Genomic DNA, 143,512 nt, shown 5'->3' with positions numbered 1-143,512 from the left:
TGCTTCTCCACACTGCATGATAAATCTATTGATGTGCTCTACTATGGAGACCTCTCCCTGTCCAGAAAACTTGGTGAAATTTAAAAGCTTGTACTGGTGGGGCAATGGTAGTTGATCATACGCAGCTGGATATGCAGTTCTGTACATCAGATTCTGCTGCTTTGGCATCAAGCCAAACTGATCCCTTATCACCTCAACAATTTTGGGTGCCCAGTCAATCTTCTGACCATTGGTTGACATTGACTGCGACATTGGTGAAGCTATCGGCAAGGCTGCCGATGCTAGTTGTGCACTGGATGTAGCCATCGGCTGAGCATCCAATGCAGTCCGCGCGACTTGCTGAGTGACTTGATTAGATGGTAGCTGGTAGAGGACCATCTCATTGCTATGACTACCCTGCACTGACCTCTAATTAGGTTGTTGCTGTGCCATAGGTGGTATGTTGGGCACATTCACGTGACGCACAAAATTGGTCGCAGGATCATGGAACACCTAGGTGACTCCATCAGCATGAGGAAGTCTGGTCACAAGAACCTCTGTAGGAGACTTGGGCTATATCATCATCGCCAAATTCTGTTGTTGAGATGTCGGCCCAGGAGCCGACATGTTGTTTGGACTTGTTGACAGTGGCGCTGATGCTGGTGTAACCGACAGTTGTGGAGCTTGCCGGATCAAATTCCCTTTCCGGATCAAATTCATAGACGTACACCATGAGTTCCAGTCACTTGCCATCACGTACCGGCAACCGCGAGAACTCGGGCTGGTCGGCATCGTTGGAATCCACACATGCCAACATTACCATCAGGGTGTCGATATTACAAAGGTCGGCATCCACTCGTTCCGTCCGTCAGTAACTCACTGGACGCATCGATCTGTACTTGTGTTGGCACGCAAAGCTCGGCTGCAATGACGTTGCAGGCAGGTCGTTTTCGGTGGTTCCCCACCAGCCTAACAATACCAAACCAAAGGTTTCCTCCGATGTCTAATTGGCTAATGGCCACTTGTGCTTGTGCCAAACAACGCTATCAGGTCACATCAAGGCCGGCACGGCGGCACGAATTCGGTGGCCTTCCAAGTCGCCGTCCCACAATGCAACTGCAAGGAAACAACGGTTCAAGTTGCATTGACCGCGCGCGGGATCGGCTCCACCTCTACACAGTAACAACCAGGAAGATCCTTTAAAAAAACAACCTGCAATGGAAGATGATTTGCTTTATCATTTGGCATGGCATGCAGAAGATTATAAAATTTGTTATAGTGAAAATTATAATAAAAATTGGGGATGTTGCTCAATTGATAGAGCACTATGGTAAGCTTCCTAGAGATTTGGGGTTCAATTCCTCACATCTCCAGTCTAACTCTTTTTTTTATTTTGGCTTGATTGAGGATAAATGGAATCTTAAAATTAATTGCAGCGAACATTATAATAAAAGTTGGGATGTATAGCTCAATTGGTTGAGCGCTACGATTTGCTTCCTAGAGGTTTGGGGTTCAATTTCTCACGTCTCCAATCTAACATGTTTAATTTTAGTTTGATTGAGGATAACTAGAGTATAAAATTAACTGTAGTGAAAAATATAATAAAAGTTGGGGATGTAGCCCAAATCCAATATGCGAGAGAGCCACTTGTTTTTTCTTTAAATTCCCCCGCATTTTTCCTACATAAAAGTAAAGTTTTTCTTTTATATTTATAGCCCCGCGCCGCGTGTATTCAGAGTTGATTGAAAATGTTATTACTAATGAAAAGACCAACACTTTGACTTGTACCAAGGGGTTTGATTGACCGACAAGTAGTTTCACTGTCAGTATACCACATCAATCATCAAGTAGTAGCGTCCAACCCCTAAGCAAGGTCACTGGCAGAGTCACGGTGATGCACCGAGTCTAGTAGCGCCGCCTAGCCTCCGAGCAGGGTCACTAGCGGAGTCATGGAGACTCGATGAGTCAAGTAGTGGCGCCCAACAATTGAGCAGGGTCGGACCCACGCAGTCAAATAGCGGCTTCCAGTCCTGGAGGAGCGTCGTTGGTGCTTACAACGGGGGTACTTGTAAGCGGGGTGTGTGTGCATGTGAGGAAATGAGATCCAGAGAGTTCCGTTGTGAGAAGGCCTAGCTCCACCTTATATTCCCGGTGGGCTGGGTAACAATGCTTGAGAAAAGAGGGGATGCCTCCTCCCCAGGCTTGTTGCGGGGAGGGGGGGTACACATGTTCTATCCGAGGCCCTCGGTTGATTGTGCTCTCACTGATAGAAAATCTCTCATTAGTATCGGTCGGGAACACCCAGTTTGTACCGGTTTCCCGACCGGTACCGCTCCTCCGGTACTAAGTGCACGCGCACTTAGTACCGGTCAGCTGGCCCAGTACTAAACGGCCAGTTTAGTACCGGTTGGTAACACCAACCAGTACTAAACTGCTGGCCACGCCAGCAGCTAGGCCGAGCAGTTTAGTACCGGTTGGTATTCCGGTTGGTAATACCAACCGGTACTAAACGATTTTTTTTCTTTTTGATGCTTTATATTTCTTCTCTTTTCCTTTCAATTTCAATTAATTAGTATTAGTAGTTGTACTCGCAGCGGTTTGTGTATTTGTACTCGTACTCTTATCTAGAATTCGTATTTGTATATGGAGCAAAGCAAATAAAAAAATTATATACATACATGGATAAAAGAAATGTTAGAAATTATATACATACATGGATAAAAGACAATAATATTTACAAGTATGAATTCTCATAAGTTTTTTCCGACAAATTCTTCAATAATTCTAATCATCTGCATCGTCATCGGCACCGGCATCCTTCTTGTGGCGTTTGTTGAGTTTATCAGCTCGAGCCACACTTATCATTGGATCGGAATGAAATTCACCTTTTCGATTTATCACCTCATCCAACAGGAATCCACAGAGTGCTTCTTGAATTGCCCTGATTCTTTCCGGTTCGATGAGGTTCTCTTTCATTCTCCAAATCTGTCAACAACAAATAAACACCAATAGTTTAATTTAGTACCTGCATGGAATTAGATACAAGAAATTGTTACTAATGTTATACGTACTTCGAAGTTTTCTTGTGTCACCCTCTTGGTATCTCTGCAAAAAAAGTGTATGTGCTCACCTACGTAGTATCCGCAGAGGTTGGTTCTTTGTTTCTGTCTCAAACACTATATACATATGTACATATATACATGTTATGAAATATTCATGTTGTTTGAATAAATGAAAGTAGATGTGTGATATTCGTACCGGCTTGTTATGGTTGAATTCAAGCTCAGTCGGTGTTGACGCGACTCCTAATTGTGTTTTGAGGAACCGAGACCATGCCCTTTGCATGATGTCTATGAGATTTTGATATAATTTTGGTGGCTTATTCAAGGAGTCCCACACAGTAACTCAGGACCGATCGATTTCGATCACAAGTAGGATCCAGTGGAAACTGTTGATACATACATATGGACACAAGAAATGTTAGATATATACACTTATTGGATAGTTGAAGTGACTCAAAAAGTGAAAGGACTCACTTGAAGTTGTACGGCAACAGAATGAATGTGCGATCGTGCTACCCTTCCAAGGACATGACTAAATTATTCTCGGTCCGATTAGGATATTGGCGTACACACTCCTCATGTATAACATTCGGATCTATGAAGCCAACGTTGTAAATCCCGCTCTTCCGGCATTCTTGCATTTTCATCCTGCATGATTACAAATAAAAGGAGGGAATGAGAAATCTAAACAACTTAGTAGAGCTAGAGTATACAATTGACATAAAACACTTACATAGATCATACACTGACGAGGGACTTGTCTAGGGCGTCTTGATGGAATAGAAACAAAAAATGGTCAAAATCAATCCAAATGTCATCCATTCCCCGATAGAAATAGGTATGTTTAATTCGAGTAGCTAGCATTATATACCCCTCTGCACATACTTTCAAGTACCACTGATGTAACTCACGCATTCTTGTTGGTAGGGTGTCAATCAACTCTGGCCACATCAGAGGTTCCCCCAGTACAAATGGCTTTCTTCCTGCCCCTTGGTAAACCGGGATTTTTTCCTGACCTAGGAGCTGAGCTTTTGCGAGGTTTGTTTCCTTGACAAACTCAGCAGTAGCTTCATCCTCTTTTGAAAGCACTACTAGAGGGGGTACGCTTTGTTTGGGTTGTTCGCCGAGCTGGGGGACTTGGTTGTACCTCCGATTACTCTTCTTCTCCCATGATTTTGTAATCGAGCGGTCGTAGTCCGACATCAGTGGAGGCTTTGGTTGGCACATCATGGATAGATAGAATTTCTTCCCTGCCGGATCCACTGGTTCCTTTGGTGGAGGCTTCTTTGGCTTCAACTGCTTGCGCACGTCTTCTTGCACCCAAGCATCTAATTCCTCTGGAGTCATTTCGTAACCTGACTTCTCTGGCGCGGGCTTCTCTTTCTTCTTTCGTTCTTGGGTCTTCTTATATCTTGGAGGTGGCGGTGGCGGCACCCAAGCAGATTTCTTCTTCTTTGCGAGGCGAGGAGATGGCAGAGGCGGACTAACACTAGGCTCCCCGGAAGCGGCCGGTGACGGCGATGGACTAATGCTGGGGTCCTGGGCTGCGGGCGGTGACTGGTGGATCCACACTGGGCCTCGGAGACCCTTGAGCAGCTGGCGGTGACCTCGGAGACGGGCTAGGACCCCTTCCTGCAATTTTTATGTACTGTTTTTTTCAACAGATCCAAGTGTGGAGGGCCTGTCCTAGTTCCTCTTCTCCATCACCTCCAGGGATCTCGAGGTCGAGGTCTTCCCATCCTTTCTCGACACGGTAAACCATGACTCTAGCATATCCTTTTGGAATCGTCATGCCATGGATTGTCCCGCCTTGAATAGGGACTTCAGCAACCCCGTGAGCGACTACTTTCAGTTTTTTCCTTAGCGGAAATAGAAGCTCACAGGGGATCCTCACTGCGATGTTGTCCACGGGGTAATGTTCCGCAACCGTTTCCTCTCGATCTGCAGCTGGGTGTTCCGTTGAAGCGACGCTGCTACGACGCTGCGAGCCGACGGGGCTAGTCTCCAGCTGAGCCGTTGATCTGGCTTCTGGTGGCTGTTGTTGGCTAGCTGTAAGTGCACCTTCGATCAAAGCAACCCATTCTTCTAGGGCACGCACCTTCTCTGCTACTTCAACCTTTCTTCTCTGTCGGCTTCGATACATCTCTATGTCGCCACTGAAGCCATGCTTCCATGGAACTACGCCCATGCCTCGCTCACGTCCTGTGTGTTCCGGTGTGCCAAGAGCGTACGTCAGCTCGTCTTTCGCTCTGTCTGACTTGAAGCTGCCTTCGGACACGGCCTTTAGTGCCACATCGAGCCTGTTGGCCGCTTCCCTTATGGCATCGCTAGTGACGAACGACCCATCTTCCATATTCAATGAGCCTCCATGAGCGTAGAAGTAATGTTTTGCTCGCAACGGCCAGTTGAAAGTCGCCGGTACGATTCCTCTGGCAACGAGATCATCTTCCATCTTCTACCATTTCAGAATCGCCGACGCATATCCTCCTTGCCCAAGATGATGGAAGTGCTTCTTTTTGCTCGCATTCTCGGTCTCAGGAACGACATCAGCATCGATATCTGTGGCTTTACTTTTCTTCCATAGCTTGAAGTTAATGGGAATGTGGTCCCTGACATAACATCCACATTGATTCACCACCATCGTCTTCACACCCTTCGGAGACTTTGGTTCACCGTTAGGATTCAATGAAGTGATAATAGTGTGCCCCACCATTATTTTCTTCGACCCTCATTTCCGTTTTGGTTTCCTAGTCGATCCGGATGCCTAAAAAATATGTATTTAGTATGCATTGTACTTACATACAAAATTAATGTGTATGTTTATATATATAAGCACGAATTGTATATACCTCTGCGCTATCATCTTGCACAGTTGTTTGTTCTATCTGGTTATCATCGCCATCGCCAGTATCGTTAAGGTATTGGCTGCCATCGTCCTCGGCAGCATCCTCTTCGTAGTGGTGCGTGCCCGTACCAATTATGTCCGCAAGAAAGGCCTCGTCGTCATCATGGTGAAAGGGCTCCATTTTGTTTCCTATGTGAATCAACATATGTTTGATATGCAATTTTTTACTAATTGACAATGTATAAAAAATTTACAAGTGCACCTTCAATAAAGCCGTACAACGCATACAAGATCAAAATTTCTAAAATTTACATCATATACATCTTATATAAAATGTGCCCTGGAATTTTATAAAATGTGCCCTGAATTTTCTAAGATTTTCTACTAATACACAATTCAACCTAAGCAATATAACTTCAATAAAGCTACAAAGACATGAAGATTTTTGTACAATATACCTAAGCAATAATTTTCCATAATTTCTCGTAATTTCTCTACATTTTCCATACATTTTTCATAATTTTCCATACATTTTCCGTAATTTTCCATACACTTTCCAAAATTTTCCATAATTTCTCCACATTTTCCATAATTTTCCATAATTCCTCTACATTTTCTATAATTTTCCATACATTTTCTACAAATTTCAACAAATTTAGTACAATTTGAACAAATATCTATAATTTTCTACGAATTTTCTAAAATTTCTACAATTTTCACTATTGCGTATTAATTCCTAACATTTTCCTACTATTTTTATTATTTCTACGTATATATCTACCAAATTTTTACAAATATCTACAAATTTTCTACAAATTTACTATAATTTGAAAAAATATCTATAATTTTCACTATTTACTTCATTTATATAAATATCTACAAATGTTCGACAAATTTACTATAATTTTTTACATGAAAAATATTGTAACCGTTCATACTATTTTCTATAAATTTTTACTAATGTTCACAAATTTTCACAAATGTTCGATGCAATTCATCATTTTCTATAAATGTTCCCAAATTTGTACAAAAGTTCACAAATTTCGTTGATTTTAACAAATGTTCATAAAGTTCATAAATATCTATAGACATTCCATCGATTTGAACAAATTTCTAACAATTTCATCAATTTTCTGCAAATTTCTAACAATTAAATAGCTTTGCTGACGTCAGCACGTACTCGTGTTGACATCAGCCCCAGTTCTCACAAATGGCGGCGGCGGCATTAGCGGCCGCAGCGTTGGGGCGGCGGCGGCCAAGATTCCGGGATCCCCCAGACGACGGCTCGGATTGAGAGGCGGACGGCGCGGACGATCGTCAGAGGGCGCGCGGCAGACGGCGTGGAGGAAGGCGGCGCGTTCGAGGCGGAGTACGTCGGCGCGCGCGCGGATCGTGCGGAGGCCGACGCGGAGGTGGCGCTACGGACGGCCCGGGGCAGCGCAGGAGCCGGAGGCGGAGGGAGCCGGGATCCACGCGGCGGCGGACGGCAGCGTGCGCGCGCGAGGAGGCGCCGGCGGCCGGCGTGGAGATCGGGGGCGCCCGCTTCCGAGGAGGAGAGGGCCCAGTGTCGCGGTGGAGGAGGCAGAGGCGCGACGGGGCGTCGGCGCGGAGATGGAGGCGCGGCGCGGCGGCGGGGCAGAGGCAGAGTGACGACCGGCGGCGGCGGCGGCGGCGAAATCAATCGAGGCGGAGGCGAGAATTGAAGGTGAGGGGGAACGGCCGGGGCTGTGTTATATATATAGGGGTGCCACTTTAGTACCGGGCCAAGGTATCGCCCGGTACTAAACTGGCACCAGCGCAGATTAGTATAGGGCGAAGCCACGCCCCGGTACTAAATGGCAACATTTAGTACCGGTCAAGGGCATCGTCCGGTACTAACCTGCCCCATCTGGCGGGAAAATTTCACGTAGCATTGAGTCTAAATTTTTTTATATATGTTTCAATTGTGTTTTCTGTGCAAACTATTATATAAATGCATAAAAATTAAAATATTAGTTATTTCATACACCATATATTACATCAAACACTTGGTTACATGAACATGCAAGTATAACATAATGATTACACATCATTGTTTAATGGAACATTGACAACCTTTCTTTTTACGAATGTCCCTTGATCATGATCGAGGCATAAGTAAGGAGCGTCCTCTTTGGACAACAGGATGCTAGAGTCAACATCGACAGAGAATGGAGGACGGTCGTAAAACTGATCAAAGTCTTCTGACTTGTCCGAAATGTCTTCAACTCCAACGATTTTTCTTTTTCCTGGAAGAACTATGTGGCGTTTTGGCTCGTCGTCGGACTTGCCTTGATTTTTCTTAGGTTTGCTTGCCATGTCCTTCTGTAGCGAAAATGGCCTCTCATGCCATATTTCAATATAATGTTTTGGCGATTGATGACATACACAACACTTGGACTAATATGATTGTTAAGATGAACATTCCCAGGCTTTTAGGTTCAAGTGATGACAAAGAGAAGATAGGCGTAGCTAGGCCCGAAGGGCCGCCCCTACGGGGGTTCCGCTAACATTCAATACACCGGTTGAACCGATGTTAAGGAAAAGACACACGCCGGTGTAATTGTCCAGAAGCTGGAAACTGAAGATACACTCACCGGATTAACCGACGTTGAAGAAAACACATACGTCGGTGCATTGCCAAACGAAGACCGATGAAAATACATACACCGGTTGAACCGACGATGCATCGTCAATTGCATCGGTTCAGTTGTCCAGAGAGGTGGTTTTTGGAGGAACGTGAAGAAGTTACAATCACCGGTTAAACCGACGCTAATTTTACATGCACCGGTTGATTGCATCGGTTAAACCGGCGATACACCGGTTAATTGCTAACGGCTAGTTTTTCAAGTGGCAGTTTACATACACCGGTTGAACCGATGATGGCTTTTGGGGTACGTCGGATTAACCGGCGTTAAGCACATTTCTGGCAGCTTTTCTCCAACGGCTATATTTGCTTGTGCTGCCTATATATACCCCCAAGGCCAGGTCATTTGTGAGTGCTGGAGTTCAAGGAAATATACAAGAGCTAAAGATCATCTCCAACCACCATAGAGCTTCATTGTACATCATATAGGCTTAAGCACACTTGTGAGAGTGCTTAGTGCTTGTAATAGGGATTAGTTCTTGCGAGAGCTCCCTCGAGAGAAGTCTTGCTGTGGCAAGCAACTTGTGATCCGTCGTGTGACCCTCCGTCTTGGTGTGGAGTGGCAACGACACTTTGTGCGGGGGAAGAGGAGGCCCCTTCCTTGGTGGAGAAGCTCCGTAGTGGATTTCGGTCGGGTGACCGAGAGAGACGGTGGTAGTGCACGAGACTCGGTGTCTTGTGGGCACTTGCCTTTGCTTGCCGGCATCGCCATTGGTGGCGTAGTGCAAGACGGTGATCGGAAGAGTCTCGGTGTCCCGTGGACATAGGCGTTTGTGCCGAACCACGTTACATGACCGTGTCTACTCGGGAGTTTGCATCCCTCTTGCACTTATCTCTTTACTTACCGTATTACGTTTCCGCATTTACTCTATCTTGCATGCCTTTACTTTCCTAGTTAGTTTGACTTAGGATTGGCTATAGGTTGCAAGTTTTTTAGGGGTAAGTAGAGAGTAGCATAGATAAACCTTAGTCATAACTAGCATGTGTAGGACGTGTTAGGTTTATCTTATGCAATTAGATTGAGCCCTACGGTAAAAAGCGATTAGCGACCCTATTCACCCCCTCCCCCTCTAGGGTCGGACACCCCGGTGATCCTTACACCTTCACATAGAAAACCTGCGTCACATCCTTAGCGAGGACGAATGGTTCGTCTTTATATCCAATCTTTTTGAAGTCCACTATTGTCATTCCATACCGGTCTATCGTTACACCACCACCTGCTCGGTTCACCCATTGGCATCGAAACAAAGGAATCTTCAAGGGGGCATAGTCAAGCTCCCATATTTCCTCTATGACACCAAAGTAGCTGTCCTTATTTCCATCATGGCCTATTGCATCAATACGCACACCACTATTTTGGTTCGTGCTCTTTTCATCTTGGGCTCTTGTGTAAAACGTATATCCATTGATCTCGTATCCTTGGTATTGCATGATTGTGGCCGATGGTCCCCTAGCAAGCCATTGTCGTTGTACATCAATCGTGCTGTCACCTATGAGTTTTCTTCTAAGCCAAACCGCAAATCTATCTATGTGATGACGTGTAATCCATGCCTCAGACTTCCCTATGTTTTCATATCGGACAATATTGATGTGCTCATCCATATATGGGGCCACGAGGGATGAATTCTGTAGAACGGTAAAATTTGCTTTGCGGATTTCACTTTCAGGGATGTGCATATTAGATTTCTTACCTAGTGTGCCCTTTCCTTCCAATCGCCCATCATACCATGACATGGAGACCCCAATCGGACTAAGTTCATCAATGAAATCAACACAAAACTCAATGACATCCTCTGTTCCATAGCCCTTGGTGATACATCCTTCTGGCCGAGAACGATTCCGAACGTACTTCTTTAAGACAGCCATGTATCTATCGAAAGGGAACATAACTCTTTCACAATATGAACCATGAGTTGGGTCATAATATTAAAGAACGAAGGTGGAAAGACCATCTCAAAATTGACAAGACATTCGACCACATCATTTTGCAGCCTTGTGAGCTTATTTGGATCGATTGCCTTCTGCGAAATTTCATTAAGAAAGGCACATAGCTTCACCACTGCTAATCTTACATTTTCTGGTAGAATACCCCTCAACGCGACTAGAAGCAATTGGGTCATCAAAATGTGGCAATCATGAGACTTTAGGTTTGTGAACTTTTTCTCTTTCATATTAATTCTTCCCTGCATATTCGAGGAGTAACCGGACGGTACCTTCATACTGTTCAAGCAATCAAACATGCTTTCCTTCTCCTCTTTGCTGAGAGTGTAGCTAGCAGGACGTAAGTAGTGCTGTCCATTTTCTCTCTTCTCAGGACGTAGGTCTTCTCGTTATTTTGTTTCTTTCAAATCACGTCTTGCTTCTAGTGTATTTTTTGACTGCCCATACGTACCAAGGAATCCTAGCAGGTTCACGCAAAGATTCTTCGTCAAGTGCATCACATCGATTGCGTTGCGGACCTCCAGGACATCCCAATATGGGAGCTCCCATAGTATGGACTTCTTCTTCCACATTGGGGCATGGCTGTTTTCATCATTCGTAACTTGTTTGCTTTCACGGCCGTTTCCAAACACGACATGGACATCCTTCACCATCGAGAAAACATGCTTCCTGTCGGTCTTGACCTCACCCTATCTACATAATGAAGGGTCTAGAAAGAGCTGTGACAGAGCAGTCACAATGTGACTAATGCCCCAATAGCAACACTATTTCGTTTACATTTCACACTTGCTGGTAAGTGTCTTTGAACTACAATGCAAAATCACATTAATTCTCAATCAAAAAAACCTAAATAAAGTAATTGAGAGAAAACTCTAATTAATTGAAATAAATCTCTATAACACCTAATTATTTTGACACCCTTTAGTTCCAGGAGAACACTCTTTTCAATATCAAGAAACCATCTAGAAGAAAAAAAACTTTATTTCGGAAAATGTATATGTCGGTAACCTCGACCCTGCGGTGATGACAATGCCTTTCGGGGGGACACGGTGCGGTACAAGGATGTCACCAATCGGCCAGTCGCAGCACCAACATTTCCGGTTAATAGAAACACAGCACTAGGCACAAGCAGCGTGCTCGTTGATATGCTCTCAGTGCAACAACAGCCACGCTGTCTGCGTCAAATGCTGTCTTCGTATCAATCGGAAGTGCTGGTGATGCGACCAGCCGATTCGCAACGTCCATATAGTGCATAGTGTTTCCCCGAAAGGTAGTGTCATCACTATTGGATGGAGATTAACGACATATACTTGTTTCGAAATAAAGATTTTTTTAGCTTATAGATAGTTTCAATGTGAGACTGAATAAATACATCACTAGAGTGTCAAAATAATCAATTCATAATAAAAAAATCTATTATAATTCTTTCATTAGTTCATTATAAAAAAATTAACTATCCACATTATAGTTATATCTACTACAATCACATGTTTTGTCTACACTCATTCTAAAAATTTCTACTATCCACATTCTCATCTGAATCTAAAAATAAAAAATGTGCTACGGTCATTTGTAATATATAGAAAATGATTGAAAAATATGTCTATAAATTTTTCATATTCAACCTAGCCAATAAACCTACTCCCACATTCAAGTCATCGGTTCTATATCTCAAATCATTGCACAAATCAAAGAAATCATACTCATCCTCACTATTTCTAAAAGTCACAAATTTCTCTAACTATAGAGCATAAAACAAAGAATAAAGACTATCAATGAAGAGAGGATGAAGTTGCAAACCTTTGGCGTACTTGGATAACTAGAACACTCACTAAAACTAGAACAAATGTCGGCAACTCTCTAAGGGAAGAACAACCCCGAGCTCGAGCTTCTCTGGTGAAATGGCACTGGCTCGGGCTCGGGGAGGAAGAAGGGTGCCAATTTATAGTTGGCGCATTAGTACCGGCTGGTGGCTCCAGCCGGTACTAACGCGCCACATTTAGTACCGGCTGGTGGTTCCAGCCGGTACTAAACTGTCACTAGCTGTCGGTGGTGGATGTCAGAGCCTGTCGGTGGCGGACTTTAGTATCGCCTGGAGCCACCAGCCGGTACTAATAGGCTCCCAGGGCCACTGTTCCTTTGGCCCGGTACTAAATTTGCACGTTAGTACCGGCCAAAGCCGTGACCGGTACTAACGGCCGCGGACGAATGTGGGTTTTTCCAGTAGTGTCTGTCGCGTCCTGTTGCCAGATCTTATGCGCTCATTCCACGGTGTCACCTGCCATAGACCCTGTCTTGTCCACCTCCCCTACGAACTATGGTAGGGTATGGCGTTGTCGTACTTCATGGCTCCCCGGCGAGAAGATATAGACCATTGATTGACACACACACACACGCCCACGTGCGTGCATGCACATGCACGCGCAAAGTTGATTTATGCACATCTGCGGTCTCAGCTTCATGCATTGCAATGTCGAGTTGAGGGGCATGAGGGCATCCATGACAAGGGAGTATGGAAAAATCATGGGTCCAACAACATCAAAAGGCACCGAATAAACAATCCCTTGTTGTAAATTTTGAAAATGTTATGAAATGATAGTTATTAATGTGCATCTTTACATAAACAAAAGAATGCTTGGATGAGATCTTGTTAATTACCATGGAACCAATCTGTGCTATCTAGCTTTTATGGCTCTGAAGCTATAGATAACTCACACAAACCCTAGAAAATATAGAAAACTGCAATTGTAATACAATACAAATACAAACGGACTTCCTTGACAAGTCTATGTGTGAAAAGTGTAGAGGCATCTAGTTGCATCCAGCCAGTGAAAAAAATCATTTTGATTCGCACAATCAAGTGGTGATCGTCTCTGATATCTCAGGCTAGCTCTTACTCCTTTCCATTTTTCTGATCCATCACTCCCTTCCATTTTTATCAGGCAGACCACAGTTATGAAAGGAGCCCCCACTGCTAGAAAAAAGCCCATAAGTACCGGGCGCCTGCCCGGTACCACCTGAGCGGTACTAAGTGGGCCGCCACTTAGTACCGGTCAGGCCGCCCGGTACCAACCGGTACTAAATGCCTTTTTTTTCTTTTTCGGCTTTTCTATTTTTTGGGTTTCAACTAATTCGTATTCGTATACATTTGAGTATTCGTATTTGTGTACGTCTACATATTCACATTCTAGAACGTCTGCGTATTCGTATATATTTGTATCTAGCATATAATTGAATACCTTTATTATAATTATATAAACTTGAAATATTATATGTACTTCTAATATAAATATATTAATAATAAACTCGGGATTCATAATATATTTACAAGTCGTCGGGCACATAAATTTTGTCCGACAAATTTTTACAAGATACTAAGGGTCTTTAGGCACCTCATCATCGCTGATGTCCTTATTCGGATCCGCTCGACTCACACTTATCCTAGGATTCGCGTAAATTTCTCCAGTTGGATTTATGACCTCATCTAGGAGGAATCCACAGATTGATTCTTGAATTGCTTTGATTCTTTCCAGTTGGATGAGGGCATTCTCCATGCAAGAAATCTGTCAAGTGCAAACACCAATATTTTGAATTAGTACCTAGACGGAACTAAATGCAAGTAATTGTTAGTAATGTTGTTCTACGTACATTGAATTCATGTTGTGATATCGAGCTGCAGCAGCAAAAATCCATCATGTAGTCACAAACGTAGTAGCCACATAGGTTGTTTCCTTCCGCCTGTCTCAAAATCTATATATATATATATATATATGGGTTATGAAATATTGATGTTGATTAAAGAAACGACAGTAGATGTGCGATATGTATTTGTACCGGCTAGTTAGTTGTGAATTCTAGCGGGGCTGGAGGTGACGATATTCCTATATGTTTTTGGAGGAAGCGAGCCCATGCTTTTTGGATGATGTTTATGAGGTCTTGGTAATAATATGTTGGCTTCCTCAAGGAGTCGTACACCCGAACTCGGCATCTATCGATCTCGATAATAAGAAGGATCCAGTGAAACTTGTTTCATGCATATATATGTATAAGAAATATTGGATATATACACATATATACAGTGAAGTCAAGAAAAAAGATAAAGAACTCACTCGAAGTTGTACGGAAGCAGAATGAACTGACAAGTATTCTGCTTATGCAAGGCCCTGAGTATGTTGTTCTCGGTCCAATTAGGGCATTTCCTGACACTCTCGTCATGTATATTACATGGGTCTATGAAGCCGACGTGATATATCCCTTTTCTCTGGCATTCTTGAACCTTCATCCTACATGATTAAAAATGAAGGAAGAGGATGAGAAAACACATAATTAGTAGAGCTATGGTACTATATACAAATGGTAGGATGAAGTACACTTACATACAAAATACACAGAGGAGAGACTTGTCTAGGGCGTCTTGATGGTACAGATCATAAAGATTTTCAAAATAAATCCATATGTCATCCAACCCCCGATGGAAATGCCTATCTTGTATTCAGGCACGAAAGCATACATCCTTCGATGCACTTGCTTTCATGTACCATGCATGCAACTCACGCATCCTAGTTGGTAGCGTCGGAATCAACTCTTCCCACATAAGAGGTTCCCCCAACATGAAAGGTTTTTTATTTGCCCCTGGGTGAACCTCGATTGGAGCCTCTTCGAGCAGCTGAGCTTTTGTGAGGCCGCTTTCCAGCACAAACTGAGCAGTAGCTGCATCCTGGTTGGAGAGGACTTTGAGCGGGGGTATCAATTGCTTTGACTGTTGTCCGAGCTGGGGAACTTGGTTGCGAAGACAGTTTCTTGGCTTCTACCAGGACTTTGTGATCTGGCGGTCGTAGTCCAATAGGGGTGCGCTGTACTTCGGTTGGAGTAAAGATCTGAAGTATTTCTTATCTGCCTCTGACCATTGATGCACCGATGGAGGCTTTTTTGGCGTGAAATGAGCTCAGACTTGCTCGCACACAGTTTCATCCAATTCCTCCTAAGTCTTATGGTATGCTAACTTTGGTGGTGGAGGCTTTTCTTTCTTCTTCTTGGGGGTGTTCCTCTTCTTAGGAGGCGTCGCGACTTTTGTGCTCTTCCTCGCCTTCGGAGGCGGTGGGACCGAAGGCTTCGCGCTCTCCGTCTTCACCTTCGGAGGCGGTGACGGTGGGACCCAAGGCCCTGAGCTGGCACTTGAGTCCCTTACATCATCGGGAGCCGGATTGGGACTCTTTTCTGCTGCCGGTGCTGTTCTTGGAGCTGGACTGGGACTCCTTTGTGGTACCGATGGTGATCTCGGAGCTAGACTGGGACTCTTATGTGCCGCCGGTGGTGATCTCGAAGCTGGACTCTGACTGGGACCTCTTTGGGCTGCTGATGTATCGGCAATTTGTATCCCAGAGGCCAATCGTATGTACCGCTTGTTCCAATAGATCCATGTGTGTACGGCGTGTCCGAGTTCCTCTTCTCCGTGGCCTCCAGGGATCTCAAGGTCGAGGTCTTCCCATCCTGGCTCGACTCAATCAACCATGACCCTAGCATATCCTTTTGGAATCGGCCTGCCATGAATTGTCCCACCTTGGACAGGCACTTCAGCAATGACGTGCGCAACCAGTTTGATCTTTTTCCTCTGCTGATACAGAAGCTCGCAGGGTGTCCTCACCCTGATGTCATGCACCAGGTAATGTTCTGACTCATCCGCAACCACTGTGGGTTAACCTCCGGCTTGGTGCTCCGTGGAAGCGACGCTGCTACGACGTTACGAGCCGGGGCTGCTCTCCAAATTGGCGGCTGATCTGGCTTCTTGTTGGTGTGCTTGGCTGCTACCTGCCATTGCCCCTTCAATCGAAGCTATCCTCTGTTACAGGGCACGCATCTTATCTTCCTGTTCAGCCTTCTTCCTAGATCAGCTTCGATAGGTCTCAATGTCAGCACTGAAGCCATGCTTCCATGGAACTACACCCATACCTCGCACATGTCCTGTGTGTTCTGGTGTCCCGAGAGCATACGTCAGCTCATCTTTCTCTCTGTCCGGCTTGAAACTGCCTTTGGACATGGCCTTGAGTGCCTCATCCAGCCTGTTGGCCGCTTCTCTTATGGCATCGCTAGTAATAAGCGAGCCACCTTCCGGGTTTAGGGTGCCTCCATGAGCATAGAAGAAATGCTTTGCTCGCTACGGCCAGTCAAAAGTTGCCAGTACAATTCCCCTTGCAGTGAGGTTGTCTTCCATTTTCTGCCATTTGGGGATCGCCGTCGAATAACCCCCTTGCCCAAGATGATGAAAGTGTATCTTCTTGCTCGCGTTCTCATTGGCTTGTGCTGTCCTTTTCTCGCTGGTCTCGGACAGTTTGTACTGCACAAATGCATCCCAACAAGGACGTTGATTCTTGAAGTGCTTCTCGAAGTCTGGCACGCGGCCCTTCTTTATGTAGTCTTTGTTCAAGTTCTTCTTGAACGTCTGGAAAGAAATAGCCATCTTCTTCATGACCCAATCCTTAAAGATTTCTTCTTTGTCCTCTGGGAAACTAAAGTGTTGTTTGACATCTGCCCATAGCATTTGCTTCTCTGTTTCAGGGACGATGTCAGCATCATTATCTGTGCTTTTGGTTTTCTTCCAGAGCTTAAAGCTAATGGGGATGTTCTCCCTGACATAACATCCGCACTGATTCACCACAGTCGTCTTAACCCCCTTGGGAGACTTGGGTTCCCCATCCGAGTGCAACGAGGTGATCGTGATACGGCCCTCCATCTTTTTCTTCAAGCCTCGTTTACGTTTCGAGCTCTTCGATCCGGAAGCCTGAAATTATATATATATATATGTTACTACACGTTTGACATTCATAAGTCTCTCATATCCTGTGATCGACTTTCCGGTTACCTCGGGGATGTCATCTTCCACATGCATTTCTTCCATAGTGTCGGCATCGCCATCACCGGTATCATTGAGATACTGGCTGCCATCATCCTCGTTTTGATCCTCTTGAAAACACGCTGCGCCCTGGGTGCCTTCTTGGATCATTTCTTCGAGGGCGTACTCGTCTTCGAAATCATGTTGAAAAGGATCCATCTAGATCCCTATGCAAACATATAATAATACGTGGAGTTACGTGTGATACGTGAAATTATATAAGATGCGGAGTTCTTGTATGGAATTACGTGTTGTGATAATATGAATACATCAGAAAGTACTTCAGAAATACGTATGGAATTACATGTCGTGATAATATAAATACAGCAGATAATATGAAATTTTCACCAATATAAGAGAAATTTATAACATGAATACATCAGAAATACATCAGGTATACATAATAATACGTAGCGGCGGTCCCTATGCAAACATATAATAATACGCAGAGTTACGTGTGATACGCGAAATTATATAAGATGCGGAGTTTCGACAATAACGAAATGATTCCAGGATTCTCCAACAATTTTCTTCAATTTTCCATGATCCTCCTACAATTTTCTAAATTATCTATGATTTTTCTACCTATTTCTATAGTTTCCTACCTAGTTAAATTTACAAGTTGAATACATCACGAAGTGACACACAATCCAACAACAACAAAATTTACATAAAATATGAAAATTATGTAAATTCAGATATAAGTTAAATACATCATAATGCAACAACATGAAAATTATTAAACTCATGTATAAGTACATCATACTTTCAACAACAAGTACATGATTCTACGATTTTCCACGATTCTCCAACAATTTTCAACAATAAATACATGATTCTACGATTTTCCATCTAATTTCTACGATTTTCCATGATGCTCCAACAATTTTCAACAATAAGTACATGATTCTACGATTTTCCATCTATTTTCTATGATTTTCTAGAAAGTCATACAATTTTTGCATAAATTTGTACAAGCCTCTGAAATTTTCCTATAATATTCAAATATTTTCTACAATTTTTCTATAATTTCCAACCAATTTCTACAATTTTCATACAAGTTTTCTATAATTTCCAACCAATTTCTACAATTTTTAGATAATTTCCAACCATTTTCTAACTATTTCTACTATTTTCTCACCATTTTCTAACTATTTCTAACCATCTTCTATAAAAAAATGTGCTGACATCAGCACTAGTTGTGCTGACGTCATCAGAGGGCTTACGTCAGCCCTCTGCGTGCAGGGCGCGGGCGGTGGGATGGCGGCGGCGGTCGAGGGGCGCCGGGCGCGGGCGGCGCGGTCGAGGGGCGCCGGGCGCAGTTGGCGCGTGACGGCCGGGCGAGACGGCGGGGCGGGACGGCACGGCGGGACGGCGGTCGAGGGGCGCCGGGCGAGGCGCGGCGCGAACGTGCGGCGCAGACGGGCAGCGGCGGACCGAGGTCGAGGTCGCGGACGAGGCAGCGGGCCGCCGTGGTCGAGGACGTCGGGCCGGCGGAGGGACGCGTCGCGCGCTGCGAGGGCTGGCCGGGGTCGAGGACGTGCACTGCGGCGGGCTGGCCGAGGTCGAGGATGCGCGCTGCGGCTGGCCGGCCGGGATCGAGGACGCGCGGAGGCGGCGGCGTGGGGTGGGACGGCGGTGCGCGAGGAAGGGCGGTGGCCGGCGACGATGACGAGGGGGGATCGATCGAATGAAATCCATCTAAGTCCTGGGGTTATATAGGGTGGCCACTTTAGTACCGGGCCACGCCTCCGCCCGGTACTAAGCTGCCTCGTGAGACAGTTAATACCGGGGCATGGCTCTGCCCGGTACTAAACTGCCTCCTCCGGCGGGACAATTTCTTGGAGGCAGTTTAGTACCGGGCAAAGCCTTGGTCCGGTACTAAAACAAAAATTTTAATATTTTCCTGCCACTGTTTTTGGTAATGGATTATGCATTTCTAAAGGGTAAAAAATTGATAAATGAATTTAAAATAGAAGGATATAATATTTTTAACATGCAAAATTATTGTATAATATTTTTCATTAACAAAAATTTGTAGAATATAGGTATATGCGTATAAAATTTGTTTCATTTTCCTTTTATATGTTTCTGGTGTGTAACATATTTAAAAAATTCATGAAAATGCTAATATATGTTATTTAGATTAAGAAAAATGGTAACATCTCTTGGCTACTATATATTACTTATGGTAATATTCTTTGGCTACTAATTTATATTACTTATAACCAAAAAAATATATATTATTACATAAATCACTTGATCAAATGAACAATAAAGTAAAACATAGTCGATACTATAACTCAATATTATTTAATGGAACATTTACAATTTTCTTTTTGACTAACTTCCCTTGGTCGTGATCGCGGTGTAAATAAGGAGCGTCCTCTTTGGCTAACAAGATGCTTGGGTCAACATCAACCGAGAACGGAGGACAGTCATCAAACTGATCAAAGCCTTCTGACTTGTCCGAAATATCCTCAACTCCAATGATTTTTCGTTTTTCTGGAAGAACTATATGGCGTTTTGGCTCGTCGTCGGACTTGACTGCATTTTTCGTAGGCTTGCTTGACATGTCCTTCACGTAGAACACATGTGCGACATCCTTGGCTAGGACGAATGGTTCGTCTTTATATCCAATCTTTTTGAAGTGCACAATTGTCATCCCGTACCGGTCTATCGTTGTGCCGCCTCCAGCTCGGTTCACCCATTGGCACCAAAATAAAGGAATCATCAAAAGCCCATATTCTAGTTCCCATATCTCCTCTATGACTGCGAAGTAGCTGTCCTTATTTCTATCATTGCCTATTGCGTCTATGTGCACACCACTATTTTGGTTGGTGCTCTTTTCGTCTTGAGCTCTTGTGTAAAATGTATACCCATTAATCTCGTACCCTTGGTACTACATGATTGTCATTGATGGGCCCCTTGCCAGCCATTGAAGTTGCGCTGCAATCGTGCCGTCACCCATCAACTTTGCTCTAAGCCAAACAGCAAAGTTATCAATGTGATGCCTAGTAATCCAAGCCTCAGGCTTCCCTGGGTTTTTAGACCTTACGATATTCATGTGCTCATCCATATATGGAGCCACGAGGGTTGAATATTGTAGAACTGTGAAGTTTGCTTTGCGAATTTCGCTCTCTGAGATGTGCATATTAGATTTCTTCCCTAGTATGTCCTTTCCCTTCAATCTCCCCTCGTGGCGTGACATGGGGACCCCTATTGGATTAAGATTATCAATAAAGTCAACACAAAACTCAATGACCTCCTTTGTTCCATAGCCCTTGGCGATACATCCTTTTGGTCGAGAACGATTGCGAACATACTTCTTAAGAACTGACATGTATCTCTCGAAAGGGAACATGTTGTGTAGGAATACAGGTCCCAGAATATTTATCTCATTGACAATATCAACCAAGAGATGTGTCATAATATTAAAGAACGAAGGTGGAAACACCATCTCAAAGTTGACAAGGCATTGCACAACGTCATTCTGTAGTTGTATGAGCTTCTGCAGATCGATTGCCTTCTGCGAAATTTCGTTGAGGAAAGCACATAACTTCACAATTGCCAATCTAACATTCTCTGGTAGAATACCCCTCAACACAACTGGAAGCAATTGTGTCATCAGGACGTGACAGTCATGAGATTTTAAATTTGAGAATTTTTTTCCTTCATGTTTAATCTTCCTTGTATATTTGACGAGTACCCGGACAGCACCTTCATATTGTTCAAGCAATCAAACATGCCTTGCTTCTCCTCTTTACTGAGAGTGTAGCTAGCAGGACATAAGTAGTGTTGTCCCTTCTCTCTCTTCTCAGGTTGAAGATCTTCTCATTGTTTCATTTCTTTCAGGTCGCGTCTTGCTTCGAGTGTATCTTTTCCCTGACCATAAGTACCAAGGAAACCTAGTACATTCACGCAAAGATTCTTTGTCAGGTGCATGACGTCAATTGCATTGCGGACCTCTAAGGCTTCCCAATAAGGTAGCTCCCACAATATAGACTTCTTCTTCCACATCGGTGCATGGCCGTTTTCATCATTCGAAACTGGTTGGCTGCCGCGACCCTTTCCGAACACTACATGAACATCCTTTATCATCGAGAAAACACGCTTTCCGTTACGGAACATAGGCTTAGCACGAGTTTCCGGTTCCCCTTTGAAATGTTTCCATTTCTTCTCAAGGGTTGTTTGAGGGGCAGAAATCGATGATGGCCCATATAGACGACCTTCTGAGAATTTTTCAGGTACAAGTTGTCGGTTTCATCTAAGCAATGGGTGCAGGCCTGATATCCCTTGTTCGACTGCCCAGACAGGTTGCAAAGTGCAGGCCAATCATTGATGGTTACGAAAAGCAAAGCTCGTAGGTCGAAATTCTCTTGTTTGTACTCGTCCCACACACGTACACCTTCTGGCTTCCACAATAATAAAAGCTCATCAACCAACGGTCTTAGGTACACATCAATATCGTTGCCAGGTTGTTTAGGGCCTTGGATAAGCACCGGCATCAATATATACTTCCTCTTCATGTAAAGCCAAGAAGGAAGGTTAAACATACATAGGGTCACAGGCCATGTACTGTGACTGCTCCCCCACTCACCGAATGGATTCATTCCATCTGTACTTAAACCAAACCTTATGTTCCTTGGGTCGCTGTCAAAATCTGGGAATTGTCTATCCATGTTTCTCCACTGAGACCCATCTGCAGGGTGTCTCATCAGCTGATCTTGCTTACGCTCTTCTTTGTGCCACCGCATCAACTTAGCGTTTGTTTTGTTTCTGAACAAGCGCTTCAAGCGTGGTATTATCGGGAAATACCACATCACCTTAGCCGGTACTTTTTTCCTTGCGGGCTCACCGTCGACATCACTAGGATCATTTTGCCTGATCTTATACTGCTTTGCGTCATAGACAGGACATGCATCCAGTTCCTTGTATTCACCATGATAGAGGATACAATCGTTAGGACATGCGTGAATCTTCTGTACGTCCAACCCAAGAGGGCAAACAACCTTTTTGGCTTCGTAAGTTGTCGGGGGTAGTTCGTTCCCCTCTGGAAGCATCTTCTTTACAAGTCCTAGTAGCTCCTCAAATCCCTTATCGGAAACACCATTGACTGCCTTCCACTGCAGCATTTCCAGTGTGGTGCCCAATTGTTTTAACCCCTGCTTGCAATCTGGATACAACATTTTCCTGTGATCCTCCAACATCTTCTTAAACTTCTTTGACTCCTTCAAAGTTTCAGCGTCTCTGTGTGCATCGACTAAAACCTGACCTAGTTCGTCAGGTGGTTGTTGTTCTTCTGCAGCATTTGCTTCTGCCTCATGCATTGGTTCATCTTCAAAAGAACCCGCTTCATACAAGTGAGCCCAGTCTGGGATGTTATCATCATCATTATCTTCTTCATTATCTTCCATCGGAACTCCAGGTTCACCGTGCTTGGTCCCAAGAGTATAGTTATCCATGAAACCCTTTTCAAAAAGGTGGACATGTAGAGTATGTCTTTTTGAGAACTCCTTTTGATTTCTGCAAATGCGGCATGGACAGAACATGAAACCTTTCGACGACTTGTGGGCCTCAGCAGCATCGAGGAAAGTTTTAAGACCGTTAATCCATGCCATTGTGCAATGATGGCCGTACATCCATTGTCGATCCATCTACAAATAATATATTCTCGTTGGATAAGCAATTTCATTCAGTGGAAAAGAACTTCACAATTTTGTAATAAAAAATATTTTTATTACATCCAACACAATTTATTCAACAACACATACATAGATTGTATTCGAAAACTAACACAAACATCCCAAAAACAAACATGCAACTTAAAAATTCGTACAACATATAGGTTTTCAACCGTCCTTGCGTGGGAACACAGAATGCTCTGACGGATTTCTAGCTGGCCCAGAAGAAGAATTAATTAATTAATTGAAATAAATCTCTATATCTCCTAATTATTTTGACACCCTTCAGTTTCAGGTGAACACACTTTTCTATATCCAGAAATCATCTAGTAGAAAAAAAACTTTATTTCTATAAATTTTCCATATTCAACCTAGCCAATAAACCTACTTCCACATTCAAGTCATCGGTTCTATATATCTCAAATCATTGCATAAATCAAAGAAATCATGCTCATCCTCACTATTTCCAAAAGTCACAAATTTTTCTAACTATGGAGCATAAAATGAATAATAAAGACTATCAATAAAAAGAGGATGAAGTTGCAAACCTTTGTCGCACTTGGATGACTAGAACACTCACTAAAACTATAACAAATGGCGGCAACTCTCTAAGGGGATGAACAACCCCGAGCTCGAGCTTCTTGGGTGAAATGGCACTGGCTCGGGCTCGGGGAGGAAGAAGGCGCCAATTTATAGTGGGCACATTAGTACTTGCTGGTGGCTCGAGCCGGTACTAACGCGCCACATTTAGTACCGGCTGGAGCCACCAGCCGGTACTAAGTTTCCTGGCGGCCATTTAGTACCGGCTGGTGGCTCTAGCCGGTACTAAATTGTCACTAGCCGTTGCAGGTGGAAGTCAGAGCCTATCGGTGGCGCACTTTAGTGCCGGCTGGAGCCACCAGCCGGTACTGATAGGCTCCCAGAATGTGACATCCCGAAAAATATACCAAAATAAAACACGCACTAAAAATAATTTTCAAAACTTTTTCTTCGTTGAGCTCGATCATCCCTAAACCCCTAATTTCCTTCCCAGAAATTTACACAATCCCGACACCAAATCCAATCGCCGTCCCGTCTCCCTGTTCTGCACGTCACGCCCGACCGGTGCGCGTGCGCGTCCAGCCACGGTCGCCGCCGCGATCAGCACCGGCGCGATCTGCCTCCCTCTCTCTCTCTCTCTCTCTCTCTCTCTCTCTCTCTCTCTCTCTCTCTCTCTCTCTCTCTCTCTCTCTCTCTCTCTCTCTCCTTTTCCCCCTTTTCTTTTTCCTTTTCCTTTTCTTTTCTCCCTCCTTCTCCCTTCTACTCCTTCGTTCTCTGCTCCCCGGCCACGCGCACGCGACTGCTCCCGGCCTCCCCTCCCCGGCGCCTTGCTCGCCTGCCCAGCCCGCGCGCCCCGCCTTCCCTGCACCGCCCACGCGCATCACGCGTTCCACACGGCCGCGCCGCTCGCTGTGCCGCCCGGTGCACCGCCACTGCCTTCCTGTGCTGCTTCGCCGCTCGCGCCGCCGCACTGCAGAGTACAGCACCCAGCCTCGCCGCCCGGGCGGCGCAACCCGACGCCGAGCCGAGCAGCTGGCCCCTCCACGTGCTCGTCCTCCCCTGCGCACCCTCCCTGCCCGAGCCATCGCGTCGCCGCCGCGAATTGTGCCGCCGCCGCGTCGCGACACCGAGCGCCATTAATGGCCGCGAGCTACCGCGCCAGACACCCGATGAGCTCCACCGCCTTACTCCGCCTATAAATAGGCTCCCCGCGCAGCTCATCTTCCCCACGACCTCCACCGCTTCTCCTAGCTCCCTCCCCAAGCTCCCAGCGCCGCCGCCGTGAGCCTGCTCCACCTGCCGCGCCTGCTTCCCGTGGCCGGCCCGCCCTGCCGCCTCCCTGCTCGAGCCAAGGGCCGAGGTAGGTTCCCTGGCCCTCCCTCTCCCTTTTCTTCAAGGGCACTCGCCCTTGGCCGCCCCTGCTCACGCTGCCCATGGCCGCCGCCCACCTTCCATGGCCATGTCCGTCGCACCCCTCCCTGTGGGCCCCCTCCTCTGAAATTGGGGAGGGGAATCGGTCCCCGGCGCCGCCCTGCCCCTTTCCCCCTTCCCTCGGCCGCCGCCGTGGCCCAGGACGCCGGCCACAGGGCCCCCGGCGCCCCAGCCCCCCCTCCTCTGTTCCTGTCGGGAGGTAGAAGAAGGAGGGGGGAATTGCCCAAAGGCCCCTCCCCTTCCCTCTATTTCCTAAAGAACCCCCCCCCTTCTATGTCACTTTTGTATAAAGTCCCTTCCACTTTTATTTATTTAGGGAACTAGCCCTCCACTATATAAACAAACTCTAAATAAACCCCTGATCTTTTCAGAATAGCCCGGATATTTTCTAAAATACCAATCAAGCCCTTGCCTCACAAAACTATTTACAAATAGGCCCTTGGATCCATGTTTAGACCCTAAACACCCCGTTAACTTATCATTTCATGCGCCAAAAATCCTCCAATCGCCCCGAAACTTTAACACTCCTTTCATAACATAATTTTGGCCATGCCATTAGAAAACCGCCCAAAAATATTACTCCTATCAACATATCTTAATTGTTTCCGATTCGAGCTCATCGATAAAGCGTTTATTTCTTTTTCTTAATTGTGTGCTTGTTTGTGTGCGTCATAGATCATGGTGTGAACGAGGGAGAGCCCGTCGACGAGCAATACTGCGAGCAAACAAACGAGGACCAGTTCCGCGACCCCGAACCCGAAGGACAGTACCTCGATCAGGACTTCCCGGAAGGCTTTGAAGACGGCAAGTTCAATCTCATCCTTTGATGCATATTTTGACCCAGTTATATAAACACAACCTATTGGCCTGTTTTACAAAACTACATATGTTTTGCCTGCTAAAAACATGGTTGGGTAGCCACCCCTTGATTTGTTATAACCATTCCTTGACCACCTAGATTAATGTCTGAATGTGATTTGTTTGGACGTTAATCGCTGCTAGAACGCTTAGGACCTTAAACACGATACAATTTGTTTTATAAAGGGAAAATGTGTGTGTGTGGGAAGAGAAAATGTGGAAATTTGCGAAAGATGAGTTTAGACGGGATGGATGGCACTTCTATGTGAATTGCCAAATGGTGTGCTCGTGCCTATATGGTTGAGCAAGGAAATCCATCTTGTCACAATTAAGGACCGAGTTGGTGTGTCATCTTGCCTAACTCCACTATCGTGCAAACCACTCGACCGTTGTATGGGCAACAGCTTAGCATAAACCCCACTAGTTAGGCTGATAGCCATCAAGAGAGCTAAGAGCAACGGGTGACCAAGGAGAAGGGATAAGCTCTGTGTGACTAATGTCATGGTTAAACCTCGGTGATAGGTCGATGACCCCTTGGTGGATCCCGTGGTGGCTAGTCAGGTCTAGCTAAGGTGGGTAATGGCTTTGTTGGGATCTGCACCGACACTAAGATGATCGTGCTGTAGTACCCCGCTTGTGGGTAAAGTTACACACCTCTGCAGAGTTAAAAATCTATTCGAATAGCCGTGCCCACGGTACTGGGCTAGTTACGGTTTGGTCACACAACTAGTGTTTCTTCTGGAAATGGATGGGTTGGCGTGAGTTGTTTTGGAAAAGTGTCCGGCAGTTGTGCCGTGTGCTACGGCGGATGAGGAGTCTGGTAGCAACTTAAAAGTGGGATCCTGTGTGAATCAACCCTACGTGTTTCTCAGTGCAAGATAATGGCTTTTGAAAACCCCTTTCTTTCAAATAAACTCCTGCATAAAAATTAGCTTTCCGCAAATTAAACCCTAGCCTTATCCTTGGTTTATCCTGTGCATTGTATTCTATTTATACCCCCTCCGTGGGTGTGGTTGGACTTGCTGAGTACGTTTGTACTCACCCCATTCTTAATTTTTACAGAGAAGGACCCAGACTTCGTTCCCGAAGACATTGAGTAGGGGTTCCGTCCTGCACCCAACTTTGCCTGTGGATAGGGGCACCCGCAGAAAGTTACGTATGGCGCAAGACTCTAATGACCCCCTCTTCGTAGTTAATATCGTTGTGTGGGTGTTAGTTGTTATCCTCGTGATAGTGGCGCTTCACTGCCCACTTCCGCGAAGAGTTGTACGGTGATGTACCATCTGATGTAATAAAAGTGTTATCAGCCTCCTGGGACTGATATTGTATCACTTTTAAGTCTTCTCTTATGAGGGGACGCTTCACAGGGCCACTGTTCCTTTGGCCCGGTACTAAATTTGCACATTAGTACCGGCCAAAGCTGTGACCGGTACTAACGGCCGCGGACGAATGTGTGTTTTTCTAGTAGTGCCCCCTCCATATCGTCTACCTAGATGGCTAGACGGCTAGAACATATAACAAATTCCCCCACTTGCTTCCCGGGCTGATGACTACTAGTGTTTGTTGCACTATGCCTCGTGCTGGGAAGCCAAGATTCAATGTATTTTTATGATCTCAAGTATTTCCTGCACTAGAGAGCTTTAGTGCCAGGTAGCCAAAACGGCTTCCGAATGTAGTGTGCCACAAGCATTCAGAGCTTCATGGTGTTAATCCCATTAACTGAGTCCGGCTATTATTCCGGAGTGTAACACATGAAGATAACACGATACTTCAAGTGTTTTATCATCTCCCAATTAAAAGCTACCACTTGTAGGGAAAGGCTTCTGGGTGGTACAACCGGGACTGAAGGATCTGTGACACTAAAAAAAAGATCCAATGTATTTTTATGATCTCAAGTATTCCTGGCACAAGAGAGCTTTTGTGCATGGTAGCCAAAATGGCTCCTGAAGGCAATGTGCAGCAAGCATTCAGATATTCATGGTGTTATTCCCATTAACCAAGTCCGGCTACTATTCCCGAGTGTAACCTATGAAGATAACACGATACTTCAAGGCTTTATCATTTCCCAATTAAAAGCTACCACTTGTATGGAAAGGCTTTAGTCCCGGATGGTACAACCTGGGCTGAAGGGTCTGTGACAATATAAAAAGATCCAATGTATTTTTATGATCTCAAGTATTTCTAGCACCAGAGATCTTTAGTGCCAGCGAGCTTTAGTGCAGGTAGCCAAAAAGGCAATGTGCCGCAAGCATTCAGATCTTCATGGTGTTATTCCCATTAAACAAGCCGCCTATTATCCCCGAGTGCAACTTATGAAGATAACACGATAATTCAAGTGCTTTATCATTTCCCAATTAAAAGCTACCACTTGTATGGAAAGACTTTAGTCCCAGATATGGTACAACCTGGGCTAAAGGGTCTGTGATACTAAAAAAAATATCCAATGTATTTTATGATCTTAAGTATTTCTGGCACTAGAGAGCTTTAGTGCCAGATAACCGCTTCATGGTGTTATTCCCATTTACCAAGTCCGGCTATTATTCCCGAGTGTAACAAATGAAAGATAACACCATACTTTAACTGCTTTATCACCACCCAATTAAAAGCTACCACTAGTATGGAAAGGCTTCAGTCATGGGTGGTACAACCGGGCTACCACTAGTATGGGAAGGCTTTAGTCTTGGGTGGTACAACCGGGGCTGAAGGGTCTATGACACTAAAGAAAACCTCTTGACGGTGTTATTCCCATTAACCGAGTTCGGCTATTGTTCCCGAGTGTAACACATGAAGATAGCACCATACTTCAACTGTTTTATCATCTCCCGATTAAAAGCTACCACTAGTACAAAAAGGCTTTAGTCTTGGGTTGTACAACTAGGACCGAAGGGTCTGTGACACTAAAAAAAATATACGCCTTACGGGATTTGAACACAAAGACTCTTTGCCTCATGCATAGTTTCCTTGCCACCCCACATACACAACACATGTGACTCTAGTAGGGATGCTATCATTTTGAACTAACCCATAGATGACCCTTTAATCCGAGTTGGTAACACCAACCGGGACTAACTAAAGGTTCGGATTTGTAGTCCTGGTTGGTGGCTCCGACCATGACTAAATATCCCTACCCACACCGGCTACCGAGTTGGCCGTACGTTGGACCTGGGACTAAAGACTTCATTAGTCCCGGATGCAACAGGAGCCGGGACCAATATCAAAGATCAAAGACTATTTATGTATTAGTGTACAAGTGCTTTGATAAAACATTCGGTACGGTGAACTACCGAGCACTGATGAGCTTGGTAGGATCTTGGTAGTAGATTTAACGAAACTAATTTGATATTGTACATTGGTATATTTTTAAAGGAAAAGAGAGAAGGGAGGAAGAAGAGGAGGAAAATGTGTCCTCTAATTTTACATCCTAGATTTGCCACTGCACACGCACACGCACACGCACACGCACACATATATGTTGATGATCCAATCCAACCAGCTGATGCATGTGTGTTGTACTACCCAATTTAAGTTAATTCTTCTTTTTAATATAATCAGCAACTCTCCTACCTAATTTGTTGTGGTTCCCCAGCCTACCAATATCAAACCTAAGTTTCCCTCCGATGCCTAATTGGCTAATGGATGCTTGTGCTTGAGCCAAACGGAAAGCGGTGCAGGTTGGTGCCGCCTGCCGCCAGACGGTGTCAGGTCACATCAAGGCCGGCATGAATTGTATGGGCTTTCAAGTTGTCGTCCTGCAATGCAACTGCAAGGAAACAACGGTTCAAATTGCATTGACCACGGAATTGGAGCTTACTGGACCACAGGACGTCTGCAATGGCGTGCGGGGGACCGGCTCCACCTCTAGACACAGTAACAACCACACTACTAGAAAATAGGCCATCGGACCCGACCAAAAGTACCACCTGCAATTGCACCCGGTACTGATGGTACTAATGTGAGCATCAGTACCGGGTGCAACGGTAACTGGTACTTTTGATTTGGACAAGTGTTCAGGGGAGCCTTTGGCACCGGGTTATGGCACAACCCGGTGCCAATGATCAAGAATTGGCACTGACTCGTGCCATAACCCGGAACTAATAAAAGAGACCTCTTTTAGCTCCGGGTGATAAAACAAACCGGTACTAAATGTTGAGATTGAGCACCGGTTGAAGAAACCACCCGGTACCAATGCCTCTCGCGTCTGATATTTCTAAGTGCTGGCCATCCCCTCTCTCTCTCGTCTCTCTACCCCTCTCATTTCGATCTCTAGCTCTCATCTCTCTCTCTCGTCTCTCTCGTTTCTCTAGCTCTAGCGGCGGCCTGGCGTGGCCGCGATGGTGGAGCGGCGGCCTGGCGCGGCAGCACGGGAGGAGCGGCGGCCCGGCGTGGTCGCACATCGGCGCGGGAGGAACGGCGGCCTGGCGTGGCCGCACGTCGGTGGAGGCGCGGATCCGGTGGAGGCTGGGCGCGCAGGCCCGGCAGGGCGGCGGATCTCTCCCCGGCGGCGCCTCTGCACCTCCCTTGCGCCCCGTCCTCTCTGCTTCGGCCGCGGCTAGTTGCTGGCCTGGCCGCGAGCCACTGGTTGCTGGCCACGCTCGCGCGTCTCTGGTCGCCATGGCCACGAGGAGCGAGGCAGCTGCCTGAATCAAGCTAGCTCGGTTCGCCGATGGATCAACCGATGGACATGGAGCTGGAGAAGAAGGACGTGTCGTCGGCGCTCCAAAGGAGCCTCTCCACCGTCACCTACTGGTCAGTGCCTGCTCCTCTCATGGTTTCTGCTGCGACAATCGTGGCGGGTAGGGTTCTCCGGCTGACAACTGCGGCCGTGCTCATCGTGGCAGCTGCGGTGCGTGCGGGTACGACCTGCGCCTGCGCTCGTTGGACCGGAACACGGCGGGCATCGTGGGCGGCGGGTACAGGTGCGCGGCGCGGCGCAGGGTGGTGGCCTTCGACGCCATCGACGACACGCGGTTCTGCCACGCCGACGAGTTCCGCTGTGTCGATGTGCGCGCGCGCAGGCTCTGCGTGCGCCGCACCCGGCTCCTCTGCCGCAAGTGCGGCGCCACCCTCAGCTTCAGCTACGATGACCGCGGCCGCGGCGCCGACGGCAGCAAGTCCCCGCACTACGACATCAGGATCCGCGCGCTCCAGCCTCTAGCCGACGCCGACGGCGGCGACGGCACAGCCGCCTTGCCGCCCGCGCCGTCGGACGGTGCCTGACTTCTCCTTCCTGGCTTGTATTGAATTGAAATTTTTCTTCTTTTTTGAAATTTTTCTAAAATAGAGATAGCATGTGGGATTGTATTGAATGTATCAATCTTGTAATCGATTCTTTGAATGATTTGTGAGATTTATGAAATTTGTATCGGTCGATTTAATATTTTGTGGTTGATTTGAAATGATTGTTGCATTAGAACGGGAGAGGATACAGGGAATGGGAGAGAGGCTAGCGAATGGGCAGGGCAGCAACCGGTACCAAAAAGTCCTTAGGCACCGGGTGATTCACCCGGTGTCCTAGACGATCACCATTGGTCCCGGTTTCGGGGTACCGGTTGTAAAACCGGTACCCATGCTCATTTTTAACCGGCACCTATGGTCATTTTTCTAGTAGTGCCAGGAAGATACGTTAAAAAAACAAGAACCTGGAAGGCTGGAAGATGATTTGCACCATCTTTTAGTGTGGCATGCAGAAGATTATAATATTGGTTATAGTGAAAATTATAATAATAATTGGGGATGTAGCTCAATTGGTAGAGCACTATGGAATGCTTCGTAGAGGTTTGGGGTTCAACTCCTCACATCTCCAATCTTACTTTTTTTAATATTAAAAAATTAATTGTAGCGAAAATATAATAAACATTGGGGATGTAGCCCAAATCTAATATGCGAGTATACCACATCAATTGTCATGTATATCATCGGTGCCAATCTTAACCTAACATTTAGGGCACGAGTTTGGCATAGGTAAAAAAGCAAGAACCTGGAAGATGATTTGCTCCATCTTTTAGCGTGCCATGCAGACAATTATAAAATACGTTACAGTTAAAAATCATAATGAAAATTGGGGATGTAGCTCAATTGGTAGAGCACTATGGTATGCTTCATAGAGGTTTGGGGTTCAACTCCTCACATCTTCAATCCAACTCTTTTTATTTTGGCTTGATTGAGGATAACTAGAATATTAAAAATAATTGTAGTGAAAATCATAATGAAAATTGGGGATGTAGCTCAATTGGTAGAGCACTATGGTACGCTTCGTAGAGGTTTGGGGTTCAACTCAATGCTGATTTTCCAATCGCCCGGACGGAAGCGAACTCACGGGCGATGACTCCACGTGGTGGGACCCATGCCCACGTGAAGGAGGCGTCTCCTTCCTTCCTCCTATCTCTTTCCCCTTCTACTTCACTTTTTCTCTTTCATCTCCCCCACCCATCCTCCTACTTCATGGTGGCGCGCCGTGGCGAAGGGGAGGGGCAGCGCGCCGCGGCGGAAGGGGAGGGGCGGAGCGGCGGCAGCGGCGAAGGGGAGCGGAGGCATGGCGGAAGGGAGCGGAGGCGAGGTGGGCGGCACGACAGGGAGGGGCGGTGCATCTAGCCGGAGGGAGATGGGGAGCCCTAGGTAAGTTTTTTATTTTTTGCTGTAACTTTTTTAACAAAAAAATTTTTACCAGAGTTTTTTTTAGTTTTTGGGGATGCAAAAGATTTTTTCACCATGAGTTTTTTTTTTGTTTTGGATGAAGAAAAATTCTTCAAATTTTTATCTCAAAACTTCTCTGCAAAATTTTTTTATTTTTTGTTTTGGATGAAAAAAAATTCTTCAAATTTTTATCTTAAAACTTCCCTGTCAAATTGTTTCTGATCAAATTTCTTCCCTCTCTCTGAAAAATTTATCTGAAAAATATTTAGCAGAAAACGAAAAAAAATTACTAAAAAAGGAAATATTAATGTTGTCTGAAATCGACCGTACGGACGCCAACTAACGGGCTACCGTAAACTAGCCTACCCCTTAACGTTCAACTCCTCACATCTCCAATCCAACTCTTTTTATTTTGGCTTGATTGAGGATAACTAGAATATTAAAATTAATTGTAGTGAAAATTCTAATAAAAATTCGGAATGTAGCTCAATTGGTAGAGCACTATGGCACGCTTCGTAGAGGTTTGGGGTTCAACTCCTCACATCTCCAATCCAACTCTTTTTATTTTGGCTTGATTGATGATAACTAGAATATTAAAATTAATTGTAGTGAAAATTCTAATAAAAATTGGGGATGTAGCTCAATTGGTAGAGCACTATGGTACGCTTCCTAGAGGTTTATAATAAAAATTGGGTGAGTAGCCCAAATCCAATATGCGATGGTGGCACTTGTGCCAATTATAATATATTTTCATTGCCAGTATACCACATCAATTGGCATATCCTCGTTGCCAATCTTAAGCAAACATTTGGGCACGAGTTTGGCATAGGTAGAGGCTCCATTGTCGGTGATCGTGTAATCCAATATTATGCCATGTTTGTGTTTGTATGCTAAATTTTTACACCCAAAAATATCATATCGAATGTTTGGACACATGCATGGAGTACTAAATGAAGTCTATTTACAAAACTTTTTGTACGGATGGTCTGTAAATCGCGAGACGAGTCTAATGAGCTTACTTAATCCATGATTTTACAACAATGATCCATGATTTTGCAACAGTGATGTTACAGTAACCATCTGCTAATTATAGATTAAGTATGGATTAATTAGACTCATTAGATTCGTCTCGCTCTTTACAATCCATCCCTGCAAAAAGTTTTGTAAATATACTTTATTTAGTACTCTGAAATAGTAAGATTCCAGTTCAAAAAAATTTGGCGAAAAGAACTAAACAAGGTCTGTGTTTCAACAAAAATTATTTTTCCCTACTATAAGTTTTAGATTTCCAGAATCTCATAGATGGTAGATTCCCAATCTCTCGCATGAGTGGGTTCCCCCGCCGGCAGTGATGGATGTTTTCTTTTCCAAACGCAGGATGGAAATTCAACTTGTGACTGTATTACCTATTAAATTTTTGGAGGCTGGAAGCATCTACAGATGTGTAAACGGGCGGCCCGCCCTATGGTCCACCGTGTCGGGCCGTGCTCGCCCACGAGCGGTAGCAAGAGCCCAGGCACGGGCATACGGGCCCATTTCATGCTATGCCCGCCCGGTTGACATGGCTAGCCCAGCGAGCCCCGTGCCAGCCCGGGCCCGACGGAGCAGTGGAGGCGCTGTCTGGATCTGGGGGAGCGGTGCTGGAGGTGGAGGAGAAGAGGGGGAGCGGTGCCGGAGTTGGAGAAGATGAGTTGGGGGGAGCGATGCTGACACTTGAGGAGAGGAGCGTCGGTCACCAGAAGGGGCGAAGGGAGGGAGGCGGAGGCATGTAGGGGTGGAGCCGGAGCGGTGGAGCATGAGCCTCGAGATAAGTTAGTAAAGGGTAGAACGGTGGAGGACTGGAGGTGTAGATGCTTAGCAAGCCAAGAAGGTGGCATATATGCTGTTGTTGGGCCGTCAGGGAGGAGAGTAATGGGCCATTTACGAGCCTGCTCTTCATACCGTGTTGTGCTAGGCCGCCCAACGTGCCGAGGTGGCAGCCCACACTCGACACGCAGTACCAGGCTGTGCCAGCCCGAGCACACTGGCTACCGAGCCGGGCTGTGCTTGTGTTGGGCTGTGCCTCGTGACGAGCTATTGGGCCACGCGCCTTTTGGCCATCTATAGAAGCATCATCTCAACATCTGATCAACCATTGGTTTTCTTTGCAGGTGCGGAAGAGAACCCACCTGCGTCCGGTGGTGCAGGTACCTCACCTTCTCTTTTAGACCCGTCCCAATGCACCGTTGCAAGACGGAGAACTAGATAACCGTGCCGGCTAAGTTTTATGGGTATAAACCTCCTCTCTCGTACCATTAAACTTTATTATTCTCTCTCCTCATCATATCAGCAAAATTGATAATTTGGTATAGAGTTTAATACCATCAATACAGTCTTACATGACGAGCCAATGCTCCAGTAAAAAACATCTCTTCAACCATACGTCGGTCGAACCAAAAGCCCATATTCACGGCATTTTTTTACTGGAAAATCCACGTCGACGACGACGTAAATGTTAGAGCAGGTACAATAAAGCCACGTCAGTGGTCGTAACACCAAGACAGCTCAGCATATTCCGACGTGGGAGAGAGAGGACTGAGGAAAGCTTGTCGCTGCAGGCCGCGCCGGTCGCTTGCACTGCTCCGCAGTTGTGGGTCCCGCCACCACTACCAGGCTGTGAGAGGAGATGAGGACAGAAAAAAAATAGCTAGTGGATCCTGCATAAATTTAAAACTATATTTGGAATGGGAGTAGAGATAAGATTGTTGTATGACTTGTCTCGTGTGTTGGGCTCTTGACAACTTGGCTTGGCTTATAGCCAAGTTTGTTGGGGGCTCCTATGCATAGTCCGGAAGATCAATAAGCTTCGTATCGCAAAGCCCATCGCGGTCCATGTATTCTGGAGTGCACAGCCCACTTGATAGTAGTGCGTATTTCGTGCACAGTGCCGCGGAGCCACAGAGACAGAGCACAGAGGAGACGGTCCGCACTGCACTTGTCCGTGAGCAACTAGGGGTTGTATTCTTTTATATTTCACTTTGTTTTTTACACGAATCTTTATAATGTGGTATTCAACATTTTCATCAAACTTGTTCGACAATTTAAAAAACAACATTCAACAACTTGGGGAAAAAGTCAACATTTTCTAAAAATATGTTGAAATAGGATGTTACAAATGTTGAAATGGTATATTAAAAATGTTAAACTAGTATACTAAAATGTTGAAATGTTAAGATAACAAATTTGAAAATAACATATTGGATCTCATTTTCTTGCATTAATTCTAATCAACATAAATGTGCAAGCGGATTTTAAATCGGATATATAGTTTAAGAGAAATTTTCATTTTAAGTTTTGAATTCCTTTAGCTTTCAGCCCGCCTCACCCACTTGTGATGTGACACGTGTCCAAACCCATGCCTTAACGCTACTGTCCGCTACTCCCCACGTGGGGTTCTGTTGTTGTGGTGCTTAGCAGTGTAGGCTCACAGCAAATCATAACTATCCAATTAGGATTGCATGAATCTCAAATATTAGAAGGTGTATAAAAACATATCTTGTGGAAGATATGGGCCGCGTTTGGTTACAGTCAAATCAAGATTACACAAAAAGACGAATGCCCGCATGAAGTACTAAATGAAGTCTATTTGCAAAACTTTTTCAGGGATGAGTGTAACTTTTCGAAACGAATCTAATGACGGTAATTAATCGATCATTTGCTACAGTGATGCTACAGTAACCATCCTCGAATCACGCAGTCAAAAACCTCATTAGATTCGTCTCGCGATTTACACAGGAGTTATGGAGGTGGTTTTGTAATTAGACTTTATTTGATACTCTAAATTAGCGGTCAAAGCGTGCTACAGTAATTTCACGCAAAAAACCAAACACGGCCATGTTTTCCGAAGTTTGTTGGCCCTGCTCTTACAGCCGAGTCCAGGACAGGCACGCCCTTGGGAAATTGCAAGGAAAAGCAAAGGTACTAGTCCAAGGTGAGGTGTGCAAAGCGGGGAAAGCGAAAAGGACGCTCGCTTTGGAGTTTGGGCCGCTGCCCTGCAGACCAGATCCACCGAATCCCAACACCGCCTGGTCCAAATGGCATTTATTATAAAGCAAAAAAATTAAAAGGAGAGGGAAAAGTCGCATAAAGACACCGCCGCGACCGGGTCGTCGCTTCCAACCAAACCGAGACCCCCCGCCGTGATCCCTCCCTCCCCCGATCCCGCCGCCGCCGCCCTCGCCCTCGCCCGCCGCTTGCCGCCGCCGCCGCCGCCGCGGCATTCTCCGGAGCTCGCGCCTCGGTCCAGATCCAGGTACGCTCTCCTCCCCCACTCGGACGCCGGCCGGCCCTCCTGCTAGTCTCCCCTTCCCTCGCTCGTGCGCCCGCCGCCGGGCGTCGGGTGCGGCTCGGTGATCCTGCCGCCTTCTGCTCGCATCCGGCGCGCCCCTGCCACCTGCCGGCCCTGCCCCGGCCACGGGGCTGCCTCGTTCCGTCCCTCCTGCGAACCCGTTCTAGTCCCTGCGCCCGCGAGCCGTGGGGAGCCCGGCTGTCTCGGGTAGCCGCGGCGGCGGCGGCGGCTGCGAGTAACCGAAATGTGTCTGTTCCTGCTTCGATCCTGCAGTGATTCCTAAACCGGCTCTGCTTGCTTCCGTGAACAGGGCCTCGGAGAGGGCGAGCCTTGCCCCTGGGTTCGGCGCATCTCATGGTGAGTTTGGTTGCCTGGTGCTTGGTTTCGTTTGGTTAGCCACCTCATATGCTTGCACACACGTGTGTGTCCGGCAGCTTGCCTGTTTCTTGTGGTGCGCGTGGCTCATCTAGCGTGCTCGCCCGGGCGTCTCGCGTTTCTCACATGTTCAATCGTGCCAACAGGGTGAAGAGGCCGTTGAGTTCAGCGTGGAGAAGGTCGCCAGGGACTGCAAGCAGAGTGCGGTGGACGTCGGCGACAGGACGGTGAGTTGGACGCATTAACTTGCTCAAATTAGCTTTAGTTGCCCCGTGTTTGTCAGTCGGCCATTCGTGCGTTTTGTCTGTTGCTGGCAATGCCTGCTGTGATTTCGATGTGCCTGATTTTGATGGCTTTGCCTTTCTAGAGTCCTAAAAATTCAAGCTAACTTTTTAGGTACCTTGTGAGTGTGTAGGATTCGAATGGCAACAGTATACCCTGCCCCTTTTCTCTTTCAAAAAGCACGCATGATCAGACCTGCTCCTTTTCTCGTTAAAATGCGAAAGGCAGTGTAGGGTGTGTTTAGTTGGTGAAAAACTTTGGGCTTGGGTATTGTAGCACGTTTCGTTGTTATTTGATAATTAATGTCCAATTATGGATTAATTAACGTCGTTAGATTCATCTCGTGGGAATCAGTCAAACTGTGTAATTAATTATTTCTTTTAACTACATTTAATACTTCATGCATGTGTCTAAAAATTCGATGTGACGAGTACTGTAGAAAAAAAAATGGAAACTAAACGGGGCCGTAGTACCATACTCCTACAAACAGAGGATACTGCATGAGCTCCCTGTATCTGCTTATAATTAGCTAAGATTCTGGGCATAGCTTTGCTAATTTGCATAAAACTTGACATAGCTTGTGCAGTTGTCTTGTCTGTTCGCTTTATCTTACCAGGGTGTAATATGAATGAACCAGCTTAACCTTAGCAAACTTTTTCTTGCTTTTGCAGTATGTTATTGGCAGATCAGATGATGACTCCAAGTCATCCATTATCGTTAAAATTCTGGACAAACTAACTCAGACTTGGTATAGCACTTCACCATTTCATTTTGTGTGCTCCCCTTGCACTCTACTTTTTTCGTAGCTATTCAATCCCGTTATTGATCTTATGGCAGGGCTGTGCCTACAGTACTTGGGACACAACCTACTCTGACCAAGTCACAGTCTGCTATTCCTGTAAATGATGAGAAGATATTGATTATCGAGAAGGGTGTTCCCTTGAATGAGTCCATCTGGTTCCTTGAGGTACGTACTGCAAATTGATGTATTATTGTTTAATCGAGTTCAAATATTGTTTTTCTTATCTGATTTAGAATACACCAGATGCTAGCAAAAGGGCCTTAATATTTTTAATTCCTATCTTCTTTCCTGCAAGCTATAATTATACTTTCTTGTGCAGTCTTTTCGTTATATATCCAGAACCAACCTAACTAAGTTGACATTCTTCTATTTCCTTTATTTCAGATTGACACCCCCTTCGTTAAGCAGCAGCGGAAAATCAAGGGCACAGAAGTTGTCTCTTGGAGCAAGGGAATAATTGGTGTGGGCCAAAAACCAGTTGTGATTAGCGGGCCTTCTGGTGTTGGTAAAGGAACGTTGAGTGCAAAGCTGATGAAAGACTACCCATCAAAGTTTGGATTCTCTGTTAGCCACACTACAAGGTCTCCAAGGGAGAAGGAAATAGATGGGGTTCACTACCACTTTACAGAAAGGAGCAAAATAGAGAAAGATATAAGTGAGGGAAAATTTCTTGAGTTTGCTCATGTTCATGGAAATGTTTATGGCACAAGTATTGAAGCAGTTGAATCTGTTACTGATGAGGGGAAGGTAAGACTACTACAATATTTTTGTACAAGTTTCTGAAAGGTGAACTGCTTCATCTTTCCATTGCTTTCTCATTGAAGAGGTGTATTCTCGACATTGATGTCCAAGGAGCTCGATCTGTGAGGGCTTCTTCTCTTGAAGCGATATTCATCTTTGTATGCCCTCCATCATTCAAGGAACTAGAGAAGCGCCTTCGGGCACGGTATATCTGTAGTTTATGAAATGCAGTGTTTGGCTAAGCTCATGTGATGGATTATTTAACTTTTAGCGAAAGAACTAGATGACATGCTTGATTTATTCTCTGCTCAATTGGTTATACAGGGGAACAGAAACAGAGGAGCAGATACAAAAACGACTCAGAAATGCTCGGGCTGAACTTGATCAGTCCAATTCACCAGGTCTCTTTGATCATCTTTTGGTAAATGATGACCTTGAAACCTGCTATGAGAATTTGAAGGTAATTCACCAAGATCATTGCTATCTTGCCTTATTACTCTTTTACAATTCAAGACTTCAATTAGGATCTTCTTCTTTTCTAAATAATTGTTATTGTAACCTGCAGAAGTTGCTTTCTCTGGATGATGATCATGAGGATTCAGATGATCTTTGTAAGTTTCATGAACTTTGCTGCTTACAGTTTGCACTGATGCTTCAGTGTGTGTTTTCTTATAGTAAATTTTGTTATTGTCAGTTATCAAGGATGGTAAACAATCCGCAAGTTACTGTATTGTGTCCAAACATGACTCAGAATTTTTGTTGCAACCTGAGACTAATGAAGCCAAAAATGGAGCTACAAGCTTGTATGTCATCTTGCCCTTGTTTTTTTAAATACAATTCCATGCTATGAGCTGATGGGTTGGTGCTTACACTTGTTCCTCTATCTGAACTTCTCCACAGACTAGCCCTTGATTTGTCGTCTCTCTCGGGAGGTGCACCTGGACGAACAAGGGGCCTTAAGATACGCTCAATTAACTCTTTTTGACAATAGCTTATATGGGTGTTTTAGATGACCCAAAGCATTCTTCCAAGACTGCAGAAGTGCTGACATGAATTAGATCAATTCGCATGAATGAAAGCTTCAGAAACACCTTAGTTAGGACAAAAAGGAAACAAACATGGAATTTATTTCCATTTGTTATTCGTTTGTGCCAGAATGAGGCGAAATCATAGTGAAGGATTGTACCTTATTTTTTGAGGGATTGTGTACTTTACTGCTGTTGAGAGTTGTTTGTTCATCAAACAATGAGAATTATGCAAGCCTATCTAATTACCTTCTCACAGTCAAGGACTTTCTGTTGTCTTAAACACCCTTTGATCCAATTGCTTGTTTGTTTTGTGCTTCTTTTCTTGGCTGCGTTATGTTCTGCTTCTCTTGAATCTTGACTCTTCTGAGCGTTGTGTTCAGACGATATTGCAGTTGATACAGATTTGACACCACTTTATTTAGATATGTTTTGCTGGTTACATACTGCAGCTACAGATGATTCGGGATGCATTTTCATGACTGGATTCTGCAGTTGACAAGATAACATATATTATACATACATGGATGGGGTGTGTGGATCCATATCCATATCCTCGCTCGAACTAAATCCCAAGAATATCCGGAGCAATCCAAGCACCTGGACCTGATACTGCAAATACTGTAGAGGAAGTCTCAAAAGTAAATGCACATGGTTAGCCAAAGGAAAGGGGACGAACAAGAAAAAGAACATGGATCACACCTTCCACCAAAGCCATCTGTTCTTATGTTAACCCAGATCTCTAAAACATGGCTTGCTCCGAATCCAAATTGAATCCGTAAAACCAGGTTGAGATTCTTTTCGGTGTTCAAATCTAACAGAGCCACGGCCTATTCATGGACAACGACAGATGTCAACCATGGAAACCACACCTAGATAATGACACCATACATTGCTGAAAACTCATTAATCTGATCTGGACAACACTGGTTCTGTCAGCTTTAAATCGTTTGTACATGTTTCCGGGGAACAAACTTGAGCAGCTGGAAAACTACCTGCAAAATCCCAAACCGTTCTTTGCACCTGTGTTCACTAATGTCTGTTTCTTGACTCAGATGTGTTGACGCAAAATTCAACACATTGGAACCTGAAGGCACTGTGCGCCAAAGCTTCAGAATGCAAACCAAGCGTGCCAGTCAGTTTAACCATTCAACTGACAAGGTGAAGATAATTCTTCTAAAGTCAAAGGGGATCGGCCAATCAAGCCGATTTCATCCTGGCACCAGTAGCGATAACAGCACAGCAGAATAAAATATGATAAATAAATAATCGGCCATGATAAATGAATAACAGCATAGTTCGCCATGAGGCCGATTTCCAACATCTTGATGAGTATAAGCAACTCATCGGTTCTCCAAACTATATTTATGCAATTAATGATAATAAAGCTCATAAGCTATCGGCTAGGAAGCCAATAGAAAACAGAGTGTCATTGGGCTTTTAATCCACCATGAACAGGACCATAAGCCAATGATGCTTCGAATAACATTACCACCAGTATTTCTAGATGAAACAACAGCGATGCGCCCGGAAGTTGCAGTCTAGAAATACTACTAGCAAATGATTAATCTAATCTCACCAGTCAATAGATCTATTCCACGATAGAACTCGTTCCGGACATCATTTGAGAAGCAGCCAAGATTAAGATGCAACAGGCTATTGAACAACCTATCGTCTATTTTCTCAAGATAAAACTAATTAAATCAATCTGAACAACAAGACGATAGATTAAAGATAAATCAGCGGATGCAATCTTAGTCAAGGCTAGAATAATTGTGATTCTACCACATGTAGTAAGAGATAACGCTCACAAGATAGGGCAAAATCGATAACTGATGAATACCGTAGATCCAGATAGAAGCGAATGTGTTGTTGGCCGAAGATCCAAAGGTACTCGATAATTGATGGATAAAAACCAGATTCAACGACAGCGATGCGGCCGGAAGTTGAGATCTGGGATACCCGGTAACTTGTAGGCGAATCTAGCCGAAACCACAGTGATGCGCCCGGTGATTAAAGCCTAGAACTCCTGGTAGACGAAGACCGCGGCGAACTGGAGATCGAAGCGATGCAGCCCAGCTTGCTGAAGAACTCATCAAAAATCTACATTACTCCTACTTCTAAGGCAGAAAGGTAAAAGTACTTGAGAAAGTAAATTGTTTTGTATTGGTCATGTGACAAACCTTTTACAATGGACGAGAGTACATATTTATAGCCTGGACTAACTTGCCTGATAAGCAAAATCTAAACTAAAAGAAAATACTAAGATATTCGAACTCTAACTTCCCTTATGTAGAATCCTTGCTAATGAAGCCTCTCGCCGATCCGTCCTCGCCAAGACCTCGTGTGTGCAGTATACGTGCTGGCTTTCATGCTCTTACTTTATTAAATCAAACTTGCCTCCACGTGCACTTGGTAGATAATTATCTCACATATTTAATTATGGGGACCAGCCATAAGCTTTGTTTTGCACGTACATGCACTTCATCCCGATATATGTGCATGCAATTTCCTTCCTTTGATCCTCTAGCTTCTTCCGCACATGAAGCTTCCTTCCGATCCATCCACGAACACGCGGATCTACATACGTGATTACCTTGGATTCCTTCCTGTGCGGCAACATGCTTTCAATTATCTTGCCATGCACGTGTTGCCCCTGGCCCTCTTGTATGTGAAGCCTCCTTTGCTTTGACTTGCCTCCATAATCAATAATAAAATAATTCAGCCAGGTGCTAACTATATTTGATTAACGATGACCACGTATGTGCATGCAAGTCTTATTAGCTTCTTGTCTTTACATGTGAACTCCTCGTACTTGCATGGTTCTGTTGGCAACTACCAAGTACACCAACAACTGATTGCTTCATATTCAGACTACATTGGATCTAACAAAATCCGGTGTCAACAAGATAAGCATCGGTACAACTGACCAGCTTTCAGATTGTAACGAGTCATGAGGTTTCAGAGGTTGCGAATCTCCCATCTGATTGGTCAGCTGAAATGAACTTGTCATGCCAGGATTTTCTACTGCTGCACAATTCAGAGATGGTGATGTACCAAGGAGGTCTCCTTACTGGTTGATTCATCGGCTGAAAAGAATCAGGCATGCATGTTTTCTCGCTGAAATAAAAATAAATGGAATCCAAGAAAATTTGGATGGTTCCCTGGAGATGGCGTAGCATCTTGCAAGCCTCCTGTCTGAGGATTGAACATTCTAGCAAACAGGTTTCAAAATAATCATTGCGGTCAACTTTGCTATTCAAACTTTGCCCACTTATTTTTCACAAATATCATATACATTGTTTTGTTAAATATTTTAAAGTCTTAAAATTGTTGAGCTCGGAACAAAGAGAAGGATTAGCAGAATTCCAGTCTAAAACCGTGAACAAAGTATACATAGTCAAAGTTTAAACAGTAATTCAAAAAAGTTTAAACAGTAAAAGACAAGGACAATTATTTGTTAATTGAGTTTGTAGATTCTTAATTGAGATAGGGACAAGAAAGTTTATTTACTTCACACGAAAATTTACCCACGTCTGTATATATTTCATATAGGTAGCCAACTAGGATTCGTATAGGTAGCTGGAACGTAGGGTCCCTAACGGGTAAGTTGCGAGAGCTAGTTGATGTAGCAATTAGGAGGCGTGTAAATATTCTATGCGTTCAGGAGACTAAATGGAAGGGCCAGAAGGCGAAGGAGGTTGAGGATACTGGCTTCAAGCTTTGGTACACGGGAGCAACTCCGGGTAGGAATGGTGTAGGCATCTTGATTGATAGGAGCCTTAAGGATGGAGTCGTAGAGGTTAGAAGGCAAGGCGACCGGATTATCCTAATCCGGTTGGTAGTTGGAGATTCGGTTTTGAATGTGATCAGTGCCTATGCCCCTCAGGTAGGCCTTAGTGAGAGCACCAAGATGCAGTTCTGGGAAGATCTAGATAGCATGGTTAGTACCGTGCCTACCAGCGAGAAACTCTTCATAGGAGGAGATCTCAACGGCCATGTGGGTGCGACTAATGTAGGGTTCGAGCGAGTGCACGGGGGTTTTGGGTATGGTAGCAGGAGTCAAGAGGGGGAGGATGTGTTGAACTTCGCGTTAGCCTACGACTTGTTGATAGCGAATACCGTGTTTAAGAAGAGGGAATCCCATCTTGTGACGTTTCGTAGTGGACAACACTCGAGCCAGATCGACTTTATCCTTACTAGGAGGGAGGATAGACGTGATTGCTTAGATTGTAAGGTGATACCTGGGGAGTGTGTTGTCCCTCAACACAAGCTTGTGGTGGCGGATTTTCGTCTTCGGGTACGTGTCCACCGGGACAAATGTGCCAGGATTGCGAGAACAAAGTGGTGGAAGCTTAGAGGGGAAGTGGCACAAGCGTTTAAGGAAATGATGCTAGGTGAGGGGCCTTGGGAAGAAGGAGAAGACGCAGATGACATGTGGCTAAATATGGCAATATGTGTTCGGGAGGTGGCCTCAGAGGTGTTTGGCGTGAGTAGGGGAGGCAAACAGGAGGGGAAATACACCTGGTGGTGGAACGACGAGGTGCAAAGGGCTATTAAGGAGAAGAAGGAGTGTTTCAAGCGCCTCCATCTTGACAAGAGTGCAGCCAACATCGAGGGCTATAAATTAGCGAAGAGGGTTGCAAAGCGAGCTGTGAGTGTAGCAAAGGGGAAAGCGTATGATGACCTATATCAGCGGCTAGGCACGAAAGAAGGGGAGAAGGACATTTATCGAACGGCTAGGATCCGCGAGCGGAAGACAAGTGACATCAACCAAATCAAATGCATTAAGGATGGGACAGATCGACTGCTAGTGAAGGATGAGGAGATCATGGATAGATGGAGAGAGTACTTCGACAAGTTGTTTAATGGGGAGAGTGAGAGCCCTACCCTTGAGTTAGATGACTCTTTTGACGATACCAACAGACGTTTTGTGAGGAGAATTCAGGAGGCAGAGATCGGGGAGGCTTTGAAGAGGATGAAGAGAGGTAAAGCGATGTGCCCTGATGGTATTCCCATTGAGGTGTGGAGATGCCTAGGAGATAGAGCAATAGTATGGTTAACTAAGCTTTTTAATCTCATTTTTCGGTCAAACAAGATGCCTGAAGAATGGAGGAGAAGTATATTAGTACCTATCTTCAAAAACAAGGGCGATGTTCAAAGTTGTACTAACTACCGTGGGATTAAGCTGATGAGCCATACGATGAAGCTTTGGGAGAGGGTTATCGAGCATCGCCTAAGAAGAGTGACAAGTGTGACCCAAAACCAATTTGGGTTCATGCCTGGAAGGTCAACCATGGAGGCGATTTTCTTAATACGACAATTGATGGAGAGATATAGGGAGCAGAAGAAGGACTTGCACATGGTCTTCATTGACCTTGAGAAGGCATATGACAAGGTACCGAGAAATGTCATGTGGTGGGCTTTGGAGAAGCACAAAGTCCCAACTAAGTACATTACCCTCATTAAGGATATGTACAAGGATGCGACGACGTTTGTCCGAACATGTGATGGCAACACCACTAACTTTCCTATTAACATAGGCCTACACCAGGGGTCAGCATTGAGCCCTTATTTATTTGCTTTAGTGATGGATGAGGTCACAAGGGATATCCAAGGTGAGATCCCTTGGTGTATGCTCTTTGCTGATGATGTAGTGCTAGTTGACGAGAGTAGGGCAGGGGTTAATAGGAAGTTAGAGCTGTGGAGACGCACGTTAGAGTCGAAATGGTTCAGACTTAGTAGGACCAAGACCGAGTACATGATGTGCGATTTCAGCGCGACTAGGCATGAGGGGGAGACGTTAGTCTAGATGGGCAAGTGGTGGTCCAGAAGAATACTTTTCGGTATTTAGGATCGGTGCTACAAAAGGATGGCGACATTGATGAAGATGTTAGGCATAGAATTTCAGCTTGCTGGTTGAAATGGCGGCAAGCTTCTGCCATCCTTTGTGACAAGAAGGTGCCACAAAAGCTAAAAGGCAAATTCTATAGGACAGCAATTCGTCCGGCGATGTTATACGGTGCTGAATGTTGGCCTACAAAAAGACGACATGTGCAGCAACTGAGTGTAACAGAGATGCGGATGTTGCGGTGGTTTTGCGGGCACACAAGGAGGGATAGAGTCCGGAACGAAGTTATTCGGGATAGGGTCGGGGTGGCACCAATTGAGGAGAAACTTACTCAGCATCGGCTGAGATGGTTTGGACATGTCCAACGAAGGCCTCCTGAGGCGCCGATGCGTAATGGAGTTCTTGAGCGGGTCGATAATGTAAAGAGGGGTAGAGGTAGACCTAAACTGACGTGGGATGAGTTGGTTAAAAGAGACCTTAAGGATTGGAATATCTCTAAAGAGATAACTTTGGATAGGAGCGCTTGGAGACTAACTATCAATGTGCCTGAACCTTGAACTTTTTTCTTTCGGGTTTCATCTCTAGCCTACCCCAACTTGTTTGGGAAAAAAGGCTATGTTGTTGTTGTGTCTGTATATATTTCATGCACTGCACCTTGTCAGAACCATGCAGTAAACTCCAACAAAGTTAATGCTTCTAAACAATGGGATGCCGGAGCCGGTACTGTTTGAGTGTTTGTTAGTAAATAATCCGAAAATATATAATATGAGTTATGATTTTTACTAGAAAAATCTTTACGGAAAAAAACCATGCCCAAATCGATAATCTTCACTATGCTCTCTTACAACTCTCATTAAATTTTTGGACAAAATGTGACTACTTATTTTAATTTTCTTCGGGGAACACAATAAAGAGAAGTCCGAAATAAAAACAATCCTCCTTCATGACCGGCCATGAGGCGTTAAGGAGTCAACCAAACAGACCAAACATAATTATTACAAGAGCTAAAGAGAGGGGATCACATGCATTCCATGTTGGCAATGTGCTGAACAAATCCCCGGCAGCTTCCCTCCAGTTTCTCCGCGAACTCTCCAGGCATCTTTCGTGCATAAGTGCTGAAGCAACTTAAGTTGTTTAAGGCCTTCAGGAACAATTTTAAGATTCCATAGTTCATGCACTTCTAGGTATGTTAGGTTTGTAATGGCGCCATCACATTTCTGAATTGATCTCAGATTCTCCAGCTTCCCGAGGTTTGCTTGAGCTTTGGAAACCATCCAGAACAGAATACTAAGGATTCCCCATCGTATGCACAATACAGGTTAAGATAAACAAGGTTTACCATTTGACATAAGGAACTTAGGGGGTCTTGTATTAATCCAGACCAGCGCATTGTAAGGACCTTCAGTTACTGGAAAAAGCATCCCTTCTGCCAACTTGCCGGTCAAGTAAAACTTCTCAAGATTCTTAAGTGGTCTCAAGTTTTGCAGGTTAAGGACTTCATCCCCACCAGGAGTTGCTACTGCCAATTTCGCAAGGACAGTCATCTTCTTGATGGAATCCCATAGATCTGTAGTGTAACTTTGTACTACTCCAGTAATGCCCAAACTTCTTAGTTGTGTCAGGTACCCAAGATTGTTAGCTATATCTTTATTAGCTTTCACCTCTCTAAGAGTTTGCAAGTGCTTGAGAGTACGTATGTCACCAGAGAAGCTGTTGTCGCTTCCTCTTAATGAAATACGGTGGGGCCATTTAGTTTCTTGAGCTTTGCCACTGATCTCGGTATCTTCTTCACTTTGGTACGTGAGAAATCAATGTAGTGAAAGGTTGAATAGATCAGTTATTGAATATGGAACTACCTCAAGGAGGGAGTATCTTAGGCACAGGACACTCAGCAGTTTGAAACTTAACCAATCAGTGTTGATCCATGAAATGGGCACGTGCTTGTCAAACAATAAAAACGAACGCAGATGCTGGGAAGATGGGCCTGGCTGATAGACTTGGCCTCCACGGTGCACCGATATGCGGTGCAGGCGCACGGGAGCGGGGAAGGCAGCCCCGGCCTGCTGCGGCCGGCGGAGCCGCCTCCGCAGCGCACGGCGGCGGCGCAGCTATCGCTGCGTGCACGCGGCGGTTGCACCCTGCAGCACGGCGGCGGCGGCCAGGCGCACACGGACGGACCAACGCAGGCACGTGGCCCAGGTTGACGCATGTGGGCCGGCGGGGGCACAGCGGCCCAGCACGGTTGCTGCCAGGCCGCGCGCAGGCAGGCCTGTGCTAGCAGCCAGCCCAGAAAGGGCACCGCTGCAGCCCAGTGGCCTGAACGAGCAGGTAGCAGCGGTTTTTTCTTTTTTATATTTTTTAAAAATAAAAATTTCAAAAATATATGTCCGTTTTGAAATATTTCAAAAATACCCCCGGTCGCCCCCCATAGGGCGACAGGCCTTAAGTGTAATTTTTTTTTCAAATTCGCAATGAGGTCCCTGGAAGAAAAAAAAAAGGCCATGTCGCCCCCCCAACGGGCGACAGGGGCCTGTCGCCCCCGCCTCGGGCGACCGCTGGGCCCAGCGCGCGCCCCGGCCCACGGGCGCGGCAGGGGGGCCTGTCGCCCCCCTATAAAAGCTCCAACCCTCCCCTTCCCTCCTTATTTGAGCCCGAAAATTCCACCAAAAATCCAGAAAAAAAGAAAGGAGTGAGGAGAAGGAAAGCGGCGAAGTCCTGCCGGATTCCGCACTTGTGATCTATAGGTTAGTACATTTAGTTTATATATTGTTATATTTAAGTACTACGTATTTAAATATGAGTAATTTAAGTAGGGTGAATAATTTAATTTAATTAGTGCTATAGTAGAACCATTTAAGTAGGAGTTCAATGATACTTTAGTTTGTAGTTACGTAGTAGTAAATTAGTTTAGAAAATTAGTTCTACGCATTTATTATTACAATTGCAGTACTATTAGAGACGTGTTTATAAATTAATTATGATTTAGAATAGAATTTGGCATATGCAGTATAGAATTTGAGTGTCATCACGTAGTTATGAATACTTATACGTTGTAGTTGAATTTCATACTTAGTTTTTACGGATTATTGAATAAGTTAGTGAAGTAAAGAGTATAACTCGATAAGTATTATGTGATATACAGATATGTCGAGCAAGATGCAGTTTCAAGTATTTTATGGTGAATACAATGTTATGTATGGGCCAAATGAAGTAGATCTTTCTGCCTTTAAGCGCACATCTAGCGGCATAGATAAACCTCTGGAAAGGAGTTTTGGTTCCATATGTAAGTGGCTGCAGCGTGGGTTCCATGTTGATCCGTTGACACATGTGATCACTGTCCAGTCTCTTGTTAATTGGGAGGTAGAAAGTGAATTATGGGAATTGATGATGATACACAGCACTGATGACTGGCAGAAGTACATGCAAGCAGCTCTAGAGCGTGGGTGGCCTCTGGCCATTCTTGTTCAAATCCGGGAGAAGACAGAAAATGAAATCCAACATTGTACAGATCAAGAAACTCCGAGTATTCGAAGAGAGACCAATTATGTTGAGCAAGATGAGTTAGAATAGTCAGAGAACCAAAACATGGGACCACAGGGCCTTACTGATGAGGGAGAGAGGATACATAGCATTGTGGACGAGATGGAGGCAGAAGATCAAACCGCAATGGAGATGAAAGAATATGAGGGCTCATCTGATGACGAGCAGTACTCATTGCCAAAAGAGTGGAAGGAGCATGGTTTTGGCAGTCATGTCGCAGAAGATGTACGAAATCAGGAGTGGGAGTACAGAGGGAATGAGGTAGTGCAAGGTGCAACATATCCAAACATTGAAGCCGTAAAAGATGCTGTGAGACTATGGGCAATATCATTGAAACGAGGATTCAGAGTCGTAAAGTCTGGCAGTAAAGAATATGAGGTGAAGTGTGTGAATGATGGATGTCCATGGCGAGTACATGCATTCAAGGGAAAATGGAAGTCCAACTGGAAATGTTCCATTGTCACAGAGCACACTTGTTTGCTGTCAGAAGTTCTTCCCTCGCATCGTAATATATCATGCGACTTTGTTGCAAAGCAAATGTATGGGTTTATTATGGACAACCTTAATTATGAGCCAAAAATGATTGTTCGACACATTGAGCAGACTTACCAGTACACCATCAGTTATTTGAAGGCATGGAGGGCTAAACAAAGGGTGTTGGAGATGCGGTTCGGCACATACGAGGCTTCATATGATAACCTACCTCGTATGTTATCCCAGGTTGCTGCTAGAAATCCTGGAAGCTTTTATGACACATACCTCGTACCAGCCGTGACTAGGGGACAAAGAATTATGCAACGAGCCTTCTTTTGCATAGGTGCTTGTGTTAGAGCATTTCAGTTTTGTCTTCCGGTGATCTGCATTGATGGCACATTTTTGACTGGAAGGTATAAAGGTCAGATACTCACCGCAATCGGTGTAGATTGCAACAACCAAATAGTTCCGCTCGCATTTGCATTTGTTGAGAATGAGAACATAGACAGTTGGTATTGGTTCCTTGAATGAGTGAAGATTCATGTTGTTGCTGCACGCCCAGATGTGTGCCTTATTAGTGATAGGCATGAAGGTATCCTGCAATCAATACTGAAATTGCAACGTGGAACTGCGACAACGCCTCCATTGTGGCCCGATGTCCAAAACAGGTGGTGCATTAGGCATATGGGTGCAAACTTCTATGAGCACTTCAAGAACAAGGATCTTAAGAACCTGTTTAAGAGGTTGTGCACCCAAAATCAACAGAGAAAATTCAATGCATTATGGCAGATGCTTGATCAGTTGACTACAGAGCTAGTGAAGGCAAGGGCATCAGGAGCAGGCACGAGTCAGGCTGCAGAGGCTAGGGATTCAATTGAGAAGCCATTTTCACACTGGATTCGAGGTGCACCTAAGGAGAAATGATCATTCCTTTATGATACCAACGGAATATGGTATGGTATTCAGACAACGAACCATGCAGAGTGTTTCAATATGGTTATGCGTTCTTGTCGTGCCTTTCCTCTTGTGGGAATTGTTGAGTTCATCATGTATGGGTGCATGAAGTATTTCAGAGAGCGTTACACGGCTGCAAGCATAAACATCAGCAACCCCCAAATTCAGTTTTGCAAAAGAGTGACACAATATATGCAAGAGAAGATTGAAAAGGCCAAACTGCACCGCGTCATATCGACAGGTACAATGGAGCATAGATTTGAGGTTCTATGCAAGGATAGAACTGGTCGTGGTATCCGTAGAGATAGGGTGGTACAGGAGAGTTTGATTACAGTTGATGGCCAACCCTTCTGCTCCTGCATGAAACCTAAGTTATTGCATTTGCCATGCTCCCATCTCATTGCGGCATGTGCTGAGTCTGCGTTGCAGCCGGGAGTATTTGTTTCACCGTACTTCAGCAAGGAAGCAACTGTATCCACCTGGGGACATGAGGTATACGGGATAGGAATTGTGGGGCCTTTCACTCAGGATAATGAGAATAAGATGTTTATTCCTGATCCAGCCACTAAGAAAGGCAAAGGCCGCCGTCAGACACGTCGTATTCGGAATGGTATGGACGAGTCGGAAGCGAGCAAGGCATAAAAGCGTTGCAGCCAATGTGGAGCATTGTGTCACAACTACAAGAAGTGTCCTCAGAATGCACTTCACGATGCTGCTGACGTCGGTCCTTTCGGAAATCCCAGAGATGGAGCACCTCCTACGTTCAGACGAGCATCGGCGAGAATTGCTCGTGGAAGGCATTCGGTGTCATGATCCACAATTTTATTTCATTATTTCTAATTTATAGTAATGAAATATTACAGGTATGTAATGAACTATTATTGTACGTATGTGTCCAGTTTGTATGAAATATATATTTAACTATGTGTTCTCATATATTTTTGAATGCAGGTATGGAGATGGACTCCTTGCTAGACCCAGTGATCGACTCGAGCCACAGGTCTTACTTTGCAACTGTTGAGCACCGAGCCCTAGAGGTGCTACGTCCTCGTCCACCCGGGGAGGCGATCTCTATACACCACGATTGGTGTGACCGGTATGTAATGAAATATTATTGTTTATCACTTATGTATTCGTCGGTATTCCTTTGTTTCGACAATTTTGTTTATTTTCAGGTTACGTGAGGCCGGTCTACTGACTCTGAGCCGTCTTGTCGAGGTTGGGCCTATTCAGCTCGACCGATCCCTCCTGACGGCGCTCGTTGACAGATGGAGGCCGGAGACACACACGTTCCACCTCCCGTGTGGGGAGATGACTCCTACGCTGCAGGACGTGGCCTACCTCCTCGGCCTCCCTATCGTCGGGGAGGCTGTAGGTCCGCGTGTGGTGGCGGCCTCGTGGAAGGATGAGCTGGAGGCCCGTTTTGCCCTGGTTGACCGCGTGGAGGAAGCAGGTCCGATCAACCCGCACCCGCGAGCAGCAGGTCCTTCGAAGACCTGGTTCCTACAGTTTACAGTACGTATTCATTCCATATATAAATTTAATTGTTACAATTCAAATGTTCCATTGACAGTTGAAACCATTAATCTTAATTGTTTATGCAGCCTGCCCTGTTGGCTGCGGATGCAGACGAGTACAGTGTGACCAGATCGCTGGAGGCGTACTTACTTTGGTTGTTTGGTTACATCATGTTCAACAACACTCATGGCAACTCGGTCGATAGGATTCTCCTTCCGTATGCACGGGAGATTGCGGATGGGGACGAGGACGTACCGCCCTACAACTGGGGTGAGGCGGTACTTGCAGCCACTTGCCGTGGACTCTGCGACGGCTGCATGAAGACACATGGGAATGCTATCTTGGCAGGGTGCCCACTACTGCTACAGCTTTGGTCGTACGAGAGGCTAGCCGTTGGTCGGCCCCTGGTCAGCCACGAGCCTTACCACGGGGGCATGTACGGCGAAGAGGAGGACGAGAGGCCCACTATGGGAACTATCTGGATCTGGCGTCAGGTGCGTTCTTATACATTTAATTTTGTTATTCATTGTTACATGATGCATTAGCGCACTTTTAATGTTACTTATTCCGAATGCAGAGGTCCTGGGCGCATGCGCAGGTTAGACGCGCATATCCTGAGTTTGTTTCAGAGCTCGACATGCTGACGCCCGAGGACGTTGTCTGGGAGCCTTACAACCCAGAGGCTGTGGCTACCCGTGCACCAGCAGGCCTGTCTTCGCACTGCTCCGCGAATGCGAGCCTGTGGCTTACTTCCGCCGTCCTGGTTTATGACATCGCGGTTGAGGCATATTGCCCCTGGAGAGTCAGGAGACAGTTTGGGCAGCGCCAGGAGTTTCCGGTGCCCACCGCGTTGGAGTGTGTCAGTCGCCAGGACCACAAGTAATTATGAATGAACTTGGCTCATACATTCGTGTCGAATCTAACGATTCTTCGTGTTCCACTTTGTAGGTTGTCAAGGAGTGGCTTGCCGTGCTCTGATGATTGGATCACCAAGATCCAGCCGTGGGTGGACCAATGGGAACAGGTAGACGAGCATTTGGTCCATCCAACAGGACCACACACAGACAGCTCCTTTAGGGCTTACCTCACCTGGTACTTACCCCGGACTCGGGCTCGTCTGGTTTTTGTTGACACTCACCCGCAGCCACACCAGGCGAGGCCTCAGGATGGCTATGGCCGGCACCACGTGGAGGCACTAGCTGACGTGGTGAGTCTCTTGATCATATTTGTATATATATATATATAATCATATTCATAAGATAATTCATGTGTTTGTAACTGTACCTTTACTGAATTGATGCAGCTTCGCCTTTGCAACATGATGGAGACGGACTGCTCGACTTACTTGACGAGGGTACGTGCCGGATCCCCCAATGACCCAGTTTGAGCAGACAGAGGCATGGTCGAGGCAGCGTGATCAGTTGCGTCAGGTAGTGCACAATTTCGGAAGCCGTGTGCAGTACGAAGACAGCCACGGGTCGTCTCAGGCCTCGTCGTCGTTCCCGTGTCCGTCGACCATGCACGGGCCGACGTCGCAGTTCTTCCCAAGTGCAGGTAACGTACATATCTCTTTAAAATTACATCTAGTGTTCCTACATATTTACTAATATCACATACAGGATACGATCCAGCTACTGCGTTCGGCCATACTGGAATGTTTAAAGGGACGGCACCAGTTGGCGGACCGTATCCAGGGATGGTACCGGGGCCACAGATACCGGCCTACACAGGTTAGTTTATGTTTCGTATTTTGGTTTCTACATGTCATGACAAAATATACGAGCGTACGCTAACATCCACATTTTTTGCGTAGGATTCTACCCCCATGCGGGCGCCGGACCTTCTTCTTCCTCCTTTCGACCAGATAACGAGACCTTCACCTTAGACGACTTCGACAGCTTGAGTCCAGAAGAGCCTGCCGCGCAAGGTGACCCCGATGTCTTGGGGTATTCACAGCTAGGAGGAGCACCACTTGGGATCTCTCAGCAGCAGACACCGCAGCCCCTTGCGCGTCCTGAGCGACAGGTGAGGTCTCCGGATGTTCTCACCTACTCCGAGGGCCATGTCCGTGCCCAGCAGAGGGCTAAGAGGGTCCGACGCCCTAGGGGTGGTTAGATGTATTTGATGTTTGTATCTCTGATGTTTATTTGTAATGAGATAGCTGTGGACCGCTTATTTGTATCCGATGTTTATGATTGTGGTAGTTTACTTGTCATTTGTTCCTATACATACTATTGATGTGAACGTATTATGTTTGTGGGTTCCATAATGCTCGTGAAATAAGGGAAGTTCTTGCGATTTTTTCCCGTGATTTAATGAAGGAAAAGTTAGCTGCGGTAGGAGTTAGCGGCCGAGATCCTGCCGGCGATGATGACGACTACACGCTCGAATAGCTCAAAATAGGAACCATAGTCTATCTAGCTACGAGTACGAGATCACAGGTTGCCACTGCTCAGCACGGCGATCACGGGTTTCCCAAATGTGGCATTCTTTGCCCAGACATACGTGACCCAATAGCAGTGCCCTTCCACCATTTCAAAAAGTACGCAATTCGGCAGAGCTTCGCCGTTTTTCTTCTGCTCACCCCTCTGTTTTTTCCTGAATTTTTATGCTCAAATGATAAAGGGAATGGCGGAAAATGGCAGGCGCAAATGACATAGAGGCCCCTGTCGCCCGTTGGGGGGGCGACAGGGCCTTTTTTTCTTCCAGGGACCTCATTGCGAATTTGAAAAAAAAATTACACTTAAGGCATGTCGCCCTATGGGGGGGCGACTGGGGGGTATTTTTGAAATATTTCAAAACGGACATATATTTTTGAAATTTTTATTTTTAAAAAATATAAAAAAGAAAAAACCGCCAGGTAGCAAGCCGTGGGCACAAGCTCAGCAACGCTGCACCCGGAAAACCTATACACCTTCCGGAAGGAAGTTTCTTATCAAACTTCCACTTTAAGATTGGTACTAGAGTTAAAACGGACAACTGAGATTCATGCGAGTGGGAAGAGGGGTGAGCTGCTATGAACAGTAGATGACAGGTGTTAGGATGACATTGGCTGGCGGGTGGGAAGGTTTAAATTGATTTGCAATTTTCAAACACATTTTTCTCTCAAATCATGACTCCGTTTTCCATTCCGTTTCGACCAATATGCTGTTTAGAATTAATGCAACAAAACAAGATCTCATATATATATATTTTACTTACTTTTATTACCTAAAAAATCAACATTTGAAATGTATTACTTCAACATTTTGTGGATACCTATTCAACATTTTGCGTATATTGTTTCAACATTTCAAGTTTAAGTGTTGAACTTGTTTTTTTAGAATGTTGAATTAGTTTATGTAAAATGTTGTATTTAATCTTTCAAAATGTTGAATATATAAGAAATCAGAAACAAAAAAGTAATTACAAATAATGTATTGCTCATGAATATTAGGAAACAAAAGCAGAAAAGAACATTCTGCTGGGCTGGATAATAAGTGAGAATCACTGCATATCCAACAACACATAAGGGAAAAACCGTGATAATGTAATTGATTGGATGAGACCGTGAAAGCAAATATATGGGCTTCCTCCTGGGCCGACTGCAGGCCGTGCGATGATGAAGCTTCCCATCGCACGGAAGATGTATAGGGATGCCCCGCTGCACTAGCCTACTCCCTCCATTCCAAAATAAATACACCCTCCGTTTCAAATTATAAGTCATTCCAAAAATTTTGGAGAGTCAAACCATTTCAAAGTTTGACCAAAATTATAGAGAGAAACACAAAAAATTATGATATCAAATAGATATACTATGAAAATATAGCTAACAAAGAATCTAATGATACTTAATTGGTATCATAAATGTTATTATCTTGTTATATAAATTTGGTCAAATTTGAAAAAATTTGACTCTCCAAAATTCTTGGAATGACTTATATTTTGGAACAGAGGGAGTACAATTCTAAAACCGAACACGCAAACTAATGCATATTGTTAAATTACAAAAACTATATCTTATCTTTTGTGAGAATAACTCAGACATTGTCTTATCTTTCTGTAAAAGACTCCGGAAACACTAGTTTTTTATGGCAATTGGATCAAGTAGCTATTTTTTTTGTGGGACAAATTTCAAACTCTAGATGTGCAATTATTTTGAAACGGAGGGAGTAAGTGCAGCCCATCCAGGGCACAGCCCAACAAGCTTAGCAGGCCGAGCGTAGGCACGACCAGCACCAGACCGACAGCCAGTGGCGGAGCCAGTCCCAGCACCTAGTGGGGATCATTTCTCTGCCTCCCTCTTCTTCTTCCTCCTTTCCCTTCTCTCCTCCTCATTCCTCTTTGCTCCAATGGAGTTCTTGGGGGGTACAGGGGCTTGAGCGCCCCCTGGCTCCGCCCCTTGTGGCGCGCTTGCTCGTACGTCACGTCAGAGCACTGTTTTTTTTCGTTTTGGGCGATAATCGAATTATCTAACCCATAGGTACAATCCTAGATTTCTACTAATTCCACAAACATTTACTGAGCCACATCACGCATCTAACCTTTCTTGTTCCTCCACTTGCCAAATCTGCGTAAGAATCTGATTTATCTCATCCATGGAAGCCATAGGCATGGCTCCCGCTCCTCCTCCCGCTCCAGCTGCTCGAGTGCAGGGTCAATGGGGAAGGGGATGGGGTCAATCTCAACGATCTCCGACTCCTCCTCCTCCTGGTGCTCCTTGTCCAAAGGGGGGCGCGGTGCTGCCACATCTTCTTCTTCCCTCCCTCTTTGCTCCAATGGAGTTCTTGGGGGTAGGGGGCTTGGGCCCGCCCTACCCCCACGCTGGTTTCGCCCCTGCCGACAACAGCTTCTGAGCCAATCCGGTTTGCCTTTGCTCCTGTTATTTAATTCCTCCCATAGTTAAACTAGTTGATTAGCTTTTGCCCCGGCTAATGTCTAGTAGCAATTTGCATGCTTAATTCACTTGTATTAATTTGTTCTAGTTCTTGCTTCTTGCATGCTTAGTTAAGATTTTTTAATCCTAGCTTACCTGGTGAACGAAGTTCTTTTGCTATTCTTTTTTAAAAGCTTTTAGCGCTTGGTAAATTATCGTTTCCACTTCATGTTGTGCTTTTGCTCGATTAGATTCTTTTTCGCTTCGTTTCGCTTTGCGTCGAGTTTTTTCTAACTGTTCCTTAGGTAAAATTGTCACTAGTTGGCTTGTATACATCTTGATGGTTAGAATAGAGGTGTAGGGGTGGCAATCGGGATATGGGGTTTGTTCTCATCAAGGATAACTCACTATCCCTCATACTGTGAGGAGTTATGAAGTTTCATAGGTTTGAAAAAGTGCAGCTGGCTACATGGTGACAGAGGCTGCAAGTTTCCCATCTGATTGGCCCGCTGAAATGAACTTGTCATGCCAGGATTTTCAACCTGGATAGATTCCGAGATAGGGATGGTACAAAGCAGGTGTCTCCCAACTGGTTGATTCATCTGCTGAAAAGAAGCTGGCATGCAGGTTTTCTCGCTGAAATGGGTGGGTGAAAGCGAGAGGAATCCAAGAAAATTTAGATGGTTGATGGAGATGGTGGAGCACCGGAGCAGTTTGCCACCGTCTCATTTGACAACTGAGCCCGTCTAGTAGCATACAGGTTTCCAAATAATCATCGCTGTCAACCATTCAGGTTTCCAAATAATCATAGCAGTCAACTTCTCTACTTAAAATTTTGTCCACTGATTTTTCACACATATCATATGCATTGCTTCACCAAATGTTTTAACTGTTGAGCCAGAGTCTGGATAGCAAAGTTAACTGTGTCACTTGAAAATGAGTGCGGTACTGTTAACTTTATTATTTTTTTGTGCAATGTAAACACCGGCACCATGTTGTCCTCCATAGTGTATTGTGTACAGGAGGAGGTCACAGGAATCAACTTTGTTTTTGCTAAAACTTCAGGTTGGAGCTGGACATTCCAATCTCTAAGAACTCCCAGATTAATTGCTCTAACACAGAGATAAGTCACGTGGGACAATTCCTCTGTAAAAGTCTGAACAAAAAAATAGTCAAAGTTTAAACAGTAAAAACCAAGGAGAGCAATTATTTGGAAAAAGTAGATCTTGTAGATTCTTGAGACGAGGACAAGAAAAATTATTTTTACCCCACACGTAATTTAACCGTCCAGATAAATGCCACGCTCTGCGCCTTGTCAGTTGCATGCCGTAAATTCCATCAGGCAGCAGAGGTTAATGGTCCTTAACGATGGGTGCAGGCGTGCCGGAGCAGGGGATGTGATCCTGAACCTGCACTGCACAAGCGGCAGTGCTGTTCCTGTGCCGTCTCATCCGTCCTCTGCTCGGTAAACTTCACATCAATGAGCTCCCAATATGTACTCGTCCCAAAAGAATGCAAACGGGTTTCAACGGCCGAGCTGTGAATCTTATTTATTTTTGGGGGTAGGAAAATAATACCGAGGGTATGGTTTTTGTCTGAGTTTAGCATACGGCTATCATGCAATTTGGGTCATGAATTCATGAGTCATGAGTTGAGACTTCAAATATTCTTTGTATATTCATCTCTCTCTTAACTAAGTTGTTCGACCCTTCGTCTCAAAATGCTAGCAGCCAAGCTGCTGCGCATCTCTTCCTCCCTCTATATTTTCATATCTCTCCATCTTTATTCATATACCTAGAGGTATTTTTGAGAAATCTGAGAGTCCATGTCTAAGTACCGTCTGAGTATACTGGAGACTTGATAATTGTATCTGCTGGGTGTCATAGGGATATAAGGATAAGACTTCTCTCTCATACATGGTGGACTTAGAATTTGAAAGGAAGGTATTCAAAATTTCAAATGGTGTAAAAAAAATTTAGTAGTCCAATTTTCGCAAATTGTAATGATAATTTTTAAATATAAAGACCAAACTATCAATAGTCAACTCAGCTTACGCTCAGCCTTTATTTCAATCAAAGTTTCAAACCTGTTTTCGCTTGCTCGCCCACACCCCATAGGGCGTAGGTTGCTGAATCGTCAAAGTGTGGAGGTCTTGCCGTCCTGGGAAAAGAAGCAATGCTGCACCCTGGTCGCGCCGCCATGCCGCACACCCAACGCCCCTACCTGGCTGCGGTGCTGGCCTGGACGCCAACTCCCCACGGCCCGCCCGACCGACGAGTCCCTCTCGTCGTCCGTCCTCATGGCCGACGAACCTCTGCCTCCGCCCGTCCGCCTAACCTCATCACGCCCTCACCGTCAGCTGCCGGAATCGCCGAATTAGAGAGCTAAGATGGCGATGTTGCAGCTAAGGATGGGGGAATCAAGGGACCGAGAGGGCGCACGGGCACTTGGCCTATCAGACTTCGGCTCAACGGCTGCCTGACCGCTAATGGGCCCGTGGGACATTGAGTGAGGAGGGTGGGACATGCATGAGCTGCTACATTTTTCAGCCCGATGTGGAAAAGAAGAGTTTGGAAGTCTATTGTTTTGTGTAATTTTCATATTTTTTATTTATATACATATGATACACTACATATACGAAATTTCTTGCCAAAAATTATGGGTACTTAACTGAATACCTTTGATTCCATTTAGGCTGTCCCTGCTCTCATATCATGAAACTAACATTTAGGCCTGCCCCTGCTCTCATATCATGGAACTAACTTCATATGACCTCGTCAAGTCAACGATAGCAATTTTGCTGATGTGGTATGAAATTTAATACCCATAAAATTTTTGGTTGAGACTGGTCTAAGAAAAAGTGTAAATTATGCATGTATAAAGAGCCGTTTCCAAGTTCCCGTAATGTGAAGCAGGTCGATATTGCTAAGTTAATACTCCCTCTATTTTTATTTATAATAAAAAATTATTGATAATAATAATAATATTTACAATACCAAATTTGTTTGGTTAAATCCATCATGAAATATTGGTTGATAGCTCTATTCACCTAAACGGCCGTTTAGTCCGTTTAAACAGCGTTTAAACGGTAAACCCGTGTCGTTTAGGCCCTAAATGGTGAATTAAACAGTTGGACCGTTTAAACCGTTAAAACCCGTCTAAAACGTCTAAACAGAGTCGAGTTAATCATGATTAAATGAGCTAAATGACCATTTAATTCATAATTTAGTCAATAGAAGGATTACAACTACCACAATCAATACCGAACCAAGTAGCACCGTAAGTATACGAAATGTTGTGGGATTTAGATTTGTTCCAAAAAGATTATTTGGTAAAATAGTTACTTTTTACATGTGCAAATATGTAGATTTTCTAGCATATTTGACATTTACATACATAAATATGCATATTTTAATGTTACTATGCCAAACCGTTTAGGCCGTTTAACTCAGTTTAAACGGTCTAAACACTAAACAAAGAGTGACCGACTATTTACCGTTTAATGTTTAGGATAACATTGGTTGATAGTGCATATTTTGAGTAATATAGTTGTTACTATATTTTTCTATAGATTTACAACATAAAAATAAAAATGGAGGGAGTACATATGACGTATGCCAATTTGAAAGGTATGCCAATTTGTATTAAGCATAAAAAATATATTTGGCGGATGCAACTATGCAAGAGCGCAGTTGGTTGGGTGGGGGAGGGGGGGCTGCTAGATCCGTTCTTGTCCGTAAACACAATATTACATCACGATTACGCACACAATACAACGCCCAACAGTTGATTGGGGTCACACTATCAACTAAACATAGCAAAGTTGGTTATCTCAGAGAGAGGAATCCACATCTGCGTTGTGTCACCTAGTTTGCCATCTCCAATCTCCATTCTCCACCTTCCAACTAACCCATATTTATAATGGAAAGCAATACATCATTTCATTGACTAACTGCATTTGTGCAGTTCATGCTACTTTGTTCAACAAATCCCTTTTCCTAAAACATGTCTTCTAACCAAAGCATAGTTCTAAATTTTTTTCTTTTGCGAATGTTCTATCTAACTTGTTCTTACTTATTATCTTATATTCCTAAGAGGTTTTTGAGAGTCAGAGTGGTAAAAATAATAACACAAAAGTACAACAGGCTATGGGGCAATTTTGTGCCCCTTCTGCGGACTCACCATTGCAATGCATTTTTACAAAAAAAAAACAATCATTGGACCTAGGTTAGGTAGATGCACCTGAATGTCATCAGGGGAGGCAGATGCCCTATTCAAACTTACATATATATTCTAACTCAAATCATGGTGAACCTAACTATTACTTAAAATAGATTAAGATGCATGACATCATTTTAAAACTAACAATTAAACAACAAATCCGACCTTCTTTTCCAACTATATCAAAGAGTAGATGCAATGCAAACCTGCAAATCAGTTTAGTATTACATCAGTAGAAGGATCTGACTTTAATAACATCCTCACTTTTAAGGCACAATCGGCATATAAATAATTGGAAGCTACAAAAACATTTTTAAAAAAATCGATATACAAACAAACCAAACTGAGTGTAACATTCTTTAAAGAAAAACTAAAATTCAATGATGTTGTACTCCTTGTTGCATTGTAAATAAAACATCTAAAAAAACTTATCCTTGAGAAGAAAATAACAGGGAGTAAGAGACTTTCATGAAAAGAAAAATAAACTACTAACCTTACAAACAACTAAAGTAATATTAAATATTTGCCATGCTTTCCAATACAGCTCAATTGATATAAAAAACATACTAGCATTATTTCCTATAATATGAAAGGATACACTGAACCGGAAAATCCAGATCACTGTATGAGTCAGCACTGTCCACCGTGACCAGGACCAAACAGAAGCCAAGACACGAGGCGGCCATACCGAGCCACCGCCCACCAGTTGTTTTATCCTGACAAGAACGAAGACCCATCAGTGGCCAGGTCACAATCATCTGGAGCACATTAAACGTCGCCCTTGCAGAGATCGACGCATCATGCTAAACCACCTCGGAAAGATTAACATCACAGCACCCATTAAATCCAATGCCGACCTGAGATTAGCACTCAGCATTAGCATTGACCCAGCAGACATCCACAATGTCAAACACGCACAGTACAGCAGCACTAGACATTGCTGCAGCTGCAACAGAAAACAGTTGCTGTCAGCACCAATCAGGCAAAACTATCACAGCAGCAAATGGGCACAACCCATGAAATGTATATGTAAAAGGTGATAATTAATAGCATGTAATGAATGAGGTCTGAAGTGAAGTGATGTTCCATTGCTTAATCTCACTGTTCGCCTAAACGGTCGTTTAGCCCGTTTACACACCGTTCAAACGCTAAACAGTGGCACACCGTTTCTGTTTAATCTGTTATTTTGACCGTTTAAACGGCCGTTTTGCCCGTTTAAACACCCGTTTTGCCCGAATAATGGGCTAAACGGAAGGTGACCGACTGTTTACCGTTTAGGATAACACTCTTGTGGTACAACAACAATGAAAGCATTTCACACAAGCATGGCTCCTGAGTACAACTGTACAATACAGTAGGGCATTTTACAACAGTCATGAATTCTTAGTAGTACAACATCAGTAGGGTGTTTTACACCAATCATGAGCCATCACAGGCCTTAGAAGCATTGGTGCAACCATAAGTCCTCTCCCCTCGTACTCTTTCACAAGAAGCAAAGGATGGGAGCCAGTAGAATAAGTAACCCTTGGAATGATCAGCAAAAAAGGGGTATGGAAGGAAGGTACAAGGAGAGATCAGGAAGAAATACAAGGAGATAAATTTTGCCTAGACAAGCCAGCAATTCGATACAAATTGACTAGGCTGCAATTCCTCAATTTCTTTCACTTGTGGAGAAGAATACTAAATGGTGGTGGAAATCTCAACACCTACACTAACCAGCTCCAAAAGAATGTATCACCAGCAATCACTAGCAAGGTATGAGGCTAGTTGATTTCAGTAAGTAGCAGCAACTGGTGAAGCACAGCAAAAAATATGGCACCTTTCTTGTTTGATCTGTATGTGTTTGTTCTAGACTACCATCTCATCCAGCTGAAGCTGCTCAAGCCAGCCGCCGATGACCCCGGCTGTGTTGTCCTCGTCACCACCGATGCCCTCATGACTTGTTGCCTGACTCAAAGTGCCAATGGACTCTATTGCGGTTGTCCTATTGATGGATGGCTTCTCCGGCGTTGGCTCCTTCACCAAGGTATTGACCCATGAGAGGTCCGGTTCATCGCCATTGGCTCCGCTTCTGAGCTCAAACGATGAGGAGCGCTTGAGGCGGCCAAGCTCCTCATCATCGGCGCCCCAATTAGGGGTGCCGGAGGGAATTCCCCACTTGGACCAGCTCGAGGTAACCGGTGAGCCAACGAGCACGGAGGCATCCGAGCCAAGGTCCCTTGAGCTCATGCTTCTCAGGGTCTGCTGCTGCATCTTCTCCCGCTGCGCAAGGGCAGCGAGAAGCCGGGAGCTCATCGGAGACACTGGCTCTGGTATAACCGTGGCAGCCGTGGCCCGGGGAGACAGCAAGCTCTGCTGCTGCTGGAACTGGTTCAGCATGGCAGCCTTGCGCGTTGGCGAGAAAGCAGCGCCGCCCTGATCTGCATACCGTGGGGAGTGAGACGCCGCAGCGCCCGCCATCTCCGCAGAGAACAGATCATCAAGATTTGAAGGCACGAGCGTCTTTCCCCTCGCCGAGCGCACCGAGGCTGGTGACCCGACGAGGCCGTCGTAGTCCGCCGAGGAGAGCAGCTCGTCCACCGCCATGCTGCGCGCGCTCAGCGACGTGCGCAGCCGGCTCAGGTGAAGGTTCCCCGCGCTCCCGGGCAGGCACAGCGCGGGCACGTTCGGCTGCGGCCACGCGCCTGCCACGCCGGTGCCGCCACCGGACGGCGACAGCGGTGGCGTGAATGACGCCCCGGGCGATGGCAGCCCCATCCCCATCGCCGCTGCCATCTCCATCGCGCTGCGGGACCCCGCCGACATGTACAGTGGCCGGAGCTCCTCCGGCGTGTGCGCGAAGAAGCAGACGCGGCGCGCACAGCCGACGCCGTCTTTGCACAACCGCGTCCGGTACTGCGCCGGGTGGAGCCAGCTCTCGAACACCCCGTGCGCGTACTCGCACATGTCTCCTCTCCGGCAGCCGGCGCCCTTCTTGAACTCCGGGCAGGGCACGCAGCTGTAGTGGTACTTGCGCGGATCCCGCCGCCGCGCGTTCTCGCCGGGATGGACGAAGGGGCACTCCGTCCAGTCGTGGGAGTAGGCGCGCGAGCACGCGCGCACCTTGAAGGAGTACATGCGGAAGTCGTCGGAGGCGTAGGCGCCGTTCTTGATGTCGGGGAGGGAGGGGTCCGGCGGCCACTCCTTGCGGGCGCCGAGGAGGGAGAGGAGGTGGTTCTTGAGCGGGAGCGAGTTGGGTGGGAGAGCGACGAGGTCGGATGGACGCCGTTGGAGGTGGTCGAGGAGGGCGGGGTCGGCGCCGGCGGCGAGGAGGCGGGAGACAGCGGCGGGCGCGGAGGAGGCCCCGCCGCCGGCGGCGAGGTGGAGCGCGGTGGAGAGGGACGCCGGGGAGGCGCGGTTGGGGTCGACGAGGTGGGGCGGCGAGAGGAGGATCTCGAGGCAGGACACGGACCCGTACGCCGCGGCGACCATGAGCGGGGTCATGGGCTCCGCCCCGCGCGCCGGGGAGTACCACGGCGCGGGCTCGTCGGCGAGGGACGGGTGCGCGGCGAGGAGGTCCCCGAGAGCCGCCGCGTAGTCGTCGGCCGCGAGCTCGAGGAGCCGCGCTGAGACGGCGGCCGCCGCCTTGGAGGCGTCTGCCATGGCCGGCGGCGCGCGGTCGGAGAAGGTGTTCGGCAAAATGGCGGAGAGGGAAGCGGAGGGAGGGGAAAGGGAGTCTGTGCTTTTGGGTTTTTGACAAAACTAGGTTTTTGGTCGGGTTTGGATTTTGGGCTCCTAGGGATTTATGGGCAAAATGGGGTTTTCACCTCTTTGCTCCTGGTAAATTTTGGTTGTGGACCTTAGAGAATGTGTGGTTTTTATCATCAGGTGGGAAGAAGGCCAAAACATCTTTTTGGATAGGTGATTAAGAAAAGAGATGTAGGTAGAGAAGATTTTTTTAATCCCAATTGGTGGAATAAAAAGTCTAATCAAAGAATAAGTAGCCTGAAAATCAAAAGATCCTCTTATTTTCTTCTCTTGGCTTCCTCACATGTGAGTTTGAAAAAAAAAATTCTTGCAAAGCTCTATAGGGGTCACTTGTTAATTTTGCTTTGACAATGAATAGATAGTTTTTTTACTAGAAAGCAAAGCTGAATGAGCATTTTGTAGAATATCAATTTATTCGAAGTTGATGGCACAACTTAATATTAGATTCATTATGAAAAAGAATGCTATTCTTCAAAGCATCTATTATTTTTTTCCATAATACATGCCTTTCATATTCAACTTCCCTACGCAGTCCGGCTATGTGTCTCGCTTCCTCGTCATACTCATACCTTATATCTCCTTTATCTTCCACAACTTAATCGCTAGATATGTTGTTGCTTCCCTTCAGTACCAAAACTAGTTGTACCGACTACAGCATCGAACCAGCTCTATTTCTCATTAGTCACCTAGAATATATAATGTGCAGGAAAATGAACTTCCAAGTACATTTTGCTGTGTTTTTAAATATTTTTAGCCACTTTCTTATTGGATCATCCAAAAAATTATGTGCACAGTTTTGTTTATTTGTGCAATAAATACACTGAATCAGTTTACTGTACTGTATATGTGCGATGTGAAAGTGAGTTTTCACTTTACCTAATTTGCTGGTAGTGAATAGTCTAGTACTACCTCCGTCCCAAAATATAAGCATGGTTGGTCAAAGTCAAATTTGTTCAATTTTTACCATCAATATTCTTATGAATGAGTTATTTTAAATATAAACATTTAAATATTATGATAGTTGCTTTCATAACAAATCTAGTAATATTATATTTATCCTATAAATTTTTTATTATTTATAGTTAAAGTTGAATAAATTTGATTTTGAATAAATCTAGAAATACTTATATTCTGGGACGGAGGGAGTAATTTCTTCTTCTTTTTTTCGGGAACAAGTCTAGTAATTTCTTAGGTGGTGCATGATTCGTCGATGGTGTAGAATTTCCAGGCCAGACGATCTAGCTGGTCGCTTCTCGAAAGCAACTTGCATTGATGTTGAAAAAGAATAAGAAAGAACCAACAACGTAAAAAGTGTCGCCACGTTAATTTGACAATGTCAGATAACCAATTAACCACATCTCATCTCTTGCTTAGTACTTAAGCTTTAAATAAAGCGACATGAAAGTATCAATAGTGTAATAATATAAGCAAGCCGACGGGCTACAGCCCAATTTAGGCAACTATAGGTGGTTGTCACGAGCGGTATGGTTAAAGTATTGTGTTAACTAGAGTAGATTTTGACATTCGTTTATATTATATTATCATGCTTCCATAAAACTACAAAGCATAGATCATATAAATTCATCTCCATTTTATCTCACATTCATACAATTGTACCGTTCAAAGCTATAAGTTTCTTTTATTATCCTGTCCGAAGCTAGACTTTTCTAGTTTTAACTAGATTTAAAGAAAATTGTTCTGTTCGTATTAGCTAGACAGCAGTACTTTTCTTTCGTAGCAAATCAGCACCATCCACCAGCCACCAGACAGGCTACATTATTTTTCTCTCACAATAAATCAGCACCAGCCACAGCCAGCCGAACAGAGCGAATACATAAATGTGAAAATACCAAATTAGTTTCATATATGCCATAAAACATGCTTCCAGTACATTAATTTATGATGTAGATGTTAACATATATTTTTTATAAAATATGGTCCAAGCTATATTGACGAACTTAGGAAAAATAATATAGCATAAATTTAAAACCAAATTGAAGGGAGTGAGGTACACACGCACTGTGCAAAATCTACAGAAGTACAAATCTCGCCCGTTTAGTTAAAAAAAAAAAATCACCCAAAAATTTTTGCATCCCCTTTGGACACATCCATGAAGCATTAAATGTAGTTAAAAACAGAATTAATTGCAAAGTTTGGATGTACACAGCGAGACGAATTTTTTGAGTCTAATTAGTATATGATTAGCCATAAGTGCTAATAATGTAGTCAAAGGTCTCAAAATTTCGTCTCACGATTTTCAAGTGAGTTCTGAAATTAGTTTTTTAATTAGTGTTCAAAAATATCTCCCAACGTCTAATCAAATATTTGATGTGACATTCAAAATTTTTCATTTCACCAACTAAGGGTGTGTTTAGTTGGTGAAAAAGTTTGGGTTTTGGTACTGTTGTACTTTTTATTGTTATTTGACAAATAATATCTAATTGTGGACTAATTAGGCTTATAAGATTTGGCTCGTGCTAATCAGTTAGACTGTGTAATTAATTATTTTTTCAACTATATTTAATGCTCCATATATGTGTCCAAAAATTTGATGTCATGGATATTGTGCAAAATTTTTTTGAAATAAATAGGGCCTAAACACACGACGGGCAGAACCGCAGGGGGCACACCGCAGGGGCAGAACCGGAAGCCGGAGCTGCAGACTGCGGTAAAGAAAAGGCCTGCGCCGGCCGCAGCCTGGTGGGGCCCGGCCCGCGTGGGACCAACCGAACCGAACCGGACGAACCCCACCTGTCCGCACCCCCCACCCCCCATCCGCGCCGCGCGTGCGGGTTGGCTTGGCGGCCGCACCCGCATGGCCCCCGCCCAGTGGTGCCAGGCGAGAGACGGGGCCCTCCGTCCCCGCCCGCCACGCGCTCAGCAACGATAGCCCAGGTCCCTGCCCGGTGGGGTCGGACACGCGTGGGGCCCGCGTGCCGGTGGCGCAAGGTGAGAGCGAGTGGACGGAATCGCAGTACCGAGAGGCTTTCCTCCGCCCCGCCTCGGGTCTCCTGCCGTCCTGCGGCGTGGTCGTGCGCGGACCCGCGGCGGCCTTGTTTGATTTTGTCATGTCTCGTTTGATCGTTAATTATGATGTTAAATAAATCTAATTTATAAAATCAACTTTAGACTCCCGCACTAGTGATTCTAAAAAATTTAATGAAATTTTTGACTACGCAATTAGAGGATGGTTACTGTAACATCACCGTAGTAAATCATCGATTAATTATTGTTATTAGATTCGTCGCGAAAAGTTATATCCATTCCTAACAAATTTTTATAAATAAATTTCATTTAATACACCATACATAAAAAAGCATGCGCGCTAAAATTGTTGCAAAGCAAAACAAGCCCCAAATCGGGCTCCCGACGCGCCGCGCGGGTTCCGCCCACGGGCCCACTGGCCTGGCGAGTCCGACTGAAGTGGGCCCAGGCTCGGGCCGTCAAGCTGTTGACGTGGACCTCGTCGAGCTCCCTCAGGGCCACATTCGATAAAACGTCACGTCAAAATTAAAAAAATAAATATTTGCATAGAGTATTAAAGGAAATCTATTTGCAAATTTTTTAAAAAATAAATGTAATTTTTTGAAACGAATCTAATAACTGTAATTAATTATTAATTTGCTACCGTAACCATTCTCTAATTATGTAGTCAACGACCTCGATAAATTAGTCTCGTGAATGTATCAAAAATTCTACAAATAACTTTATAATTAGATTTTATTTAGTACTCTAAATTACTGATCGGAGCAAAAAGTTTTCGCCAAATTTTTTTCCGCCCAAACCAAATACGGCTGGGGGCTTCGCGAACATTCCAGTCGCGCTACGCTGGCCGCCGTTCGCCGAGTCGTCCCCCGATGGCTCCGAGCACAGAACGTCGGTCGCGTGGGCCCAGCTGCTCACCGAACCCGGAACTGCTTCGCTCGCTTGGCTGGCGACCATGAAATGGCTTGCTCCTTTTCGTTTTAGCAAGCTAATTGAGGGGGTGTTTAGTTAAAAAAAATTTCGCACACATTACATCGAATCTTCGGAGAAATGCATGAAATATTAAATGTATTTGAAAAAATAACTAATTACACAGTTTAACCAATTAGAACGAGAAGAATCTTTTAAGCTTAATTAATCCATAATTGGACATTGATTACTAAATAACAATGAAATGTGCTACAATACCCAAACCTAAACTTTTTCACCAACTAAACACCCCCTGGTTCTAAAACGGAAGATGTATCAATATTAACTCTGTTCGGCTGACTCGTCAGCTAACCAGATATAGTGCTATTTTGGATTGAGATCTCTGTTTTTCTTTAGGATTTTGCAAAAATCGTCTGCACCGTTTTAGGACGTGTTTAGTTCGCGAAATTTTTTGGGTTTGGCGACTGTAGCATTTTCGTTTTTATTTGGTAATTAGTATCCAATCATGTATTAATTAGACTTAAAAGATTCATCTCATCATTTCTAGCTAAACTGTGCAATTAGTTATTTTTTAAAATTATATTTAATGCTTTATGCATGTGTCCAAAAAATTAATGTGACGGAAAATCTTCAAAATTTTTGGGAACTAACCAAGGCCTTACATCTAATATGCCCCAGATCCAACATACCAAGGTTATTTTGGACCCATTTCAAACACATGACTGAATTTCGCAGAATCTTCCAAGAGTCATATATTGGCCGTGTTTGGTTAGCCTCTGAAATTTTTTTCACAAAAAAACAAATATATGCATGGAGTACTAAACGAAGTTTATTTGCAAAACTTTTTAATGAATGGGTATAACTTTTCGAGACGAATCTAGTAAACCAAGTTCCACCATGATTGGCTACAGTGATGCTATAGTAACCGCTCCTAATTATCCTCTAGTCATGCGGTCAAAGGCCTTATTAGCTACATCATATGCTACAGTATCATAATTGTGAAGATTATTTTATAATTAGACTTCATTTAATACTACTAATTAGTGGTAAAGGGGCAAAAAAAATTCATGAAATTTTTTTCACCCCTTAACCAAACAGGGCCATTGTCCAGATAGGAGGGGGGAAAAGAATCCCTGGCCCTGAAATCAGAGAGAGTGAAGGTGGGCCATGTTTGGCTAACAATCACATCAAGATTTCACTAAAAGTCGAATGCCCGCATGTAGTACTAAATGAAGTCTATTTGCAAAACCTTTTTAAAAATGAGTGTAAATTTTCGAGACGAATCTAATGAGCCAAGTCTCATCATGATTGGCTACAGTGATGCTACAGTAACCATGCTCAAACATCCTCTAACCGTACAGTCAAACGCCTCGTTATCTAGAGCAACTGTTACAGTACCATAGTTGTGGAAGTAATTTTGTAATTAGACTTTATTTACTACCCCTAATTAGTGGTCAAAACATCGTTTCTCTCTCATCAAAATATTTTCACACCACAACCAAACATGGCCGTGAGCACTGAAAGATGCTCGTGACAGGACGTGGAGCTGAGCCCCGGTCCGCACAAAAGCTACACACACTTCTGCATCGTGCACAGAGTAAAAAGGAGGCGGTCGAATAATATCGGAGCATATTTTTTCGGAGCGCGAGAGATGAGTTCGTCTACATGTCCCCTCCTTTCCGCAACCTTTTCGCTACAAGATTTGGATGCCGCCGTGGATCAAACCCGGCCGGGCACCCAATCTGCGCACGTTTTGGCGAAGATCTTGTCCCGGCCCGGCGATTCACCGCCGCCCTTCTCATCTGGGACGAAATTGGGTTCTCTTTCGGTTTCTTTCCATGTCATCACTCATCGCATTACACGCACTCGGTAAAAAGGTAATACCTACCTGAGATAACGAGTTGAGCGATGCTCCCATGCCATGATCTTGCATCGATGCTACTTTCTTGGAGATAGGGAAAATGAGCTCTCGGATTAAAATATTGCTTCAGAAAACGAGTTGGTAGAGTTGGTCGTCCTACTCAAGTTTTTCTTTTAAAAAATACCTTTTTTATCACTGAAGCTGTAGATGTTGGGCCGAATCCACGACCATCTGATCAAGCCTAGGACTTCTTGATTATGGATCCAAAGGAGTCTCATCTTTTGTTGCATGAATTCACACAACAACGAAAACATGGTTGGTGGTTGGAAAATTTGTATTGAATAAAATAAGCTGCCGGTTTTTCTCTTGAGGAAAGGCAAAGCAAGAGTGCTTTGGCCTTTTTAATGAGAGGAGGAAACTGGGTGTCTCTTTCAGTCTTTTCATGTCCTTCGCTCTATTTGTTTGACTTGTCAGCCGACCAGCCAGCAGTACTGTTCTCTGATACTAAATCAGCACCAGCCACCAGCTAACAACCAATCAGCAGTACTGTTCTCTCATAACAAATCAGCACCAGCCACCAGCCACAGCCAAGCGAACACAACGATTGCATTCATCCTGCTTGAGAGCATCTCCAACAGATTACTCATTCCTCTCCCTAATACCAAAAAATTGATATTTTGGTGATAGAGGTGCTCCAATAGATTACTAATTCAATCTCCATTACCTATAAGTTTTTGGTAATCACCAAAACACACCTCTCTCTCATCTAAATGAAGGGGATTTCCCCTCTACCCTATTATTGGTGATTGGATTTTAGTAATCTGCTGCAGCAACCATTACCTAAAAAAACAAAAGTAGCTATTGGTAATGGAGAGAGAATATTTAAGGTACGAGGTATGAGTAATTTGTTGGAGATGCTTTAAAAGGGTACCTTGGGGTACCGAACTTGAGCGATGCTCTCTTGACATGAGTTGCATCGGTCCCATGTTTTTTGGCAAACGAGGATATATTATACCCCACAGACTCCAGAACATGCTTGTTGATGTACGTAGGGAGTCACCCAATTCAAGAGTTTTTTTTAAAAGAAAATCCTTCTTTTTTTTTCCATTTTATCTCTGAATCTGGAGATGTTGGGCCGAATCTGCAACCATCCAATCAAAGCCTCCTACAACTAGGGGTGGTAATGGGCCATGGCCCTAATGGTCTCTTCATAGCCCAATAAAACCCTTAAAATTTTTAGTTCAAAAATACATATGTTTAGAGCCCGACCCTTTTAGAGCCCGATCCTTAGATTTTCTAGTTCAAAATGTTGGGCCCTTTACCACCCCTACCTACGACTGCATTACCATTGTATCTAGTTTTGCTTCCCTTTTCCCACAAAGGATTTCGTCTCTTGCTGCATGAAGAACCATTTAAAATAATAAAACTAATGGTTGGAACATTTGGATTGTAAAGCAAAAGCTGCCATTTTTTCAGTTGAGGGGAGGCAAAGAGTGCTTTGGCCTTTGGGTTACCAAATGCCTCCTCCCATGACGGAAGTGCCGGTCATTTTCTTGGGTTCATCTTCCCACACTGCTTTGCTTGACGATCGTACACCACGACACATGTTGTCCGTGGGAATCTCGAATGTGGAGGTTGCGCTTGCGCACTGCCTCGTTACTTGAAAAGTGGTGCGAGAAATCACTATGGCGGTGATTTCGTGACCACCAACAGTGTAGCATGGCAACGCAACTAATGTTCAGTTCAAAGTGCACCTTCAGCCAAAACCTCTGTTTCGCCTAAACAGCTGTTTAGCCTGTTCGAACACTGTTTAAAACCTAAATAGTGGTCACCTGTTTCCGTTTAAATGCCCAGTTATCCCGTTTAAACAGGTGCCTACTGTTTAACGTTTAGGTTACGAAACATAGAGTAGCATAATAGTAAGCCACGAACAGAACCGATGTAACATCAGAAGCTCCAGAGAGAAACAGCTAATATTCACCACCAGGTGAACCATATCACAAAGAGCATCACAAGTTCACAACAGGTACAATGTAAGTACTACCATACACCGTAAGTTGTATCCAGTATGCAACCAAGATCCAGCGTGCAGTCCAAAGCTAACAGGATGCACCAATGTAACACAGAACATAAACAACGCGCTTTGCAACAGAATCCAAACATGAAAAGGAACCGGCGCAAAGAAAGCCATCATCATGGACGCATATCTAGAAATGATCTCTCCCAGATCCATTGAGCATAAGTGCATAACTCCTTATAATTAACTTTGCCAGTAGAACTGCACCCTGGCATCGCAATTAGCCGCTCGGAAGGTTCGAAACAAATGTACCACCGATACCAACTAAAGAATGGGTTGCAATCATGTCGACGACAACTCTTGTGGATTGGGAGCCTGTGCCACAGCAAATTCGGGATAGTTTTCCTTCTCCCCTTCTACCAAAACAAACGGAAAACAAGTGAAGCTCGCAGTTTTACTGCGCTGCTCACCACAGCCCGATCATCTTCCACCAGAAGCCTCCCGCACCCAGCCAGATGATGATGTTCACAACGGAGATAACGAACCCATAGCCCCACCATTGAGCCAATGGGACGTACCCAGCACCATAGAAGACAGGAGCAGAACCGATCCCGTAGTGGGTGAGGCCGCCCATGAGGTTTGAGAGGAATGAGAGAATCATGGCGGCAAAGAGCGAGGGTGTGCCCAGGGCACTCGCCACTGACAGGAACGCGGCGAACATTGCTCCGATGTGTGCAGCACCACTGGCGAAGAAATAGTGGGAGTAGAAGTACAGCAGCACCAAGACGCCGAACGAAAGTTGCCAGGACAAACCAAGGCCTCCAACAAACTGTGAGAAACACAAAGCTAAGGTCAATATAGGAGAAATCAGAAAGAAAAATGAAAAAAATGCATTCTATTCGACAATGTTGATATCAGTCTGGGTTTACCAAAGAATGAACTCATTGGAATATCAGGCTCAAAAATGGCATTGAAATTCTCAGGGAAAAAAAAAGAATGGGTGCTGAGTTGCATGCCTCAATTATTTTTATTATTTTCATGTTGATGGATATGAGCCTACCACTAATATTCAAATCAAGGTTAGCAAGAGCCAAGAGAATTATTTCTACTTCTGATCTAACAAACAGAAGTTCTTTATAGCTTAACTACCTAGCCTATCCTTCACTGTAAATAGTGCTCATTTTCAAGCGTGCCAGATAAACAGCACAACAACCAGTCCTAGTTTCAAGATCAGGGTCAAACTATGCACATTGTTAATGCAATTTTGTATCAGAACTGAATACAACGTTCAACAGGGTGGAACTAACAAACATGGCAAATAACGCCAGCAAATACAGTGTTTGGTGGCATCAAAGTTCAGAACCATGCCATATTGCAATGGAGAATATCCGCCATGCTCAATGTCTATTACGGTTGGTAAGCACTGTAGTGATTTGTAGGCCAATCGAACTTCTGAATCTTGGTGTGAGGAGAAAGTTTTGAGAGGAAAAGTCATTGTACCTTCACAACAGTCTCACTGAACCAAGAGATCAGCCCATATTTGTTGAGGTAGCCAGCCATCGCAATAAGTGCAGCAAACCACGTAAGGGTATCCCACGCCACAGACTCTGCCAAACACTCTTTCCATGTGACAACCCCTGTGATTAGGAGGACAGATAGGCCAAGAATGGCTGCAGACACTGCATCCACATTCAGCATTCCCCCAAAGATCCAAAGGCCAACCTGGTAGCATGCAGAGCATGATGATCAGTAAAGAAATGCGATGTAGTAGATTCAAGTTAGATGCAGACATGGCAATGGCAGAAATGTATCCAAAATCAGGTTCAGCAGCAACAACAAAGCCTTTTAATTACATGCAAGTTGGTATAAGGTACTAAACAAAATCAGGTTCAGCTAAGAATTGTTAAATGAAGAAACGCAGAGGATGATATTAAGAGAAAAAATGCACAAGCCACACCCTGACTAAGGATCGACTCTGTGTTTTTGCAGAATGAGGTTTTGGCTACGCCCTGACTAAGGTTCAACTCTATGTTTTTGTGGTATGCGGTTTTCAATCTCAGTGATAGTACTGTGACTGAATGAGAAACCACCTTACAGTGCTTTCTAAAAATGTAACAAAACTTCACAGAGGAATAACATGAAATAACCCTCTTGCCTGGAAATGTATTTAGTGACACCAACTATCGCGAATTCTGAATATTCAAGCTCCAAGAGAATCATAGGTCAGAGCTAAATTTCAGAAATTCATACTTTGTATCAATCACTGAACAGAAAATTGAATGCAGGGAGCAAACGTTACACGCATGGAGTGCTCCAATGCCAAACAGCTCTACTCTAGATCTGAGACTTGGCACTCTACACACTTCAAATGTTGCATCTATTCATAATAAAGAAGATTTGAAACTACTATGGAAGACAATGGATGCTTATAGCTGTCAGGATTCAGAAACGTAAAAAACAGTAGATGGTTATAACCATCATGACTCGGAATCAATAAAACACCAATACCACTAGAGAAGTTCAGTGCATGATTAAAACAAAATTCTGTTGAGTAGAAAAACAAAAGAGGGGGGGGGGGGGTGATTGCATTTTACCGTGAGCACCAGCGTGCCAGCCATGATCGTCTCCGCCTTGCTCATGGGCCCCATCTTGGCAAGGCGCTCCTTAGCCAGGCGCGGCGCATCGGGGCTGGACTTCACCTCCGGCGGGTAGATCACGTACAGAATAAGCGGCACGAGTACGAGCGAGAGCAGCCCGGGCACAATGGCGGCCTTGGCCCAGAGCGTCCACCCGATCCCCTCCCCGATGGTGGCCGCCGTCAGGTTTGCCGACAGCGGGTTGGCCGCCATGGCGGTGAGGAACATGGCCGAGGAGACGACGGAGGTCTGGAAGCAGGTGAGCATGAGCCAGGCCCCGAGCCGGCGCTCGGTGCCGTCGCCGCTGCGCGAGCCGCATGCCTCGCAGAGCGACTTGACCAGCGGGAGGAAGATGCCGCCGGCGCGGGCGGAGACGGAGGGGATGGCGGGGGCGAGGAGCGCCTCGGCGAAGACGAGCGCGTAGCCGAGGCCGAGGGAGGAGGAGCCGAACTGGGCGACGAAGGCGTAGGCGACGCGGGAGCCGAGCCCGGTCTTGATGAAGCCGCGCGCGAAGAAGAAGGCGAGCGCGATGAGCCAGGGGATGGGGTCGCCGAAGGCCGAGAAGGCGGCGGCGAAGGTGAGCGTGCGGGTGAGCACGGCGGCGCCGAGGCCGAGCAGCGCGACGGCGCCGAGCGGCAGCGGCTGGGTGATGATGCCGACGATGGTGGAGAGGAAGATGGCGAGGAGCTGCCACGCGTTGCGGGGCACGCCGGCGGGGGCCGGGACGAGCCAGATGAGGACGCCCGTCGCGATGGTGGCGAGGAGCGGCTTGATGGCCGCGCCCTGCAGCGCGGGCTTCGGCGGCGGGGCGGGGGCCGCCGCGGCGGAGGCGGAGGCGGGCTGGAGGACGCCGCGGGAGGGGGAGGGGGAGGGGGAGGCGGAGGCGGCGGGGGGTGGGGCGAAGAGGGGCTTGGAGGGGAGGGAGTGGGAGTGGGAGAGGGAGATGGGCTTGGAGGAGCGGCGGCGGAGGGAGAAGGAGAGGGTGGGGATGCGGGAGCGGGGGGCGGCGCTGGCGCCCAGGTGGTGGCAGGTGAGCGGCGAGGCCGCGGTGGAGGACGCCATGGCGGCGGCGGCGAGGGAAGTGGTGGTGGAAATGGAGGTAGTTGGTGAGAGGTGGGGTATAGGTGGATGGACGGCGGGGATGCCGTTGCGCGGCCGGAGCATCGGGCGTATCGGATCGGCGGGGCGGGGGGGGTGGGGGTGGGGGTCTGCGTGGACCCGGCGTTGGTGCACCGCCGCTGAACAGTTGACCTCTCCTAGGTACAGAAGACTAGAAGAGATGGGGACATGCGGTGAAGTTAGGTTTCCACGTGCACTATGGACGACTGACGGAGCATGGAGGTTCTGTTTAGTTCAATGCTATCCGCACTCGTCGTATTCTAAATATATTTTCTAAAAAATATCATATTCTAGTCATCAAGATTCTCTACTTTATCTCCAATTTCTCTGCACCCGTTTTCCTCTATACCTCTGCTCTATATCAACTATCAAGGTGGGACCCACATATCACATTTTTTTATCCCGTCGGCGCCCTCTCTCTCTCCCCCTCCTCTTCTCCCCTCCCTTCTCCCCTCTATGTCTCTCTATCGCCGGTGCCCCACCTTCCTCCTCCTCCTCTCCCCCTCCCTCGCCGGATCCATGGCCGCCGGCACCCCTCCCCTCCTCTTGCGGTGGAGGCGGCGGCGGAGCTCCCCACCCTCCTCCCACCCCTTCCCTCGCAGGATCCACATGGCGGCGGTGGCGGCCCGGAGGCGCGCGGATCCAGGCATCGCGAGGCCATGGCCGGTGGCGCGCAGATCCCCTGCTCCCCATCCTTCTCCCTCCCACTCCACCGCTGGTGGGGCGCGAGGCCATGACGGCGGCGGAGGCTGCCGAGGCCGGCGTAGGTGGACGCGCCTGCACCCTCTGCTCGTGGGCGCGGCACAGGCGCACGGGGAGGCCCAGGCCGGTGCAGGCGGACGGCGACGGTGACGAGACCAAGGAGCGGCATGGCGGCGGGAGAGCACCGGCCATGGCGGCGGCCATCGAGCTCCTCGGATCCGCCGTCCCTCCTCCCTCATCTCTGCGTAGCCATGGCGCATGAGGGCAGAGATCCAGCGGAGCAGGGGCCATCCACCCCCTCCCATGGCGGCGACGGCGAGCAGGGGCACGACGGCCACCGGGAGCCAGATCCGCACGGGTCTTCCCTCCTCGCTCCTCCACCTCGTCCGCGAGTCGAGCTCGGCCTCCTCTCTCTGCCGTGAGATCTGGGCGGCGCCGCGCTCCTCCCTCCTCGCCAGTGACCAGGGGCGCCGCCGTGTTCCTCCGCTCGCCGGCAAGCCGTTGGGATGGCACGCGTGTCCGCGGACCCCACGCCATGTGGGTGCGGCAGCCTTCCCCCGCCTTCTCTTGATTTGGCGTGCACAGAGTTTTACTGGACGGTAGCGTGTCTTTTACCGTCCGACGCTGCAGCTGATTTTTACGGTACCGCGTACTGGGGGACGGTTTACCGTCCCCCAGTGCGGGTAGCCTAAGTAGCACAAACTACTGTAACAAACTTTGACTATTAATTAGAGGTATTAAATAAAGTCAGTTTGTAAAACTAACTCCATAATCCCGGCGCTACTTTGCGAGACGAATCTAATGAGACATTTGACCGCACGATTAGAGAATGGTTACTGTAGCCAATCATGAATTAATTACCATCATTAGATTCATCGCGTAAAGTTGCACCCATATGTGAAAAAAAATTTGCAAATAAATTTTGTTTAGTACTTCATGCATATAAGATTTTTTTTAACATGAGTAGCGCAAAGCGAAACAAAAGACCCGAGCCACCTAGGAGTAAACATCGCTAGGACGACATTACAACAAGTACTAGCAAAGTTCCACTTGATTAGCTCTTACTCCTTACATAAGAATACAACTCTGAGTCTCTGATTGCTCGAGGAATCAAATAATTTAACTTACCAAATTTATAAAAAAATACTAATATTACCATTAAATAGATTTATTATAAAAATATAGTAATACAAATTTAGTTGAATTTGGATTTTTAACTTCAAAGAAACGGGACTTGCTTTTTTTTTGGGAACGGGGGAGTAATATTCAAAGTCACGGCAAACAAGAAAGCAAACCCTGCTTACAGTACATCAAAGACACGACAAAAGGTTTAGGAATCCAACATGGACAGCCAACTGTGCTTGCTACGGTGCCTACCTTTTTCCAGTCTGTTTTTTTTCTTTTGCAAAACTTTTCAGGTCTGGAATTGGCCCAAGTTGCTTGTTTTTTTAACCCTTTTTGTGTGATGTTACCATGTTGGATTGAAAGGGGACATCATGCCCACACGCATTTTTTCTAGCACTACCTCCACATAGAAAGAGCAATAGGATCTAGTCGTTTTTTCCGGCTTACACAATGTTGGACGACTCCTGGGTAGAACATCGCTATCATGTTTGTATATATTTGTTCTTCTCTTACTTGGCACCAATTGTAAAATCTGTGATCTCACATACTCGTATCACAAGGTATAAAAGGTCTGCTTGTATTGCTACCAAAATTTTAGTAGCAATCCAAGCAAGCACAAAATGTCCGTCCCTTGCTTATATCAGGTTTACGAAGGAAATGAAGTCAGCAGATATGAGTTATTTTTTTTATGAAAAAACAACTAGCAGCACATAGGGATTCATGAAAACCTGACCTGTCAGTGGTGAACACCAAAGTAAGACTGTTTAATTCCCAAAAAAAATTTACAATACCCATCACATCTAATCTTCGGTTACATGTATGTAGCATTAAATGTAATTGAAAAAAATAACTAACTATACAGTTCAACTGTAAATGACGAGATGAATTTTTTAAACCTAATTAGTTCATAATTAAATATTAATTACTAAATAACAATGATGAACTACACACAGCCTGAGAACACTAGCTCCTTTCATTTTGCAACGCGCATCAGATGGTTTCAACGAGAGAATCAATCAATCAAACCTAGCCCAATGAGTGCCAACGAGAACAACAAGCCTGAGGCGTCCAATTAGACTAGCGAAAGACAAAAAAGAAAAAAAAAGAAACAAGAAGCAGAGAAAACAGCCAGCCACTCTGCAGTCTGAGGACCGTGTACAGCCAGGAGCCCAGGAAGCAGCCAGCCCGCCCACACGGCAGGCGTCGGCATTGTGGCCGGGAGCCGCGGCCGGCGTGGGGCAGGGCCGGATCACGCCGCGGCGCCCCTTTTGTGGTCGCGGCGGGATCTCGCCGGCGGGGAGCGGATTGGCCGCGCCCGCGCCCTGGCCTCCCGTTCTTTGCCTGGTCCCGCGCGGCGCGCGCGCTGCTCACCTGGCGCCCAGGTCGCCGTCGGAGGAAACGGCTGCAGCTGACGGAGACCCCCCGTAGATTTGACCACCACCGCTCGCCGCCAAGGAAAAGCTAGCGGCATGGCGCGGATCTGGATCTCTCAGTGCTGGAAGAGCCAGGTACCATGTCACGCTGGAGGTTATTTCAGAGAAAAGAAAACGATCTCTCAGTGCTGTACTGCTGTGGTTGGTGTGAAGGGTCTGATGAACGTCATGGTAAATAAAAATGATGCAGGTGGGTGAGAAGTTGCAGGGCTAAAGTTAGTTCTTCAAATCACAGAAGTATTCACTAGCCAGCTTCCTCGACTCCTTGTTCTCACTCTCCGGACGTGGAAGACATATCCAAGTAAAATTCAAGATGTTCTTCATCATCCACAGTATGAAAGTTGACAAACAATTAAAACATATATAATACATAAAAAAATAAAATAAAATCTAAAACTAAACCAACAACCTGTGATATAGCAAAGGGCATCGCTGAAGTTTTGCATGGACGCTCTCAGCATATGTTGTGTTGTTCAGAAGAATCCATCTCTGTCCTTTTATTGTGCCATTTAAAGGGAATCCATGTTCCTGCTAAGAACTTCAGTTAGGAACAGTTTAGCGCATGCGAAAATAGTCTGTGCCATACCCCAGATAAGGATCAGCAAAGAAGATAAGATCAATGAAGATAGAAGTGCTCTCGGTGGCACTATTAAAAGAAGGTGTTGCTGCACAAAATCATCGGAGAAGCCAGAAGCTCCCGCCAAGGAACCTGCGGAATTCTTGTCATAAAATCCTTAGGGCAGTTCCATTGTGCTTGAAAAGCGAACCGTCAACACAGTAGCTTCGAATTGTTGTTGTCAGAACTTAGAACTAAGGGGCCGTTTAGTTACCAAAAATTTTCACCCAAAATTTTTCACCTCCTCTTTAAACACATGTATGAAGTACTAAATATAATTAAATAACAAAATTAATTATACAATTTGGATGTACACGATGAGATAAATCTTTTAAGCCTAATTAGTGCATGATTATCCATAAGTGCTACAGTAACCCACATGTGCTAATGCTGCGGTCAAAGGCCTCAAAAGATTCGTATCGTGGTTTCCAAGTGAGTTCTGAAATTAGTTTTTTAATTAGTGTCCGAAAAACCCTCCCGACATCTGGTCAAACACACGACGAGACATCCAAAATTTTTTGCCTTTGGAATTAAAAGGCCCCTAAAATCCAAGTTTGCAGACGTGCCCAACTCAGCTGCCTCCACCCACACCCAGCTAAAAAAAATAGTTCGTCCTGCACATGACCGGTGTAGTTTCCACCCGCGCAAGGATGAAAAGTAGGAGGAGAGAGAGCATTTTTAAATCTGCGGCTGGGTAACTTTCTCCCTCCAGGTCGAAGAAAGGATAAACGCAAACACCAAGATCGATTGGGTCTTAAAAGAAAAACAGACGAAGAGGCGAAAATCGATTGGTTCTTGTTAACCCAAAGTGTAACAGGTTCCGTTCAAAAGAAAAAAAAAAGTGTAACAGGTTGGTGGGCCTCAGCTACAAGGTTATGGGTGATGATGGGGCGAGCTCGGGCCAGTGCCAGTACTGGGCCCTGAATTGGCCAACGGCCCAAGTTGGGACTCTATTTAGTTACTCCCTCTGTCCTGAAATATAAAGCATTCTAACATTCTTGGAGAGTCAAAAATTTTCAAGTTTGACTAAATTTTTAAAAAGAATCATAAAAATTTATGGCACCAAATAGATATATTCTAAAAATATATTTAATGGAGAATCTAATGGTACATATTTGATATTATAAATGTTATTACTTTATTGTATAAATTTGGTCAAATTTGAAAAACTTTGACTCTCCAAAAATATTGGAATACCTTATATTTCATGACAGAGGGAGTACACGTTTTGTTGGTTCAAACATATTATCTTTTGATTTAAATTTTAACCTCACGATTCAAAATTAAACTCCACATTTCTAATATACAAATAAAACCAAGTGAACTCAGAATCACTTGAACTTTATGCTTAGTTTTATAAATGAACGAAATACTTTATTAAATTATATAACTAATAGATAGTTTTTTTAGTTTAAATTGGTTCTCAAACCATGCTCCACATAATTCAAATAAATTTTCTAAAATTTGGGACTTAGATTTGTAATAATATGTTGCAAAATTTTTATGTGTAGTTACACAATCAACCTTGGCACATGGGCGGATCTAGGGCACGTTTTGGTTCATGGCCTAAGATAGATGGCCCAACTCCATGAGTGCATGACACATGGGTCTCGAATAGAATGAAGTCATGAAGTGTGCCAAAGGACCGAACACTAGCCCTCAAATGATCAAACTTGCCTACTCACTCCGTTCCAAAAAGAATGCACCTCTCGCTTCCTAAGAAGTCAAGCATTCAAGTTTTATATTCCTAAAAGTTATGTCTTCAAATAGATTTAGTATGAAAATATATTACATAATTAACATAATAACACTTATTTTATAATATAAATTAATATTATTTTGTTGTATAAATTTGGTCAAATTTGAAATTATTTGACTCATCGGAAAGTGAGAGTTGCAGTCTTTTTGGAACGGAGGGAGTATGAAATTTGTGGCAAAACGTGGCAATATTTGGCCTCTAATCAAACACACCTGTTGACGTCAAAATTTTGCAAGGGTAATTTTGGTAGGAGGAATAAAAGCCGATGGAGAATTCCGGAGAAGACCGATGGCCCATTCGATCCAAGCTGTCAGAAGACTTGGTCAAGGTTGGCATAAGCACAAACAAAGGCTTGGTCAAAGGCGGCGTGATGGGTAGGCGCAAATCAAACTAGAATGTGACATCATCACAAGAAGATCCAGCGAAAAAATACAAGGAACTCTTGGAGATGCTCCATATAGTCCTGTTTGTATACAAGGGATGATCCTTAGCCCTCACCTTTTAACCCCAAATTATCTCTCATGCATCTAAACAGGTGGGCTAATGTTAATAGCGCTAATTTGATGTGGGTCCCACACAAAAGGGGAATCTCCACACACACCCAGGCACATTAACATCTACACTGGTTCCTCTTCCTCCATCCGCCCCTGTGCCGCGCCTCCTCCTCCTGCCATCCGCTTTGGTCCAAGCGCGCCACCCAACGTCGCGCCACCTCCTCTCGCCGCCCCCTGCGCCACGTGCTCCTCGTCCATGTGCGGCCACGCATCCTCCCCTGCCCCTGCGCCACGCCTCCTCCTCCCGCCGCCCGCTCTGGTCCACGATGCCGCCCCTGCGCCGCTCCTCCCGCCGCCCACTCTGATCCACGCCGCCGCCCTTGCGCCGCGCCTCCTCTTCCTGCCGCCCCTGTGCCGCGCGCTCCTCATCACTGTGCGGCGGCGCTTGCCCCGCGGCCGACGTGACCCTGTGAGGCGGCGATTGCCCGTGCGGCTGGCGTGGCCCTATGAGGCGGCGATTGCCCGTGCGGCCGGCGTGTGAGGCGGCGCTCGCCCCCGCGGCCGGCAGAGGGCTGTGCGGTGGCGCTCGCCCGCGCGGCCGACAGAGGGCTGTGCGGCGGCGCGGCGGCATGGCCATATGTGATGCGGTGCTCGCCCGCGCGACCGGCCGGCCTGGCCCTGTGAGGCGACGCTCGTGCGCGCGCCCCGCGATGCCCCTAGCGGCGACGTTTGTCATTACCGTCGTCTGGAGTGGGAATGGGAGAGAGAGATTGTGGGAGTTGGTACATATATTAGGGGATGTGGTTATTAAATCAGCATTGGCCCATGTATCCAAACAGCCCACCTTGAGCTAATTCTTAGACTATCAATTTAAGACTAAATATTAGCCCTCAAAATTATCCCGAAGCTAATGTTTCAATCAAAGCCCCTCAACTACACGTGTCTTCTCAAACATGGCAAAAAGGCGGCGGTGTTACCGCGAATTGTCAGCACTCATGGTAGGGATCCTACAGGACACGGCGTAGCCTAGAAGGCTAGCTAGCTAGCAATGCCTGACAGGTGACAGTTAACCACACTGACTGGTAGGACCCCCTTTGCTGCACGTACTATAGTCCCCCACTCATACGTAACAAGTGGACAAGATCTTGAGAAGATCACAACCACGTAGTGGGAGTATATATATATATATATATATATGATCTGATGTATATATATACTACACGACCAACTTGTAAAGTTGCAAGGTACTGCTCTCTCGTACTGCACTATATCCATGGATCAACTTTTTTTTAGTTTTTTTTGCCGTATCGGTTTCTATTTTTAGGTTTCTTTCACTACTACAGAAACATGCTTTTGTCCCGGTTCCAAACCCCACTTTCATCCCAGTTTTAGAACCGGGACAAAAGGCCCGGACCCTTTAGTCCCGGGTGAAATAACCGGGACTAAAGGCCATGTGTAACGTAAAAAATATTCTATGCAACCCAGAACTCGAACCCGAGATGTCTTGCCTCGCGTGTAGTTTCTTTACCACCCCACCTACACACCATATGTCATTTTAGAATGAATGCATTCCTATTAAACTAACACGTGAAGGACCCTTTAGTCCCGGTTGGAGCCACCAACCGGGACAAAAGGGAGTCCTTTTATCCCCGTTGGTGTTACCACCCGGGACTAAATGTCTAGAGCCTTTTGTCCCGGTTGGAGCCACCAACCAGGACAAAAGGGGGTCCTTTTGTCCCGATTGGTGCCTCCAACCGGGTCCAAAGGTCCCTGTCTCCCCCGCCCGCCCGGCTAGCCGTTGGACCCGGGACAAAAGCCACTTTTGGTTCTGGGTCTAAAGGCAGCCGGGACAAATGGCTTGGATCAAAAGCCTGTTCTGTAGTAGTGTTTTCCTCTCTGTGATGAGAGAGAGAGGAATACTAGGTTAGAAAGGTCCCTTGCGGAGGAAGAGGAAGCAGAGGGGGTAGCCAGACGTACACTCCATGCAAAGGCTTACACGCATGCAAGTTTTGCAGCTTACTACAACAGCCAGGCCAGGCCAGGCAGCAGGCTCCATCCACATCGATCGGTCTGTTATTGCATGCACATATTATAGCGACTATTCAGATATGCCCCTCGATAGATATCCCGTAGCTTTATGTGATGATGCCAATTTTGGGGGGAGAGAGAGAGAGAGGAGAGAGAGAGAGATTATGTGAGGTCGAAGCAATTATGTGGCTTAGATAGATAGCCATGGTAGCAGTATGCTTGATGGCAAAACAACCCCACACAGGGGCATGGACAGGGCATAGGTGTACATATCTCTGTCCCTCAACTGATCTCGCTGCCCTCAGGTGGGAGGTGGCCATGATAGCCTTCTGGCTCAAGGGAAGTGACAAGGGAAAAAAAAGACAACGAGAGCTGGAGTCAAAGGCAAGAAGAGTAGAAGACTAGAGCTCCCTCAGCTCTCTCTCTCTCTCTCTCTCTCTCTCTCTCTCTCTCTCTCTCTCTCTCTCTCTCTCCCTCAGTGTTCTCTCTCTCTCTCTCTCCCTCAGTGTTCTCTCTCTCTCTACCTCTCTCTATCTCTCATGAGCTCAAGGAAATAATGCTTGGTTGGCCCGTACCATATACATGGTCACCATATAGATCATGTATTTGACATACCACACATGCATACTAAAATGTGTAATGCAGAATAATACATGCTTATACATAATGCTCCATGAGTGATTATATATAGTTGCACAAACTTACAAAGCGGCCCATTCTCTTGTTGTTACACATTCCCCTTTTCGTTAGGCGAACACATCTCAATCATGCATGAATGTGTAGCTTGCATATTATAACCTTTGTAACTATCACTCTAGTTCTTAAACGTTAAGATGATTTATAGTCCCCCATGACCAGACACGGCCTGGAAATTAAATTGTTACGATGAGCCAAGGGCGGAGTTTGTTTTCTCAAAATTTTGACCTAATATATATCAACCTTAGGCATGCGCCGAAACCGAATCCGCATAGATCAACAAGCAACATACAACACCTTGGCCAAGCTGATGCTAGGACGGCGTGTGAGCCTAGCAATTTCGCTGTTTGCCTATCTCCCCCTGCAGTTCCCCCGTTGTCCAGTTTCTAAGCAAAGCACACACACCCCTATCACCATCACCATCATGTCATCTCCTTCCTCCCTCCTCTTCCTCTTCTTCTTCCATTCCTCATCTCACTATACTCTCCATACTACAACACTCACACACACCACCATATATATACACAACACACACTCAGGCCCATTTCCTCCTTATCTTGCACACCGACACACTGCTTGCTTGCTTGGATATCATCGATCGACCTCATGCACATTCCCTATCACTACTACTAGATCGCCGCGCACCGGCGTCCGCACGTGCGAGATCATCATCAAGGCAGGATCAGAACAGCAATGAGGAAGCCGGAGGGTCCAGCGGCGGCAAACAGCTGCAATGCGGGGGCGGCGGCGGCGGCGGCGGCGGCGAAGCTGCGCAAGGGGCTGTGGTCGCCGGAGGAGGACGAGAAGCTGGTGGCGTACATGCTGCGGAGCGGGCAGGGCTCGTGGAGCGACGTGGCCCGGAACGCCGACCTGCAGCGCTGCGGCAAGAGCTGCCGCCTCCGGTGGATCAACTACCTCCGGCCGGACCTCAAGCGCGGCGCCTTCTCGCCGCAGGAGGAGGAGCTCATCGTCAGCCTCCACGCCATCCTCGGCAACAGGTACCCACACACCCATGGATCGTTCGAGGTTGATCGATCGAGTGCTCGCGTCGTCACACGTGCGGTATGCATGGTGATTACTGATTACTCGTATGTTGGTGTGCACGTCAAGGCTCTAGAGAGAGGGTCAACTAATTAATGGGTGCTGATTATGCCGTTGAGCGAGCACATTTTATTTATTTTTTGCATATTTTCTTTTTTCCTTATTTTTAAAAAACATTTTGTCAAGAACACTTATTTTGGCAGTTTGAATTAGAGATCTCCTCATGAAAAGAGGATCATAAATATGTGCTGGATAAATAAAGCATTGTGATTTCTTTGACCTGTGGAATTTCTCTTTTAGAGTAACTTTATTTTTGTTTTATTTCCATGTCGAGGTTTATGTAGGTACATTTTGCATTCTAGTATATTCCAAGAGAAATACAGAAGTCTAGCTAGGGGATAGATGTTTATTACATGCATGGTTGCAGTTTCGTGTTTTTGTATATCCCCCCTTTCCAAACTTGCATGCACATTCTAGTATATTTTTTTGTAGAGAATTTTCAATGCGTGCCACCAAATGACCAAATTTCTCCATAATTTCGTGTGTCTCAATATATAATGTCTCGCCAATATACGGGCTTAGCCCCCTCACACCATCAGCCTAACATTGATGAGCCTGACTCATCATGCATGGATTATTTTATCCCTTTTTAAGGTACAACAAATTGTGTTAAACACACAAATAGTATCAACATGTTTCACTGCATATTATCAACAAAATTGTATTCCAGCTAGATCATAGATGTTTTACTTAGGTACGGTAGTTCCAAATATTCTGCAAGTGTCTGCATAAAACCTAGTCGTATATATAGGTGACCTAGCTAACATAGTGTAATGCAGTACTACAGTTAATTTACAATATTCCTTTTTATGTGAGGATACAATATTCCATATTTGCATGTCTCCACACTCGTAAGTGTTTTTCTTTGATGTTATTTTTGCATGAAATTAACAAATTTACAAAGTTGATATATAACGTAGAAGCTACAAGTTTCTCAAAAGGACATTGAAAGGGATGCTTTTACCTGTTCTTTTACTGAACATGCAATTTCTGTCGGATCCACACATTAATCTTCCCCATCATCCTAATTAAAGGAGATTGAGACATCATTTATTGTCTTCAACCTCTCTAGATTTTTTCTTTAATCTAGTATATATGTAGCAGCCATGCATCATTTGCATATCGCTAGCAGCGTGAAGTTGACACCTGTTGACACCTACAAATATTGTGCAAATGGACGCATGACTTTTTCTCTGACAGAAACATCTCGACCGTTTGCTTTACTGTGAAATCAACCAACCCTGCGTTACGACATTCCAGGTGGTCTCAGATCGCTGCCCGGCTGCCGGGGCGCACCGACAACGAGATCAAGAACTTCTGGAACTCCACCATCAAGAAGCGGCTCAAGAACAGCTCCTCGGCCTCGTCGCCGGCGGCCACCGACTGCGCGTCGCCGGAGCCTAACAGCAAGGTCGCCGGCTTCGACGTCAGCGGCGCCGCCAGCTGCCCGGACCTCGCCGGCCTGGATCATCAGGACGGCGGCCACCACCACCACCACGCTATGGTGACGACGGGCTTGTGGATGGTGGACTCATCCTCCTCCACTTCCTCATCGACCCCGCCGATGCAGGGCCGCCCACCGTCGGCAATGGCAGCGGCTGTGGCCAGGAGCTACGGCGGCCTCCTCCCGCTCCCCGACCAGCTCCGCGGCGGCATGGCGGCCGACGCGTCGTCGGCGGCAGGGTTCTTTCACGGCCACGCGGCGCCGTTCAAGCACCAAGCAGTTGCCTCATTGCATGGCGGTTACTATGGCAGCGCTCCTCATCACCATGGGATGATGGCAACAATGGAAGGAGGAGGAGGGTGCTTCATGAGAGGAGAAGGCCTCTTTGGTGTGCCCCCTCTGCTAGAAGCCATGTCAGCACAAGACCGAGACCATGATGGCCAGACCCTAATGGCCTCAAGTGGTGGTAACAACAGCAACCCTAAAAATAACAGCAGCAACAACACTACTGAAGCTACTGCCACTACTACCACAACAGTGAGTAACAATGAGAGCAACATCACAGACAACAACAACACCAAGGAAAACATCAACACCATGAGCGGCGGCCTAGTGAACAGCAGCAGCAGCAATGTGGCTGCTGTCTACTGGGAGGGGCCCCACCAGCAGCAGTACATGAGCAGGAATGTCATGCATGGGGATTGGGACCTGGAGGAGCTGATGAAAGATGTGTCATCCTTGCCTTTCCTTGATTTCCAAGTTGAATGATTGGGAGGGCCCAACTCCAGCTGGCTGCCAATGCAAAGGAGTAGTACATATATATATATATACAACTATACATATATACATACGTATACGTTAAGATTAGTATTTTTTTTCCATCCTTGACATTATTATTCTCTCGGCCAATGTAAAAGATTTTCTCTTCTCGCACCTACTTCACCTCACTTTTGGTCCTACATATATATATCTCGGATTCATCCTCCTGTATACAGGCATTCGTGCCATGGAAATAATAATTAAATCAAATCTTGAGCTCTACATTTTCTTTTGTGGTATAGTCATCATCTTTCACTCAACAGATATATGTTTTTTATCCAATATAATGTCAACATATAAAATGCATATATTAATAATATGCATGCTTCACCTTTATCCATATTTTTCCTTGGTGGTAAAGCTATCTCCCTTTTAGTTTGTGTTTGTTCCTTTGCTTCCTCTTTCCTTTCCTTTCATGTACCAACTGCTTCCCTTGCACATGAAGTCACATTGATGAGCTTGTGTGAATATATAGATCCTGGGGGCCGGTCGGACGGGAAAGGTGTAGTACTGTGCCTGAGGGAAACATGATTGTTCATGACCTTGTTGATGCACCCATCGATCGTCCATGTGCTTCCATGCATGGTGTTGGAGGAACAGTCACTGTCGGTACTGGTCAAGTGTGTGTTGGTTGCAATCCAATCAGAGGCGACAGAGGTCGTTAGCTAGCAGAGGTGCAATTAGAGCACAGAAGAATGGAGGTGGAGGGGGGGACAGCAGGAAAGTGGATGTATGTGTCCCTTTGCCATGACAAATGAATAGAAGCCTCTCTATCTCACACATACACTCACTAACACTACATCACAATTAAACTCTATTTGTGCTGTGGTGTAGTGTCTCTCTCCCTCAACCGTCATCTAGCGCATCAAGACATGCATGAAATGGGATCACTATCACAGAACCTAAATAATAACTGACGGCTCATCACTGTCGGCAGCACTTGTAAATTACTGACTGGGAGAATGCATGAAAACTTGATGGTGATGTGTTATTACCACAGATGATCCTTTGTCCGTAGCAATCATATGCTCAATTAGCATCAAGAGAATTTATTATCCTAATAATTTGGCAACAGTAACTAAAAATAAAATGATTGCATTATGCCATCTAACCCGATAGTAAGTTATCAAAATATAGTTTAGGTCCAACTAACATATTTCATGGATCATTCAAGCTGGTAAAAGAATCATGACCTGAGGAACCTACATTACTACAAGACTCAGCTCCGAAATGTACTGTCTCCTAGAGTTTGAATCGAATGACTACACTAACCATCATCTTATCAGTTAATTGTTTCTGGTTGGCACGTGCTCGGCGGTTTCATTTTTTCTCTTGGTAAAGCCTCATTTTAATTAGACTTAATCACCTTTGGGCATTAGACACAAAAATAATACTAGTTTGCATGTGCCAACTATTTCAATCCAATGCAAAAACTTATTCATAGGAAAAGGTAGACAATTTCACTTATATACTTTGACAAATAATGCTACACACATGGATCCCATCGGCCATCTGCACAAAAACTCTGGCAATTGTTTAAACCTTAACCTTGTGGTTCATATGTGTGTGATAGTCGTAATAGCTCTATTCAGGTCGGAGTTACAAAAATTGACTTAGCATCTCTAACACTTACTAATTGTGAATGCTTAATAATTGAAAGAAAAACACGGAGGCATGTTTACAGGAAAACGGCTCACAGAAAGAACTTATTACAGGTAAATTAAATGAGAATATACCATTTCTCAATACACATATGCATTTCGACAACCATGCAAGATCAATAATTGTCAGATGTGAATCAATTGAGATTATTACAACAACTTACAAAACTAAAATCAACCAACCCATGTTAAAATTCAGAATGCCCTGCATGTGCACATGTGTGAATGCATTTTCCTAATGGACATGCGGGGAGACTATTAGGAAAGAATTCACAATGGAGATCAAGATGTTTTCACCAGCCAGTAAAACTCTGCATTCACAATGATATATAGAAATATACCTCACTCACCATGTGTGTCCCAACTCTCAAGTACAACTTCATCCAAGTAGAAATAGATTGCCTTGTACCACAAAGGCCCCTTTCAAGATTAAAAGGGACGCAGGAGCTGACGTTGTCGTTTCATGGAAGAGGACCCTTTGTTTGCTTCCTTCAAGGAGGTGCTAGAGTTGAAGTATAGTATGAAAATATTGCCCCCTACTAGGATTTGTCCATCACCACTTTGGTTGTTAGAAACAAAGCAAGATCTCATAATAGAGATTTATGAGCATTATTGTACTCCTCAGTCCTCACATCATTATTAACACAAGGAACACAACCACCAAGTGAAGTACAGATGTAGTAGCCAAAGGTTTGGAATATATGAGTGCATCCATGTGAGGGCATTATTGTTGCTGTATACTTGCTAGGGCGCCCAGGATCCAGGATAGGTAGAGGACACATCTGTTATCATCTCATACAAATTCGTGTGAAAGACACGTCAATGCACATAGGTATTTTTTATTGAAAAAAGTTGCAACCGGTGATCTTGATCACTAGCTATACCCTTACTTAAAGAAACAAACATTTTTCTAAAAAAATGTGAAAGCTTGTCTAACGAACTCATGCCCAATTTGGTAGATATAACTTCTAAATTTTCCAACCTCTTTGCTTCATATTTTGTATGCCTTTTCGCTTTTAGCAAAAAAGATACGCTCAAATTGAGAGCCTTCAAAGTCTAACATCCTTTTTGCTTTCTCCTCTAGATGACTCGACGGGGCTGGTGAATTAAACTGAAAAGCTAATTAATGAGCCCCATCTATTCTCGCATCCAATCGGTGAGATGTCTTGACCTTTACAGAACCCATGATTCGTTGCATCTGTAGAAGAAGAAAGATTCCCTTTGCATGAGTTGTGAGCCTCATTGCATTGGCTCATTGACCTATGTACTAATTAGTCACCATCAGTTTCTTTCAAAACCAAAAACTTTGCTGGTAACCACGTACATGCATTATTTGTTCATTGAACCAAAAATTATTTATTAAACAAGAATATATATATATATTACTTTTATTTTAAACCAATGCAAATTAGTAAATATTGTTCCGCTAGTGGGATCTGTCGTTTGCGAGCAAAAGCATCTATTGAGTGTTAGCAAAACATTATGCATTCGCTCATGGGTTTTCATTACCTTCAGAACTACCTTGAACTTTTTTCTACTCGTTGATCTATGCAAAGTATTAATAAAAATTAAATTAAATTAGTATTCGGTCCCACTTTTTGGTACTTGATCCCACATTTTGAAAGTACCAGGTACTTTATCCTAAGTACTTCCTACCTTCACCATTATATGATTTTATGAGATGGACGGCTCCTATTTTTTTCAATCATTGTAAAATTTCTCATGTCTCATGTCTGTTTGTTTATTCCTAAATGGCTGACCAGGGCCGGGGCTCTCCGTGGTTGCTTTCATATAGGTATATTTTCTTTCATCAATACAAGTGGTTGCAATAATATTGGAAAATCTCCTTTGTTTTTTCTTCTATTTAAAATCAATTTTGTTGTTTTTGTTGCAAAATCTGGAGTCCGGTGGAAGCAGGTTGTCATGTAGAATGTAGAATATGAAACTTTAACCGTGACATATTAATATATAAATTATATATTTTTTTTGAAACGAACCAGGCAGGAGCTCTAATAATAAACAGAATGAGATGGACCATCTACCTGCAAAAGAAATTTCTCCCAGATTCACTTCGTCTACAAGAGAGAAATCACATGGAAGTAATGAGTTTAAAATACCGAAAACTTTCACTTCAATCAATCTAAGGTAAAACACAAGGCATCATTGATATTTATTTCATAGTACTGTGGCCCTATTAGGTCTTAATAAGCATGTGAATCACAGTCATGCAATAAGCTTCGATTTGTCACATTATTTTCTGTAATTTTCAATTATTGCTCAACGAATGAATTTCTTGCTATAGCTACATAGCTTCTCCATTTCCGTTGACTGTTGTAGTACTGTGTTGGCAGCTTGTCTATGTCTTCTTGTGAGTTGTGGTACTCGAAAACAGTTGAACTGATCGACAGAGAGACAACACGAGTGCGTGAGCTATTCAAGTAGCTAGGAGTACTGCTGGAGCAGCAAATTAACAATGGCCGGCCGGCATTAGACATTGAACATGTCTGCATTGCACGTTTCAACTTATTCTCTCTCACGAAACATTATTGAATCAGTCGAAATTAATTAGCTTTTTTCACCAGCCGAACAGGGTGACGATCAATAATGATATTTTATTTCTTAAGGAAATTTTAGTGTTCCATAGCATTTTGATTCGTTTTAACACCATCTACATACAGCTGATCGATCAATTGGTCTAGGTGATATTTCCTGCTAATCATGAGATGGGAGATTACGACATACAAAGTATATAGCACTGCAAAAGTAGTGCTGCTATAACAAAAAAAAAATCTGGTGGTCCTGGTTATATATTTTAATTTTCCAATCATAAATATAAATTGTTTTATAATTTCAACTAGGCATACCCTTTTTTTCTTTGATCACAAAATAAATTGAGAACATTAGAATAATATGTTAGATTCATCATGAAAAGTAGTATTATAATATATGGAACCTTTTTTATTTTAAATATCACGCTTTTGTACAAATCATTAGTCAAAGTTTTACTCATTGACTATGTCAATTTGCGAAACAACTTCACTGTTCTTACCTTTCACGACGTCGACATGTGAGATTGTTAACAACTCACAACGGAATGGAGGAGAGAGCACGCAACCGGACTCATTTGGATGCAGTCCACTTGTGTGCTCTCTCCTCCGGACCCATTTAACTCTGTCTAACAGCTCGAGTGAAGTCCACTGTCGTCATGAGCATGCTTGGTTGGCTATCAAAATGTGGGTATGATATAATATGGGCAAGTCTATAAATTTCGGTACTCATTTGGTTGGATTCCAAAAAGTAACCCACCTAACTAATTGTTATTCTAAAATTACCAATATTTTTTTTTTAAAAAAGATTAATATGCCTATATTTTGGTAGCCAATCAAGGAGAGTCCATATTTTCTTGGCTCAATAATATTTATGCAATTTTTTTTATATTTCCAGTTGACCACTCAAATATGCGAAACATTTATGCATCAAACTTCAATTCAAGTTCATAGATCCATTCCTATTTGTCACCCTGATACGTTACCGCATTACATATTTGCATATTTTCGTTTAGCACCCTACAGAAAGACGAAAACTCGCCTCGCCTTCGCCTACAGAGTACAGACATCCACACATTATCACAGAAGCAACTTTCCTGTTTAACCCCCGCATTTTTCTTGTAATCCGGGGACACAGCCAAGAAGAGGGAGACGTGGCCGGTGCGGCGGCGGCGGCGGCCATGGCGATCCCCCTCGTGCTCGTCGTGCTCCCACTCGGCCTTCTCTTCCTCCTCTCCGGCCTCATCGTCAACGCTGTCCAGGTGATCTCACGCGCCCTAGGTCAAGCCGCCTCTTCTTCAGTGATTCTTCTTACTGATATTTTTCCGGAGTTCGTGTGGTGTGGTGATCTGAATCAGTTTGGTCGCGAAGATTTGATTTTTTTTCAATGGACTACCACGAGATTCGGCTCTTCTCTAGCTACAAATCTTTCCGCTGATTTTCTGTGGGATATTCCGGTTAATTTTATCGAATTACATTTTTTTTTGCGCCTTGTTTCCCCTCTGGTCCGATCTGCTGCAATGCGTTTTCAATTCAAATGTTTAACTCAGAAATATGTCCGTCTTTTGGCTAGTTTTGGACTTGTAATGGTCGACTTAATGGGCAAACTTACTTTTATGATCCATCAATTGCATACTAGGATCACCAGTTCACCACTACCTTCCTTGATCTCTCCCTATGCTTACAACACATTGCAGGCTGTCTTGTTCTTGTCTATAAGGCCCTTGTCAAAGAGCTTGTATCGGCGGATCAACAGATTCTTGGCTGAGCTGCTATGGCTTCAGCTAATCTGGCTTGTGGACTGGTGGGCTGGTGTTAAGGTAATAAGAAATAAAGTTGAGCAATCCAAGATCAGTTTCTTTGCACTTCGATAGAGCCCAGATGCATCTCAATTGTGCAAAGGAAAGAAAAAAAATCTGCAACAATATTGTTTTGTTTATTCGTTTGGGCTACATGGCCCTTCATGCTGGCTTATTGATAGGAACATCAAGATGAATACATTGGCTTATTGGCTAATTACCTGCATGAAGAGCGGTAGTATGCCTCTGAATGGTCCAATTGGGAATAGAGTATGCCAATGGCATACCGAATAGTTTTCAGTTTCGTTTGGATAAAAGGGAGTGCTTACTGTTGGGGGTTTGGGTGGGCTGATCACCATCAAGTCAGGAATGGCTAACACTATACATGATTAAAGTCAACATTCTTTTTGAAAGTGCCCAAATGTAAAGCGACTACTATCTTCTTACCTGGTTGGATTACATGAAATTTTGGTGCCACATGAGATTGGTCTGCATCTTCTTGGTTAAATTGTTCTTTTTATCCTGTTTTTACAAGATCATACAGTATTATAGAGGAGGGAGGGGTGAGGGGACATTTCCGTCACAAAATTTATCGAGGCAATGTGAACATGTTTGCACAAAGGGTGGTCAGTTAGGTATGCCATGAGATTGCTGCTCAGATCGTTTGAGGTATGCCATTTTCCTTTGTATGGTCCTTTAGGCCGAGTTTGTAGGTAAGATCTCCCCCCACCCACCCCCCAAAACTAAAAAAAATCACCACTTAAAATGGTTGCATGATTGGCAATGCAAAGTGTCTCTAAAGTTCAATTCCCAGAGGAGTCAGGAAAAGCCCCTATGTCCGGGCCTGAGACACTTTTGAGTGCTTAATAGCAAAGCTTGATTTGTTTGGATCTTTCTGAAATAATAATTGTTTCACATTCTTTATTTGTTCTCTAGTTTCAATCGTTCAATTCAAATTCTGTAGGTACAATTGCATGCAGATTAAGAAACTTATCAGCTAATGGGTAAGGAGTTGAGTTCCATATTTTCCACGTGGGCATTGATGTTATAGCATAAATTCACTCATAGCATTTTTTAAAAAAGATAAATTTTGATTATAGCCTTATCTGAAGAATTCTATAGGCAAAGAGCATGCCCTTATAATATCAAATCACCGGCGCGATATTGATTGGCTTATTGGATGGATTTTAGCACAGGTGATTATTATTTTTCTCATTAACTATTTTGCTTAGAACTAGCAGTTTTACTCTCATACATTGTGCTGAGATGAAATTTTGCATGATTTTGTGGCTAGCGTTCAGGATGTCTTGGAAGCACACTAGCTATCATGAAGAAATCTTCAAAGTTCCTTCCTGTAAGGTAGTTCATACATTTCTATAATGATATACTGTCTCATGTTTTCGTTCTGTATTACTCCTATTGCTGCTTATTCCAATGTACGCCTGCTAATGGGGTTGAACCCGCCCCAAATCCGCCCCTACCCATATTTCAAGAGCCCTAACTACCACCCGCCCGACCCACCCCGTCGCCCTAATGCCCAAACCCGCCCCAACCCGAAGTCACGACGGAAGATGATATGCGACTTACGCGTCGATCTACTACTATAGCGCCCCAACCCGTCCCAACCCGTCTGTGTCGTCAACCCAATCCACCCCAACCCGTTTCATAGTGTCACCCGTTTCCACCCATCCAATAGTATCCGTATTAAAACCCACCCAAAAAAACCCGTCAAGCCCCGCCCCATTAGTAGGAGTATTCCAATGTATTTCTGAAAAGCTATGTCAAGTTAATTTATGGAAGGGAAACAAATCAGATTTTATACATATAGACTTGTACTAAAATTATCATGCACATTGCTTCGTTATACGTGGTATTTCCCTTTGACCATCAGTTTTGCGACCTCGCTGTTATGCTTGGGTCAAAGAATTATTTCCCATGAATATCTATGATCATCCCTGGTGTCAAAGTATCAAGAGTCTCAAGGAACAAAGTACTAGTGAACAATGATCATCCATATTGCTAGGGTCCTAACGATACAGGTTTAGTCATGCTTGAATGATAGCAACACTACACTATGCATAATCTTTACTTTTTCTTAAAAATTAGTCTAGGCTCAACTGCTCAGGCTGTCTTACCACATAAATTTGAAGTGAAGACAGAACAGTAATAACATAAATGAATAGTGCTGAAATAGGGGTTAGTCTTGACTCTATCAAAGAACTAATGTTGAAGATGAAGGCATAGAGGTACTCAATGTATCATACTATCATGTTCTATGATATCCATATTAGAATAGCAAATCACATATTATCTTACTGTGGACAGCATGTTTTATGTCTCTACTCATACTCTGATAAACTATTGCAGGTCATTGGCTGGTCCATGTGGTTTGCTGAATACCTCTTTTTGGAGAGAAGTTGGGCAAAGGATGAAAACACACTTAAGGTATTTTCAACCTTACCTAAGGAACTTGACATCTTGCTGTTCACAGTAATTTAATGATCTTTATGCTCTTAAATGAAGTGGGGTCTCAAAAGGTTACAAGATTTCCCTAGATCATTCTTTTTTTTTCTCGAACACGCAGGAGAGCTGCGTATCTTTGTATTAAGAGAGAAGGAATAGTCCAATTACAAAAAGACACTCCAAACCTTGGACCAGAGAAAGGAGTGTACAAGTTAAATAGGATTTAAATTACGGAAAAACACCTAGGCAGGACTAGACCAACAGAACCACCCAACTCTCTACCCCTGGACCACTCCCCTCTCAAGGTAGAGGGTAGCCAACCCTTTAGCCCCGGCAAACTGCCAAGTGCACACTTCATCCTTAAAAGCCTGAACTGCTTGTTGTAAGTTGGGCGCTACTCCATCAAAGACACAAGCATTTCTATGCTTCCAAATAATCCATGCCCCTAGGATACAGAAGGAGTTGAAGCCTTTTCTAAGATGTTTCTGTAGTCTCTTTTCGGCCTTCTTCCACCAATCAGCAAAAGACGAACTCCTGGTGGGTGTTAGAGTAGCTAAAGCTAGCTGCTGCAGGATGGTATGCCAGAATTGTCTTGCAAAAACACATGAGGTGAGTATGTGTTGGATTGTTTCCTCCTCCTGGTCACAGAGCACACACCGCTCAGGATGCTGCAATCCTCTTTTTGCTAAGCGGTCTGCTGTCCAGCAGCGGTTCCGAATGACGAGCCATACAAATGTCTTGCACTTCCCTGGTGCCCAAGACTTCCAAAGCCTTTTCCAAGGTTCAAATGTGATAGATCCCAAAAAACAACATCTGTAAGCCGATTGCGTCGAGAATGATCCTGAGGCCTCAAGTTTCCAACGATGTACATCTTCCAAATCAGATAGGTTGACTTCAGCAAGTAAGTCCCACAACTCAAGATACTCGGCAAGGCCAAGCCAACCAAGTGCATTTTTAATGTCTGAGACCCACCGATTCTCTTGTAAAGCCTCATGCACAGTTCGGTTTTTTCTGAATTTGAAGGGAACACAGTGGACAACGTTGGGGGCCAAGCTCTCCAAGCTGCTGCCATGCAACCAGCAATCAGTCCAAAAGAGCGTATTCCTTCCATTCCCCACCATGGATTCAACTGCAATAACAAACATGGCCGATGTTTGTGGGTAGACTGGGATTTGGAGACCTGCCCATGGGCGGTCTGGTCTAGTTTTCTCCATCCATAGCCACCGCATTTGGAGTGCCCATCCTAAAACCTCAAGGTTATGTATGCCTAGCCCTCCAAGATCGAGGGGCCGCATGACCTTTTCCCACGCCACTAGACAGCAGCCACCATTAGCTCTTTGTCTTCCTGTCCATAAGAATCCTCTCCTGATTTTGTCTACCGCTCTTAAGAACCATTTAGGCACTTTGATTGCTACCAGGATGTAAATGGGTATAGCTGTGAGAACAGATTTTACCAGGACTGCGCGACCAGCCAAAGTCATGAGAGAGGCCTTCCAACCTGGCAGCTTGTTAGCGATCTTTTCTATCCAAACCATCAGATCACATTTTCTCAGCTTCTTGTTAGAGATTGGTAGTCCCAAATAAGTGGTGGGAAAATTGGCTGTGGCACAACGCAGAGTATTATTCACGACACCATGAAACTCCTCATCACACTGAATAGGAATGACACAACTTTTTTGCAGGTTGGTTTGCAGACCCGAGGCCTCCCCAAAGACTGCCAAAATATTTTTTGTAAGCTATAAATCTTGCTCATTTGACCTGATGAATAAAGCAACATCATCAGCGTACAGAGAGAGTCTCTGTCCTGTGGAAAGCAGAGGTAAGAGCAGTCCTTCCGATTCCGCCTTGATAAACAAACTGTTAAGCACATCCATGACTAGGATAAACAACATCGGGGAGAGAGGGTCCCCTTGACGAAGCCCTCGTTGATGAAAAAAGGATTCCCCTGGTATCCCATTTAGAATAATCTGGGTGGAAGCAGACCTTAGTAAATTGGAGATGATGGAAACCCAGGTAGGACCAAAGCCTAGATGTGTAAGAATCTCTAGAAGGAAGGCCCAATCCACCGAATCAAATGCCTTCGAGATATCTAACTTTAGGAATAAACTCGAGATTTTTCGCTGGTGCAGGACTTTGATAGTTTGCTGTACCAGCATATAATTGTCATGAATACATCTGCCTCTGATGAAAGCACTCTGATTGGTTGCAACCAAAGTGTTAAGCTGTGGTGCAAGTCGATTAGCCAGAATCTTGGTCATAAGTTTTGCGAAGCTATGTACCAAGCTAATGGGACGGTAATCTTTTGCCTCACTAGCATCAGCCTTCTTGGGAATTAGAGTTATGTAGGCCGAGTTGAGCAGCTCCAAATTCCTCATATCTCCTTGCTGCAGTGACACTAAAGCCTCCATGATATCAGCCTTTATTATATGCCAACAGGATATGTAGAAGCGACCTGTAAAACCATCTGGTCCCGGCACTCGATCTGTTGGTAGTGCCTTTATAGTTGCCCAAACTTCTTCCTCAGTGAATGGAGAATCAAGCACAGAGAGGTCCATGCCATCCCTGTGGAATTCAGCTAAGTTCAAAGTAGCTTCTCTAACTCTTGCCCTGCCCAGAATACCATCAAAGTGTTCAAAGAGGATTTGATGTTTTTCCTCTTGAGTTGTGACTACCCGACCATCTGTAAAAAGTTTAGGAATGAAATTCTTCTTCTTTCGGAAGCTGGCTTGTTTATGAAAGAAGGAGGTGTTTGCATCACCCTCTTTTAGATATCTCACCCTAGATCATTCTGGCTTGCCCTTTTCGTCGAGGGTACACGGTTTACGCCAACAAAACTTCTAGCAGCTCAAGAATATGCAGCCTCACAGGGTTTGCCAGCCCCTAGAAATGTGTTGATTCCACGGACAAAGGTGTTCATTTTTGCCGCTTCCTGACTGAAATTTTGTATTCTACCACGAACGTCTCCACTGTTGCATGTGAAATGTTAAAGACCTCTTCCAAACATTGACGGTTTACCTATTCCCATTTGATGCAACTTTATGTAAAACTCTTATATATTTGAGTTCCCCTTCTAGCTTTAATTGATTACCTGTACCTATCTTTTCAACTAATTTTTTTATTGAGGTCAGAACTCAGAAGGCAGACACTTCTTGCAAGGATAGTTGATCGGCATAATTTTTTGTAGTTTTTACTACGATGCCTTAACGTTTTCTGCAAATTTTGATCTCTCCCTTGTTTTTTTTACTTTTCTTTCTGAAAGTTTTGATGTGCTGACTGCTCTTTTTGTGTGCAAATATCAGGGATTTGTATCAGCAGTAAGTATTATGCGTGATTTTGTCCCAGCTATCTATGATACAACAGTGGTAATCCCTAAAGAATCACCTGCACCAACAATGCTGCGTATTCTCAAGGGACAGTCATCGGTAGCAAGTACTTCAACTTTCAACTCCTGTGGACCCGAATTGCTGAGATGCCATCAAATTTTAGCTTGGAACCTTCAATTGGCACATTTCTTAAATTAATTATAGTTACAGATCCACATTTTTTATATTGTAGGTTCATGTCCGCATAAAACGTCATGCAATGAGTGATATGCCTAAATCCGATGAAGATGTTTCAAAATGGTGCAAGGACATATTTGTGGCAAAGGTATCTGACTATTTTGTGAAACTATGAGCATACAAAGTATCATATTTGAAAGGCTCCACAACTTGGCTGATTTGTTAATTACTTTTTCCAATGACAGGATGCATTATTGGACAAGCATATAGCAACTGGTACTTTTGATGAGGAAATTAGACCGATTGGTCGTCCAATAAAGTCTTTGCTGGTAAATACCTAACTAAGAGTTTAAGGCGTCATGTTATGGATTAGCATTGCCCATCAGTTAATTAGAAATCAAAATAGTGAATAGACAGATACTCTTGTAGGATGGTAGCTCCACTAGGACCTGGAAATTCAGACTAGTAATCTTCTCCGACAGAAAAAGTGCCAAGATGGCCATCATGATAATGGTGACACATCTTTGCTAAATTAGTGTAACTAGCACCTCATTTCATTAACAAACTTTTTCTATTCCAACCATAACGAACTCAATTCCCTTAATACATGAAGCATGCTTGATAAAAGATCAATAGTTGGGCACATTTGGTTCTTAACTATTTTGCTATGAGAATATCTGGGATACATAGCACTTCACACATTCCTCTTGCAGCTGCTCACTGGTATTCCTGATGTTGGTGCAGGTGGTTCTGTCTTGGTCATGCCTCCTGCTATATGGTGCCTACAGATTCTTACAGTGGACTCAGCTCCTGTCAACATGGAAAGGCATTATCCTCTTTGTTGCTGGATTGGGGCTGGTGACTGGCATCATGCATGTCTTCATCATGTTCTCGCAGTCAGAGCGCTCGAGCTCTGCCAGAGCAGCGAGGAATCGAGTTAAGAAAGGTTGAGGGACTCCCAATTCGTTGTGCGTGACCAATTATGTAGACACAAGCGTGATGGGACAATTTTTCTCAGTTTTTGTGCTCTTTAGGAACTGAAAAAGGTTTTTCCTGTGGCAAGAATTGCCGTCTCCGACCCCTTCTTGTACTTGTATGAAAACAATCGTAGATTTGTTTTTGGTAGAGCACAAACTGGTCATGAATTTATTGAACTTCTCTTGTAGATAGTTAGCTGGGCAGAAACTGGTCATGGATTTATTGAACTTCTCTTGTAGATAGTAAGCTGGTACATGAATCTGCCAAGGACATAAGCTGTAAACTATTACGTCAGTAAAACACAGGTCAAACACATATATATGAATAGCAGATGGATTATTACTGGTAATGGTGAAAGAAACAACAACGAGAAGGCTGACAAGTGGCCAGGAGTGAAATCTCTTGCGAAGATTTATCACTGACAAGAATGAATCTTTCAGTCACACATGAGCTTTCAAAGTAAAACCAATAAATTGATGGGAGCGATCGGATGACATGGTACCCTGAATGCAGGGGAAGAAGCTTCCAACCAACGGCTCAGATGGTGCGGGAATAAAATCCAACGGTCAACTAGCTCCACGCATCTCATTTGTATATGTCAACTAGCTCCTCCAGTTTATTTAAACAACCCTCATCTCCCGCTGGTGCCCCAAGACATTGCTTTGCTTTGCTATTTTAATGTCCCAGCGAGAGCTGCCATTGGAAGCTAGAGGAAGACGCGGACATGGAGATCCCGGCGTTACTCACCGTGCTCCCGATCGGCCTCCTCTTCCTCCTCTCTGGCCTCGCCATCAATGCCGGTGACTGATGACCAACCTTTTTGCTTCTATGCTAATCCAATGATCTCTTGCAATATATGTCTAGAACACTCTTTGGTGATGCAGGCCATCGTGTTCCTGTAGATTCGGCCATTGTCGAGGAGCTTGCACCGGTGGATCAACAGGTTCTTGGCTGAGCTGCTCTGGCTCTGGCCAGTCTGGCTTCTGGATTGGTGGGCTGGTGTTAAGGTACTCTATGCATAACAATCATAGGGGTAGTGAGCAGTGGAAGGTCAAATTCATTGGAATCGCCAAATTGATTATATGTGATGCAGCAACTGTGATAATCGAGAACAAATTTCTTTATCTCACTACATGGCCTTGTGCTGTTAGTCAAATGGAGAATGTGAAGCTGGTGGATGAAGATGAGTAGATGACTGCATGCTTCTGTTTTTTTGTCAAATGAAGATGAGAGCTGAGCAGTTATTGCGTCTATTTGTTTCTTGATGTGTGCTAGGCTATGTAGGCTTGCAGAATTTAAAGTATGAATGGATGATTATATAGAGGCTAGGAGCAACGGTCAGCAGTTGTTGCTGTTTAAAACATTGCGCATTTGTATTTTCCTATTGCCATTGCATCGACTCGCCTTTGGGAGTCGAATCTTTGTATAATGTAAAGATTCTCTATCTTGTAGTGGCGATGAGTATTCATCATCTGCCAACATGGCATTATTTATGCCATTTCAAGTGATTTTGGTGATCGAATGACAACACAACACTTGGACTAATATGATTGTTAAGATGACCATTCTCAGGCTTTTAGGTTCAAGTGATGACAAAGAGAAAGAAAAGATAGGTGTAGCAAGGCCCGAAGGGCCGCCCCTACGGGGGTTCCGTTGCCCGGTTAGCGGACGGGGGTCGAGGGGGAGTCGCCCCTCGCGGGTCTCAGGGCAGCGCCCTGAAAGCTCTTCAGTCCGTAGCACCGGAAGAACCGACGCCAAGGGCATCGGTGCATCCGATGGTAGTCGGAAGAACCGACGCTATGGAATTCTGGTGCAGAAGGGAATCAAAGCCAAGTCTGCCTATAGGCACCGGTTGAACCGACGGGTCAAAAAGGGGCATCGGTGCATTGGGCGTCCTATGTTCCAGAGACGATGTCAAGAACCCAGGAGAAGATTCTTCAGCACCGGTTCAACCGACGGTGCATCGGAGTATTGCGTCGGTGCAATGACGTCAGCGCCCAGAAGAAGATTCTTAAGCACCGGATGAACCGATGATGTATCGGTACAAAGCATCGATTCAACCGGTGATCACTGCGTCAGCTGTCAGGAGTTCAACGGCTACTTCGGGTTATGAGTGACCGGAAGCACCGACGCTACCTCTGCCAGAGGCATCGGTTCTTTCGGTGATGCGCAAATTTTTTGCTGACCGTTGGAGCAACGGCTACAAGACTTGGTGGCCTATATATACGCCTCACCCCGGCCATTTGAAGATTGTTGGAGTTGCTGGACATCCCACACACACCCAAGAACATCTCCAAGCCATACAAAAGCATCAAGATCATATCCTTAGCCCTTATCACACTTTGAGAGTATTGTGTAAAGGATTAGCTCTTAGTGAGTGAGATTGCAAGGCCTTGAGCCTTTGTGCTGTGGTTCTCTAGTGAACCAAAACAAGAGCTTGGTGCGCCGGCACCTTGGAGCATGAAGCTTGCCGGCAACGTCATCGACCCTCCGACTTGGTGTGGAGCGGCGACGACATCTTTGTGCGGGGGACGTGGAGACCCCTATCCTTTGTGGAGAAGCTCCTTAGTGGAACCCGGGGCCAAGGTGACCGTGATTGTGTTCACGGAAGAGACTTGGTGGTCGAGTAGCAATACTCTTAGTGAGTGCTACAACAACGTGGATGTAGGTGTGCCTTTGTGGCTAACCGAACCACGGGATAAACACCCGCGTCAAGAGTTTGCTATCTCTTATCCCGCTCTTTAAGCTTCCGCGTTTATTACTTGCAATCTTTGTGCCTTTACTTTTATGGAGTAGTTTTTTGTTAGGAAAGGCTATAGGGTGCATAACTCTTTTGGGATAGGGGTTTCACACTAGAACAACCTAGTTGCACATCTAGATAGCTTGTTTTAGTTTAAGTTTTGTGCAAACTAGTTGGAGTCATAGGTCCAAGTTTTTATTAGTGCCTAATTTACCCTCTCCCCCTCTTAGACTGAGCACCCGATCCTTACACCAGCATAGCTCAAGATTCGGTTTTGAAAGGCCACCGGAGAAGCACTAATTATGATTGATCGTCTGGCCTTGGAGCTACCGATCCGGTCCGTAGCGAGGTGACAACGAAGGCCAGTTGTTTAGGTATCCTTCGGTAGGGCTCGAACAATAGCTCCATCAGCAGCTTCATGTGGAGATGTATCAAATGGAGTGCATGCAAACCAGCTTCACCACAACGAAGCTGATTTTCTTTCTCCTCTCGCTCCCGTCACATGACCACAACGAGCTGGTAGAGCCTCGAATTATGGCTCCACTGGCTCCGGCTTTTCTGATGGAGTTGTAAGTGATAAAGTTTTACCAAATGTCATGTACGGAGTATCATTCATTCATTTGTGACTTTGCATCTCTGTCGCAGTTCATCCGATTATTGTTTTGGTTGATGTTACGTTTTTGAACATTTGCGTGTTCGCTAAGTGTACGGTGCCTACCACGTGTTAGACAACTTGACAATTTTCGATATATTTTAATTCCAAATATTACTAGCAATTTCATGGCATAAAGAAGTGATAATGTGTGAACAAAATATGTGTTTGTATTCATTTTATTCTCACTAATAAGAATGAATAAAATATTAAATCAGAATAGATTTAAAGTGTACCCTAAGACAGGACCAGTGCCGGAGGCACCGGATGCGCCGTTACCAGCTGGAATAAACATTCTATTCGACTGGCCTTGCCTGATGTAGCCGAACGACGTCGATGCAGGAAGATGTTCGCAGTGCAGTCCCACGAACGGTCACCAGGAAATAGACGAAGTAGTCGTTCACGCCGGGATGTAGACGAAATAGTCGTTCAGGGAGCGAGCAGTCGCGTCAAGACGCTCCCCAAAAACCTGATTGCCTGCTATCCCGTGCAGGATCTTCAGCGAGCAAAGGTTCCGGATGCCTGCTCTCGCTAGAGCTGTGCGCGCCGCGCTAGCGATGGGAATGACAGAAAGCAGCAGAGGGAGAAGGGAGAGGTCTCCTAAACAGGAGTACCTGAAGCAAGTGTGCTTGTGGTGTGAGGATGAGGGGGAGGGGGTGGTTTATATAGACGTGGAGGTGCCTCAGATTCAACGAACTTGGACGTTATAACAGGTTAGGAATCTCATTAACCGCAAAGCAAAGGTTTTATTCTGTGTCATCTTTCACCTGTTAATGCCACATTTTATTGTCTCTGATTTAATGTTTTTAACAGCTCTCATCTCAGCACGTCGCACCGCACCTGCACGTCCGGCCTCGGCGAGGTGAGTGCACGCGCACGTGTGGTTGACCGACCTCCTCCTATTGGCTTCACAAGTGGTGTACACACCATCCACTTTTTAAGTCGGTTGAGATCCTCCTCAAATCATAATACGAAATTAAATAATTGATTTCCTACCGTTTAATATTAGATTTTGAATTCTTTTATTATATTGAATAGAATAAATGGGTCGTAATTCCAACACCACCTACCACCCGACTGCGTATGTGCTGACGAACTCAAACACCCATCCACGGACCCACCGCCCTCCCACCAGGCCACAACGACCATTCCCCGGAAGGATAATCTTGATCCATCAAGCTCCCCTCGCTGCCCCGGCCGGCCGCCCGGCAGCGATGTCGTCGACCACCACGGACGAAGCCGCCGGTGCCTACGACCGCCTGAGCGAGCTCAAGGCGTTCGACGAGACCAAGGCCGGCGTCAAGGGCCTCGTGGACGCCGGCGTCACGGCCGTCCCCGCCATCTTCCACCACCACCAGCACCGCCACCTGCAGCAGCAGGAGCAGCCGGTATCCTCCTCTAGCAGCGGCGGCGGCGGCGCCGTCAGCATCCCGGTCATCGACCTCTCGTCATCGGAGTCGTCGGACGCGCGGGCGCGTGCGGAGGTGGTGGCCCAGGTGAAGGCCGCGGCGTCGGCGGTGGGCTTCTTCCAGCTGGTGAACCACGGCGTGCCCGGCGAGCTCCTGTCCGAGACGCTGGCGTCGGTGAGGCGGTTCCACGAGGCGCCCGCGGCGGCGAAGCGGCCCTACTACACACGCGACCCCGGGCGCCGGCTGCGGTTCAACTCCAACTTCGACCTGTTCCAGTCGCCGGCGGCCAACTGGCGCGACACCCTCTTCTGCGCGGCGGCCCCGGACCCGCCGCCCCCGGACGAGCTGCCGCCCGCCGTCCGGGGCGTGCTGCTCGAGTACGGCGCCGCGGCGCGGGCGGTGGCGGCGCGGGTGCTGGCGCTGCTGTCGGAGGCCCTGGGCCTGGAGCGCGGCCGCCTCGCCGGGATCGGGTGCGCGGAGGGGATCAGCGTCGTGTGCAACTACTACCCGCCGTGCCCGGAGCCGGAGCTCACGCTGGGGTGCAGCGCGCACTCGGACCCCAGCTTCCTGACCGTGCTGCTGCAGGGCGCGCACGACGGCGGCGGCCTGCAGGCGCGCCTCGGCGGGCGGTGGGTGGACGTGCCACCGGTGCCCGGCGCTCTCGTCGTGAACGTTGGCGACCTCCTCCAGCTCGTCAGCAACGGCCGGTTCAGGAGCGTCGAGCACCGGGTGCTGGCCAACCGGAGCCGGGACACGGCGAGGGTGTCCGTGGCGTGCTTCTGCAACGCCGACATCGCCAGGTCCACGAGGCTGTACGGGCCCATCGCCGAGCTCACGGCGGGGCCAGGCGGCGGCGGAGCGAGGGCGCTGTACAGGAGCGTGACGGTGACGGAGTTCCTGGCACACTACGACAAGAAAGGACTTGACGGCCGGCCGGCTCTCGATCACTTCCGACTTCACTAGTGCTACTAGTGGTTCATCGACCACTGACTACTGAGATCATTGTCAATAATTGGAGCTTAATTTGGCTTTTCAACTTGTACACACTGTATTTTGGCAGCAATGTGATGATCCCAATGTGTAAACTAAAAAGAAGTACCCTTCTTGTAACTTCCCAAAAGAGTAAAATGCATGGCGGGTACCTAAACTTGTTTTGTTGTGTCATCGCGGTCCCCAAACTCCAAAAAATGCGATTCTGAGTCCCCAAAGTTGTTACTTCGTTCATGTGAGGTCCAAATCACATTTATCCTTGCTAAACATTGATCTGACATGTGGGGCCCACATGTCAGATCCACCCAGCGCGCGCCGCCGCTCGCCGGAAGCCGCTGCACTGCGTGCGCGCCGCGGCTCGCCGGAAGTCGCCGCACCGTAGCTACTCGGACCTACTCGCCACGCAGCCGTGTCCGTCGCGCATGGATCCGGCCGGCGGGCCGGAGTAGCCGGCAGGGCGCCGCCGCGTCACAGCCTCCGCCGCGCGCGGATCCGGCGTGGTGCGAGCCTCTGCCGAGACAGGGAGCGCGCCGGGAGGGGTGGAGGAGGGCACAGAGGGGGCGGCGTAGCGGTGGCAGAGGTGGCTGGCGACTGAGGAAGCAGCGGAGGGCACCGGGGAGGAGGGGCGCAATGGCGGAGGAAGCGCGGAGCTCGAGGCCACCGAGCTCGACGGCGGACCTCGGCCGTTGCTCGACGGCACAGGGGAGGGAGGGAGGACGGGCGCCGGCGGCCGAGCTCGATCTCGAGCGCGTCAACGGAGGGAGCAGGAGCCTCCACCGCCGCCGCACCCCGCACGCGCCGCCGCTCGCGCAGAAGTCGCCGCACTGCGCGTGCACACCGCCGACGCACCGCGCCATAGCCTCCACCGCGCGCAGATCGGCCACGGTGCGGCCTCCTCCGAGACCGGGAGCGCGCCGGGGAGGGAGGAGGGCGCAGAGGGGGGCGGCGTGGCGGCGGCGGAGGTGGCCGACGGCCGAGGGAGCAGCGGAGTGCGCTGGGGAGGAGGGGCACAGTGGCGGAGGGAGAGAGTTGCGAGGGAGGCCAGAAGTGGGGCGCACCGGCGAGGGAGCTCGAGCCGGCCCGCTCGCCATGGCCGGATCTCGAGGGCCGCGTGCCATGGCCGGCACGGGGAGATAGGAGGGCCGCGCGGCGGCCGATGCGGGGAGGGAGGAGAGCCCTGTGGAGGCCGGAGCTTGGAGGGAGGAGGGCCGCGCCACAAGCAGCTCGGCTCGCTGCGGCAGGTAGAGGAAGGAGGAAGGTGAATCTAACATGTGGGCCCCACATGTCAGGTCCATGTTTAACAAGGGTAATTGTGATTTGGACCTCACGTGAACCAATTAACAACTTTGGGGACCCAGAATCGCATTTTTGGGAGTTTGGGGACCGCGATAACACAGAAGACAAATTTAGGGACCCGCCATACATTTCTTCCCAAAATAACATGCTAAACTTTAGCAGGGGAACCATCTAGGCTTGGGGCTTTGTTATGTTTCACTTGGCACACAACCTCCTCAAAAAACTAGTTCAGTAAAAACTAGCATTTTAGCGGTATAGATGAAAGGTTCAACGATACAACAACAATTGAACACAGCAAGGCTGCTTCCATTATTCGCAAAATTGTCACAGAATAGGGTAGAATCATCAACACTAGCAACGCACTACCTTAGAAACATATACTCGCAGAAAAGATAAACTGAAAGGAGAAGGCTCAGCTTGATGGATTTACAACGACACAATCCAGAGTGGGCAACTAGGCATTATTCCGTAAAGGTAACTCAATTTCCCCGAAACTTTGACGACAACAAGTTTTGGAACTTAGAAAATCCCTCCATAGCATCATGGGGAAGAGGAAGCGTGAAGGGAGGAAGAACGCTCTGTCCACCCTTCAGGTCCTTCGAGCCCGGTGGGAGCGCCAGAGCAGGCTGCTGCTTGTTTAGCTTCTCTATGATGTATGAGAAAGTTCCGAAGGTCAGGCAGCTTTGAATCAGAGTTTGTGGTGCACCTGGACCCAAAAAGAAATAATGAGATTCATTTCGCAGAACGATTAGTGAACAATGGTGTAACAAAACAGGGCCATTATACCAAGACAACAAAAAGAAGTGAGCACAACAAATTAACTGGACAGAACAGAAATAGTTCACATATGCCATGGACACCACAGTAAGACAAGGGTAATTAACAGCTAAACACTGGTACTATATAGTGCACAGGAATAAATTGCAGATGGTTATGGAAGCATTTAAAGGCTTCAAAAAGGCAAAATATTTAACCATGATGAGCATCAAAATTGGAACTTGTGAATTGTTATGGATGCTAAGGACATCATATAAGGCTGCATGTTTCATCAAAACCATCTACAGAAACTACCATGCCATGAACTATCACAAGTTTATAACCAGCTCCCCTCTGGCCTAGTGGCCCATAGCATGGGAAAGTTTCTACTATAGGACTAAAAGTCAATTAGATCTGGTTGAAGGCAAAGGCACAGCAAAGAAACACGCAAATCAGAAAGTTAGCATCATTTAAAAATAATATTAAACACTATGTTTTCACTTTTCATCAAAGAACTAAGTCAGAATTGCAAAGACCGTATATAAAAAAAGTGCAGAGTGCAAGTGCTCCCAGCCCTAACTCAGCGTAAACAATATGGCTATTGTTTATGTAATCCTAGTCCTTGCCAAGATATCCAAGAATGCCACAATTTTATCTTACAGCAGTTCAAAGCTTAATAATTGTACTATTTATAGTGGCTTTACCTGGAAAGCTCAGAGCAAGGCCAGTGCAACAGCCTGCAACTCCTGCATTGATACCTGGAAATGAAACAATTGACCATGGTCATCCTTTAGCATTTTATTAATCCAAAGGAATAGAAAATGAAAAAAAGGCAGAACATGAACAAATACGAACCATCATCTTTTCCACGTAGTTTTCTCAAAGAGCAGGCTACCAAACTTTGAACACCAGCAAGAACAGCAAATATCTAGAGCAAAGAACGCAAAATTATAAACATGAGAAATTGGTAAACAATAGGCACAATAGTGGTATCCACATGTGAAAATGCATATTCTTTATACCTTAGCAGATGATGCAGCATCAGGAAATGATCCTTTAAAACCCTTCATCGTAACCAAACCTTTACCTGAAGAGTTACCAAAAATAGCAAAGCAGAGCTATCAGAATACACTTAGCAGCAAACAATCATAAAACAAAACAATGAAAATACAATCTGGTGCTAGACACCACCAGGCACAAACAACCCACCAGGCACTTTTAAGAACATTGGGTCAATTAAAATATAAGGTCCAGATTGTCATTCACGTAAGTCATAAAGGTGATATCTCTACTAGTCATATAGTTTTTAATGTCTCTAAGTAAGAGCATAAAATATGTCGATATATCAAACAGAAATAAAATAGATTTTTTTTCCTTCTTAGCATCCATAGGACCTAACAGCTACGGCAGAGAATATATAGTTTAAGCAGAGTATACTGATCCACTACCGGTACTAAAACCAATAAAAGAAAAACCATTTTGTGGACAGATTTATGGTGAAAGTATTCATTCAGTGTGGTATGTGACCATAATATCAGTTAAAGGATTAAGATCTTTATATCTCAATATCGATTTCTGTTTTCATTTTCACAAATAAGGGTAGCAATTATTTAGCAGAGAGACTCTCAGCCTGGCAATCCCACAAAGAATATTTTCCTTTCACATGTGATGATTCAGATCAAGCCTCCATGGCTCAGGTTGAAGCATATATGCATTTGACGGGCTAGCAGGTTTTGGGAACAGTTCTATGGAGAGCTAGAGTAATAGACCCAATTACATAGTGAACGAACAGGTAATCAAGATAATTTATGGATTATTCAACTTTATTATAGCTTCAGTAATATCAGTAGTATTTGACACAATCATCTTCTGTGGTTCCTATTCTCGACTTTCTATATTAAGCAATCATCTTTGAATTTCTACTTGTAAGCGGTGACTCAAATGATGCACGCTCAAGGATGTCCAAAGTCCAAACTGGTTTGAACAAGAATAATACACTCTCAAGGATGTACAAAGTCCAAACTGGTTTGAACAAGAGGATACAAGTCTAGTTTTGTTAGGTTAATTGTGTGTTGTGATGCAGGATGAACTGCGAAACAAGGTCTGGTTGGCATGACAGATGCTGTGAGATATGATTAAAATCTAACCTGAATTAATCCACTTATGAAACTTGAATTCACTTTTAGGACTCATATTTATCGAAATCTATCACTAGCGCAGATCCTCAATTGCATAGAACTGTAAGAAGGCCCAACATTTTCACATACCCAACTAATCCTCATACATGCAGGGCAGGTAGAATAACAGAGCGGCAGATGTGAAAAACCTCAAACACACCTCCAGACATTCTCTTGTCAAAAAGGAGATCGGTATAAGACAAATATGCTAGAAGCATCCAACCCACCAACTAACAATTTAACTATGCACGTACGTCAAGTTGAAAGCAGAGAATACAGATAGCCTATAATTTAGCATTCTAAGAGCTCTTTAAGGTAACATAAATAACCATGAAAGTTAACCTTTTCCTAGCTCGACTATCAGCACACAACAGCAGATTAAGTCAAGTGATATCTGACTGTGTGAATCAAGGTTCCTTCATCTATTAGTTTGCTTTTTAAATTTATTCTAAGTCCTTGTTTCATGAATATAACCAACACTAAACCTCTGTTCGGTTACATGGTCAGGACTCAGGGCCTTAATGAAGTGAATAAAGCAAAGGAGAATTTTTCACCTTGCATTTCGATGGAAACTTAGACATTTATTAAAACCAAGTAAATGTTCCATAATTAGCAGGATGAGTTCAAAAGATGTATGTAAATTAAATTTTGTGCTCGGGCCATATCTTCTCAACAATCTCTAGAAACTTAGTCTGGCATAACACTAAACTAACAAGAGAACATTCTAGAAGGCGAAACTGTACAGTGTGAGCAATTCCTATGAGCAGGATAGACCGGATACCACAAATTAAACAAGAGCGCAACCAAATAAAACGTGCAAATCACACTAATGCCCGGCTACCGCAGGGGAACAATGCCCATTGCAAAACAACACTAATCACACCAATTGGGCGGCTAGAATCGGGGAAACGAAACCTAATCCGCACGGGGTCCAAAACCCATCATCGCAAATCCGTACGTAAGGCCACGAAATGGCGCCACGACCACACGTCGCAGAGCCCTAAACCCTAAGCCGAGGTTCCATTCGAACGGGGGGAGGCAGGTGAGGAGCGGAGAAGACGGGCGGCGTGGGTTTTACCGTATCCGACGACGGCGCCGACGAGGGACCCCGCGGCGGACTCCCAGGCGAAGCGGAGGAGGCAGACCCCGGGGGCGGCGGTGGCCGCGGCCAGCGGACTCGGGTTCCGCGACACCGCGAGGCGCGTCAGGATCGGGTTGTTTGTGGCGCCGGGCCGGGGCGCCCCCATCCGCTGCGGGCGGGACTCCTCGGCGGAGTCGGATTCGCTGGTTTCGCCGTCGGAGAAGGGGTCGTCCTCCGGCCTCGGGTCGCCACCGCCGCTCGCCATGGCCGCCGCAGTGCCGTGCTCGTGTTCGTGTTCGCGCGCGTGTGCACCTAGCGCGCGGCTCGTCACAGGGGCCCGGTGGGTTCACAGCCACCGCGCACGGTCCGTGTGCCGCACAGCCTGTGCGGCGGTGGGTACCAGTCCGCAAATCCAATCCCGCAAACGAGCGCCAGCGAGCTTTGCAGCGACCGATCCCGCCGCGCGCAATCATTGCTGCCCTTCCACGTGCGCAGCCCTGCAACTGATTTTTCCCCACAAGCTGTGCCAGTGCATGCATGTAGGCTTGTCGTGCATGTATGTTCTAATTTTTTTTCCTTTACATTTTGCGATGCCTAGTATTTGCTTTCTTTTCTTTTTTTTTCAGTCTTTTTGTTTACCAACTTTATATTGTGTTTTCGAGATATTCTTCTGATAAATATTTTGTATAAAGCATGCTTAAAAGTTGTATCGAGAACTTATACTTTTTACAGACATATGCCGAACTTATGTATCAAAGTTGCGTAAGAAATTTTTCTGATAACATTTATATAGAAGTTATGTTCAAAATTAAATTAAGTAGTCTGAAAGAGTTATGAGTAAAAGTTGTATGTGTCATGAAAGTTATGTTGGAAAATTATTCTATAAAAAATTGATTGGAAAAAATATACGTAAAAGTTATGCATATCCTAGAAAATGTGCTGAGAAATTATTGTCTGAGAAGTTATGCTAAAAAAAATCATCGGATAGTTATATAAAGGGAATAAGTTATACAAGTATATAAGCTATACTCCTAACTTTTTAAAAATAGAAAATCATGGAAAAAGAAATTTTCCAAAAAAGAAAAACAATATGCTGCGTGAAATGAAGCGCTCATAATCCTCCTGGTATGTGCCCGCCGTTTAGCAGAGCCGGCTCGGGAGTCGGGACCATGATGGCGCGAGTGTGCAGTGCACTTCCGTGGCACCGAAAAAAAGAGAGTAAATTCCCTGTATGCCATTGAAAAATATAACCCATCCCTTCTATGCCATTGAAAATTACCTCATCTCTTCTATGTCATCATTTATAATTTTCCATCCCTTCCATGCCATTGCCGTTAATTTCTCTAACAGATCCGTTAAAAGGTACAGGGAAAAACACAATAATACCCCTCCGTTTCCTCACCGCAATTTTTTTCCCCGAGCGCCCCGCCCCTCGACGCAGTTCACCCGGCCGCCATCCCGCCACGCCTCGACGCGCTCCCCCCGCCGCCTTCCGCCGCGCACGCACGCGGGCCGCCTTCCGCTCGCCGCTCGTGCACGCCCACGGCTGCGCCCGCGCGTGCTCGCCGCCTCGATTCACTGCGCATGAGGTCGCCGCCGGCCGCAGGGGAGGTAGCGGCCATCGAGCTCCGCCGCCGCGCGGATCTGCGGCCATGGCGAGGCGCGCGCAGGCTCAAGGAGCTCGGCGGAGCTCGCCGCCGCCGGGGTCCCCCGCGGCGAGGGAGGAAGACAAGGAGGGGCGGCGGCGCGAGCTCGCCCAACGGCGAGGGAGGAGGGGCGCTCCTCCCTCCCCTCCACCTCTTCTCTCCCTCTCCGTCCTCCCTCTCCTCTCCTTCCCTGCTCCCTCGCCGGCGAGCGCGAGGCGGGGCGAAGGTGGCTGGCGAGCGCCTCCTCCTTCCTTCCTCCCACACGCACGGCGCCGCTCCTCCTCCTTCCTTCCTTCCACCCGCGCGGCACGGCCCTCTCCTCCTCCCCCCTCGATTCGGCCCTCGACGGCGCGGTGGCCCCCTCCCAAGCTGGGCCTCGTCGCCGCGCCCTCCCCTGCCTGGCCTCGTCGCCGCCCCCCCCGCGTGCCGCCCCCTCCCCTGCTCGGGGACGGAGCCGCGCGTGGCCATGGCGAGCTGCGGGGATGGCGGCGGCGGCCAGAGCCACGCGTGGCCATGGCTGGTCCGGCCACGCCTCCCGCCGGCGCGCGGCCGTCCTCCTCGGAGCGCTGCCGGCCTGCGCGAGCACGCCTGCCCCTCGGCTATTCGCCTCCCCTCCCCCGGCCGCGGCATGGGGCCGCTGTGGCGGCGGTTAGCGGGACAGCGGCGGACGGCCTCCCCTTCTTTGCTCCCTCCCGCTGGCCGGCCGCGCGCGCCCCCTCCTCCCTCCCTCCCTCCGCTCGCGCCGGCCATGGCGAGCTACGGCGGGCTCGCACGGCGGGCTCGCACGGCGGCTGCGGTCCCTGCTTCCTCTGCCGGCGGCCGGAAGATTAATCTGACGTGTGGGTCCCACACGTCAGTGGTAGTAGAGAGAGGGCAAGGAATAGGAGCCAGGGGTATTATTGTCCTTTTGTCTTTCAGTTTAACTGCTCCGTTAGTATTTTTGACACCAATGGCATAGAGGGAATAGAAAATTAAAAACAATGGCATTGAAGGGATGAGGTAATTTTCAATGGCATAGAAGGGATGGGTTACATTTTCCAATGACATACAGGGAATTTACTCAAAAAAAACGAGTGGCCCGTCCGTGCGCTGGTGATTGCAAAGGAAAAACTAGTACTTGTCCGAAATCGTTCGCTGGTTTCTCTCGTGGCGCGCGCCCGCGAATTAGCGGACCCCGTACCAGTACCACAATCGAGTAGGATTGTCTGTGGTCGAATCTACTGGGAACATTTTAAAGAAAATTATTTTCTTGGCCTTAAAAAATTCAGCTTAGTTTCTAGACTTTTTTTCTTTTGAACTTGACTATTTGATCCAAAAACAAATTTTCTTTAATTTTTTGGCCCTTTCCGTGTTGCCATCGCCATGAGGTTATCCACAGCGGCACACGGTAAAGCTCCCAGGAGGATGAATTTAGCGTAAAAAACGCTGCAGCGGCATATGGAGAGTCGTTCGCTAAACATGCGAACGCTCCCGGTTCCCTTACTGCGAGCGGAAATGGAGGAGCACGCTATCCTCTGCGCCGGCCCCACCGATGGCTGTTGCAGTTGCTGCCCCGCGCAAGAGAGAGAGGAGCTGGAGACGAGCCGATGCCACCGACGAGATTCACCGTGCCTGGCCGGATGCCGCCGTTGTGCCCCTCTTTTGCCGCCGGTGCCGGGAGGCCTTGCGGACGCCGAAGCCGCGCCGCGATATGTCGAGAAGGGGCCTTGCTCGCCGCCCGAACCCGCTCGTCCCGCGCCACCCGGAGCCGGCGAGGGCGGGGCGGAGGAAGCAGAGGAGGCTGGCCTCGCCCCACGCTCGCGTCGGCTGTCGTAGCTCCTCAGCTCGGCACAAGGGAGGCCACCGCAGCTCCTCGCCTACGGGCTTGGCGCGGAGGGAGCAGGGGACGCCGGAGGCCACACAGTGGAGGCCCCCGCTGCCCCCACCGCGACCGCCGCTCCACGCTCGTCGCAGCTACCCCGCCGCGGAATCTGGCCGGCAAGCTCGTGCAAGGGCCCTGGCGCGGAGAGGGAGGGAGGGGTGGTGCATGGATCCGCCGCGCCGTAGCTCCTCGACCCGGCGCAGGGGAGACCAGAGGACGCGTGGTGGAGGCCCCGCTGCGGCCACCGCTCCACCCCACCAGCGAGGGAGGGGTAGGGACAAGTGGCGCCGGCACCGACACCGGGAGCAGGGGCGGGGGAGCCCCGGAGCAAAGAGAGAGGAGAGAGAAGGGGCGGTGGGAGAGAGAGAAAGGGAGTGGGGTGAATAAAAAATCTGACATGTGGGCTCCACAGTGGGTAGTTGGTATAGAGTAGGTGATATAAATGATGATGGGTGTTGGTGTAAGACACTATTCGGGGCGAAGAGGTCACAACAGCTAGAGAAGTGGAGGGCGAAGTCCTTAAAGAAATGGCAGCGGACGTAATTATGACACGAAAATCAAAGCAACAACATTTTTGCTCTGTATTCCATATCTCTTCAAAACAGTTACAGGGGGGTATTTATAGCCCAGAAACTCAACTACTCCCCGGCCAAAATTCCCTTTCTACCCCCGAACCGCCAGCATCTTGGAATATTCCCTGGGCAAAAACGTAATGCTACAACACTCGACACAACTTAGTGGAATTACAGCTGTACATCCCGTACAGAATTCTGGCAGTGGGGCCGCTCCACTTCGCGTCTCTTTGCGACTGTGGGTCTTCGTTACTCCGCACGACGGGGCCGTTGGATTCGCCTCGCCGTAGGGAGCTCCGGGCTGGCGACCTCGTCCTGAGGCGGATCCTGAACCGAGCAGGGCTCCACAAACTCTCCCACAGCTGGGAGGGGCCCTTCAAGGTTACAGAAGTATGCCGGTCCGGATGCGTTCGTCTTGCCACAGAAGATGGAGTGCCGCTGCCCAACCCATGAAACATAGAGCATCTGCGTAAGTTTTACACTTAGGCAGAGCAGGGAAATAATTTTTTCCTTTGTAATAAGATAGAATCAGCGTGCGCCCAGAGCGGTTGGGGTCCGCCCTCGTAAACCCGACCTCTGGCACCCATCGCACCGTCGGCTACCATTAACGCACGGCCCAGAGCGGTAGAGGTCCGCCCTCGTAAACCCGGCCTCTGGCATCCATCGCGCAAGCCATGTACATCAAGTTACAAAGGAAAGATTTGCCTAGTTTCGGCTTTGTGTAACACCCCTGTGTTAATCGTGCTCGCTAATCACGATTTATCTCGCTAATTGTGGACTCAATTCGTCGTTAATGCTAATCGTGTTTGCATAGTAAACATCTACTTAGCTGTGTTCGATCTCGTTTTTGTCCTTGATCCGAGCTCCAAGTCAATTTTCGCCCAAAACAAAAGTTGTAGATCTTTTCTTCCTCTACAACTTTTATTTTGGCCAAATTTCAAGTTTCTATATGAAAATTTGAGTTTTATCTGATCAAACTCGGGCTAAAATCAATTAAACGAGTGAACAGACGTACTACTGCTCGGCACTGTGACGCTTGCCGGCCATACCGGCGACTGTGCTCGTCGGCGACGCCTCCACGCGTCGGCCGTCGACGATCCTCGCACGCCGCGCTGCGCGTCCTTATCCGGTCGCGGTGCCGTCTCCGTTTTTCCCCTTTCATCGTCTTCTCCTTCCTCGAGCTCACGCGTAGCGCAGAGACGAGCTCGGGCCGTCGTCGTTCGTCGCACCGGCCAAAGCTCGCCACCCCGCCTCGATTCGTCGTGCCTGGAGTCGCGCGACCTCACCTCGCAACCACTCCGCCCCTCCCCGAGCCCGTTCGAGTTGTTTCCCGGCCAAATCGGGCGTTTACGTCGCGGCCACCATTGCTGTCCCCGTCGAGCTCCGCCCCTCTCCGTCGAGCCGCTCCTCCGACCATCCTCCGCCTCAAATCGGTCCGTGGTGAGCTCCCCCGCAACCCTCTTCTACTTCCCGGCCTCTTTTCTCCTTGTTTCCGCGGTCTCCGGCTTCGGAACGTCGCTGCGCCGCTGTAGCCGCCGCGCGCCGCCGCTGGCGCATGCCGCGGGGCAGCTCCTGCGCGTGCCCGCCCGCGCCGCTGCGAGCCCTAGGGCCGCCTGGGGCCACCGGTCCTCACCCGCACCGCCGCGCCTCCGATTCCGCCCCACCGGCGAAGGGCACCGCGCGCCGCCGCCCTTGCCCCGGCGCCACCGCGGACCCCCCTGGCGCACGCCCCTAGGCCGCGCCGCGCACGCCCTGCGGGCCGTGGCCGCGCGCCCCGCAGCCGCTGGCCCCACTGGTCGTGCCCCCGCCGCCTAGCCCTGCCTCCACCGCCGGCCGGGCCGGGAACGGCCGTGCGCCGCCGCCGTCTGCCCCTGCCCCGCCGCTAGCGCGCTGCGCGCGCGCCCCCCCTGCGCCGCCACGGGCGCCGGCTCCGCCGAGCTGCCTGGGCCGCGGGCGGGCCGGGCCGCGCCGCCGGCGAGCAGCGGGCGGGCCGGGACGCCGACGCCGCCGCGGTGCTGGCTGCCCCACCGGCCACGGCCGTGGCGCACGGCGCGCGTGAAACAGAGGAGGTGGGGGGCGGGTCTGGGTCCCTGGCAAGTGGGGCCCGGCTGTCAGCCCCCCCTTACCCTTTTATGTTATCAATTGTTATTCTTTATTTTGGCTGAAAGTTCATAATTGCGTAGAAAATCACAGAAAAATGCAAAAAATGCCAAACAAATTTTGTTAGGTTTCTAAAATCATGATCTTCAGAGGAAAAATACTTAAGCATGTTTTTTATCACTTTTTCTCTGATGAAAATTTAATTTGTGTTTAACCTAGTTTATTTTTGTACCACTTGTTGTGTTGCTCTAAAAATTATGAAAAATTTGCAGTGGCTTTATCCTTGCATGTGTAATCCACGGTAAAATTTTCAGATGCATAGCCTTTGTGCTTGGTTGTGCATCTGTTAGTGTTTGTTTTCCTTTTCTAGGGCTAAAAGAAATGTGTTTCTATTTCAATAAATGTTAGAAAAATTTGGGTGGCATGCTTACTGCTTTCAAGTTTAGCTGGTAAATTCTTGTGCTAGAGCTTGTAGGCAAGTTAGGGTTTTGCTTATAGTTGCCCTAGCTATGCTCTTTTCCTTATTTAGTGTGGTAGTTAATTTGTTTCATGCTTGTACAACCTTAGCAAAGTAAGTCTCGGTTTTAATCCATGCTGCTCTAAGCCGTTAGTAGTTGTTTTTAGAAGGAAACACTTCAGGCTAAAATGTTTTAACTTTTGGAATCGCTTCAGCAGCACTCATGCGTTGCACCATATCCTAACTGTTGCATGGCATATTTTTATTCGTGTAGACTCCACGAACGAAGCTGCCTACGCGCTAGTTGCTGAGCCGGTCCAGGAGCCTCGAGCAGAGGAGCAGCAGCAGGTCGCCGTTGAGCACGCCCCAGGAGATCTCGTTAACCCCGCTGACCTGCAAGGCAAGCCCCGGAGCATAACCATAATTTAAAATTATTCAATGTTTATTTAAGTATTGTGCATTTATGTTCTAGGAGTTGAATGGAACCATAGTATGCATGTTTTCCCTAGGTACCGTGGGCCTATACTAGTATGCAGGTGTCGATAGAAATGCTTTGCTAAATAGGATTTCGGTAGAAGTCGAGTGATTGCTGTCACTCGCGAGTTTAGGATCTTGATCCCTTAGCTTTGGCTTGGAAATGCGTTGATGAGTAAAAAGAATTTGAGACCGGGCGGGAATGAGTTGGATTAGATGAGAAAATGAACTCCCGCCTGTGTCGATTGAGGACCGTACCGTTGTTGGCCCTGATGACCGAGTTTGAACAGTACTAACCACATACCGGAAGTAGGAGGTAGTCGAAACCGGTAAGCTGTGTACCACATTACAGCGGTGATTTGAATTCCGCCATGCTACGCTGGGTGTGGGAGTTGGCGGGTGTTGGATAGGATGCCGCCTCCGGGTTCTCCGGGAGTTCACCGCGAGGGGCCCATCACCTGGGTTTTAGCAGGCGTAGTTCAGATGCCGTGGTAATGTGGAAACAGTTGACGCGCATGGCCCGGCGGGGCTTACATGTGTCATGTGAGTTAGGTCCACCTTGCAAGGTTAAATCGAATCGATTCGCCGTCTCTCTCGGTTAAGAGAACCTTGGTCACTGCGTCACATCGTAGTAAGAAGTGAAATAAGTATTGAAAGGTAGCGATGGAATGTTGTATATGTTGTTCTGAAGAATAATCTTCTCCACCATGTGTGCTCTAGATGTTTAGGCGAATTTAGTTAATACTCACTGTACTAAATGGAGCTAAAATATTGAAAGTAAGGATTCACTCCTAGTAGCATTTCAGCAAAAGAACTCCAGAGCCAAAAAGCCTTGCATGTCTAGGTAATGGGCTAAGTATACCCAAGGTCGGGTAAGCCTTGCTGAGTATTAGTATACTCAGGGTTGTTGTTGTAACCCTTTTGAGCAGGTTGTGTCCCTGCAGACTTCGAGGAGATCTGTGCGTCCTGGATTGGACAGCCGCTCCCTCCAGGTTGGACCGTCGAGTGGGCCCCGTCTTCCCCGTGAAGTTTGGGCAGGTTGGCGTCACATCGGTGGGCAGGATGTGGAGCTCATCTTTTATCGTCGTCGTAGCTATCGTATTGTATTTCGAACTCAGTTTTAAACTTCCGCTGTGCGTTTGAACTCTGTTGTTTGTATTTAAGGCTTTTATGTAAAACCTGTGTTGTAAATTAATTTGAAGATTTCTGTATGCTGGTAACACCTGTGCTCGTCTTCGTACGGGTCTAAGTGCAATTATGATCCTGGAGTACAGTAGTTTAATCGGGATTTTACCCGACAGCCTGTCAGGTTACACTGTTTTAAGTGCACAGTAACTTGATTAAGTATTAAGATGATGGTTAGTGCATTTAAGCCGGTTTAATTTGGACGGTGCTGCTACACTTTGTGTCAAAATTTTATATCGCTTTTCGATTCTCGAAATTTTGCCTTTCTAACCCCTGCGCGGACTTCCACTCTTATCGCTACATTTAAGATCTGTATTGAGTTGCTGGACTACCGTACAGGTCCGGACCCCCTTTGCTGCTGGGAGAGGGGTCCGGACCCCTAGGGACCTGCTCTGGAGAGGGGGTGCTCGTTTCCTGGGGTGGTCCGGAGTCCTGTGTAGCCGCTTAGCCAGTTCCGTACCCAAAGCTTACACACTCCACCACCCTGTAACGAGTGCTCTAGTACCCGGAGCTCGGTAATTAGGGGCCCGAACCTCATTCTAAGCTCAAGGGTTGGCTTCCTAAGTCCTACACGGCAGGTCCAGCTCCATATCTCAAAGGATCGAGTACGATAGAATGACCTCACCCACTTCTAGGAAAGGTCTGGAGCGTCGGAGCCAGTCCGGTAAAGTCGTGTTGTTTCCAGGAGTGGTACGGAGCCCTGTGTAGTGCCTTAGCCTGGTTCCGCACCCTAAGCCTACACACTCCACCACTCTGTAACAAGCATTGAACTATCTGGACCTATGCATCCGGAGCTCCGGACCTCGTACTATCCTGGGGTCGGTCCAGAATAGGTCCCGCGGGCCTTCTACTAAGCTGTAATTTTGAGTGGTATGCAGGTGAAGCCTTGACTGGTGGTAGCTAGTCTCAAATCATTGAGCCTACCTACCAGGGGGTCCCAGCATCCGCTTTAAGGCTTCATGCAGATCGAGGTCCAGTCTCTATGGTAGACAGACCCAAAACAGCTGAGCCTGTCTCCCAGGGGGCCCGGGGCTTTTGCTTTGAGCCAGACACCAAGGATCGATCCTGCATGCGTCAAACAACTAAGTTACAGTATCATTACTGCCATACAAGTGAGTTGATTCTCCTCTCTGTAGTTCTTTTTGCTACACAGGGAATAAGACGCTCGCTCGGCTTGCAATCTACGCTACACCTACGCCCAAGAACGCTTGCTCAACCTCATACGGGGGTCCGGAGTGTCTTCTGCGGCTCCGATGGCAGATAGGTCTCACAACTGAACCTATCTGCCAGGGGGCCAGGGCGCCGGGGTGCTGCATACCGCAACCACAACAACTGACAAACAGCTAAGTTGAAATTTTCCTTTATTAAAGTTTCAACTAGTACAATGTTTGTTACATAACCAAAAAAACAAAGGTACAATGTCTAGCTCAGGAGTCTACAGGCTCCCGCTTGAAGTAGGCGGCTACGAAGTCGACGACCTCCCGCACGCTGTCTCGAGCGGCGGCCTCCATCTCCGCCACTGGACCATCGACCACGGGGGCTAACGAGATGGCCAGGTCGTGGCTCCGGAGGCAGGTCAGAATGTGCTCCGCCACCATCCGAATCAGCTCGCGGCCCTCGACTTCAAGCTGGCTAGCAAGGACCGGCTCCAGACACCGGAGCCTATCCGAAGCGGAGTTCAGCACTGGGAGGGCGTCAGCAATCGAAGCTGGTGGATTGGACAGCCGCTCCCTCCAGGTTGGACCGTCGAGTGGGCCCCGTCTTCCCCGTGAAGTTTGGGCAGGTTGGCGTCACATCGGTGGGCAGGATGTGGAGCTCACCTTTTATCGTCGTCGTAGCTATCGTATTGTATTTCGAACTCAGTTTTAAACTTCCGCTGTGCGTTTGAACTCTGTTGTTTGTATTTAAGGCTTTTATGTAAAACCTGTGTTGTAAATTAATTTGAAGATTTCTGTATGCTGGTAACACCTGTGCTCGTCTTCGTACGGGTCTAAGTGCAATTATGATCCTGGAGTACAGTAGTTTAATCGGGATTTTACCCGACAGCCTGTCAGGTTACACCGTTTTAAGTGCACAGTAACTTGATTAAGTATTAAGATGATGGTTAGTGCATTTAAGCCGGTTTAATTTGGACGGTGCTGCTACAGCTGGCATCAGAGCTCTAAATTGCACTGGGGTGATTACCTTGCAACGATTTTGGGTTTTTCGAAAAGTTGACGCTAGATGCGCTAAGGAATAGAATAGATAGTTCGTATGCCCTAATTATGTTTTATAAGTTAGGTGGCAACTAAGTATCTATTTTTTTCCAGCACTTCCAGCTTTTACTTTTTGTTAAACCTTATTTCGGTAACGACACACCTACGCTAAGGTAAGCAAGGTAAGCATTCTGGTAGTCCTTAGAATAGCCCACGTGTTTCATACGTGCGCGGGTCCCGTATGTTGAGCATACGAGGAGGTGATAAGGCTCAATTCAAATGAGCCTGTCACTATCTGCCGCCTGATATGGAGTGCGGATTTCATGTCGTGTGATTGTGATCACAGCCATTTCGTAAGGCAATGTTACGAGATGTAAACCTGTCATGCGGTTGGCCATGACCGTGACCCTTGGGACACGTCTACCCTTGGATGTCCCGTAAGGCGAGTGTACGGGAAGTGAATACGTTGTTATGACATATGCAGCGCTGCCCATTCAGCGTCGAACGTCTGGGTGCCATCTCTATAGTGGATGGTAATGTATGTGTGAATATGTGGGAAACTGCATATGCGTTACCCGTGTGGCGTAGGACACATGGGGGCCGTTCGTGTGTGCTGGCACGAAGGGTCCAGAAATGGATATTTACATCTGTCTCTGTGTTCTTCTGCAGGAAACTAACTCCGTAAGCGCGTTATAAAATCCTTGATCGTAGGAACGACTAGCCTATATATATAGAGAGAGTACGTAATTGTGCCACCGATTGTTCTCGTATACCATATTTTGGTACTTGTTTGAGTGAGAAACGCTAGAACGTGGCATGCATCTTGCATCTTGCATTCCTGAGTTGTTGTTTGTTTTGTTGCTTTTGGTTACGCTTCGCAAAAATTTATTTGGATCACCATGTTTTTACTATGTGTTCTTAAAAATTTATTTGTGTTGCGTTACCAAGTTTAAATCTGTTCTTTTAAAAATCTGTGACTTACGTTAGCGCTATGTGTTCTTACAGATGGCTAGCTTCACGCACGTGATCGTGGACGCTGAGGGTTGGGCGCACTCCAATGCCCTCCACACCGGCCACTTTCCTCGTCTGCTGTGGCAGATGCTCAGGGCGTTTGACTACACTGAGCCCCCACAGTACTCCGGACACGAGTCTAGCTTGCTGGGCACCGAGCACTGTCAGATGGTTGTGAAGATTCCTGCTTGCCCCGCTCGCTTGGACTGGGACTCGTGGCAGCTCACTGTCTATGGTAGGAAGCTGGCAGACTCCTGGGAGATTGCAGCTAGGAAGGCCATTGAGGAGTTCTCAGAGAAGCATAATGCAGAGGTGATAGATACTCCTTACAGTGTGTTTCCTCTGAGGGATGAGACTACTCAGGCCTATACAGATCGGGTGAACTGCAACCTGAACTACATGATGCCCGACTACAATGTCAGGACAGCACTCTCGTTCAGCTACTCCTCAGCTTTGAGCAACATGTATGAGCAGCTGCGCGAGGAAAATGCGATATGCAGGAGCAAGGCTCGAGAGGCTCACCTCCATGAGCAACACATGATTGGTACCCAGAACAAGATCAAGGCCCTGAAGGCCAAGTCCAGAGCGAGGAAGATCAGGATTCAGGAGTTGCAGGAGGAGTTAGAGAACAGGACTCAGATGGTGCAGCACCTTGAGGGGCAGCTTCAGCAGGCCCAGGAGTGGATTGAGGACGCTCAGGCTCAGGTGCAGGCAGCAGCAGAGATGGAGGCCGAGGCAGCAGAGGAGGAGCCAGAAGAAGAAGAAGAGGAAGAGGACCCTGAGGAGATCGAGGGAGTGTCTGGAGTCGAGTCGGGACCTGGGACTCCGTGAGGACGCAGCGGGATAGTGTTGATTCTCCCCTTGCAGTGTAGCCTAACTGTAGGATAGTTGGGTAGGATCACCAACATAGTGCTCTAGGCTAACCTTGGGTTGAGAATTCTTTTGTGGCTCAGTAGTTCGAGTCATGTAGGATAACCCCTCGCTAGTGTGGTGTGTAGCCGGGTCGTGTAAGACCCCGTAGTGGTGTGTTGTAGGGTCGTTTGTGAACCCTTCTCCCATGTTAGTTTGTTGCCGTAGCACGGCTTGGTTTGTACTGAACCTTGTTCCAGCTGAAGCAGCGTGACTGCTTAATGTAAATTTTACTTCCGTGCTGATCTTTTCTGTCGCTGTGTGAAATTTCAGCCATGAGTTGCGCTTCGACCGTCTTCAAATCTGAAATTTTTGTTGAGCGATGTTTAGTTTTGCTTACGTTAGAGCTACTCTGGACGAAACTTGTTGAGTTGATGCGCTTTCAACCAAAGCAAGTTAATTTATCTTCCCTCGGTGAACCATATCGCGAGGGGAAGGATTCATGCTGTGTGTTCATATTATATATGCACATTATTTATTTGCATGAATTAGTCCTGATAGCGAAATGGCTAACCAGGGGAATGATTATTTTGCAGATGGGTGATAATCATGACAATGACAATCATGAGGCACTGCCCCAACAACCTCCCTCTTTGGCTCAAGCTGTTGCAGCTCTTATCGCTGACCACAACGAGCAGACGGAGTTGATAAGGCAACTGGTGCAAGCCCAGGTCAATGCCGGCAGAGGTCGACATGCTCCCCTGCTAGCACCAGTAGAAACTGACTATGTCGGATTCCTGGCCACCCAGCCACCTCTGTTCCACAAGGCCGATGATTCCCTTGAGGCTGATGCCTGGATTCGCACCATTGAGGATAAGTTCAGCATCCTCAATTGCACAGAGATGGACAAAGCCGCCTTTGCAGCGCAACAGCTGTGAGGACCTGCGAAAATATGGTGGGGCAATCACAAGGCTCTACTTCCCGCTGGTACACGTCTCACCTGGGATGAGTTTGTGGCAGCTTTTAAAGCCCACCACATCCCGACAAGCTTGATGAGGAGAAAGATGGCAGAGTTCCTAGCCCTAAAGCAAGGGAACAACACTGTGCTCCAGTATGCTCAGACCTTTAATCAGTTATCCCAGTATGGCGGTTTTCATGTGGATACTGATGAAAAGAAACAGGATTGCTTCAGAAGGGGACTCAGCACAAAGCTTCAGGACAAGCTAGCTCTCACCACATGCAACAACTTTACTGATCTGGTTAATAAAGCCATCACGCAGGAAGACGCCACACTGGCACACAAAGCTGATAAGAAGAGAAAAGCACCTGCTGGATCTTCCAGCAATGCACCCCAGAGGTACAAGCTGGTTCAGACAGGAAATCAGCAGGCTTCAAACCGTCCTCCACAGCTGGACCGTTGGGTCGCTAGACCACCCCAGCAACAGCAGCAGTGGGCACCTCGTTTCCCGACACAGCAGCAGAGGCCCCTAATGCTACAAGCTCCACGCCCCAACAACTACCCCTGTTAAAATTGTGGTAACCTGGGGCACTTTGCGCGTGACTGTCGTCTGCCACCTCGGCAGAATAACTACAAAACTCCTGCGCTGATTCAAGGTTCCAGCCAGAAGGATCAGAAAAAGAAGGTTATACCTGCCAAGACTGGTCGTGTGAACTACACCACTCTGGAGGAAGTCCCGGAGGGCACTCAAGTGATGGCGGGTACGTTCTCCGTTAATCACTGCCCTGTTACTGTGTTATTTGATTCGGGAGCATCTCATAACTTTATCAGTGAAGCATGTGTGGCACGACTTCACTTACAAGTAGCATGCCTAGAGAGACCCTACATTATTCAGACACCTGGCACCCGGTTAAATGCTGGCCAAGTAGTTCGAAATGTTCCCCTTATCTTGGGTGGGAAAAATTTTCCACTCACTCCCATTATTCTTCCAAGTCAAGGGATAGATATCATACTTGGAATGAATTGGATGAAGAAGCATGGCGTTATCATCAATACCTCTTCTCGTATTCTTCAGTTCAACTCTTCCATGTATGGATCTATGGACATTCATCTTTCCCAGCATGCAATTCTAGCCACTGTCATATACCATCTGGAGGGAAAAGTTCTAGAAATAATTCCGGTGGTTTGTGAATACCCCGATGTGTTTCCGGAGGACTTGCCAGGCATGCCTCCCGATCGAGATATTGAGTTTGTCATTGAGTTACAACCTGGCACCGCGCCTATATCTCGAAGGCCATATCGAATGACTCCGAATGAGTTAGCTGAATTAAAAATCCAGTTACAAGAGTTGCTGGATAAAGGCTATATCCGACCGAGCACCTCACCTTGGGGTTGCCCGGCTCTGTTCGTAAAGAAGAAAGATCACGGACTGAGGCTATGTGTGGATTATAGACCTCTGAATGCGGTCACCATCAAAAACAAATATCCACTTCCTCGTATTGATATTCTTTTTGATCAACCAGCCGGAGCTAAGGTATTCTCAAAAATAGATCTTCGATCTGGCTATCATCAGATAAAAATCAGACCGGTGGATATACCAAAAACAGCCTTCTCTACTCGTTATGGGTTATACGAGTATTTGGTGATGTCCTTTGGATTAACCAATGCTCCAGCGTATTTCATGTACCTCATGAATTCGGTATTCATGCCGGAGTTAGACAAGTTCGTCGTGGTCTTCATTGATGATATCTTGATCTACTCCAAGAATGAGGAAGAGCATGCTCATCATCTTCGCATAGTACTTCAGCGTTTGAGAGAGCACCAGCTTTATGCCAAACTCAGCAAGTGTGACTTCTGGCTGAAGGAAGTACCATTCCTCGGTCATGTCATATCTGCTGAGGGCATCTCTGTGGATCCCAGTAAAGTACAAGATGTACTCGATTGGGAAGCCCCAACTTCAGTCCCGGAAATTCGCAGTTTCTTGGGTTTAGCTGGGTATTATCGTCGGTTCATCCCAGAATTCTCCAGAATTGCGAAGCCAATGACTGAACTTCTGAAAAAGGGTGTTAAGTTCTATTGGAGTATTCAATGTGAGGAAGCTTTCCAAAAATTGAAGACACTTCTCACTTCTGCTCCAATCTTGGCCCAGCCGGACAATACAAAACCTTTTGATGTCTACTGTGATGCCTCAGGCACAGGACTCGGCTGTGTCCTGATGCAAGAAAACAGAGTGATTGCTTATGCTTCTCGATCACTCAAGAGGCATGAAGAAAACTATCCCACTCATGATCTTGAATTAGCAGCTGTGGTCCATTCACTGAAGATCTGGCGACACTATCTTTTAGGTTCATTGTGCAACATCTATACAGATCACAAGAGCCTCAAATATCTTTTCACTCAAGCTGATTTGAACATGCGTCAAAGAAGATGGCTTGAATTGATTAAAGATTATGAACTCGAAGTGCATTATCATCCTGGCAAGGCGAATGTAGTTGCCGATGCGCTGAGTCGCAAAGCTCACTGTCATTGCATCTCAGCTATACCATTAAGCGAATCTCTTTGCTTTGAAATGGAAAAGCTGAACTTAAGTATTGTACCACATGGCACATTGGCTCATCTAGAGCTTACTCCTACTCTTCGCGATCTCATCATAGCGGCACAAAAGCAAGATAAGGGGGTGAAGGAAATTCAGAGAAGACTATCAGAAGGAGATCCTAAAGTAAATTGCTTCCACCAGAATGCTGAGAATGTGTTATGGTTCAAGAACCGATTAGTGGTCCCTAAGAATTTTGAGCTTAGAAAACAGATCCTTGATGAAGCCCATACTTCACGACTATCAATTCATCCGGGTAGCAACAAGATGTACCAAGACCTGAAGCAACGATTTTGGTGGACTCGGATGAAAAGGGAAATAGCCAAGTATGTGTCAGAATGTGATATCTGTCGGAGGGTTAAAGCCAGTCATCTCAGACCAGCTGGGACTCTTCAACCCTTGAGTATTCCTGAATGGAAATGGGAAGACATTAGTATGGACTTTATAGTTGGCCTGCCTCGAACTCAAAAGGGTTACGATTCTATTTGGGTTGTGGTCGACAGGCTAACCAAGTCAGCACATTTTCTTCCAGTCAGTACTCGTTATTCCACAAAAAGATATGCTGAATTATATGTTGAGCGTATCTTATGCCTGCATGGTATACCCAAGACTATCATCTCTGATCGTGGTAGCCAATTCACTGCTCGTTTTTGGGAACAATTGCATACTTGCTTAGGAACTCGGGTGATTCGCAGCTCTGCTTACCACCCTCAAACAGATGGCCAGACAGAGAGAATTAATCAGATTTTGGAAGATATGCTCCGTGCTTGTGTCTTAACCTATCCACAGAAATGGGATCAATGTTTGCCATTAGCTGAATTTTCTTATAACAATAGTTATCAAGAAAGCATCAAAATGGCTCCATTTGAAGCCTTATACGGTCGTCGATGCCGTACACCTCTTAATTGGTCTGAAACCGGGGAAAGAACAATCTTTGGGCCCGACATGGTTCAAGAGGCCGAAGAACAAGTCCGCCTTATCCAAGCCAACTTAAAGATTGCACAATCTCGACAGAAGATCCCCTCGTCTTTAAGGTGGGTGACCACGTCTATCTGAAAGTATCACCTTGGAAAGGCGTGCAAAGATTTGGAATAAAAGGGAAGTTAGCTCCTCGCTACATCGGTCCATATCCAATTGTGGAACGATGCGGTCCTGTGGCTTATCGGTTGGATCTTCCAGCAAATCTTTCTGCAGTTCATAACATCTTCCATGTGTCGCAACTCAGATTGTGCCTTAGAGTTCCGACTGAAGCTGTTGAAAGTGACTCGATTCAATTAGAGTCTGATCTCACCTATCCTGAGCATCCTATCAAGATTATTGATCGCAAGGATTGAGTTACTCGTCGCACAACCAACCGATTCTACAAAGTTCAATGGAGTAATCATTCCGAAAATGAAGCCACTTGGGAGAAGGAGGAATTCCTGAGATCCAAGTATCCGGAGTTTTTAAACGCTCATCCAGGTACTACATCTTCGAACCCTGTCCGCCTGTTTGAATTCTCTCATGCTTGAATCTCGGGACGAGATTCTTTTAAGGGGGGAAGGCTGTAACACCCCTATGTTAATCGTGCTCGCTAATCACGATTTATCTCGCTAATCGTGGACTCAATTCGTCGTTAACGCTAATCGTGTTTGCATAGTAAACATCTACTTAGCTGTGTTCGATCTCGTTTTTGTCCTTGATCCGAGCTCCAAGTCAATTTTCGCCCAAAACGAAAGTTGTAGATCTTTTCTTCCTCTACAACTTTTATTTTGGCCAAATTTCAAGTTTCTATATGAAAATTTGAGTTTTATTTGGTCAAACTCGGGCTAAAATCAATTAAACGAGTGAACAGACGTACTACTACTGCTCGGCACTGTGACGCTTGCCGGCCATACCGGCGACTGTGCTCGTCGGCGACGCCTCCATGCGTCGGCCGTCGACGATCCTCGCACGCCGCGCTGCGCGTCCTTATCCGGTCGCGGTGCCGTCTCCGTTTTTCCCCTTTCATCGTCTTCTCCATCCTCGAGCTCATGCGTAGCGCAGAGACGAGCTCGGGCTGTCGTCGTTCGTCGCACCGGCCAAAGCTCGCCACCCCGCCTCGATTCGTCATGCCTGGAGCCGCGCGACCTCACCTCGCAACCACTCCGCCCCTCCCCGAGCCCGTTCGAGTTGTTTCCCGGCCAAATCGGGCGTTTCCGTCGCGGCCACCATTGCTGTCCCCGTCGAGCTCCGCCCCTCTCCGTCGAGCCGCTCCTCCGACCATCCTCTGCCTCAAATCGGTCCGTGGTGAGCTCCCCCGCAACCCTCTTCTACTTCCCGGCCTCTTTTCTCCTTGTTTCCGCGGCCTCCGGCTTCGGAACGTCGCTGCGCCGCTGTAGCCGCCGCGCGCCGCCGCTGGTGCATGCCGCGGGGCAGCTCCTGCGCGTGCCCGCCCGCGCCGCTGCGAGCCCTAGGGCCGCCTGGGGCCACCGGTCCTCACCCGCACCGCCGCGCCTCCGATTCCGCCCCACCAGTGAAGGGCACCGCGCGCCGCCGCCCTTGCCCCGGCGCCACCGCGGACCCCCCCTGGCGCACGCCCCTGGGCCGCGCCACGCACGCCCCGCCGCCTAGCCGCTGGCCCCACCGGTCGTGCCCCCGCCGCCTAGCCCTGCCTCCACCGCCGGCCGGGCCGGGAACGGCCGTGCGCCGCCGCCGTCTGCCCCTGCCCCCGCCGCTAGCGCGCTGCGCGCGCGCCCCCCCTGCGCCGCCACGGGCGCCGGCTCCGCCGAGCTGCCTGGGCCGCGGGCGGGCCGGGCCGCGCCGCCGGCGAGCAGCGGGCGGGCCGGGACGCCGACGCCGCCGCGGTGCTGGCTGCCCCACCGGCCACGGCCGTGGCGCACGGCGCGCGTGAAACAGAGGAGGTGGGGGGCGGGTCTGGGTCCCTGGCAAGTGGGGCCCGGCTGTCAGCCCCCCCCTTACCCTTTTATGTTATCAATTGTTATTCTTTATTTTGGCTGAAAGTTCATAATTGCGTAGAAAATCACAGAAAAATGCAAAAAATGCCAAACAAATTTTGTTAGGTTTCTAAAATCATGATCTTCAGAGGAAAAATACTTAAGCATGTTTTTTATCACTTTTTCTCTGATGAAAATTTAATTTGTGTTTAACCTAGTTTATTTTTGTACCACTTGTTGTGTTGCTCTAAAAATTATGAAAAATTTGCAGTGGCTTTATCCTTGCATGTGTAATCCACGGTAAAATTTTCAGATGCATAGCCTTTGTGCTTGGTTGTGCATCTGTTAGTGTTTGTTTTCCTTTTCTAGGGCTAAAAGAAATGTGTTTCTATTTCAATAAATGTTAGAAAAATTTGGGTGGCATGCTTACTGCTTTCAAGTTTAGCTGGTAAATTCTTGTGCTAGAGCTTGTAGGCAAGTTAGGGTTTTGCTTATAGTTGCCCTAGCTATGCTCTTTTCCTTATTTAGTGTGGTAGTTAATTTGTTTCATGCTTGTACAACCTTAGCAAAGTAAGTCTCGGTTTTAATCCATGCTGCTCTAAGCCGTTAGTAGTTGTTTTTAGAAGGAAACACTTCAGGCTAAAATGTTTTAACTTTTGGAATCGCTTCAGCAGCACTCATGCGTTGCACCATATCCTTGCATGTGTAATCCACGGTAAAATTTTCCGGGAGTTCACCGCGAGGGGCCCATCACCTGGGTTTTAGCAGGCGTAGTTCAGATGCCGTGGTAATGTGGAAACAGTTGACGCGCATGGCCCGGCGGAGCTTACATGTGTCATGTGAGTTAGGTCCACCTTGCAAGGTTAAATCGGATCGATTCGCCGTCTCTCTCGGTTAAGAGAACCTTGGTCACAGCGTCACATCGTAGTAAGAAGTGAAATAAGTATTGAAAGGTAGCGATGGAATGTTGTATATGTTGTTCTGAAGAATAATCTTCTCCACCATGTGTGCTCTAGATGTTTAGGCGAATTTAGTTAATACTCACTGTACTAAATGGAGCTAAAATATTGAAAGTAAGGATTCACTCCTAGTAGCATTTCAGCAAAAGAACTCCAGAGCCAAAAAGCCTTGCATGTCTAGGTAATGGGCTAAGTATACCCAAGGTCGGGTAAGCCTTGCTGAGTATTAGTATACTCAGGGTTGTTGTTGTAACCCTTTTGAGCAGGTTGTGTCCCTGCGGACTTCGAGGAGATCTGTGCGTCCTGGATTGGACAGCCGCTCCCTCCAGGTTGGACCGTCGAGTGGGTCCCGTCTTCCCCGTGAAGTTTGGGCAGGTTGGCGTCACATCGGTGGGCAGGATGTGGAGCTCACCTTTTATCGTCGTCGTAGCTATCGTATTGTATTTCGAACTCAGTTTTAAACTTCCGCTGTGCGTTTGAACTCTGTTGTTTGTATTTAAGGCTTTTATGTAAAACCTGTGTTGTAAATTAATTTGAAGATTTCTGTATGCTGGTAACACCTGTGCTCGTCTTCGTACGGGTCTAAGTGCAATTATGATCCTAGAGTACAGTAGTTTAATCGGGATTTTACCCGACAGCCTGTCAGGTTACACCGTTTTAAGTGCACAGTAACTTGATTAAGTATTAAGATGATGGTTAGTGCATTTAAGCCGGTTTAATTTGGACGGTGCTGCTATACTTTGTGTCAAAATTTTATATCGCTTTTCGATTCTCGAAATTTTGCCTTTCTAACCCCTGCGCGGACTTCCACTCTTATCGCTACATTTAAGATCTGTATTGAGTTGCTGGACTACCGTACAGGTCCGGACCCCCTTTGCTACTGGGAGAGGGGTCCGGACCCCTAGGGACCTGCTCTGGAGAGGGGGTGCTCGTTTCCTGGGGTGGTCCGGAGTCCTGTGTAGCCGCTTAGCCAGTTCCGTACCCAAAGCCTACATACTCCACCACCCTGTAACGAGTGCTCTAGTACCCGGAGCTCGGTAATTAGGGGCCCGAACCTCATTCTAAGCTCAAGGGTTGGCTTCCTAAGTCCTACACGGCAGGTCCAGCTCCATATCTCAAAGGATCGAGTACGATAGAATGACCTCACCCACTTCTAGGAAAGGTCTGGAGCGTCGGAGCCAGTCCGGTAAAGTCGTGTTGTTTCCAGGAGTGGTACGGAGCCCTGTGTAGTGCCTTAGCCTGGTTCCGCACCCTAAGCCTACACACTCCACCACTCTGTAACAAGCATTGAACTATCTGGACCTATGCATCCGGAGCTCCGGACCTCGTACTATCCTGGGGTCGGTCCAGAATAGGTCCCGCGGGCCTTCTACTAAGCTGTAATTTTGAGTGGTATGCAGGTGAAGCCTTGACTGGTGGTAGCTAGTCTCAAATCATTGAGCCTACCTACCAGGGGGTCCCAGCATCCGCTTTAAGGCTTCATGCAGATCGAGGTCCAGTCTCTATGGTAGACAGACCCAAAACAGCTGAGCCTGTCTCCCAGGGGGCCCGGGGCTTTTGCTTTGAGCCAGACACCAAGGATCGATCCTGCATGCGTCAAACAACTAAGTTACAGTATCATTACTGCCATACAAGTGAGTTGATTCTCCTCTCTATAGTTCTTTTTGCTACACAGGGAATAAGACGCTCGCTCGGCTTGCAATCTACGCTACACCTACGCCCAAGAACGCTTGCTCAACCTCATACGGGGGTCCGGAGTGTCTTCTGCGGCTCCGATGGTAGATAGGTCTCACAACTGAACCTATCTGCCAGGGGGCCAGGGCGCCGGGGTGCTGCATACCGCAACCACAACAACTGACAAATAGCTAAGTTGAAATTTTCCTTTATTAAAGTTTCAACTAGTACAATGTTTGTTACATAACCAAAAAAACAAAGATACAATGTCTAGCTCAGGAGTCTGCAGGCTCCCGCTTGAAGTAGGCGGCTACGAAGTCGACGACCTCCCGCACGCTGTCTCGAGCGGCGGCCTCCATCTCCGCCACTGGACCATCGACCACGGGGGCTAACGAGATGGCCGGGTCGTGGCTCCGGAGGCAGGTCAGAATGTGCTCCGCCACCATCCGAATCAGCTCGCGGCCCTCGGCTTCAAGCTGGCTAGCAAGGACCGGCTCCAGACACCGGAGCCTATCCGAAGCGGAGTTCAGCACTGGGAGGGCGTCAGCAATCGAAGCTGGTGGCTCCGCCACTTGGATTGGGCTCATTCCTAGTGGCACCAGCGCTAAGCTCGCTTCGCTCGCCCAGTCGGCGATTCGCTGGGCCCCCACGCGCTGGTCCTCCTGCACCCGGGTGTCCAGAGCCGCCTTGGCCGCCTCCACCTCGCGGGACCTCTCCTCGAGCTGGGCCGCCTTCTTCACCGCCGTCTCCTTCATAGACTTGACGGCCTCGCGCTGGCGCTCGAGCTGTTTCTCCATATTGGTGGCATTTGATTCCCGCTTAGCGAGGGACTTCCTATCCTCCTCCTGCTCTGACTCAGCAACAGCCAGCTTGCTGGCCCTCTCCTCCAGCTGCTTCCGCCATCCAGCCAGGGTCCCAGAGAGCTTGTCCAGCTCTTGCTTACGGATCTCGAGACCCTGGCTGCGAGTCTCAATCTCAAACCGCTGAGCCGTGAGGCTGGCCACCTCCTGGGCAAAAGTCTCCTCTCGGTCGAACACCTTCCGAAGATTGGCTCGGTAGGCCTCTTGGTCGGCCTTGAGTTTGGACCGAGTTTCCACAGTATGGGAGGCTTCAGCCTTCATGTGCGCCTCCAGGTGGGTGTGCCAATCGGAGAGGCGCTGGCATTCGCTCTCCAGGGCAGCCCACTCCCGCTGGAAGGCCGCCTCGGCGGAAGAGGTTGCCTCCACTATCGACTGCCGGACCTGGACCAACACCCGGGGGATGGGAGCTGTTTCCTCCTCCGGGGGACCCTGCAGGAGCTGCCTACCAAAGACCACCTCCAGCTCCTCCTCTGCTACAGGATCGGAGCTGGAGGTAGGAACTTCCGGCGCAGGCATCGGGACCTCGGTTGGCGTTGTGCTCGCTGCTGCAGCACTTGTCGCCGTCACGCTCGCCGCCACCAAATCCGGTGTCGGCACAACTGTCGCCGTAACCGGGCTCTCGAGGGCCACCGCGTCGGGTGCGGCTGCGCCCAGCACTGGCGCATCTGGCACTAGCGCACCCACCGCCACCACATCGGGTGCGGCTGCGCCCGACACTGGCGCATCAGCCACCGCCGCGTCGGATGCGGCCGCGCCCGGCACAGGCGCATCTGTCGCCACTGCGTCAGGTGTGGCTGGGCCTGGCACCGGTACATCCGCCGCTGCTGCGTCGGGTGTTCCTGAACCTGATGATGGCGCACCCGCCACCGCCGCATCGGGCACCACCGGGTTAGCAGAGGTCGTTGCACCCTAGCTCCCTGCACCCGCCGTCGTCGCCGAGGCCCCTGTCGCCTAGACCCCCGCTGACGGACCAGCGGCGGTGGAAGAACTGCTTGGGCGAGGAGTCCTGGCAAACAAAGAGAAGAAGCTTTCAGCAAAAAGCAGAGCACCGAGAATAAAGGGATTGAACAGAATAACACTAACCCTGAAGCGCCGGGTCTCTAGTGTCCACGGAGGCTCGACGACTGTTTCTGTTGCTGCCGCTGCTCCCGTGGCGGCGACGGAGGCGCAACCCGAGGCTGCTCCTACTGTTGTTGCTGCTGCTGCTCCCGTGGCTGCCGCTGCTGCTGTTGCTGCCGGAGGGAGCTATCTCTCGGCGGTGATGCTGGTGGCGCGGTGACCCCGGAGCTACCCTGGCCCGCGTCCTCGGTGGTCCTCTGACACTTCGCAGCGGACTCCGTGACTGGGGTCCCGTCGCCCCTGTGTAACCTGTGCCGGCCTGCTTCTCCCGACGATGCGCCGAAGCCACTCCGGGCCTGGCTGGGACTGCTCGTGGCGGCGCTATTGGCCACGGCCTTCTTGCCCTTGGCAGTGGGGCCGGACCCCGCGGCGCTCGGCATCGCTTAATCCCCGGACGCACCAGGGATCCGGAGCCCGCGGTCAGGGTCACCTCCAGCCTGGCGCGCTGCCAGCCCACCGTCGTCGAGGGACGGCAGGGTAGCCAGCACCGCGGTCCTCAGCGTGAGTCCTCGCAGAGGGGGACGACACCTTGAGGGAGGATCAGGTGCTCCGGGATGAAGATTTCCCCCGTCACTGCCTGCACCAGGACCTCCAGGGCTTCCTGGGTCATGTCGCTCCCCTCTCTGTGGTGGGTCCTATTGCAGTCATTGAGGCCGGTGAAGCTCCAAGCGGGGCGCGGCCATTGCTTCAAGGGAGCGATCCGGCGCTTCAGGAAGTCCCCGAGCACGTGCAGCGAGGTGAGGCCGCTCTCCGTCAGCGACTGGATCTTACCCAGCACGGGGTCGAAATCCGGCGGCAGGGACGGCTTGGCCCTCCAGGACCGGCGGGCAGAGGCGGGCCCCCGGTCGGCATGACTAGGCGCTCGTTGGCTTCGGTGGTGGCGATCACCCACTCCCTACGCCACTCCTCCCACTTTCCGCCGACGAGTCCGGGGATGTACGGCGTCCGCAGGTCGCTTCTCGACTGGAAGTGGTACGCCCCACTTCGTCTTTGCCCTTCTCGGACTTCACCAGGACAAAGAAGTGGCGGAAGAGGATGACGCAGGGCCGCACCCCCATGAACAGCTCGCACAGGTGCACGAAGATGGCCGTCAGGAGGATGGAGTGCGTTGTGAGGTGTTGAAGCTGGAGGCCGAAGTCTTCCAGCAGTAGCAGGAAGAATGAGGAGATCGGCAGCCCCAAGCCGGTGGAGATATGCGAGATGAACAGCACAAACTCCCCAGCACGCAGGTTGCCGAGGGGAAGCGAGCCTGCTCGAATCCCCCATGCAGTCTCCTGTGCACTCCACCCAAGCAGGCGCCGCACAGTGTTCAGCTCCTCCTTAGTCTGGAAATGGCGGGGACGACCAAGGGATGCCATTTCGCTACGGAGGCGGGAAGCAATCTATGCAGGAAAGCAAGGTGTGAGGAGGCTCGAAGGCAAAGGGGCGCAAAGGTTGGGAGGAAGAAGGCGAATGCGGGAAAGTAACCGCGGTATGCGGTTTGTCCCTTTATGAAGCCTAACCCAACCGGTGCGCCCCGGAACCGTCGCTGGAACCCAAGCGACGCCCACACCTGGTGTTAACCGCCCAGTCCATGACAAGGGGGCCTAGGCCCGCCTGTCAGGGAGGGCGGGTAACAAGCAAAGGTGCGAAAAGGCGGGATCTGAACCATCGCCCGCACACAAAGCGAGGCGGAAGCTAAGCTGACGCGTGCGCATTAAGCGCTGGCATGACCAAGGTTTTCGGGAACTGCGCCGGTGGTAAATATCCCATTAACTCTGGCCGTAACAATGCCGAGCATCGCACGCGTGACTAGGTGAACCACTGTATGTGGGGGCCACGAGTCAGTAAGCCGTTGCGATGTGATGGTCAAAGCCGGTCAAGACCCCTGCAGTAAGAGGCTTCAAGTTATGCAGAGCCAAGTCGCAGTAGTGGCCCCACCTGCAGGTTCGTACCACCCCGAGGTGGGCTCGGGGGCCACTATCGGTACCCTGTAATAGGGATACCCACTCCTACTGCAGCAAGGCAAGGCTCGCGTAGTCATCCTTAACTACGCGATAAAGGGCGGAGCAGCCGGGCCCCATGGGTCGGGCCCTGACCTCATCAGGCCAACGGCCCCGGACCCGCTCCCCGCTCAGGGATGGGTCCGGAGACGCCACGTGTCCCTGAGGAGGGGAAGGTCCGAGCCGATAGCCGAGGCCTTGGACCCCCCATAGGGGTCCGGGACCTCCCGCGTCCATCCGGGCCTCCCACGCGCGTAGAACTAACATACCGCCGGGGGGGTCCGGAGCCGTCACGCGTCCCGCAGGCACGGGCGCGGGCACGAGTCTTCCACTGGAAGACTCGACCACCCACCGCATTCAATGCGAGTGGTTGAGGCGTGCTCTGCTGCCGCGTCACGCGGGGCAGACTTTGTCAGTCCTCACTGTAGACCATGTATTATCGAGGTACACAGTGAGGCCGCCTGCGCCGCACCCGCGCAGAGCTCGTCTGCCTCATTAATTGGATACGACGGCATGGCGCTTTTCCATCATGCTGTCTACGCCGCAAGCTACACGGCCCGTTCAGCTACGTGGCAGGTGACGCCGCAAGCTACGCTAGGCGCCGTTTCGACAAGACAGCGCCTGGACATGATGAACAGGGGATTCCAGGAGCAGGCAAGGGAATCCAGGAGTGAGATCTTCTCCGCCTGCAAAGCCATAATGTATGAACAGTACGTTATCTAGTACTGCATTATTGGGCCCACCTGTCGGGGACCCAACGGCCATGTACGCGCCTCCCTTGAGATATAAAAGGGAGGCGCTCGCTGTACAGGGCAAGCTCTCCAAGGCACACACAGACGCACGCTGGACTCAGCACCAAGCTCTCGCAGACTCTCTCGAGGCAAGGCAATACAACACACAGTGGATGTAGGGTATTATGCTCCGGCGGCCCGAACCACTCTAAACCTGCTGTGTTCACCGTGTTCTTGAGCGAGATCGAACTAATCCTAGCTAACCCTCCGAGTACTCACCCTCTGGGCTTATGCGGGTGCATTCCGCCACCCCGCTGTGGTTAGCCACACCACAACAGTTGTAGTCTAACAAATAGCAATCATATTTAGCATATGGCAATCGTTTATAGAGTAGTTTTAATCTTAACTTTACTTCATAAAAAGAATTGGGTGGCAGTTTTTAAAAGCGAACTAAAAAGCATGAAATACTTTGACTATTTGAAAACATAAGCTAAGAATAGATTCTGCAGCTACAAAATTTATGCAAGGTAGAACATATAATCATCAGCTTGCAGTAAAAAGTTTAGCTAAAAATAGTAAGGCATGAATACATGAAAAATACTCAAGACAGATTATGTTTAAACAAATATGAATTTCTACAGAACAAACTACCGCACCTATGAAGCTAAAAATTTCTCAGAACATGCTTCACATGCTTATGAGCATGGTATAATTTTTTCAGAATTTATCTAGGCATGAAACAGGAGTAATAAATTCGAGTAAAATACACCACATATGGTAAAACTAATTAGCACAGAAAGTTCTATAATATTTCTGGATCCTAAATTTTACAGGCCTGAATATACGACCAAAATAGAGTTCCATAAATTTTCTCAGATTTTTCTAAATAAGGAAACTATTTACCATAATTAAAGCCTACTTAACAAGCATTAATTCAAAGATATATCTAAATAGATCAAATATTTCTCAAACTTTTGCAACAGCAAGGTTTTATTGACATGTACGTATAGAAAAAGTTTCACACTCAAAACTTTAATATTTTTACCAGCACAAATACTTTAGTAATACTAGAAAATTTAGGAATCTTGAAACTTTGACCTAGTTAAACATGTCAAAAAGGGTTCAAAATTTTACCAGGCACTAGTAGCACTACAAGACACTTTCTAGACAAAAACCACATAAAATTACTGAGTACAACTCCTAGAACAATTAAAGCCTATTTATTCTATTCTTTTTCTTGGATTAAAAATCAGACTTAAAATGAAGATGTGCATTTAACAAAAGTTGTAGGACTTGTAACAAGGATTCCAAAACATTTGGATTTGTATTTTTCTGATTTTTCTATGAATTTCTAGGCGTTTTCAAAATTCAGCCTAGAAACAAAAAGAAAAGGATTGAAAACTTGCATCTAGGCCCCTAGAAAGAAAAGAAGACTCGCAAAGAGGTCCTTGGCCGGAGTCAGAGCAGGGGGAGGGATTTGACCGGCCGATTCTGGCGACTCTGGTCGCCGGCGGCGAGGGTGGAGAGGCTGTAAGGATCGATGGACTAATGGGGGGTGAATTGGGTCTTTTTCAAAATTCTAAAATAAAATAAAACAACCTTAACCTATGCAATACTAGTAAGGCTTAATTCACCAACCGGCTAACTAAGCAAACTATACAAGCTATAAAGGATACAACAAGATAAGAAACTAAGCAAGGTAGAGCTAAGTTATGATCTCTAGGGTCAAGCACATGAATAATTGCATGAAAGTAAGTGCTTGAAAGTAAAGAGTGGGCAAGAGACGACCGGATTTTTTCCCGTGGTGTCGATGTGTTGGCACACACCCCTAATCCACGTTGTGACACTCACTAAGAGTCTTGTCACCTCCCAAGTCACCGAGACGAGGGTGCTTGCAAAGAATCTCCGTTCACCATCCTGGCGTGGTGGAGCTCAAGCCACGTACAATCTTCTTCGGGCTCCCACAATCAACTTGGCAAGCTTCGCAAGAAACACCTCAATCACCAAGATCGCCTAGGTGCTGCCAATCACCAAGAGTAACAAGCTAAGGCCTTCACTTGAGTAAGAACCGATCACCAAGAACGGATGCACACAAGCTTCTCTGTACTCAAGTCCTTAGTCTTGCTTCTTGGATGATTGAATGATCAAATGAGTGGAATATGAAGCTCAATGTGGCTCTCAACAATTGTATGAGTGTATGAATGTTGCCTGGTGTCAAGAGACTTCAAAATGACCCATTGGAGGGGTATATATAGGCAGCTCACGCGGATAGAGCCGTTGGAGAAAAGCTGCCAAAAAAGTACGCAACGCCGGTTATTCCGACGGTCCTCCAAAAGTCATCATCGGTTTAACCGATGAATGTAAACTGCCCATTTGGAAAACTAGCCATTACAACTCGGGCAATTTAACCGACGTATCATCGGTTTAACCGGTGAGTGTAGTTGTCCACTGATCAACTGAAAAACCAACTCTCTGGACAACTGCACCGACGCTAACTCAAATCCATCGTCGGTTTAACCGGTGAGTATAACCTTAGAAATCCCTGGAAAAACCAACGTTATGGACAACTGCACCGACGTTAATTTCAAATATCGTCGGTTTAACCGGTGAGTATAACCTTAGAAATCCCTGGAAAAACCAACGTTCTGGACAACTGCACCGACGTTAATTTCAAATATCGTCGGGTTTAACCGGTGAACTCAGTGTCCATGCTTCAGTGACAGCGTTTAACCGACGTATAGAAAATTGATGTCGTCGGTTAAACCGGTGATAAGACTTTTTCTTGATTTTGTCTATTTTGATTTGAGTCTTGAATGAAATCCAATTCTTCTTGAGATATGAGTTGAATAGCACTTGTTTGAGCTTCCAAGAACATGAGTGACCAATGTGTGCATCCATTTTTGATTGACCATGTCCATGCTCAAGTTACTTGGCCTTAACCTCTCTTAATAGTGCGATCTCTACAAAACTATAAAACATATACTAACCTAAGTGTCCTTCTCAACCTTGCGACACTTAGGACTAGAAAGATCCTTAGTCTTGTTATATACTTGAGTTGAATACCAAGATTGCCTTTTTGAATGATGAAATTTAGGGGCCTCTTTAACATATGATCCAATGAGCGATAATATTTCATTAAGCTGCACAAACTCATTAGTCACAATAATGGTTGTCATTAATCACCGAAACAAACCTTAAGGGCCTAGATGCTTACAGAGGCGTGGGAGCTTCAGGGCACCAAGTGCTACCTTCTGGTGGGTTCAGGTCGAGGAGGAGGCGGCCGGAGGTGGGTCGCCAATGGCGAGCAACGGCAGTCAGAGCACGGGATCGGCGGCGAGGGCGTTCTGGTGGAGGATACGCGACGAGGAGCGGTCGGGGAGCTGCGCGAGGATGAGGCGGAGCTAGAGGTAGGGTCTGCATGGGTGGAGGAGGGCTAGAGTAGCTGGTCGATGGTGAGGTCGAGCTCGTCGGTGCTCGAGTGGGCTGCGGCGGTGTTCTGGAGGTTTGGGGCAGGGAGCTGGCGAGGATGTGAGTGGATTGGGTTGCGGAGTGTCCACTGGTGCTGAGGCACGCGCGAGATGGGAAGCTGAGGCTCTTTTCCGGGCTAGCCATGGCGGCGACGAGGTGGCGGTCGCGGAGCTCGGCTGGGCAGCGTGGCAAGGGGAGGAGAGGTCCAGCGCTGAGGGGAGTGGGTCCAGGAGGTCGCTGGGGTGCCGCGTGGGGTGGTGGGCGAAGCAGGAGGTGGCCTGCGGCCCTCCTCGGCGATGGGCAGCGCCGCTCAGCGCCAGCGGCAGAGGAAACATGAAGGGAGGGAGGTGGAAGATGAAGGGTGGACTTTGTTGTAATTTCTGAAAAGTTCAAGGGTCCTACTGTAAAAAACAAATAACTTCTAAACTACGGCTCAAATGAAAAAGTGCCCAACATGAAAGTTGTTCAACTTTTCAAGATCTACAACTTTGATGTTTTGTAAAAATTGATTTGACCAAAGGTTGGAGAGTTATTTTGAAAACATAGAAGGGAATTTGAATTTAATGGACTTTTGTCTTTTCCATTGCAAATTCACCTCAAATTCAGACTAAAAAGTAAAATTTTCTACCATGTAATGATTACACTGAATTTTACAAATAAACCCTCCACAAAAGCAATATTTGCTCTCCCTATTCAAATTAAGTTATAGAAAGGACCTTGCATTAAATCATATTTACACAAATAACCTTTTATTTTTACAATAAGATCCTTTTTCAAGCAAATTAAGCACATGATGCATAAAAGAAATACAATTCTACTGTGCAGACACCTAGGGTGTCACATTTAGCATC

At 46.8% G+C, this 143,512-nt stretch overlaps 7 protein-coding genes, 1 long non-coding RNA gene and 1 pseudogene across 8 annotated transcripts; 6 read left to right on the top strand and 3 right to left on the bottom strand.

The window, feature by feature from the left end:
* The first annotated feature begins 30,569 nt into the window (after positions 1–30,569).
* On the top strand, positions 30,570–31,111 carry LOC120667935 (uncharacterized protein At4g08330, chloroplastic-like). Its single transcript, XM_039947914.1, has 2 exons — positions 30,570–30,640; positions 30,733–31,111. The coding sequence occupies exons 1-2, from the start codon at positions 30,570–30,572 to the stop codon at positions 31,109–31,111; spliced, it is 450 nt and encodes a 149-aa protein (XP_039803848.1).
* A 5,567-nt stretch (positions 31,112–36,678) lies between these two features.
* Positions 36,679–40,347, top strand: LOC120666343 (annotated as a pseudogene).
* Positions 40,348–56,648: 16,301 nt separating this feature from the next.
* On the top strand, positions 56,649–58,160 carry LOC120666342. The gene is made up of 2 exons (XR_005671676.1): positions 56,649–57,260; positions 57,899–58,160. It is a non-coding gene; the product is annotated as an uncharacterized LOC120666342 (long non-coding RNA).
* Positions 58,161–62,783: 4,623 nt separating this feature from the next.
* LOC120666341 (zinc finger CCCH domain-containing protein 67-like) lies at positions 62,784–65,235 on the bottom strand. Its single transcript, XM_039946169.1, has one exon. The coding sequence runs from the start codon at positions 65,132–65,134 to the stop codon at positions 63,341–63,343; it is 1,794 nt and encodes a 597-aa protein (XP_039802103.1). The 5' UTR covers positions 65,135–65,235; the 3' UTR covers positions 62,784–63,340.
* Positions 65,236–72,980: 7,745 nt separating this feature from the next.
* Positions 72,981–76,838, bottom strand: LOC120666340 (dicarboxylate transporter 1, chloroplastic-like). The gene is made up of 3 exons (XM_039946168.1): positions 75,627–76,838; positions 74,533–74,754; positions 72,981–73,861 (listed from the first exon to the last, which is right to left on the bottom strand). The coding sequence occupies exons 1-3, from the start codon at positions 76,830–76,832 to the stop codon at positions 73,499–73,501; spliced, it is 1,791 nt and encodes a 596-aa protein (XP_039802102.1). The 5' UTR covers positions 76,833–76,838; the 3' UTR covers positions 72,981–73,498.
* A 9,263-nt stretch (positions 76,839–86,101) lies between these two features.
* On the top strand, positions 86,102–89,228 carry LOC120666339 (myb-related protein 330-like). The gene is made up of 2 exons (XM_039946167.1): positions 86,102–86,638; positions 88,002–89,228. Exons 1-2 carry the CDS (start codon positions 86,334–86,336, stop codon positions 88,951–88,953), a joined length of 1,257 nt encoding a protein of 418 aa, XP_039802101.1. The 5' UTR covers positions 86,102–86,333; the 3' UTR covers positions 88,954–89,228.
* A 5,070-nt stretch (positions 89,229–94,298) lies between these two features.
* On the top strand, positions 94,299–102,268 carry LOC120666337 (1-acyl-sn-glycerol-3-phosphate acyltransferase PLS1-like). The gene is made up of 9 exons (XM_039946166.1): positions 94,299–94,473; positions 94,909–95,031; positions 96,123–96,206; positions 96,305–96,364; positions 97,378–97,455; positions 100,773–100,898; positions 101,029–101,121; positions 101,219–101,302; positions 101,718–102,268. Exons 1-9 carry the CDS (start codon positions 94,393–94,395, stop codon positions 101,922–101,924), a joined length of 936 nt encoding a protein of 311 aa, XP_039802100.1. The 5' UTR covers positions 94,299–94,392; the 3' UTR covers positions 101,925–102,268.
* Positions 102,269–106,424: 4,156 nt separating this feature from the next.
* Positions 106,425–107,899, top strand: LOC120666336 (DIBOA-glucoside dioxygenase BX6-like). The gene has a single exon (XM_039946165.1). It carries the CDS (start codon positions 106,558–106,560, stop codon positions 107,713–107,715), a length of 1,158 nt encoding a protein of 385 aa, XP_039802099.1. The 5' UTR covers positions 106,425–106,557; the 3' UTR covers positions 107,716–107,899.
* Positions 107,900–109,310: 1,411 nt separating this feature from the next.
* Positions 109,311–113,412, bottom strand: LOC120666335 (mitochondrial import inner membrane translocase subunit TIM22-3-like). The gene is made up of 5 exons (XM_039946164.1): positions 113,050–113,412; positions 110,817–110,881; positions 110,650–110,722; positions 110,499–110,552; positions 109,311–109,744 (listed from the first exon to the last, which is right to left on the bottom strand). The coding sequence occupies exons 1-5, from the start codon at positions 113,315–113,317 to the stop codon at positions 109,518–109,520; spliced, it is 687 nt and encodes a 228-aa protein (XP_039802098.1). The 5' UTR covers positions 113,318–113,412; the 3' UTR covers positions 109,311–109,517.
* Between the last annotated feature and the right edge of the window lie 30,100 nt (positions 113,413–143,512).

The sequence above is a fragment of the Panicum virgatum genome, chromosome 3N (genome assembly GCF_016808335.1).
Source record: "Panicum virgatum strain AP13 chromosome 3N, P.virgatum_v5, whole genome shotgun sequence".
NCBI lineage: Eukaryota > Viridiplantae > Streptophyta > Magnoliopsida > Poales > Poaceae > Panicum > Panicum virgatum.
The sequence above is the reverse complement of the archived record's forward strand: the minus strand, read 5'-3'. Positions and strand labels throughout refer to the sequence as shown.

Excerpts from the sequence above, each read along its gene's own strand:
- LOC120666340 (XM_039946168.1), bottom strand. The coding sequence starts at position 76,832 with ATGCTCCGGCCGCGCAACGGCATCCCCGCCGTCCATCCACCTATACCC. Across the intron at positions 74,755-75,626 it reads CTGGCACGCTGGTGCTCACG|GTTGGCCTTTGGATCTTTGG; the intron begins GTAAAATGCAAT and ends GCATGCTACCAG. Across the intron at positions 73,862-74,532 it reads TCAGTGAGACTGTTGTGAAG|TTTGTTGGAGGCCTTGGTTT; the intron begins GTACAATGACTT and ends TGTTTCTCACAG.
- LOC120666335 (XM_039946164.1), bottom strand. The coding sequence starts at position 113,317 with ATGGCGAGCGGCGGTGGCGACCCGAGGCCGGAGGACGACCCCTTCTCC. Across the intron at positions 110,882-113,049 it reads CGGCGCCGTCGTCGGATACG|GTAAAGGTTTGGTTACGATG; the intron begins GTAAAACCCACG and ends GTAACTCTTCAG. Across the intron at positions 109,745-110,498 it reads CCTTGCTCTGAGCTTTCCAG|GTGCACCACAAACTCTGATT; the intron begins GTAAAGCCACTA and ends TTTTGGGTCCAG.
- LOC120667935 (XM_039947914.1), top strand. The coding sequence starts at position 30,570 with ATGGACATGGAGCTGGAGAAGAAGGACGTGTCGTCGGCGCTCCAAAGG. Across the intron at positions 30,641-30,732 it reads CTCTCCACCGTCACCTACTG|CTGCGGTGCGTGCGGGTACG; the intron begins GTCAGTGCCTGC and ends TCATCGTGGCAG.
- LOC120666336 (XM_039946165.1), top strand. The coding sequence starts at position 106,558 with ATGTCGTCGACCACCACGGACGAAGCCGCCGGTGCCTACGACCGCCTG.
- LOC120666337 (XM_039946166.1), top strand. The coding sequence starts at position 94,393 with ATGGCGATCCCCCTCGTGCTCGTCGTGCTCCCACTCGGCCTTCTCTTC. Across the intron at positions 95,032-96,122 it reads ACTGGTGGGCTGGTGTTAAG|AATTCTATAGGCAAAGAGCA; the intron begins GTAATAAGAAAT and ends CCTTATCTGAAG. Across the intron at positions 97,456-100,772 it reads AGGATGAAAACACACTTAAG|GGATTTGTATCAGCAGTAAG; the intron begins GTATTTTCAACC and ends TGCAAATATCAG.
- LOC120666339 (XM_039946167.1), top strand. The coding sequence starts at position 86,334 with ATGAGGAAGCCGGAGGGTCCAGCGGCGGCAAACAGCTGCAATGCGGGG. Across the intron at positions 86,639-88,001 it reads CACGCCATCCTCGGCAACAG|GTGGTCTCAGATCGCTGCCC; the intron begins GTACCCACACAC and ends ACGACATTCCAG.
- LOC120666341 (XM_039946169.1), bottom strand. The coding sequence starts at position 65,134 with ATGGCAGACGCCTCCAAGGCGGCGGCCGCCGTCTCAGCGCGGCTCCTC.